This window comes from Acartia tonsa, chromosome 8 (genome assembly GCF_053477335.1).
Source record: "Acartia tonsa isolate MP-2025a chromosome 8, ASM5347733v1, whole genome shotgun sequence".
Taxonomy (NCBI): Eukaryota; Metazoa; Arthropoda; class Copepoda; order Calanoida; family Acartiidae; genus Acartia; species Acartia tonsa.
In genome coordinates, this window is record NC_137267.1 from 19,634,138 (window position 1) to 19,741,416 (window position 107,279).

The 107,279-nt window shown below is 31.8% G+C and overlaps 5 protein-coding genes across 13 annotated transcripts; 4 read left to right on the top strand and 1 right to left on the bottom strand.

The window, feature by feature from the left end:
* The first annotated feature begins 7,686 nt into the window (after positions 1-7,686).
* LOC145326189 (troponin T-like) lies at positions 7,687-15,616 on the top strand. The gene is made up of 7 exons (XM_080169344.1): positions 7,687-7,804; positions 10,982-11,066; positions 12,181-12,337; positions 13,101-13,177; positions 13,865-13,962; positions 14,309-14,993; positions 15,130-15,616. The coding sequence occupies exons 2-6, from the start codon at positions 11,032-11,034 to the stop codon at positions 14,986-14,988; spliced, it is 1,047 nt and encodes a 348-aa protein (XP_080025470.1). The 5' UTR covers positions 7,687-7,804; positions 10,982-11,031; the 3' UTR covers positions 14,989-14,993; positions 15,130-15,616.
* Positions 15,617-31,727: 16,111 nt separating this feature from the next.
* On the top strand, positions 31,728-70,960 carry Dnai2 (dynein, axonemal, intermediate chain 2). 8 transcript variants are annotated; one of them, XM_080169345.1, is made up of 27 exons: positions 31,728-31,768; positions 36,275-36,308; positions 39,584-39,678; positions 40,168-40,277; positions 41,212-41,277; positions 41,887-41,982; positions 42,330-42,377; positions 44,414-44,484; positions 46,899-46,973; positions 47,363-47,442; positions 47,696-47,785; positions 51,191-51,249; positions 51,885-51,989; positions 52,316-52,402; positions 54,236-54,305; positions 55,194-55,309; positions 55,595-55,671; positions 56,234-56,306; positions 56,735-56,845; positions 58,087-58,178; positions 58,623-58,698; positions 61,093-61,154; positions 64,569-64,684; positions 67,843-67,900; positions 68,210-68,227; positions 70,281-70,371; positions 70,764-70,960. In XM_080169345.1, the coding sequence occupies exons 1-27, from the start codon at positions 31,741-31,743 to the stop codon at positions 70,821-70,823; spliced, it is 2,064 nt and encodes a 687-aa protein (XP_080025471.1). In that variant the 5' UTR covers positions 31,728-31,740; the 3' UTR covers positions 70,824-70,960. The 8 variants fall into 8 exon arrangements, with proteins under 8 accessions (XP_080025471.1, XP_080025476.1, XP_080025473.1 ...); XM_080169350.1 differs by having other exon boundaries at positions 61,093-61,118; positions 64,599-64,684; XM_080169347.1 differs by having other exon boundaries at positions 56,735-56,827.
* An 817-nt stretch (positions 70,961-71,777) lies between these two features.
* On the bottom strand, positions 71,778-82,409 carry LOC145326191 (WD repeat domain 54-like). The gene is made up of 15 exons (XM_080169354.1): positions 82,283-82,409; positions 81,596-81,697; positions 81,201-81,259; positions 79,100-79,154; positions 78,522-78,606; positions 77,267-77,317; positions 76,779-76,854; positions 76,210-76,261; positions 75,569-75,622; positions 75,122-75,204; positions 74,610-74,741; positions 74,133-74,196; positions 73,469-73,523; positions 72,885-72,914; positions 71,778-72,257 (listed from the first exon to the last, which is right to left on the bottom strand). The coding sequence occupies exons 1-15, from the start codon at positions 82,346-82,348 to the stop codon at positions 72,205-72,207; spliced, it is 1,017 nt and encodes a 338-aa protein (XP_080025480.1). The 5' UTR covers positions 82,349-82,409; the 3' UTR covers positions 71,778-72,204.
* A 1,018-nt stretch (positions 82,410-83,427) lies between these two features.
* LOC145326214 (ras-related protein Rab-32B-like) lies at positions 83,428-88,100 on the top strand. Its single transcript, XM_080169386.1, has 9 exons — positions 83,428-83,521; positions 84,012-84,072; positions 84,585-84,640; positions 84,929-84,995; positions 85,431-85,506; positions 85,913-86,019; positions 86,520-86,574; positions 86,983-87,023; positions 88,009-88,100. Exons 1-9 carry the CDS (start codon positions 83,479-83,481, stop codon positions 88,064-88,066), a joined length of 564 nt encoding a protein of 187 aa, XP_080025512.1. The 5' UTR covers positions 83,428-83,478; the 3' UTR covers positions 88,067-88,100.
* A 12-nt stretch (positions 88,101-88,112) lies between these two features.
* LOC145326213 (serine/threonine-protein kinase Nek8-like) lies at positions 88,113-101,823 on the top strand. Of its 2 annotated transcripts, XM_080169384.1 has the most exons (24): positions 88,113-88,246; positions 88,347-88,418; positions 88,588-88,616; positions 88,800-88,877; positions 89,159-89,227; positions 89,706-89,759; positions 93,978-94,057; positions 94,966-95,069; positions 95,579-95,629; positions 96,114-96,186; positions 96,458-96,561; positions 96,897-97,001; positions 97,072-97,148; positions 97,419-97,489; positions 97,741-97,834; positions 98,213-98,287; positions 98,359-98,443; positions 98,746-98,816; positions 99,058-99,134; positions 99,234-99,332; positions 100,351-100,496; positions 100,586-100,641; positions 101,274-101,349; positions 101,615-101,823. In XM_080169384.1, the coding sequence occupies exons 1-24, from the start codon at positions 88,210-88,212 to the stop codon at positions 101,743-101,745; spliced, it is 1,914 nt and encodes a 637-aa protein (XP_080025510.1). In that variant the 5' UTR covers positions 88,113-88,209; the 3' UTR covers positions 101,746-101,823. The 2 variants fall into 2 exon arrangements, with proteins under 2 accessions (XP_080025510.1, XP_080025511.1); XM_080169385.1 differs by lacking the exon at positions 89,706-89,759.
* The last annotated feature ends 5,456 nt before the right edge of the window (positions 101,824-107,279 follow it).

Here is a 107,279-nt window from a genome sequence, read left to right on the forward strand (position 1 = left end):
TAAACTGATCAAAAAACTTTAAACCGTAAATCTTTATACAAAACATAAAATTATTTAAAGAAAGATAATACTTATTTGATTTTTGATAAAAGACCATACTTTCATAATAGACAAACAAAAATTTAATGAAGTAGCTTTACCCTCAAAAATCTAATTACAAATAAATATGTAGAAAAAGATATAAAGATTAAAATAATGTGTCTAAAACTAATTTTTGGCTTGGTCATGCGATATACACATATGCATTACTTAAAGGGCGTGCATTAGGGAGGTGTCAACACTATCGCATTAACATTTGGCTGTTTAACTCCCCCACCCCCCCCCCCCCCACCCCCATCTATTTGAAATAGTTTAACCCCAGTTACGTGTAAAGAATAGTCTGAAGTCTCCTCTCTTTTAACATTTAATTAGGAAGGGGAAGGGGGAAGTCTACACATTTTTTTACCCCCCGCTTGTTAAAATGTTGTCCACGCTCCTGCATTGTTTGCTATTATGTGCATATTTTTCCTAATTTTCCTTTTTTCTTTGGTGCGTAGCATCTTTACTATTCTACTGTCATGAAAAAGGTTATGAAACAGTAAATTAATGTATGTCCGTCTGTCTCTCTGTCTGTACTTCAGCATGTCTTTCTGTCTGTCTGTGTGTACATATGTCCGTCCGTCTGTCTTCCTGTCCGTTTATTTGTCTTTCTGTTCGTTTTACTGTCTGTCTGTCCGTCCGTCAGTACGTACGTTTGTCTTTGTGTGTCCGACTGTCTGTCTGTCTGTCAGTCCGTCAGTACGTATGTTTGTTTCTGTGTGTCCGACTGTATGTCTGTCTGTCTGTCCGTCCGTCAGTACGTATGTTTGTCTCTGTGTGTCCGACTGTCTGTCTGTCCGTTCGTCAGTACGTATGTTTGTCTCTGTGTGTCCGACTGTCTGTCTGTCTGTCTGTCCGTCTGTCAGTACGTATGTTTGTCTCTATGTGTTCGACTGTCTGTCTGTCCGTCCGTCAGTACGTATGTTTGTCTATATGTGTCCGACTGTCTGTCTGTCTGTCTGTCCGTTCGTCAGTACTTATGTTTGTCTGTGTGTCCGACTGTCTGTCTGTCTGCCTGTCCGTCCGTCAGTACGTATGTTTGTCTCTGTGTGTCCGACTGTCTGTCTGTCTGTCTGTCTGTCTGTCTGTCTGTCCGTCCGTCTGTACGTATGTTTGTCTCTGAGTGTCCGACTGTCCGTCTGTCATTCTGTCCATCTGTCTGTTTTTCATATGAGAATTTTTCAATAACTCTAGATACCAAGTAGAAAGTAATAAAGAAAATCATCTCATAATTGATACAGCATAAAAACTAAATTTTTTTCAATAAGTTTTTCAATAAAATGACTGCGCCATAATTCTTAGTTTGTTCCTTGTCCATCTCAACTTACTGTCCGGAAAATTTGGAGCATTTTTATAGTTTGACCTCCGTGAATTTTATGTTATAACATATATTAGATGTATTATAATAGATACATTGTTTGAGTTTCCATAAAAATTTACTTGTAATTATATTGTCCTTAACAAATTAGACAAATAAAAAGTGTGAAAGGGAAATTGATGAATAAAGTCAGAATATAGCAGTACGCTTAAGGGATAAGACATCACCTGTGAAAATATTCTGTCTTTTAGTTTAAAACTAAGTTGTAATTAAAGTTTTACTTTGGGTATTAATATAATTTACATCCAATAAATAGATGAAAACAGGGGGGAATAAAAATATCTGTAAAAAGATAATTATTAAGCAGAATAAACAATAGTAAGGATATAAAGATAATAAACAGACAGAAATTAGTAAATATGTAAGAGAAACATAAAAAGTTAAAGAGTAAGAAAAAATAAAGATATATTAGTAATGATCAATAAATGGATTACCCCTACATAGTAGACTATATAAGATGGAAAGAATTTTAATGTAAGAGGTAGATTTGAAATCTACATCAAATTTTAAGAATATTATATAAAATTCGTTTTTTGTATAATTCTTTATTTAAAAGCGCAAATACAATTTAAGTTAATTAATTTTGACATCTGTGATTGGTGGATTGAAAACTACCTGCGCTCTGAATGGTTGAATGATGTATGACACTTCTCAGACAGATGTCAGAGTTAATTACCTAAAACTGCATTTGCGCTATTAAATAAAGAATTTCATAAAAATTTATTTTTAAAGACATTCTTAAAATCTAATGTTGATTTCAAAACTACCTGTTTTATTATCATTTATTATTTACTTATATAGTCTTCTATGGATCTATTCTATAAATCATTATTAAAAAACATAAAGATCTTATTGTTGTCTCAAACACTACATATTAATATAGAATTTTCGTTTATTTTTACATTCAAAATTCTACATTAGACATTTGTAGGAACATTGTAATTTGAACAAAATGCAGCCATTGCAGCGCGGCGATTATAGATTTTTGATTATTTCAAAACGTTAGCAAGGCAAATACGAAGCTTTTTTAAATTATAGCAAATTTCCTACGCCCTACATTTTGGGGAATTTTATTAAAGAGCTGACCCAACATTTACATCAATAACTCTAACCGTAATTGTTAATCATGCATACCAATCAATCTTCCATTGTTTCAAGGACGTCTTAGCTTTGATTTTTTTTTATGGAGGGTTGGATGGGTATAATTATGGTTTTCATATGTTTCTTTCATAGAGGGGGGGAGGGGTGAGGGGAAACTTGAGTATTTCCGAAAAAATGGGTGCCTAGGTCATCCCAAAATTAGTTTGAGGGGGAGTAAAAATCGCCTTACACTCCCCCCCCCCCCCCACATCAGTACATTGCCTTATCCCTTTATATCCCTGAGTTTACACAGACCAGCAAATTTTATTTCTTAATTTATACTAAACATATCTGGGAGTTGGGACTAAAATTGAGGAAAATATTTATTTCAGATTGTATGACCTATATTTTGTAAGTAATTGGCAAAATGATGCGTCTATTAAAAGCCTAAAATGGATGATTCAATTGTTCTATTGGTCAGTGAATTCTGAAGATAGAGACAATTAGACTTCCTACTTGTTTTATGTTAGTCTTTCAAAAAAAAAATACTTTCTAAATCTCAATTCCTGGCCCCAACAACATATTTCTTACAACAATGTAAGGAATTTGAAATGATTTTCAAATTAACACAAATACGTCATATTTAATTGTTCGACAAAGTACGAAATATTAAAAAGAAAATTTAAATGGATTTTTATAGCCGGGTTACTTTTTAAGGGTTTGTGCGCTCGTCAGTTTTACAGCTTACTGTTTTTTTATTGTTTGTGTGTGTCTGTCTGTCTTTAATGTTAGACAGATTAACATTGCATTTGTATATAAATGTGAACAAAAAGAAATTTTAACAGGGGTGGTGGTAAAATGGTGATTACCTCCTCCCAAACAAATATAGGGTTGTCGTAAATTAATCCTGCGCGCTTTTCTGCATAGTTTTAACTTGTTGACTTGTTTTCTCTTTCTTCTTTTTATAACACTCTAAATGGTTAGCCGTATATTTTGCTAATAATTTTAAACATCTTCGCTAGTATTATACGCAATCATAAATATTTACACTTCAACACCACCATCCCCGCCCTCCCTTAAAAAAACATTAAAATCCGAACATGTTTGTAAGTATGTAATGAAGAGTGGCCACGCTACAAAACAAATGTTTGATCACAAAGTGAAGTTCACAGTGAATTGTCTTTTTAGAAGTTGTTCAGATAAGGTTTACTTGAGGTCATGCGGAGCAAAGATGCTCTAAAACTCTACTAAGATCCAGTAAGAAAAACAATCAGACTGCAAAACATTTTTTATAAGTTTTTTAGTAAGAAAAGGTTTGTAAAATTATGAAAGCTACTGAAGTCGGCATAAGTAACGGTCTGGCTGCCAATGTTATCAAATGGCCAAACATCCCTCTCAGTTTAGAGAATTTTCACTAGAAATGTCTTACAATAATTATATATATTTACTTAATTTTACTATCTACCCAATTATATATCTATCTATCTAAATAGTAAATCTGGTCTTTTTATACTCTTAATGACAAGGTCTCTAACACAAGGACAAATATAGCCATAGATTAAGAAATTCCTTTTTTGAAACAAAATAAAATCTTAAATCAAATTGCATATGAAAACAGTTGGATGTTTGTTTGTTTGTTATATTTTAAATATATGAAAGAAATCACTTTATAGTATGAAAATTATGACCTAATATTAAACATTATTGGGGTTTATTGTTATTAAACATTGACAGCATCCATAAGTAACAAAGCATCATAAATTAATTGATCGTCATACGGACAAAGTGAATTATAGAGCAGATTTTCAGTAAATATAAAAGAAAATATGCAATAAATCATAGAAAACACTAAACCTTTAAGCAAAAAGTACCTAGTATTTACATCTTTTGATGCATGACTGGCAGTCCGACGGACCAAGTAAATTATATACATAATGCTCATCGATTCCGGGAATCTTCTCAAATAAGATTTCTAGCCAGCGATAAAATCGAAGAGCGTTACGGACAGACAGACAAAATAAAGAAGAACTTCTTACTACAATTCTTATATGTATAAAAGAACCATTTTTTTGAAAATATACAGAAAAATACACTTGGAAATGAATGAAGCAAATTAAATCATAGAGTATCTTAGTTGTAAAAAAGCTAAGCTAATCATTGTCAAACAAGTAGAAGGAGAAAAGAATATGCATAGTAAAAAAATATCACCAAAGAAACATTTTAATTCGATTTTGATTTTTCACTGCTTTTCTGTATTTCTTAATCTGAATTCTTTTATTTCCTGATGGGCCGAAAGCCGAGGCTAAAAAAACTGGTATTAATTTTCTCGTATTCATTCGACTCCTGTGGATAGGAAACGGTTCTCATCCATACAAAAAAAATTGTCTAGCATCGAGAGATAACCATTATGATTTTGTTTTAATTTTCGTGGAAAATTGTCTGTAATACGATGCTATACTGGATTAATATTACTGATGTAAAAAAATATTAAAATAGCTTACATAAAATTGGATTTAAAAAAAGAGACCATTATATTTATATTATATATTTGCCAGTTTACCTGTCTCTAATTCTCTATTGAAGGGATAATGAGTAATTTTTTTTTGACTGGGATAATATCTTGTGTTTCAATGTTTTGCCTTCAAAGGCTTAAAATAAGGGCTCGGCAGCCGGCGTCAGCCGCATGTAAGCCTAAGTGAAATCGTCATATTGTAACTTTAAAATTCAGCTGGATGTCTAAACATGTTCTTAAACAGACAATCTATATTTCCAGATTTTTTTTGTACACAAGCACATTTAAATTTAAGGTACATGCGCGGCTGCCAAGCTTAAAATTAGGGTTTGAGGGCCGCTGCAGTTTTCGCGGCAGTATTACTAAATAAAATAAAGATGTAGCTAAATATAACGTTACTTAGAAAAATTTTAAAAACCTTATAATAAAGTGATAGGATGTCTCTGTGTTTGTATGTTTGTGAGAAGGATCTCGCTAATTGCTCAATCGATCGGATTCTTCTTGACAGGGTAGCTTCTCACAGGTCCCGGGAAGCTTTTTAACTTTTTGGGGAGAAAATCGACAAAATTAAAAAGACGCCGCCCTGCGGGCATTTTTGCAATTAGCTAAAAACATAACTAACACCATCTATCGGCGAAAAAAAATATTTTTGGTAAATAGCAAATTTTAAAATAGATTGAAAAGAAACATTTTAGAGGCCTCTAGGGGCGTAGCCGCTAGTAATATATATATAAAGTAGGAAATTTGATAGTTCTATAACATGATTTGTAAGATAAAAAATACAAAGATATTAGCAGGGATCTATAGGGATAAAACAATGGCCCATAAATTATTGTACATCCCCAATGATGATACATAAAATTGCCCCTTCTGTAATATAAAATTAGCGGTTGAATCGCTTGGACACGCAACTCAATGAGCTAACCAATCAAATTCAATAAAAGTCAATATAATTTTTAAAGCAACGAATAAAACGTTATTATAAAACTTTAGGGAATAGTTTAATAAACATACCAATGACCCCTCCCTCCCTGGATATTAGACTAGTAAGATAGATAGCATGTAAGTTAGAAAGAAAACTAGATATTAATAAACATATTTGTGTGGATAGTACGAAGGTATACCTAAAAAGAGATAAAATAAGCTAGAAAGAAAGATAATTAGACAGGTCACAGATTACATATATGTTTAGATATAGAGGTAAATAGATGAATAAGTAAGGAAATTTTGCAAATGGTACGGAGATATATACATTTATAAAAAGACAGGTTGATGAAAATAATAATAGAAAAATAGTATATAATTCAAAAGTTAGAAAATCAATAAAATGAGTACTTAAAAAAGACAATTAGCTTTCAGCTAATTAGAATTATTTTGATAGTTAGATGGATAGATAGCCAGCAAACTAGGAGGATAAAACCATAGACAGTTTTGAGGGTAGTAATATGGATAGATTAAAGAGTAGAGAACAGAAGGATATATAGATACTTTTTAGCCAGTTAAATGTATAGTTAGCTAGAAAAATAGAAGATTAGAATATAACATAGATAGTTAGTTAGATATGTAGAAGCCAGAAATCTATAAGGATAGAAAGATATTTTTTTAGTTAGTTAGATGAACAGATATCCAGAAAGCAAGAAGGATAGCAAGATAAATATGTAGATAGTCAAATAGGTAGATAGATAAATAGCCAGAAATCTTTATGATGATAGATAGATACATTATTGTATCCTTGAAATAAAATTTCTACATATTCTAAATTGTCCTTCCTGAGTATTCACTTGAACAAATTCTTTAGTTTGCCCTCGTGTTCATGCAAAACTGATATTCATACCATTCTAAAGTAGTAGGATGTATGTGTGTTTGTTTGGTTGGGAATTGTATAAGATACTAAAAAATTTTTTGATAAACTTCTAATTTTGTTGAAAGTTTTACAAATAATTCTAAGGATTTTATCAAACTCTAATTGTGAGAAATGCCCTAAAGGCCTTTTTTTCGTGGTATTCTTCAAAACTTAAAACGATTTTTAATGCTAATTTTAGGTAAAGAAAGAATTATAAGAGCCCCTCTGGAATATTACCCTTTGAGACACGGACCCTGCAAGGATTGAAAATGAGGGGATGAAAGCACCCTTTTCTCTTAAAAATTAACATTCAGAATTGTCTAGTTCTAAAAAAAATTTTACTTCTAACTTTTTATATCTATACTATTATTTCAATGAATATTATATGTATAATTTTATCATTTTCCTTAAATATGATTATTTAGTTCAAATGATTAAACACTGTTCGTCCTCCTTACTTCTTTTTTCCATCAGATCACAATCCCTGCCTCCCACATTTCTTATCTTACCATTCCCTCGCATTATTGTAATATATAACAATACCCCTAACCCCCTACTCCCTCACTTTTACCTACCCCCAGTAAAAAATCTCTACAATTTTGACTTTCCTTTGTAAAAATTCAGGGTAGATATTGTTCAAATAATTTCATAAATTTAGAATTAAAATAAACATTCTTTTTTATGTTTATAAAATTAATTATAAAAAAAACTTTTCTAATCTAAATCTCAAAAATATAAATCCGCGAAAATAAAGCTGCAATATTTACCCCTGTCGCATTGTTGACCTGTGGGTGTACGTGCCTGTTGACCGGCCTGGCTGGCTCACTGGCTGTCCTGGCTGCCAGGGCTGGCTATTGTCCTCTTGTCCTGGCCTATAACAAATCAGTAGTTCCTCGGATAGGAGTCTGCTCAGGTCCAACAGCTTTTAACACTTTTAAAAAACATAAAACACATGCAATATTAAAGTATAATTACACAAACATACATAATAATAATACATTTAGGTGTTACTATACAATAGTTTTATAACTTATAGTTATAACAAAAACTTAACTGTGATACTAAATAACAATTATAGGTAGTATCTATATAACCATTAGGGATATGCCAGTAAAATCTAACTTGCTCTTATTAAAACAAAATTAAATAAGTTTTCTTGTCTACTTTACCATTAAAAAATTTGGTGAAGTACTCCAACTTGAAATATATTTAAATTTAAAAACTTTAAAGAATACAAAATTATTTTTAGATTTAAACTTTTCCAAAATATGCTTTTATTTATACGTTATAACAATAATCTGTTTTTTTTTTTAATTTTTAAATGACAACTAATTTTCGTGAATTTCTTGTAAAGGACTGTTAATGCTTCTAAATATTAAACCTTTCCTTCTTAAGAACATTGTTATTCTTGTTAAAATTCAAGTATTATGACTAGTGAATCTTAGTGAATTTAGAAAACGATTAGTACTTATTTAAAAACTTCTTAAAATGGCCATTAAGTTCATTTGAAATTTATATTTTTTGTTAAATGTGTTGGTATAGTCTAAAATACAAAAATAACTTCAAATCATATTGATTCTTAGGTTTTGTGTTGATCACAATTTTTATTTAAAAATAAAAATATAGAAAAATGTCTTCGACTGATACTTAAAATTTAAAGTTTTAGGATAAAATATTTTGTTATTTCATTTATTAGTCTCAAAAATAAGTCCATGATTTGTGCACAATTACTATGATAACTAAAATAGATTTGTTAACACTTTTGAGAACCCTAGGAAGGTCAAACGTGTTAATTTTTAGACAATGAATGAAAATTATCTCATTGTCTCATTGCACTAAAGTATCATGTACACATGTACTAATGTATATAAATAGATATTTGGCTAAATTTAAGAATTTTTGCAATTTAGGACCATTATTTTAAATAATTTACTTCTTTGGCAACACATCTAATGATTTATGGAAAATATTTCTTACTGTTGCTTTGTTAGATAAATATTATTTTTCAAAACATGTTTCAACTTAATATAGTACACAGTTAGGACGTCATGCACTGGTCGTTTGTCTCTTATGTTGTTCGATTAACATATTTATTACTTGTGGCTTCGCTTTAGATTCCATGGACTCTGAATTCCAAGTTGGAGGAACAGCCTAAAACCATCTGAAGGATTTTCGTGCTCTAGATAGGTGTAGAGGGCGGGGAGGGGAGGTAGCTGTCAACACCCACCTTCAGTTAAAATTAGGAATGCCTACCTTTTCCCTTTTTTCACCCCCTAATTGCTTCAAGCCGTCCTGGCCAATCGCTGTTCAGGCTACTGGATTATAAAATGGCCAAAAACCTGCCAAGTCACTTGACTAAAAATATTTAGTGGTTGGTGGGATCTTAAAGTTCAATTAAAAATCGTACAATTTATAAAACAGAACCTAAAAAAGATATAAATAAGAGATATATCTTTATTAACAATCTTAGGTTTTTGTGCTCTGCTATTTTAGGATTTTTGAAAATGCTTTTTTTGAACATTCCTAAAAATATTTTTAAAAATCATCAATCTTTTAGCGCAAATCAATATTGCAGCTAAAAGATGAACTACCTGCCATATTAAAGGACAAGTAAATTAAATAAATAATTTGCCTTTTAAACTTTGTAAATAATTTATCTGCTCGTTTTTCCATATACATCTCCTATCTTTTAAAAAGCCTTACTTTACCTAACTTAATTAACCTATACCGGTCAATTAGAGGATTTTAAAGAACAGTTATTCAATATATATTACCAATGATTGCGCCCTAGTAGCTATCATCTCCATATTGGAAAGGTGTAAAAAGGGTACAGATAAAAAACCTAAAACCATTTCTTAGCTTAAAGCTAAAAGGAAACAGCCTAAAACCATCCCTAAAAAGGGAGAACTCAGTTATTTTAGTAGTTATTGGAATCTTAATCTTCAGACAAAAAATCTACTACTTTTTTTTAAAAAAAGGGATTGTTTATATATATTTGCGTATTCATTAGGAAGTAAAACCTATATTATTATGTAACCGAACATTGATCTGTCATTAGGAAAAGCTTAATATTTTATGATTCAATAAATTTAGGTTTTTCGTTAAACTATCTTTCTATAAATTAATCTACTGTAAGAATGCAAACTTCTCTATCTATCAATCTATCTATGTGTATGCTAATGTGATGAACAATAAATAAAACATTTGGCCTTAGATTTGACAAATTGACCGCCAGGAAGCACCAGCTGCTTCCAGCAAACTTGGATCAGGGCCAACACACACACACACATTCCCATACTAGTACAAACAAACACACATACAAAGCATTTAAAGACCGAAGTTACGGTTGACCTTACATTGTCCTTACCTCCCCCTTTCTCTCACCTATCTTCTCTCTTTACCACCTCCTTTCTCTGTCTCTCTTTCTTTCATTCTCTATATATCACTGTTCAAAATAACTGGACTTGCTTTGCTTTGTAAAAAAATGTTAAGAATTCAAAGAAAGCTTTTATTCTGAACAAGAAAATATTTTAGAAAGAACAATAAGATAGATAGATAAATAGATAGGTAGATAGATAGATGGAATGACTTTGACTGAAGTAAAATAAAAGAAAGGGGGAATATTTTTACGCAGGACAATTGAAGCTTCACTTAACCCAATTAACTCCATTTATTGACACTTTTAAACTTTTGTAAATCTTTGCTATTTAGAAATTCAAAGTTTTCATATATCAATGTTTGATAAAAAGCAGCATTAACAAATGTAGCAATTAGCTTTAAAATATTATCCATTTGATTAAATAAATTATTTGTTGTTTACCTCAAAGTGCCTACTCGATCACAGAACCACCAGCCAACTTCTTATTTTTAATAAATTAAAAGTTTTTTGTTTTTTTTTTACTTTAAAGTTAAAATAGGTTACATTGTGCAGGTTTTGAACCCTCAAGGTTAGGGCACTCCTTAGCATAGTAGAAAAATACACAACTCTTGTTTTCAATATTATTGGAGGGAGTTTCAGTGCTCGACAGGTACTTAAGGGAAAACAAATTTATTTTTCACAAAAAAAGTAATAAGATTTTATTTGTTGCAGAGAGAGACTAGTTGGGAAAGTACCTGTAAGATCCGCACACACACACAACCATGTCTGACGACGAGTATTATGAGGAGGAGACCAAGTAAGTTCTAATTTTTACCACTAGATGGTGTTATTTAAATTTATATTTGGGAAACAGCGTAGAGTGTCCAAAAAATGACGTCATACAAATCAAATGACCAATGATAAGCAAGTATACAACTTACCAGTGGTCAATTACAATGTATACTGGCCTTTTGTATTTGTATAGAATGACGTCATTTTTTTTGACACTCTACGCTGTTTCGTTAATTGGCTCTTAAGATTTTGATATTGTACAATTTTTTATCATATTTCTACAGTTAGGGAGTTGAATCCATTTTTATAGAAGCAGAAATATAATCTATGATTATGGTTTGGACCCTCTAAAACTGTAATCTACCCTTCCACTTTCCCCTCTCTTGGTGAAGATATCTTCAACGCCGATACGATTTTTGAAATATAAGATTCCACTTTTGTCTCTCTTGTTAAAGATATCTTCACCAAGAGAGGCAAAAGTGGAATCTTAAATTTCAAAAATCGTATCGGCGTTGAAGATATCTTCACCAAGAGAGGGGAAAATGGAATCTTACATTTCAAAAATCGTATCGGCGTTGAAGATATCTTCACCAAGAGAGGGGAAAGTAGAATCTTACATTTCAAAAATCGTATCGGCGTTGAAGATATCTTCACCAAGAGAGGGGAAAGTGGAAGGGTAGATTACAGTTTTAGAGGGTCCAAACCATAATCATAGATTATATTTCTGCTTCTACAAAAATGGATTCAACTCCCTAACTGTTCTACAGAGGTCAATTAGATTAGGGACGGCAAAAATTTATGACAGACATTTTTTAGAATGTGACTAAATAACTTTGTTTATTGTATTGCTAGAAAATGTTCATCATTTTTTATAACTTTATACAACGATGGTCATATGTATGATTAGTTAACATGATTCAGATTAAATAGTAATTATAGATACAGTTTTAAACTCACTTTAATTAAGAATATTTAATATTTAAAAACATTTATTCATAACAAAAGCTTCTTTCTCTGGGAGCATCTTATATTTTAGAGGAAAAATAGCTTAAAACCTACCCAGTAAAAAAAAAACTTTCCTGACTTCAAAAAATCAAACGAATCAGTCATAAAAATGTATACAAAATTATCATTTTAAGGTCTAACACCTCAAAGAAGGGAGATGAGGCCTTCGCCAAGGCCAAGGCTGGCATCAAGAAGTCTGAACTGGACGAGCAGCTGAGAGAATACATCAACGAATGGCGCAAGCAGAGAGTCAAGGAGGAGGAGGAGCTCAAGAGATTGAAGGAGAAGCAGGTAAAATATTTAGCGGTCAACCTATCCACTCCTGTCATAAAAGATTGGTAGTGTCAAACCTAATAACATTCTTACACAGGATAACATTTTTTAAAGAGAATCTGGTTCTTCTATAAAAATTAAAAATTTTTCAGATAATTTTTTTTAATTTTCTTGAAAAATCTTCAAATTATAAAAATCTTCGAAAAATCTTAAATTATATAGGGAAGACATTTTTTTGACTTAGAATTTAATTTTTGTACTGGTGTTATTTTTCCCTTTGATATTCCTCTATCAGGATCTCTGTCTGTGTTTCTGTGTGTCAATCTGTCTGTGTATGTATAAGAATCTCGCTAACAGCTAAACTCATATGGTTCTATTTTACAGGATAGCTTTTTATAGGTCCTGGTAAGGTTTCGAGTTAGTTTAGTTATTTTGGGGGAGGGTACCACTATCCTCCCAAGAGAAAGAAATCACCCTTGAAAAAATTACCTCCCAACCCCTCCAAAAAATATGTATACATTTCATAAGACTTTAGGAGTTGTCATATTTAATTATTAGCCCCTTGACATTACATTTTCGCAAACCAGAGCAGGAGCTTTAAATCATTTCAATGGTGCGCCAAATCGAGGTGAGCCAACTTGCCACCAATGAGAGCACAGCATTTTACGAAATGCCGCGCTGTGATTGGCTGAAATTCGGCGCGGCCTGATTTGGCGCACCATTGAAATGATTTAAAGATCCAGCTCAGGAATATAATAATATTGTTTGTCCTGTATTGTAGGCCAAGAGGAAGGAGATCAGAGCCGAGCAGGAGAAGAAGCTTGCCCAGCAGAAGAAGGAAGAGGAGGAGAAGATCAGGTATATCAACATTTTGCGCATTTTTTATCGGTTCTTTGAATCTAAATTAAATTTGAAGTTTGTCAACTTATTTTCAGTGAATAGTAAAGTAACTTTCATCTTCCCTGTAATCATTGGAATAAATAATTAATAATAAATTGATCTTCTCTCCACTCATTATAGTGAAAATTATGCCTTTGGTAGAAAATCATTGAATGGAATAATGTAACTTTGCAAAGTGTCTAAAAAATCAGCCATGTGACGTCATAAAAATGAGGGTTTATCCAGCTCTTTTGGGGCGGTTTTCTTTCCCACTTCTCCTCTTATCTCCCTCATTTTTATGACGTCACAAGGCTGATTTGAGACACTAAGTTACAGGAATAATATTTGTTTTCTTCATTTAATTTCTTTAAAACAAGATTATAATAATATCGCCCAATGTAACTACTAAGCTAAATAAGTCCCCCTCACCTAGAACTTTTGAATAAGACATGCAAATCATAGGCAAGGACGTCCATGCTCTTTTTGAGTAAAATGAGGGGTTTCAAAATTTTGAGGAAGTAATCTATTGTGTTTATTTAAATTTTAAGAAGGGTAAAATCAGGTGTTGTAACGTTTGAGTTGGCTAAAGATCACTTAACCCCCCCCCCCCTTGTAAGTCTTTTTATTGAATATACAAATGAAAACTAATTTGTATTTGTATTATAGAAAGGAGGAGGCTGAGAAGAAGGCCAAGGAGGCTGAGGAGAAGAAGAAGCGCATGGAGGAGGCTGAGAGCAAGCGTCAGGCTATGCTCGAAGCCCAAAAGGGATGCAATATTTCATTCATTATTCACGCAACCTTGCTATTTAAAACTAAAGTTTTTAGATTTGTATCACTAATTTTTTAACTGTTTGGAAAAGGAAAAGAAATAGTAAAATACTATCCCCTGCGATCCTAGCATCTTAGCGCAATGTATTAATTTGAAGGGAGATTAAAAAATAAAACTGCCTAAAACCATACTCTGACCTATGTTAACCCTCCCTCAAATGGGGAAAATTTTTTGTTTAGTGGATAGCGAAAGCCTTTCACTTTTATATATTAGGATTGCTTTTTTCTGGTTCTTTATTTCATAGCCTTGCTTAACAATGATATTGCAAACGGCGCCCTCCTAGAAGGAAGCTGGAGGCAAGAAGCAGTCCACTGCTGGCGGCTCCGGTGGCGTAACTGATGCCCGCAAGGAGATGTCCAAGACCAAGGAGCAGCTGAACGAGGAGATGAAGATGGCCCTGTCCATTAAGATCAAGCCCCTGGAGCTCGAGGGTCTTGACTCTGACGAGCTGAAGAAGAAGGCCGAGGAGCTGTTCCACATCATTGTCCAGCTCGAGACAGACAAATACGACTACGAGCAGAGAAAGGTTACCCAGGACTACGAACTCAAGGAGCTGAAGGAGAGACAGAAGGTCCAACTCAGACAGAAGGCCCTGAAGAAGGGTCTCGACCCCGAGGCTCTGACCGGCAAGCACCCACCCAAGATCCGCATGTACTCCAAGTACGAGAGACGTACCGACACACGTACCTACGAGGACAGGAAGAAGCTGTACGAGGGCGGTTGGGAGGTCATCAGGGCTGAGGCTCTTGAGGCCATGTGGAAGGAGAAGTACGAAGAATGGACCAAGAGACCCAAGGCCCGCCTGCCCAAGTGGTTCGGCGAGAGGCCAGGCAAGAAGTCTGGTGACCCCGAGACTCCTGAGGATGAGGAGGGAGGAGAGGCACCTCCACCAATGGAAGAGGAGGAAGAAGAAGAGGAGGAAGAAGAGGAGGAGGAGGAGGAAGAGGAGGAGGAAGAGTAAATTAGGTAATGGAGGATTTCTTTTACGAATTTTTAGAAGATTTTTGAATTTTGCTAATTTTTTCACCTTAGAAAAGAATAGTGTGCTTGAATATGCTATAAAACTATTTTATTTTAAAATTTACTTTTTATCTTATTTCAGGTCCCATATTATACTAGATACCTCTGATCTGCTCGACATTCCTGACTGGTCTCTCAAGTCTCCCCCTACATACACACACAACTAGCCAAACCAAACCATCGTCACCCAACCTGCCCAAATCTTCCCGCCATTTGTCCAAATCTGGCTGTGCATTTTTCTAAACTTAATTTAATTACAAATTAAATTTTGCTCCCTGGGGTTCTTGCAACTTTTTAAAAACTGCTCTCTCAAAATTTTATTTCTGTTCTTTTTAGTTTCTTTTTAAACAATACTGCAAAATTAATGTTTATATGCTGTAACAATTTTAATTTTCTTTGATTTCTCTCTTTAAAAAATTTACATCAACATGTGTGTTTAAAGTTTGATTGATTGAATATATAAGCTAATAATGATAATTAATTAATGATATGTAAACCGTGGAAGCAACAATCTGTCAAATTATTGGACCTTATGTTCCATCTCTGCAATAATAAAATTAAATTTGTTACATCCATTTACTGCATATGGCTTAAGAATCTTTCAAAACAGATTTTTTTGTCATTTTTTTTATTCAAACAATTGTTCATCGTCGTTTTAAACAATCAAAATTTGTTTCACTAAATAAATAAAAAAGTGAAGAAAAGTATTTTCTAAACAAAAAAACAAGATCACAGAATATGAAGAATAGTTAACTTTTTCATGTTGGCTTTATCTGCCAGCCCAAAGAAGGTGTATCAACTATTTTTTTTATAGCTAGCCGGTTCTTTTAGTAAGTAGTAGATGTAAAATTTTTCATAGAATTCAGATATGCAATCGGTTTTTTTGTAGACCTCTTATTTTTTAAGTAATTTAAGTTTTAAAAAAAAAAATTAAGTCGATTTTAAGGTACTAAAATGCAACAAAAAAAAGAAAGAAAATGGTCATTATGAACAAAAATAGTAAGATCTTTAATTTGACACCTTACTTTTTCAATTCTGTCAGGTAATTATTGAAAAAATCGATTTTTTTAAACCCACGAGAATAAAAACTTTGAACTTAATTTTATTATTTCACAAATAAAAAATATGGGTTCATATATACCATTAGAATCAGAAAAATATTACGAATCCATTGTAAGCAAAATTGAAAAAAAAAGTTTACAATATAGTATATAAACTACAATAAAAGGAATTATATGAAAATATCATATTATGTTGTACAGGCAACGTCTTAATTCTTCAATTGAGTATAAAAATGGGAAGGGGGTAAAGAGGGGGTAAAGAGGGGGTAAAAAAGGGAAAACAATAGTGTTGTCTGAACAAAAAAAATAATTGGCCATTTCTGTAATTTTTTAATTTTTTATTTTTTTTCAATTTTGCTTACAATGGATTCGTAATATTTTTCTGATTCTAATGGTATATATGAACCCATGTTTTTTATGTCTGTTTGAGAAAATATTTAGGTCTAAAGTTTTTATTATACCGAGGTTAAAAAAATAGATTTTTTCAATAATTACTCAACAGAATTTTAAAAGTAAGGTGTCAAATTAAAGATCTTACTATTTTTGTTCTTACTGACCATTTTCTTCTTTTATTTTGTTGCGTTTTAGTACCTTAAAACCGACTTAATTATTTTTTTAAAAAACTTAAATTACTTAAAAAATAAGAGGTCTACAAAAAAACCGATTGCATATTTGAATTCTATGAAAAATTTTACATCTACTACTTACTAAAAGAACCGGCTAGCTATAAAAAAAAAAGTTGATACAACTTCTTTTAAGATGAGGTCAACGTCGAAAAGTTGCTTACATCCATATGACAAACAGTTGGAAACAAATATGTGCCTAATTCTTGCCTATTCTTTTGATAATAAAATTCAGTAGTTTTTTGTACAATTACAATTTATTCTTAGATTTCTTTAACAAAAAAATTGCACTAAAAAGCATTAAGAATCACATAAAACAGACCATTTAAAAAAAGAACAATGCAAGTAGTTTTCTTAAAAATTAGATAATGTTATTTTAGTTAAAATTAGAAATAAAAAGATAAAAATATAAACTTAAAATTAAAATTAATGGCATGAATAAGGTGAAGTGAAATTTTTAGAAAAATATTTAAAGGTCTTTCTTTAAAAAAAACAAGAACTTTGTAAAAAAAAAATTGGGTTAAGTGTCTGAACAATTATTCTTATTGCTAAAATTTCCCCTTGCATCTGACTCATATTGTCCCAAAAATGATAGAAACAAAGGCAAACAAAAATGTTGAAACATTACTAAAATAATACATTTTACAGACAGCCCTAATAAACAAGGTATAATAGAAAGTATTTTTAGCACATTAATGCTTAGTGGCAAAAATGACCGGCTTTATTCCTGAAGTGTTACTAACTTTAAGAAGTCTTGGTAAAAGTAGCGTGCTTATCAGAGATAGAGGGGAAAATGCGACATTAATTATTACACTAGTCCTCAAAGTTTCTATAATAATGTTTTCTTTTTGGTTGGCTTAACATTTTAGGGACTTTAGTAAATTGTGATTGGTTGATTCATGAAGTTAAGTGTTCAACCGTTTCAGTCACTAATTTTAATCTACAGAAGGGGTAATTTTGTGTATCGTCATTCATTGGGGATGTACATCAATTTATCGGCCATTGTCTTATCCCTTTAGATCCCTGCGTACTCATACATATATACTTGGTTGGTAAATCTGTATAAATTGTGTTTAAAAGTAAAGCAGCAATAACAAGCTAAATTGTTTATAGAGTAGATATACCAGTTATCTTAAGATTTGAGAAAATGGCAATAAATTAATGTAATATCCCTTCTGTGGCTTAAGGTTACTGGTGGAAAAATTTGGACAATGCTAGTTCGTATAACTAAATCAAGATTAAAGCAAAAGTCCCTAGATTTTAAAGCCAACAAATGAGAAAATGCGTTTTGTATTGTATGGGTCTAAGAGCTATACATAAAATCTTTATCAAACAATGATTACAAATTAAATACAACGATATCGTGAAAAATATTTCTAAAATTATGAAAAATATGACAAAATCAAAAAGTAAAATGACAAAATTTTTAAAATATTCAAAAATAATTCCAGTAAATATAAAACAATGGTAATTACATCCTTAAAAGCGAAGCTCTCAATGATAAAAAAACACAATTGATTTAAAGAAAATCTACCAAAATTACAACGACTAGGACCTAAAGTCAATGCCATTAAATTAAAGGGCTATTTTTTAAAGGAATATAGAGTTATATGTAGCACAGATAATTCAAAGGCAAATGCTCAGTTGTTCATGCAAATCCATGAATAATCAAATAGGATTCAGTATCCTTTTTTATCTCATAAATTAATTTACTCTAAGAAATATTTGGTAATTCTATATGATTTTTTTTATTTTGGGGGGGGGGGTGCATCGCTTCGTAGTAAAAATGACCCCAAAATATTATTTTAGATTTATTGCGTCTTTTGGCTATACATTATTCCTGAAATTTCTATTTCTGTAAATGAATACTATTTTACAATAAAAGGTTTTATAAAACTTTGGGTTCCAGAATGATTTACTATTTAATGTATTTTTCCTCCCTGCACTTAATGAAGGTCGAACGGAAGAACGTACACTTAACATTTCTAGTGAAGCTTCTATATTTAAAGGATTAATGTTGAGCAATATAAACTTATGTAGAAATATATTTCATGTTTCATGCAACCTATTGCGTCATTTTACATGCGAAAATTATCCATTATCAACTTTGGAAAACATATAAAATTTCTCTTTCCATACTCCTCTTCTATAAAATTTTTTTTCACTTGAAGGGGTTTACCATGGTTCAAAGTCCTTAGTATTCATAAATCAAGTGATTTTTTACATTTATTACAAAATAATGTTGGCTTTAATGTTAGCTTATATAAATTAAAGTCCTTAGTTTAAACAAATCAGGCGAAAAATAGAACCATACCCTCTAAAAAATAGCTTGGATCTGTGATGCCTTCAAATTTTCACTGTAAAATAATACTATTACTATCATATACAGAATTGTTACCATTTGGCTTGTCATATCTATTCTGGAGATACTCTTTTGGTAGCTTCGGTACTACAATAATACCTTACCTGATAAAAGGGTGTCAATCTACACCAGTTAGGGAGTTGAATCCATTTTTATAGAAGCAGAAATATAATCTATGATTATGGTTTGGACCCTCTAAAACTGTAATCTACCCTTCCACTTTCCCCTCTCTTGGTGAAGATATCTACAACGCCGATACGATTTTTAAAATATAAGATTCCACTTTCCCCTCTCTTGGTGAAGATATCTTCAACGCCGATACGATTTTTGAAATTTAAGATTCCACTTTTGCCTCTCTTGGTGAAGATATCTTTAACAAGAGATACAAAAGTGGAATCTTATATTTTAAAAATCGTATCGGCGTTGAAGATATCTTCTCCAAGAGAGGGGAAAGTGGAAGGGTAGATTACAGTTTTAGAGGGTCCAAACCATAATCATAGATTATATTTCTGCTTCTATAAAAATGGATTCAACTCCCTAACTGGTGTAGATTGAATTATGAAGGGTTGTTTTGTTTTCAAAATAAAAGTTAAATAATAACATTCAATTGCAAGCAAACCTTTTCAACAGAGTTTGCTTATTTTTTGTTCTTTTCCTTTAAGAAATGTTTCAACACACTAATTGTTAAATATACAGAATAAAATTTAAAAGTTCATTGATAAATAAAGTGGTGGTTTTCCTTAAAGTGCAAAGTACCCCCCCCCCCCTTTTAAATAAATTTAAAAATGAGGGATTGGTAGTTTTTCGTGTGTTTAAGTTTTACCTTAGGTTAGGTTAGGACATGTTATATTGGGTACAGGTTTGCCGGGTTAGGACACTGCATGTATAGGCTCTTCAAGGTTAGAGCCCCTTGCACGGGCAGACATACAGAAAAAAAACTCCTTTTATTTAAGCTGGGTTCTATGACACTAGGCATTCTTAAGGAAAGTCTTGAAAGGTACTTAATATAACTAAATATTTCATTTTATTCATAGATTAAGATAATACTTGACAAATAACCCGTAAAGCTTATAAATGCTATGTTTTTAGAAATATTATCATACTTGTGTTAAAATATATTACAAAGTTACAAACAACTAATATGAAATGGCCAAGGTATTAGTTTAACAAAGAAGGGAAAATCTTTGAACAAAAATATCATAGAATTAATATTAAAAAACATCTATTTATTTCTGATACTACAGTTAATATGTGTATCAATGTATTACAGTTGTTATGAATTCATTATTAGAATAACGTAACATGTTTCTTCATGGTTTCATTTTAAAATTGGACTGTAAATTTTACTGGTGCCCAAGGTTTAAGAATCACGTAATCTTATCTAATAGCTTAAAACCTTCAGGTACTTTTATTGAGTTTTGATTTATTGGTTCCAAATAGTTGAGTTCAAAATTTACAACCAAAAATTTAATCTATGTAAGGGGTAATTTTTTTCAACATCATTGGTAATGAATATATTAATTTATCATGAATTATTATTATTTCCAATCCAGATTTCAATGTTTATTAAAAGTTTTTATAAAAAAGCGCATAAACATTTATAAACTTAATTTTGACATACACGCACACACACACATACACACCAAACTTAAGTATTATTTTTTTAAACAACAAGTACTGTATAGAGAATACACATTCAACAAGGATGACAACATCCATAAAAGCAAAGCTCTGAAACGGTAGGACTGACGAACATTAACTCTTGTAGAAAGTCAGAACTGAATATGCAAAATACAAATATAAAAGTTTTGACAAAATTATAAGTAACGTTTTTGCAAATTTTCTTATATACAGAATACTCTTTAAAGGACATATTTACATTTTTAAGACCTGACTATAGAGATGCTTCGCTTACAATAGTGTACCTTGTTGTAACAGGAATCAGTACTCCAAAAATCAGATCAATCTGATTATTATATTACATAAAAATGACATAAAATGACGAACCGATATTCTGGTAACGATTATAGAGTTGCTACGCTTTCTAAATCGTACCTAACTACTACAGGAATCCTCATGCAAAGTTTGAAATCGAAAGGACAATGCTTACATGCCTAAGGTAACAAAAAAAGCTATCCGTTACAGATAAGGGTCAGAGGAGCTATTCAAAGTTTGCTGAAAACCTGGAGGAGCAGGTCCTGGTGAATCATACCTGAAACCTGGAATCGGCCAAAATATATTTTACATCCTTTTGTTTGATTATATATGCTGTCTGTCCGTCTGAAGCTTAAGATCTTGGTAACCACTGAACCGATTGGATTCTACTCTTCAGGGTATATACCTATTGGTCCTGTGATGGATTTAAGCTATTTTCTTGGGGAGTGGGACAACCCTAACCGCCCCAAAAATTAAAGTCCCCCCCCAAATTTTTTTCTAATTTTTAATTTTTTTATGTTTTTATATATTTCTATACATTTTTACATTTTTTTATATTTTTTATAATTTTTTATATATTTTTATATTTTAATTTTTTTTCTTTTTAAGTTTGTTTTCTGCTTTTAAACTTTGTTTTATCAAATTAAAAAGATTGTGAAACCTTCCTTCTCATTTAGGGGCTGAAGCCCCAAAAAGGCTAATGGCAAAGAAATTTTTAAAAACATTAAAAAAGAGAAAAAATTCGAAGGTTTTAAAAAATATAAATCAATATAAAAAGTTATAAAAGTTAGAAAGAGTTAGAAAGAGTTATAAAAAGTTATAAAATATTATAAAATACAGAAAACATCTAAAAAAAATGTTAACAAATTTATTAAAATTCTCCCCTGAACCTTTAGGAAAAAAAGCCCCTAGAGAGTAGGGGCGAAGCCGCTAGTATTCCATAAAGCAGTAAGAATTTTTTTGTCTGAAGCTGAAAATCTCGGAAGTTGCTAGTCTATCTGGGTTGACCTTTTCAAGCAAGTTTTATAAATTGCTTAGGGTAGTTTTAAGGTTTTTTTTTGCTGGCGTCCTGCAGGTATATATTCAAAATATTGTCTAATTGCTATATTTTAAAAACAATATTTTATGGCCTTCTAGCTTTTTATAATATTCTTAAAGTCGACTAGGAATTTAGTGTAAATCAAATTATAGAGTTGCTTTACAATTAAAGTTTTAGAGTTTAGTGTACTTTTACATGTCATATATGAAAACTAATTTCCTAATAAGGTTCCCACCTTACCATTGGGTAGCACTCAGGGATCTCAAGGGATAAGACAATAAACGATAAATTGACTTACAACTTCAATAATGATAAATAAAACTACCCCCTGTGTAGATAATATTATCGGTTTTAAATTTTTGGTAATACTGGTTGAAAACCAAAATTTTTTTTGCAAAAAAAAACTTTGGGTACCAGTGAAATTTGAGTCTAATGTCCCCTTCCTCAATGGGTGTACTATAACTATAAGATATGGTTCTTCTTTTACAATGTAGCGCTCTCATAGGTTCTAGAAGGTTTATAATTATTTTGGAGAAGAGTACTCCCCCAAACGAAAAAAGATTTATTTTTTGGGAGCGAGGAATTTTTACCTTTTGTTTTTAAAACTGAAATAAAAAATTAGGGTTTCGTATTAAACCCCCAACACTTTAAGAAATAAAGTTCCCCTAGAGGCCTCTAAAGGCGTGGCCTCTAGTTTAGAATAAATAATGTTATAGTTTAATTGAAAAAAAATAAATATTTTTTCCTCCAATGAATTATCCCTTCGAAAAAAAATTTCCCTTTTTCATATAACAAATGTCAATATATTATGCAATCAAGTAAATACATTATTTTTCCTTTGCAAACTGTTTCTGAGATATTTATTAGCAAAGGTATATATTTCTGTAGAATATAAAAAAATACATAACCAGGAATCTAAAGAGAATGGCCAATAAATTGTTGTACATCCCTAATGATAATACACAAAATTACCGCTTTTGTAAATTACAATCAGTGGTTGAAACTTTGAACACTCAGCACAAAAAAAACTAACTGATCAAAAATCCATTAAGAGTCCCCAAAGTTGTTAGGCAAACTAGTGTAAAAAGTTAAAAAAGTTATTACATTGACCGAGGTTTGATTGAGAAATGAACATGTTTTTTGATAAAATTTGTATTATAGGAAAAGCTAAAAAGGTATTATGTTTCTTTTTTGTCAAAACTACAGGGAGGGAGGAGACATTGGACTGGTTAAATTACACTGATAACCACCTTATCTATTTATTGGCGTTAAAACATTGGGTACTACTAAATTTGTTTAAAGTTTACTTAGTTGATTACAAACTTATCTAAACTTTTCAACCAATAATTGTATTCTGCAGAATAGGTAACTTTGTTCAGCATTGTTAGGGATGTATATTTTTTGTCATTCGTTGTCGTACTCATTGAAATCAATTTATTTATATCTTTAAGTTTTCTAATTTTATTGCTGGTATGTTTAGGCCTGATTAAAACCAAAGTTAAAGAGCTAGCAAACTGAAATTTATATTCCCTCCTATGTACACAAGAAAAGAAAAGAAAGAAACACTTCTTTAACTCTATAATGCACAGGGATCGCAAGGGATAAGATAATGGACGATAAATTAATGGTTAAAATGATAATCGACAAATTTGTAATTACTTCTTTTGTAAAATAGAATTAAGAATTATTGGTTGAAAAATTAGGATACTGCAAGATTAAATAGAAGTATTCAAAGTTTTAAGCCAAAAAAATAGAGAGAGTGCGTTTTAAAACTTTGGGGGCCATGATAAACTACATTCTAATGTCTCCTTCCTCCCGGGAAATACACAAAATGGATGTAGAAAAAAGGGAGAAAGTAAAAAAGTTTAATATGATCTAAATACAAAAAGGTGAAAAAAATTACTAAAAGTTGTTATTAATTCTGCATTAAAAATAAGATCTCTTAAACGAGTTTACCCTGAAAGTTTCAGGAAAACACTCAAAAATTAGGAAAATTATAATGAAATTAGAATCTAGAGGCTATTAGTATAATATTTATATGAGAGTAACATGATGTCTATCTGTCTGCTTGTAGCGAAGGATCTCGCTAACTGCTGATTGATATTGTTCTTCATTACAGTAAAGTCTTTCTGATCCAGGGAAGGTTTATAACTATATTTTGGAAAGGAATACCAAGAAATAACGCCCCTAGAAAAAAGACGACCCTTAAGGATTCTTTTCTTGTAAAACTAAAATTGGAAATGTAGGGTCGATCTCTAAAAAAGATTTATCCATAAACATTGTCCTTTCAAGACACACTTAAACTTATAACACTAATACACACAGAAATACACACACTTTTACATACAGAAATACACACACTTTTACACACAGAAATACACACACTTTTTAACACAAACACTCACACTTTTAAATATATAGAGTAAAGAGTTCCATTTACCAATTTTAGTATTCTCTCTTCATGAATGAGGGATAAAAGGTTCTTAAAATGAATTTTAAAAATCAATCAGTGTATATACAATAGATTTATTACCCAAGATTGTTAGTACTCAGAACGGAGTTTATTAATTTATGTTTATTTCAATATGGTAAGTTCTAATCGCATAACTAGCGACGGAATTTTTGGACGATATAATTTCCACAAGCAAATCTTTATTCTATAAAAGCTGAGTTTATTATGAATGCAATAAAAAATTAATCCACTTTCTTAATAAAATGTGTACACATTCTTACCAATAATGTGTCCCACACTGTGTTCCTGTTGGTCCAATTAAGGCATTTAGGATTTAGACTTTAATATAAGATTCATGTTATAGACTATAAGCAAAACATGTAAAACAACAAAAAAACACGTTGATTTGAATTTAGATTTTGCTAGAAACATTCTTCATCCCTGTATTTACCAATTTCATTTTCTTATTCACTCTCTCTCTCTCTCTCTCTCTCTCTCTCTCTCTCTCTCTCTCTCTCTCTCTCTCTCTCTCTCCTTCTCTCTCCCTCTTTCTCTCTAAATTCACAAGTAGTTGTGAATCAAACTTTGGTTTGAATGGTTGGTCCGACAGCACAACTGTGAAAAATAAAATTACGTGATTTCATAACTATGCATACATTAAAGTTGATAATAGTAATTTAGCAAGTTATGTCCTAATGAATGTTAATCTTTATGTAGAATTAACAGGTTGTTAATGTGTGTCTGTCTGTCTGTACCAAAGGATCTCACTAATTTCTGAACCGACATGGTTCTCCTTTACGATGCAGCTTCTCATAGGTCCAGTGAATGTTTATATGCTATTTTGGGGGAGAATACCACAACCAATTCAAGAGAAATCGCCCCTAAAAAATGATCGTTCCCAATTTTTCTTTTTTCTTTTTATAACTAAATTAAAAGGAAAGTAACGACTTCTGTTGAATAAATATAATTTTGCTAAAATAATTTTGTTGCTAAAATGTTTTCGCACCGATTTCATCAACTAGAAATTGTTGAAAAACATTGCATTTTTCAAATCTTAAACTATTTTTGATTTCTACTCTGTTTCAAAGTTTTGTGGTTGTGATTTTATAAAAGTTAAATATAATCCTCAAATTTCAATAGTACAGATTTGTTTTACACTTTTGGGTCGGTCTAGCCGTCCGTCTGTAACGGAAAGAACTTATCTATAATCTTCGCATGACGAAATTGTCCTTTACTTGGCATGATGATTTCTGTAAAAGTTAGGTACAATTTAGAAAGCGTAGCAATTCATTGATTATTACAAGAAAGTTAGTAGGTTCATTTATAACATGAAGATGTTCTAGCTCTTTGAAAGTAATTTTGAAGTTTTGTAATTCTGATTATTTGAATTTTTATTCATATTTTTTTCTTTTTATCTTATCTATTCCAGTATGGTTTCCAAACTGATTAATATCAATTGAATTAGAACGTATCTCTTAAAAATCATGTATAGCATCGTATTATAGACAATTTTCCACAAATGTTAAATTTAAAATCACGAAAACAGTTCTAGTCGTGTTTGCCTTCGGCCCCTTTGGACTAACAAAACTTGTTTTAAACTTTTATTTTTTTTATTTTAACCTTCTTTGCTTTTCTTTAGCTCCGTGGAAACCTATTTTTACATCAGACAATGTTTAATGTCGCCAAAAAGAGAGACAATTTTTCCAAAAAAAAATTTGAGCTGATTAATATTTTACCAAATAAAAAAACTATCTAATTAAAACTGACTCTTATTTTAAAATAAATTAAAAATAAGTGCAGGAGGGGGTTATGTTTTTTATTACTTTAGGTCAGGTTAGGTTAGGATATACGTATCAAGTTATGAGTTGCTGGGTAGCCCCGCAGGGTTAAGGCAGCGCAGGTATATGTCCCGCCGTGTTAGGAACCCCTACACACAGGAAAAAATGTTACTATGCATATATTTTAAATTTATTTTAAAAATAAGTTGGTTGGGTAACTACTAATAATATTTGAATTGTAAGAACGCTTATCCCTACGCGTGATTGGATGTCATTGTCATGCATTTTATAATTAAATGCTAAAAAGTTTCATAGGAATTACTAATCAGCTGGTTTAACCAGGGTTTAAGTGTTAGGTAACAAATTTGGGTTTATTTTTGGACTGATAGAATTGGCAAGGACAAAATAATTACAATCCATCCCACGAAGAAAATATAATTTTTTTAAAAGCTAGTACACTTATTTAGATAAATATCAGGAAATATTTTTGTATTCCATTTACTTCTCCCTTCCTGAGATTATTTCGAAGAAATAAAAATTTTTAAAAATCAAACACCTTACAAAAGTCAAACTGTTATAAATTGAATCTTATTTTAATAAAAATAAGGATTACAACGTGCATAAAAGGAAAGCTCTAATATCAGACGGTAGGACAAACGAACGTTACCACTTGTAAAGTTTCAGAAATTAATAAGCAGCATATTTATTTATAAGCCTAAACAAAAAATCTATACAAATTTATTTGAACTGTGTAAAAACAGAGTTCTATTTAAGGACTAAGTACATTTTCAGGACTTAAATAGATGTTTCGCTAAAAATATCGTACCTTGTTGTTCTAGGAATCATTACCTGATAGGAAAAAAACTTTGATTAAATTGTATCAAAAATGAAAACTTACACCAATATTGATTTTTTTTGTAAAAAGATACTTTTGTTAATTGTTGTTATACTAAATATATAAATAAACGAGTATCCTCCCATTATTAAGCTAGGAAAGTTATGATTAAGAAATCTAGTTTAAAGTATGAAATTACATTTTCCTACTTCAATCTTTATAGTGGAGCAACTGAAAATTGATTGCGTATTTCTTCCCTAATTTCCGAAGTTGTACAGAAGATAACCCAAATATTGCAAAACCTATTTTCAGGTCAAAGGGAAAAGAAAATTTTTTTTTTTTTGAACTTTGAAGCTTTTTTAGCTAGTAGTAAATATTGAGATAGGATAAGGAAACTTTGTACACAATTGGCAACTCAAATTCAACTGACTTTTTACTGTCCGATTTTCGGTATTATTTGGTCATCGGATAATTTACAATACAACAAAGGATTATTTTAGAAATAGCTAAATCGTTTGAACTAAAAATCAGGGTGCTTGGGGCGTCGCTGCTACTTCCTAACTTTAGTTGATTTTATATTTGACAAATTAATGAAAGTTTTCGAGCTCTGAAACGGTAGAACAAACGAACATTGACACTTGTATAGTTTCAGAACTAAATACGCAGAAAATAGATAAGTGTATACGAAACTTTAAGTAAATTTCTCGCAAAACTGCGTAAATACAGGATACTGTTTTAGGCCATAATTACATTTTTACGGATTGATAAAAGAAATGCTTCGTTAATAACAATGTACCTTGTTGTAGTAGGAATCTTTATCAGAGAAATAGGATTATTATTTAATGCAAAAATGTTTTAAATAGACGTACGGACTTTCTGGTTGTAATAATAGAGTTGTTACGCTTCTTTAATCGTACCTAATTGTTATAGGAATCATCTTGCAAAGTTTAAAATCGATAGTAAAATTCTACTATGTTTTAATTAACTAAAAGATTTAACCATTTCGGAGAGTACGGTCGTACCGACCCTAATTTTGAAAAGATTTGCTTAAAAAAAACTATGTGTACTGTGAAATAAATTTTGTTGCAGTTGTTTTATATTGACACTGGGTCATCAAACAGATCCGAGCAACTGACATCATAGACAAATAATTGGATCCCCAACAAAACATCTAATCATAAGCTTTATAGAAATGTAGTGTCATTTAGATCTTAAAATTATTTGAAAGCGTGAATAGCAATGAAACCCAAGTCAAATAAATCCTGTTTTCAAAAGAGCTATTTAAATACTAGTGTATGTCTATATGACCGTTTTATCAAGTTTGGTCAATGCGCACATTATGTATCATATAAAGTTGTAAGTTTTTTCGTCTATAACAAAAATCTCGCTAAAAACTGTACCAATTGAGTACTCTATTCTAAGGAAGCTAAGTCCCGGGATGGTTTTAGGCTATTTTATTTTTCGAATACAGAGTCCCTAGATGCTAGGAGCGAAGCCGCTAGTATAAAAATGTTTGCGTAGATGGATTCTTCTTATTAACGCAGGGGAATATTTTGAGCACTGAACAATGTCAGCTAGACTACTTTTTAGTATCGAAGCTACTCTATAATTCACTTTGTCCGTCCGTCCGTCAGTCCGTCCGTAACGCTATGAGGGAAAAGGGATTTACTCAGCTCCTATAAAAGATAGAATGCTGAAATTTTTTGACAACATTCCTATCATTAAGGAGCACAATTGAATATAAAACGTCATTGGCGGTCGGACCGCTTTTTAGCAGGTTTTAGGCTATTTTTATATTTTTCACATTTTCCTCCATATCTTCAGTATTTATGGTCCGAATTTCAAAATTTTTTCAGCTATATATATCAAAATTAAGTTTCCCGTCGTTTAAAGAAAACAGCCATGAAGGCCTAACTGCCTTTTAGCAGGTTTTAAGCTATTTTTATATTTTTCACATTTTTCTCCATATCTTCAGTGTTTATGGTCCGATTTTCAAATTTTTTTCAATTATACATATCAAAATTGAATTTCCCGTCTTTTAAAGAAACCAACCATAACGGCCAGACTGCCTTTTTAGCAGGTTTTAGGCTATTTTTATATTTTTCACATTTTTCTTCATGTATTCAGTGTTTATAGTCCGATTTTCAAAATGTTTTCAATTTTTGGTATCAAAATTAAATTTCCCGTCTTTTAAAGAAAATAACCATGACGACCAGACTGCCTTTTAGCAGGTTTTAGGCTATTTTTATATCTTTCATATTTTTCTCCATATCTTTAGTGTATATGGTCCGATTTTCCTAATTTTTTAAGTTAAGGATATAAAAATTAAATTTTCTGTCGTTTTAAGAAAACAACCATGGCGGCCAGGTTTTTGGCTATTTTTTTGGGATATCAGTATCAAAATAATTTTTCTCATTGTTATGAGCATCTTTTATGTAATTTACTTTGACCATCGTCATCATACAAAATGAAACAAGGTTTCGTGTTTATTTTATCCAATAAATCTATTCTTGATTTTAATAAATACTCTTTTCCCATCTACGATTTTTTGTGCTTCGCTACTTATGGATGTTGTCATCCTTGTTATGGTGATAATCCTTATATAAAAGATACAGGTTTTGTCCTTAAAGAGAGCAGCTACAACAAATATCACAATCCATATAAAAAAAAAACAGGATATTTTTCTTTCTCGCTAACCACTAAACCGATATGATTCTTCTTTACAGTAAAGATTTTCATAGCTCCAGAAAACTATTTTGGGGGAGGTTAACCACCCAAAATAGTTTTCTGGATAATTTTTACTTAAAAATACAAGTTATGGGGAGCACCTCTCCCTACCCTTCCTTTAAGTGCCCCTAGTGATATTTAAACTAAAAGGGATTTTTAAGTTCTTTAAGTAAACTGTCTTTCAAATTTATTAAGAACTAGCAGATACGCCCCTGGTGGCGATTTTTTTAGAGACAATTTTTCTTTGGAGAATTGTGGAACCCGTCCCCAAACCTTCCCTGGACATAAAAGAAGCTAGTAAAGGAATATCATAACGAATCAGCGGTTACAGAGATCCTTTGGGACAGACAAACAGACACAGATCCTGTTAATTTTATATTAGGATTGTGAAATTTTGTTACAGTTCACTTTTTAAGGAAATTATTTTCCTTGTTGTTTTAATGGGATAATAAAACTTACTGCATACATTTATATGCATTTTATGTTCTTAATGTAAATACAATTAATTTGTTGAGTACTATAAAACAGTTTTTTTTTAAAGAACTACATTAACATATTTTTTTTCATTTACAATATTTTATCTATAGAATTGGTTTTTGGCTATTTTCTGCCCTTAGCTACCCTTCAAATGTAGAGCCCCTATAGGCTTGGGGCGCAACCGCTTGTTTCAATCTATAGTAATTAAAATAATGGGTGTTAGTTGGGGCACAAGACAACAACTATCTATTTGCAAAAATACTTACAAATATTACAAACTGTTGGTGGGTCGATAATATATAATATAATTATTCTATAATATTCAGCTTTTTGTTATTGAAATTATAGCTTACCTTAATATAATTCGGTATAGTCCCTTTTGTGGCAATGCCTCTTAAGGGGAGATTTGTCGTATTTGCGTAGTAGCTTTTGAGAGGTTATTTTAGGTTAGGTTAGGTGATTGCCCCGTAGGGGTTAGAAATAGGAGAAAAGCTATTATTAAAATACGTCGAACAGCCCCTTAAAAGGCGTTGTCAAAGGTAATATACCCATATAATCTAATCTTAGTCAGCATTGTAAATATTGTATCTTTAGCACTTTATGTACAGTTAAAATTTTTCCCTTCATAAACATCAAAGAATTATCTATCATTGTGAAACTTTGCAATGTCAATAAATGCACCTACTCTATGATTATATTCCACCTAGATACTCGTATGTAATAAGTAATAAAAGAATTAAGACTCAACAAGAGCTTGTGACAACTCTTGCCAATACCCTTTGAGCTTTGCTCTATCTTTACAGAGTCCTCTGTAATAATTTTGACAATTCTTCATTCGAAAATGCATTTCTTTCCGGTGCATAGAGTCTATAAAAGACCTCTTTCCTTACTGACTCACTGACTTATAGTTGTGTATATGCATTTGATATCGTTTATAACGAGGTTGTAAACATCCCTTTTAAATTTATATCAGGAAAAATAGATAAAAAATTCAAAATCCTTATACTAAAGTAACAGAATGTCTGTTTGTCTGTGTGTTTGTACCGAAGGATCTCGCTAACCGCTGAACCGATATGATTCTCCTTTGCAGGGTAGCTTCTCATAGGTCCCGGGAGGGTTTATAACTATTTTGGGGGAGTGTACCACCACCCTCATAAGAAAATTCACAAAAAATCAAAAAAAAAATTACCTATAAAGACTTCAACGCAACATTGCAAGGTTTCGTAGAGACTTGTAAGCAACATATATAGGTATAAAAAAGCATTTAAAGTGCCACTAGAGGCCTCTAGGGGCGTAGCCGCTAGTATTATATAATTGGATTTAGAATAACCAATAGTTCACTGAAATTACTTTTTCTCTTTTTTTCAATAGGTAATCTTATTTTCAGATTTAAATACAGATAAAATGTCAGAGCCCAAGTCAAAATTCAAGTGTAAGATGTTATTCTTGTTCGGATTAATCTAGTTGTATAGTTCCAATTAAAGATTTTTTATTTCTTATCTTTATCCCAGATCTAACAGGTATCATTATTCAGCTTATACCAATAACGAATCAAATTTGGGGAAAAAATCGTAAAATTGAAGACCTTTCCATTTGCCCCCCAAATATTATTTCACATGTTGGTTATACCTTATTCCTGAGTTTTAATAAATTAATTTTTTAATGAAGATTCCGTATAGGGATTTGGTGTAATTTTTGGGGGAAAGAAGTACTCCTCCCCTTGGAAAGTAACCTCATAACACCACAATGCAAGGCATACCTGAAAATAAGAATAAAAAAAACTGTTACCGAGTGTCTAGCATGTATTATAGATTATTTTCTTTTAGTTGTTTTTTAGTGATTAATAACAGATATTATTTATTAATTTATGATTTTATGATATTATGAATTTAACAAAGAAAAAAGTTTTTAGTAAGGCATTTAAAAAACATTCTTTGATACGACGACATTCTAAATAGTTTTAATGGTCAATTCTATTGTTTTTCGTCTAGAAGAAGAAACTGTAAAATGTCGTTTTTTAATGAAAAAATCTTTATTTCAAAACTAATCTAAAATAAAGATAAATTCTAAAGTATTTCAAAATCATATGTTGATTATTGTCATAATTCTTGTGAGGTATTTAATATCTTTGTTCAATTGTATATTACTTCAACTGTGTATTTTATTTTTAATTTCAAAAAAATATTTATATCATGGTTATAAAAAAAAAACTAGGTTAGTTTAAGCACAGCTAGGAGATATCCTAATACACAGTAACTAGGAATATATATCTTATATCTTAAAAATGCTAAAATTACGCTTATATAATGGGGAGGAAGTTATGAAGTTATGAAGTTATGAAGATATAAAAGGAACTATTATTTTTTCTTAATGAATAAATTTTAAAAGTCGTCTTATTCAGAAAAATGTTTAAACTAAATTTAGAATAAGAACATTTATATTTTTTGCATAAATTATACAAGTGCATTAATTGCAAATAAAGAGGTTTGGCATTGAACTTAATAGGTTTGTTCCTATTTACTTTTTTGCAACAAAAAAAAAACACAACTTTGACTGAATTCTTTTATTATAAGCTTTTTAGCTTTGTATTAACATCTTTAAAAAGAAATCTGGTACAAGAAGCATTTCTAACAAATATAAAGTTAAACTTTCCTCAGAACTATAAACTTCCTTTAAAAGAAGGCATCTATCACCTATTTACATATTCTAACATACATACATATGAAATCCTTATAATAAAGTAGAAGGATGTTTGTCTGTTTGTACCAGAGGATATCGCTAACCGCATAATTAGATATATTCTTTTTATTAAATGCTATTCTAAAGTCAAGCTGTTGAAAATAAGATATATTTATCTAAAAGTAAAATGCTTATTATCAGGATGCTGTACATTTTTCCTTTTCATAATAAAAATGGCCTTGCCCATAGTTTTTAGTGGCCCATGTTTAATAAAAAAAAATTACCACTTACCAATCAATTCTTAAAACAAATAAACTAAGATCAAAACAATTCAGAAGAAAATCGATTCAGTAACTTTTTATACACACAAATGCATTTTTTAGGACATATTCTAAACCTTCCCTGTCAAATATATAGCTTTCCTGAAAATTATAAAATACATTAGAATGTTGAAGTGTTTTTCTTGGGTGTTTCTGTATTTTTTTTAGGGAGGGGGGAATTGGATAAAGACCCGTCTATTGGTAGTCCTTGAAGTACAGAATCTCAAAACATTAAACATGATTAGTTGAAAGTACGGCACTATAGTTTATCAATAATGATAGACAATGAAAAATATAAATTGATATTTAATCAGCAGAAAGAAAGTGTCTTTTGCGTGTTTTACTCTAAAAAGTTACTTCCAGAAACTCATTCATTATATAAAAGTAACATGGAAGTCTGTTTGTAGCGAAGGATCTTACTAAAACAAAATAAAATCCTTTTTTCTTTGAAGATTCTTATGTTTATTTTTTGGAGGGTTTCGCCCGTCCAAGAGAGATCCTCACTTAAAGAAATTTTGTTCATTGGTGGATTTAAAATTATTTGCTGTAATTGAGATTAGCTAAGCGTAAAGAGTGTCATATCCAGTGATTTATTGACAATATAACTATGGTATGGACGTAATCGCTCTTGGTTTCTATTTTCCAATCAATCTTTTTTTTATATCTTCCAAGAAAGTAAGTACGCACCCTTGAAAGATTGGAAGGTAGAACCTCTCATTTTTACATTGTGACAACCTTATTCTTAACTCCGAAATAAAAACCTCAGAAAAAAAATATATTTTAGAGCCTCTTAAGGGAAAGGGTTAAAGGTTAGTCGATCCTCCCCTTCCAAATCAGGTTTTAAAAACTAAAGTAGAACCCTCTTCTTATGGTAAATAGTTATAATCCATCCATGGATGTATAAAAAGCTTCACTGCAAAGGAGAACCATAAGGGTCCTTCCTGTAGTTTTCAAGCCAGAGACAGACAGACAGACATCCTGTTATATTTATAAAACAAAATTAAACTAATGTTATTTTACAACGTAAAAGAGTCTAATTTTACCCAAAAATAACAAGCTTAAATATTTCAATTGTTTGGATATTGGTGAATGGTGTTTAGCTTTTAAAATAAGGTATTTTACCATTTGAATTGTTTATAACGGCTGCATTAATCTAATCAAAACAATTCCAATAATCATTTAGATATTGGTAAAATTACAGTACACTTCAAAACCTTTTTTTTATTTTTCAAAATGTATAAATTGCGCAAATAAAGAACTAACAAAAAATAAATTTTGAAAAATATCAGATTATCTAGGAAAATAAGATAGTTTTTTGGGGGGGGTGGGATAAGATGGAAGATATTGATTTATCATCTATTGCCGTCTCCCTGTATCCTAACTAAAATTGTAGCTGTAGCTTAGCATCGTCGGGGAGGTGATCGGTTCAAATTCCAGCTCAACACCACGTCATATCTAAAGACTTTAAAAATGGTTCATTCTGTTGCTATGCCAAATGCGCTTTATAAACTGTTCGAGTTCTTGGAATGCCTAAGCCCAAAACAAACTTATTATTATGCATAGTTAGGACGTCCTGACAAAGGTCGTGTAAACAAAGAGTTGGTTTTATGTTAAGTTATACTTAACTTAATTTCCGGGGTGTTTGGACAGTAAGAATTGGCTCTTATTTGCCAATTTGGTATCCTTGATTAATGGACCTGACATTACAGTGTCATGAACAGCAGCCTTAAAACGTACACGGTATAATTGACATTAAAATTCTTAGCGTTAAAAGGTCATGGACAACAAAAGTAAAGTTCCATTTCAGAGTTGCTTTGCTCCAAATAAAACGCAAATTTAAGCTCAGTGACAAGAAGGAAATAATATTCCTACTGTCAAAATGAAAAACTTAAAATGTACTTTTGCACAAAATCATTTGAATGCATTGTGTTACAAATTGAAGCTACTCTATCAATAATTTATGTTCATTTTCCGTATAAGTTAAATTCTATATAAAAAATATTAACTAGGAAAGGAGGTGAAATTCGACTGTTAATTACACTTGTACCCAAAGTTTTTATATAAAAACACGATCTTTCTTTCCAAGGACGTTCAAGGGGGGGGGGGTAAAGGGGTTATTAACCACCCCTAAAATATTTTTTTAATTTACACCCCCCCCCCTTATTTAAAATTTACCCCTACTTTGGGGGTGCCGTAGGCATTCCCAACCATTTAGGGTATTTACCCCCCCCCCCCCTCCAAACAGTTTTTTTGGGGGGGAATTACCCTCCCCCCCCAAAAAAAGAGAACAAATTACCCCCCCTTAACAAAATTTTACCCCCCCCCAAAAAAAATAAAAGCTTGGACGCCCCTGTTTCTTTTATAAATTGAATTTGTTCTAAAAAGCATATATCATTTTTGACAGATTGAGGACACTTGAAATTGTTCATTAACTTAAGTATAGATTTATACCGGTCTCTTATATTTTTATATCCTGTTTTACTAATTATTCTTGTATGGTTGTTTTCATTCTTGTTTGATAGGTTTGCATATTTAGAAGATTATATTGATTTTCTTTACTCAAAGTAAATAGAATATTGTAAATGGATTTTTATTTCAAAAGTTTTGCAGCATTTCCGTAAGTTTCAAGAAGCGAAGCTACTCTAAACTTTAAAAGTATGGGTACTTTTGAGTACTACTGTCTACTTTATATTATTGTTCTTTAGAGCGCAAGAAAAAAATCGGACAAAACTTTTGCACATCCCCACTTACGCTAAAAGAATGAGGACGTAATTTTAAAACGTTGGTAACCAGTTCAAGTCTGATGTCGCTTCTCCCCTCCCTGGATTGGTTTACTTGATTTTAATATAATGATTTGATTTAAGTAAATAATCGCCCAAAAAGAAATTAAAAATCTGCCAATTCTAAATAAAACAAGAATAACATTTGTTCAACCAAAGCGAGGAAGATGAGAGAAAGAGAACGGGAGGACAGGTAAAAGATTATTACTAGAAGCGCAGCAATTTTATAATTTATAAAATTTGTTGTCTCGTTTAAAAAAACGTTAGGTGAAGTTCAAAAGCAGATTTTAAAACTTTAAAATTAGTGGTTGAAACGTTTGAACACTCAACTTAGGTAACCAACAAATCATAATTCTCTAAAGTCCCCAAAGTTGTTAAACAACGAATAAGAAAACGTTATTATAAAACTTTGGGGACCAGTGTAATAAACAGCCCATTGTCCCCTCTCTTTCTGGTATTTACTCCAAAGTTTAGTTTAAATAGCAGATTTTAAAACATTATCCCTAGGTCCAATAAGGTCCTATGAACGATTTATTTTAAACTAACCTAAATTGTTATTTTTTCATGATATTCCTTTAAATTAATGTTAAGCTAAATAGAACGCAAAAATGCAATAAATGTTTAAAAATGCATAGTATGCCATTAAAGGAAACCCTCAGCTTTTCAAGGATTCAAGTTATATTATTTTATAATTTTACTGTTGGTTTCACCTCGAGCAATTTGAGGCTATTTAAAAAAGAGAGGGGGATAGAAAAATGAAATAGCCCAAAACCAACCTAAAATCTATTCAATATATATAACTCAATTGATTTAGTAGTTAGTGAGATTTTAACGGACATATAAAAAATCTTTATACTTTTTGAAGTAGGATTTTTAAAAACTTTTTTTCAAGACATAATTGAACGTAATCATCTTTGTTTATGATAATATAATATCCCTAAAAATCCTTGATTTAAACAGGGAAATAATTTTATGTGTTGTATGATCAATATATTTATATGGCAACAACCAAACAGTATGCATACAAAACTGCTTAATAAAGGTGGACTTTTTGTAGTACACCCTAAAAAAGATAACTTTATTTAAGGGGGCCCCAAAAATTCAAGTCGGTATAAAAAATTTTGCAAGCAAAAAAAAGTTTAATAGAAAAATTATTGAAACGGTGATTTATTAATTGGATATTGTTTTAATTAGATCATTAAAGATAATGATTCACATGTAAACTAGCGGCTTCGTCTCTTGTGTCCTCAAGTGGCACTAGAGTGAAGGTTGATTGGGGGATGGGGGGAGATTAAATCAACACTTAAATTTTATTATTAAAAGAAAAATTTTAAAACATATATTTTAGGTCACTAGAGGGACAAGATAACCTCTCCCAAAATAGTTATAAACCTTCCCTGGAACTAGGAGAATCGTGACTGTAGGAAGGGGGTGTCATATCAGCTAGCTTCACACACAAACAGATAGACATTCTGTTACTTTCATATTAGAATTTTTGAAAATTTTTGGACGAACAAAGTAGCTGCACTTCAAAATTATTATCGTTTGCAAAAATATCATTTTCATGGAAGTAACGATGGAGGGACAGGGATATAAAAATAAACAGGAAAATAATGATTATCTTTTCACAAATAAAAACAGGTGTGTCCAGTGTCCACGAATTAAGGGATTGCTTTTATCCAATTGAAATAAATTTGCGACTACGACCCCAGAGACCATTAGGGACAGTTAAAGGAGGTGGGTTGGGGTATTTTACCTATTTTGGAGGGTATTATTACTTCTCTTTGGGAATATAAATTCTTCTCGGACCTATGAGAAGATTCCCTGTGAAAGATAACCATACCGGACCAGTGGTTAGCGAAATCTGAAGTTACAGATAGACAGAGACAAAGACCTTTATAAATAAGCATAGAAATGATAGAAATATATAGTTTAAGTGTAGATATTAGTTGTTTTTGGTACACCAACAGACAGAGATGTTCTAAAAATAATACTTGATATTTTTGTAAGGTGTATTTTTGTATCTAAATTTAAAAATTTCCAAAAATAACTTTGGCATCTAATCTTGATGTCTGGATTTTCAGAAACAAACTCTAGACTAAACCAGGGAAAATTATAAATAATACAGTGACAAAACGCTTTGCAGTATACATGATAGTTTTAGATAACTTATATTTTATTAAAATTTCAAATTGTTGATTACATATCTTTTTTAATGTTTTTTAGTCCGCAAAACCTAAATGTATTATAACGAAGTCTTACCGAAAATGGGCATCCTTTTAGCCTTTAAGTCAGGCGATTTGTGAGATTTAAATGGGTCATTTAACTTATTCTCGAGTTTTAAATCTATAAAGGAGAGTATTAATTATGAACATGTATAAACTAATAGTTTAATAGTTGTTACCATACTTTTGAAAACCTCTTTCCTTGCTTTTAGATAGTTTTCCGAAGTGTAAATGGTGGTGACTTATAATAAGTGAGAGGGGGGTAAACACCACTTTGAAAAAGGAAGAACATAAACAAAAGAGTAGGGAAATTATAATTTAGAGGGTTGGGGAACTATACCAGAGGTATTGTAAAACAGAAAAGGAAAAGAGAGAAAATAAAAGGGAAACAAAATAATATAAATTCCGACAAAAGGAATACAAAATTACACTAGTATGATATTAGCTGTCAGCCTGATTGTTATAGAAATCGTCAAAAACATATTAACTTAAATTCAAGCAGTAAATAAATTATTCAAATTGTTTTGGAGTATTTAAAATATTTTTGAAGGAAAAATGTACATATGTTAAAGTTATAGGAACAAATTGAATTTTTATGAATTCTAAAAGTTTGATGAATCATATTTTTTTGTAAAAGTTTAATATAAAGGAATAACTTATATCATTTAGATGTATATTTAATTTAATTTTAATTCAAATTTAAATATTGAAATGAAATAAAAGATTTTAAATTTCAGCTTTAATAAATAAAATACATACAAAATGGATTCCGAAGAAGTATCCGAGTAAGTTAATTTCTAAGCACTGATTGGCAAAAATAATTCAAATTACAATTGAATAAAAGTTAAAAGAAAAAAAACAAATTTTTATCTAAATATAATTATCTTTATCTTTGAATAAAAAAATGATATGCCTTATTGAAAAAATATCTACATTTAAAAAAGAATTAATATAGAAAAAAAAATATATCATTAAGTTTTAATTGACTATCCTATTGCATAAAGTTGTAAGCTCTTTTTTGGCTGTAACGAAGGATCTCGCGAACCGCTGAACCGCTTCTCTAAGGTCCTGGGAAGGTTAAGACCTATTATAGGGGAGGGTATCCCAAAATAAATTTCCCCCCCCCCCCAAAAAAAAATAAAAATCTTCATTTTCCTTTTAAATTTTTAAAACTAGAACTTAAATTGAATGGTTGGAAAGATTCTCCAGAGGCCAATGCAAAATTTTGATGATTTGATTTTAGTGATGATTTGGATGAGAAGGAGTTGGATATCAAATTAGATATCACCAAGAAAAGTAGAAAGATTAACAGGCCTGTACAGTTTGGAGATCAACCAGGTTAGATAGATAGACAGATAAATAGAAATATAGACAGATATATAGTTAGTTGGATATCAAATTAGATATCACTTTAAAGAAACGTAGAAAGATTAACAGACCTGTATAGTTTACCAGGTTACATCGATAGATAGATAGAAAGATAGATAATAAGTTGGATATCTAATTAGTTATCACCAAGAAAAGGAAAAAGACTAAAAGACCTGGGGTGGATTCTTAAAAAACTTTTTGGATCACTGCCTTACTAAAATTAGTGAGGCTCGCTAAAAATTAGGTGGGGATAATTTTGCCTCACTACAAGCCTTATTTTAGTGAGCCAGTGAGCAAAAAAAGGTTTTATAAGAATCCACCTCTGTACAGTTTGGGGAGCAACCATATTAGATAGATAGATAGTTGTTAAATACATAGAAAGATAGTTAGTTGGAAAATAAATACTATAAAGACAAATTTATAGATAATTATTATATTACAATATTTGTTGTGATTCAGGACGTATATTGGAAGAAATCCCAACTGATACAAAGATCCTATCTCAATACATTGCCAAGACTCCAATTTCAAGGGTCATACAATGTTCTTCTGTGTATGCAGAAAGTCAGGTATAACTTTTCCAGTATGGCTCCGAAACTGATAAACATCCGTTGGATTAGAACCGGTTGTCATCCATACTGAAACGAATCATGTATAACATCGTATTACAGACAATTTTTTAATAATACTAAAAGAAAAATCATGAAATTAATACCAGTTTTTTTGGCCTTGGATTTTTATTTTAAAAATTTTCAATACTCTTATTCTAAACAAGGATGACAACATTCATAAAAGCGAAGCACTGAAAAGGTAGGACAAACGGACATGAACACTTATATAGTGTCAGAACTGAATAATCAGAATATAGATGTATAAGAGTCGAAGCAAAATTGTAAGTTAATTTTTTGAAAAACTGCTTTATACTGGATAATGTTTATGGACATACTTACTTATTTAGGACTTGATTATAGAGTTGCTTCGCTTTTAACATTATACTTTGTTGTCCCAGGAATCAATATACCAAAAATCAGATCAATCGGGTGATTAGATCACATAAAAATTTGTTGTTAAAAAAAGTAAAAAAATCAACATGTTTAAAATGGACGTAAGGAAATTTTGATAATGCTTATAGAGTTGCTACGCTTTCTAAATCGTACCTAACTACTAAAGAAATCACCATGCAAAATTTGAAATCAATAGGACAATTCTAACATGCCTAAATTAACGAAAAAAGCTATCCGTTACGGACGGACGTACAGACGGACGGACCGACCCTAATTATAGAAAAGCTTCGCTTTTAAAAAGTATTTTAAGCTAAATATTATAGAGTTTACATATGCTTCTATAAACCATAAAGTTTCTTTAGTTTATTAACAACAATTTTAGCATTGTGTTAAATTTTGATAGAAATTCGTTATGTCTCAAAAATATCTATTTTCGATGGGCTTAGATTTTGGGGGGAAATTTTTTTGATTGTTCTACTTTTGAAATATCTTTTTTAAGATCAACACCATCCGAGCAGAATTTACATCACAAGGAATGAACCATTGCGAGGGAGGATGGCCAAAGGTAAATATAAACTTTTCTATTGGTTATTTTTTCACTTCTCCAACTTAGTCTATAAATATCCTTATACTAAAGTAACAGGATGTCTGTTTGTCTTGGTGTTCGTGTGTTTGTACCAAAGGATCTCGCTAACCGCTGAACCGATCGGGTTTTCCTTAACAGGGTAGCTTCTCATAGGTCCCGGGAAGGTTTATAACTAATTTGGTGGAGGGTACCACCACCCTCCCAAGAGAAATTGCCCCTAGAAAAAAATTACCCTTCCCAAAAAAAGAGACTTCAACGAAACATAAACCAATTATTTCTCTAATTAGATATTTGAAATAAAAAAAACATTCAAAGTGCCACTAGAGGCCTCTAGGGGCGTAGCCGTTGTAATATAATAAAGTATGAGGTATAAGGTAGAAAAAAGATTTTGTCGGTCTGTCTAATTCTTTTTGCAATTTTTTTTACAAAGTTAGGACAGAATAGTTGAAAATAGAATAGGAATAACTTGTACTTATTCTCAAACCTTTAAAAATAATGTTGTAAAAAATATAGGAATTGGAATTGTTTTATTTACTTTCTATATGATTAGTGTTATTTTATGTAATTTGTAAATCAATTACTATTTAGGATGTAAACCCGTTGGAAACAGATCAAACTATGAGGTTCAGAAAGAAAGTGGAAAAGGATGAAAATTATGTCAAAACTGTCTGTAATCTATCCAGTGTAAGTTAATCAAGTAGATAGATAAACTAAACAAACTTAGAGATTGATGATAGATATAGATTGATAGATAGATAGATAGATAGTTGTTTCAATAGACAAATATACACATGTATAACATAAGAATAAGAGTCTAAAACTATGGAGATACTCGTTTTGACTTGCAGACCCATTTGAAACTTAATTATTATAACCCAACTTCTGTAGTATGACAGGTGTCATACTTGAATCCATCCTAATGAATGGAACCAAGTAATGGTATGAGTAGATTCTAGCTATCTACCCTAAGATGTGTAACCATAGACCCACTGAACTCCCTATAATGACTCTTAAATAGAAAATTGTTTTAGATGATGGAGAGCTGTATTAAACAAAACAATGCCATCGAAATTTATGAGGTATAATTATTTTAATTCTTAGACAGAATTATGTTTCATAGATTTTTCAGACATTGCGGAATGGTATTCCTATAAAAAAAATCATGTCCGTCAACATGAACACAGTAATAGTGTCTAACTTTTTATCTTAACGTAACCAAAATCCATCTCTTTTTTAGGGGTTTCCTTTCCCACCTCCCTTCTCATCCTTCGATTTTTGTTACAAAGATAAAAAGTTAGACACTATTACTAGGTTCCATAATAGTTCATTTCAATGTCGATGTTATGTAAGCCGTGACCACCCTTTTAAAAGCCATTTAATCGACGTAAATATTGTCAGAAAATGTATATGTATATAGATGAAATTGCGACAGATTTGCCTGGAATGCATCTATAAGGAATAAATATACCTTTCACATGCTTAAATAGGATTCCAGTTTAATAGTATTTCAAATACTAGTGGCTGTGCCCCTTTCAACTAGGATATAGAGTGAATCAAAATGTCCTTAAACCATCCAACCTATGTGATGGTGAACTCAACCGGTTCAGCGGTTAGCAAGATCTTTACGGTAGAACAAAAACCTTACTACTTTAAAAAACTGGTTTTAATTGCAAAATTATTGTGACGATTTATTTACTACAATATCAAAAGATTAAACCTTAAAATAGTAGAGAGATTACTCCTATAATTCTATTCTTAAAATAATGAGTTTAGCTTTAAACTACAATTGTGTTTACATAAAATCTTAAATTTTAGTTTTGATACTTTCTCTATAAGATCTATAAAATTCCAAAATTGAAAGATTTCTAATATTTGGACGGAACAGGGATGATAACATCCAAAAATAACAACATAAAAAGAGTATTAAGAAATTAAGAACAGCAGCACAATAATAAAATTAAAATTTTATTCTACTGTATAATACTTGCTGCTTTGTAAATATGTTTTTCAAACTTTTGCTGGTAAAAATGTTATTCATAATTACATACTTTATGACAGAAACCATTAATGCAGAGTGTTATAGCTTTTAATTTTCATGGCTTTAGTCTAGTACATAGAAAGCTATAATTCATTTTACTTTATGTTAGTACTAGCGGCTACGCCCCTAGAGGCCTCTAGTGGCACTTTCAATGTTGTTGTTTGTTAAAATTAATTTTTTATGTACGATACCACCTTATTTGACGTTGAAGTCTCCCCTAAATAAATTTTTTTTTATTTTTTTGTCATTTCTCTTGGGAGGGTGGTGGTACCCTCCCCCAAAATAGTTATAAACCTTCCTGGGACTTATGAGAAGCTACCCTGTTAAGGAGAACCCGATCGGTTCAGCGGTTAGCGAGATCCTTCGGCACAAACAGACACACAGACAGACACACAGACAAACATCCTGTTACTTTAGTATAAGGATTTTGTATAAAAAAAGGTATAAATTTTTAGAACCCCCTTATTACAAGTTTAATGCTTAAGTAACGGAAAATTAAGGGAAGTATGAAAAAAAAACATATAAAATGTCTTTGTTCTAAGGTTTGTTTCATAAAATTGTAGCTATCAGAAAAAAAATCCTCCAAATTTATTTTTATTTGGTTGATGGTAGATTCTAAATATTTATAATTCTAACCAGTGGCATGCCCAGGTTTTTTTTTCGTAGTGGATTATCAACATTGAGTACAGGAATTAGAGGGGTTAAAGAGGACTCCTTAATTTTGATTCTAATGGTGGTATTGGGAGTATCTTCTGGACATCAATAATTCTATCTACGGTAACTAGCAGGAAGGGAGGGGACATTGGGCTGTTTATTACTGCACTGGTCCCCAAAATTTTTTGATAACGTTTTCTTATTGGCTTAAAAACTTTTGGGACTTTTGTTGATTTTTGATTTGTTGGTTCATTTAGATGAGTGTCCAAACGTTTCAACCACTAATTGTAATCTATAGAAGGGGTAATTTTGTATATAATCGGCCATGTCTTATCATTTTAGATCCCTGCTAACTGTCTATGGCTAGTTTGAAAGAATGACTGTAATATTTAATATTCAAAATAATTAGAAAATTTTGTTTAGGAATATTTCACTGAGATAGATGAAGCTACAGACTGTGAAGCTCCGAAAGCAAAGACTGTAAATCTTTTCAGGTATTGTTTAATTATAACACAAGAACAATACTGGTCATAAGTAGCACAGTAGGAATAACACTACATATAGTGACTCATGTGTCATGTTTCCAGCAAATAGTATTGTTCAACAAGCCCCTTGGCTTGATTTAGATATCTATCTGATAAGCATTTAATTGTAAAAAGTAGGACTCGGCAGCCATGCCTCAGCCTTAAGCATAAGCCTCAAATTTAAACCCCCCTTGTAGTCAAAAAATTATGAAAAGATGAATTTCAATTATCTGTTTTGAAACAGATTAATATGACGATTTTACGGAGGCTAACACTTGGCTGACGTACGGCTGCCGAGCCCTAGTGAAAAGCTTACTTAAGTTAGTTACTTTGAAGGACGACGTAAGTATAGATAGAATAAGATGTTCCAAGTTTGGTAATTTCAAAAATAGTTTTTTAGTTCCTTGAAATGAATACAAAAAAAGTTTAGATTTTAATTTAATGACAAATCAAATGGCGTTTTGAAATGAAATGTCATCATTACTTCATGAAGCCTTTTTAAAAAATAATTGCCAATTGTTTAATTTACCTTTTAATTTCATTATTTTGATGTAATTTTTTAACAAAGTGCATTAATTATAATTTGCAAATTGCACAAAGATGGAAAGCCTTTTAAAACTTTAACTTTGCACATAGATGTATTACTTTAAATGGACTGTGATACTTAGAGAGGAATTTCTAGTAGTCAAAGATTGTTTTTATGTTAAATCTAGTCACCCAAAAGCTATCTTTATCCTAAGAAATTCACCTGGCTGACTTATCTTCGTTTTGCCCATATATATTGATTGAGCATTTAGTTCTAATATATCTATTCCTTGCAAACAGATATTAGAATTATTTGGTATTTTTTCCTTCAAACTAGAAAACTTGCTTCGATATTTTTACTTACTTACATGTTAGTTGTTTTCAGTAATCCTAAGGGATAGGACAATGGGCGAAGAATTGACGTAAATCCCCAATGTTGAAAAACATAATCAATCCTTGAAAATTTTTGGTTTAAAAGTTTGAACACTGTAAGATTCTTCAAAATAACCCAAATATTTTGATTCCACTTATGAGAAAGCGTGTTTAAACTTTGGGTACCAGTGCAATTTCAGCCCAATGTCCACTCCCTCTCCTAATTCCGTTGCTGAAGATTGAATATAAAGAGAAAAGTAGGTTGCGGGTAAAATCCGTAATAGTGTGTGTTTTAAGGCTTAAAAATAGTAGAAGAACGGTAATATTGACTAAATATGTGTATTTCTTATTGAAAAGAATTATAGAGTATAGACAACAAATTTTTTTTTAAAGTTAACAAAAATTTTTATCGTTCTTCTACTTTTTTTACTTAAAACACACAACCTTTACAGATTTTACCCGCAACCTACTTTTCCTTTGTATTTTTATTAGGCTAGGGATATTTGTCTAAGATTAGTCTATCATAGATACTCTAATACAATAACGTCATAACGAATTATATAATACAGAAATAAATTTATTAAAAGTTTATCTTACATTTTATCATTTTATTTCAACTTTTGAGTTTAGTGGTTTGCAACTATTTATTAAAGGATAAAGAATACAGACAAAATTTTTGGTGGTTTTAAAAAAACAGCTATCCTGCAGTTTGTAAAAGATTCATAATCGAAAGACATATATATTTTTTAACTCTGATTTTTTAACATCCATTATTAATTGGAACTGAGCATCTATTTATTAGTGAATCAAGTATATTCCATAAATAAAATGAGAAAAAAAAATTGTAATACCTAAATAAAAGATGTAATACCTACCCAAAAATAAGCTGTTTTCTGTAATTGTTTTATTCAAAATATTTTTTCAATGTGTATCCTTTAACCCTGAAAATGTTTTTTCTTTGCAACTTGCAACCATCAGTTTTACAACTTAGATGCAATCATTTTAGGTTAAATCTTTACCCAAAGCAAAATCTAATTTTTTTCTACAAATTCTCTTTGAAAGAGTTTTTTTTAAATAAAGGAACCTAAGGTTTGTAATTTATCCTAAAAAGGCAACATTTACATTATTTATTCCATACATGCTATCTAATTACTTAATATGTTCCAAGGGCAAAATAAGGAGTTCAAATAATTCCTTTGTGCAAGAAAGGATATTGTGTATAATATACATGGATATTATGAAAGGGGAAAAATTGTCGTAAATTTGGGTTGCTAACATGGACATAATTTATCTGTCAGTTCGTTCATCCAGTAGGAGAGAAGGGGGTGGAGTAAAGAGTAAGGATGGTGGGTATCGTTATTTGGCCAACTACAAGTTACACTTTATTAGAGTACATAATAATCGGGTTTAAGTAACAATAAATCCATTACTGTAAGCAAGTAGCGCCTACAAATCCTACTTTGTGACAATATAAATTATTTTTTTAGGGACCAAGAAAGTTTAAAGTTAATTAGTTGGAAAAGGCCTGTCAGCAGTCTGGCCTGGTGCCCTGATGGAGAAAGGTAAAACGAATAAAAGCTCATTTTTAATTTTAATCTAGGTTAGATTAAGGTGATAAAAATATATATTTTTATAAAATCTAAAAATAAGGTTGTCTAGGTTTAGTTGTAGTAAAAGATAATCGAATTATTCAAAATTAAAAGTTAGGGTTGCAATTAAAGAAATGCTTTGAAAGAGAAATCTAAAAAAGATAGATAGTTTAAGCGAAATTGTACTACTGGTTACATATTTAGAATAGATAAATAAATATTTTGAAATTTATATCATCTAGAATTTAATCCTGCTAAGAAATACAAATTGCTAGTTAGTTAAACAATGTTTTTTTTAAAAAAAATAGAGGTTAGTAAATGAATAGAAGATTTGTTGTTCAAATTAATTTGTATAATTTCAGAATTGCCATAACATACTGCAGCCTTGAGTTCCTAGGGGTAATGGCTGATACACCTAAAACTTCATACATTTTTCATATAGGTCAGTTTACTGTCTTAACAATATGTCATAATGGACGTACAGACTTTCTGGTAACGTTTATAGAGTTGCTACGCTTCCTAAATCGTACCTAATTGTTGGAGAAATTATGCAAAATTTGAAATCGATAGAACAATTATAACATTTTTAAATTATCAAAAAGAGCTAACTGTTTCGCTTTTTAAAAAATGCAATGGTATTATTCTAAGTAATGCTTTCCTAAAGAAATATTTCATTTCCTTATTTTTTATATCAGATGACCCAACGCATCCTGATATTGTTTTGACACCTCCCTTCCATCTGGTATCCAGCGAATTTAACCCCAAGGACGGCAATCTTTTAGCAGGTATAATAATATATCGATCCTTCCATCCATAGGTCTATATGTGTATAGCTATCCATCTGGGTGCATGGCGTTCCTGCAACTGGCGGAAATACAGCTGGATGTTTTTTTTGTCAAAACGTAAAAAAACTCTGCCAAAAATACAGTCATACTTAAAGTAACCGCCATAAATACATCTAACACAGGCATTTATACATCCAAAATTGTCAATTTTACGTCTATTTCTTGCCAATTTTACATATAAACTTTTTCATATGTCATAAGTACATCCTATACATTTTAATTACATTCTATTGTATTAATGATATATTTTTATAAACAATCTATTATTAGGCATAGTAATACATCGGACATGCTATCATATATCTCTCTTTGATATTATTTTGGTATCCATTAAATTGAAAAACAAAATTTACATTTTGAAAATGATTTATTCTTTTCCAACCTATTAATATTAAAAACCAACTGTTTAAAGTTTTATAGAGATTTCATTTTTAAAAATTTTTTGTTTCTTGTTAAAGTACTAGCCGCTGCGCCCCTAGTATCTAGGGGCTCTATATACATTCGAAGAGATAAAGAAGGGAAGAAAAATAGCTTAAAACCATACCCAGACTTATTTATAACAATAAAATAGCCTAAAACCATCTCAGGGCCTATACAAAGCTTCCCTCTAAAGGAGAACCATATAGGTTCAGTGGTTAGCGAGATCCTTCGCAACAAACAAAAAACCTTAGTACTTTATATAATAGGATATCAACCAATTTCATCCTAGTCGTGTTAAAATATTTGGATCATGGGAAAAAAAACGAGTAGCGGGTTTCGTCGTATTTTCTCAGTAGCTTTTCTCCTATATCTAGCCCCTGAGGGGCAAGCATTAACAGTTACCTAACCTGAAATAACCTATAAAAAGCTACTGTGAAAATACGACGAAACCCACTACTTCGTTTTTTTCCATGATTAAAATATTTTTTTTCTACAGTCGAAAAATCCTTTTGTTTTAATTTAAATAATTTGTATCTACCGTATATTTTCCAATAATAAACAGAGTTATTTCTGGAAGGGGAATTTTTTTTTCTTAGAGTGACATTTATCCAATAAGATATTTTTTATGTTAATATTTTTTTAAATTTTAGCAAACTTTTGACTATAGCAATGAATTAAGTTTATACACTCTATATGCTTCCGTTAATTTAGTAGGAAATATATGAATAATTTAATTTTCATCTAAAATCTAGCAAAGAAATAATGTTCTGCTATTTATAAATTATTTATCATCAACGTACGCACATTCTTCCAATCTAATGATATGGTAACTAAATAATAGTTTTTGGCTAGCCAAATTTTTTTTATATCTTTAGTTTCTTATGTTTAAAATTCAAATAAAAACAAAAGATATTTAGAGTTCTTCTAAGTATCTATTTATGGGAGCTTTACATAGATCTCGAGATTGATTTTATTTTTAATTCTTTGGCAGATATTTTCACTATAAAACATTAAGTAGGGTGAAGGAACAGGGATTCTGACAAACAATTCGAGTCAAAATTTTCCCACAACACACTTCCTTCTTTTCTTCACTTATTAACAACTTCATTTTAGTTACAGCACAAATTAAGGCTTACGCCTACATCACGCCTCAAATTTTCAGCAGTTTCAAATGGAATTAAATTGCTGAATCGCAGCCATGGCAATATGAAAAAAATTAGTTTGTTTTTATCATAAGGTTGATGGCCAATAACTCTATGGTAAATATTATTTTGTATAAATATTCTAAATAGAAACTGTATATCATTATTCATAGTCTGACAAATTACAAATGGATAAAGGGACAGGGCAATGGATTTAAAATTTACTCACAAATTCGATTCATTTGCTTAAAAATTTAAAAAAAAACAGTAGATTGTAATAAGTAATAAACAATAATAAACAGCAAACCAAAAATAATTAAACTACAATTCAAAGTTTGATTTATAGAACTTTTAGTAAATATTTAGATACTATAACAGTTAGGGAGTTGAATCCATTTTTATAGAAGCAGAAATATAATCTATGATTATGGTTTGGACCCTCTAAAACTGTAATCTACCTTTCAACTTTCCCCTCTCTTGGTGAAGATATCTTCAACGCCGATACGATTTTTGAAATGTAAGATTCTACTTTCCCCTCTCTTGGTGAAGATATCTTCAACGCCGATACGATTTTTTAAATGTAAGATTTCACTTTCCCCTCTCTTGGTGAAGATATCTTTAACGCCGATACGATTTTTTAAATTTAAGATTCCACTTTTGCCTCTCTTGGTGAAGATATCTTTAACAAGAGAGACAAAAGTGGAATCTTATATTTCAAAAATCGTATCGGCGTTGAAGATATCTTCACCAAGAGAGGGGAAAGTGGAAGGGTAGATTACAGTTTTAGAGGGTCCAAACCATAATCATAGATTATATTTCTGCTTCTATAAAAATGGATTCAACTCCCTAACTGTATAAGCATTGTTGAAATAAAAATCATAAAATAAATACCAGTCTTGTAAGCCCAGGCCTTCGTTACCTCGGAGTATCAAAACGGGTTGTTCTTATAATTTTAATATCCACAGAAAGCTGTCTTTAATGGTAGGTTATAAATAACTATTATAAATTTTTCTTTCCCAAAACGTAAAAAATCCGAATATTTTCTTATTTCTATATACCTGAAAATTTTGAAATTACGTCAAATGAAAAAAGGAAGCTATTGTGTTACAAGTATTCGTGATTACAATTTTCAAAAATAACCTCAAACAATAATAATCAAAATACAAAGTTAAAGAAATTATATATAAATATTCCTAATGGAAGTTCTTTTCCAGGTTTTTCATAAAGACATGCAATAAATCTAAATATTCTTACTTTAAATGTCAAAGTAAAGAATTGTTTGTGTCCAAAAAAGCGATGTATAGTTTTCTTTGCACCAGAATGATAAGGGCTTGCAAGATCAAACCTGGAAATTAGCATTTGCTTGTAAAAAATAATAAATTCACTTGGATTTTGTCATTGCAAACTAATTGCTAAGTATCCTGTCGTCCTGTGGAAGGTGTACAAAGAATCAATCCTTATTTAAAAGTGACAGGATCTGTGTTTGTCTGTCTTTCTGTTTGTACCGAAGGATCTCTCTACCCGCTGAACCGATATGGTTCTCCTTTACCATGAAGCTTCTCATAGGTCCTTGGAAGGTTTATAACTATTCACCCCCCCCCCTTAAAAAAATGTATTTTTACTTTTCCTTTTAAAACATAAATAGATTGTGAGGGTTTTTCGACTACCAAGCCGGCCTACTCCCCTCCCCCCCTCAGGTCAAATATCCATATAGACTCTAGGAGCGTAGCCGCTGTTTATAATAAAGACTTACTTTTGTATTTCAGTTGATTTATTGTTTTAGGTGGGTGTAACAACGGTCAGGTCTGCTGGTGGGATGGAAGGAAAGGTGGCAAACCAGAGGTAGATACAGATAGATAGATAGGTCTGCTGGTGGGATTGAAGGAAAGATGGCAAACCAGAGGTAGACACAGATAGATAGATAGATAGATAGTTCTGCTGGTGGGATGCATATGGAACAAAAGGTGGCAAACTAGAGGTATACACAGATAGATAGATAGGTCTGCTGGTGGGATGGAAGGAAAGGTGGCAAACCAGAAGTAAACACTTTTAAAACTTTTTTGAAATATTGGATGTAGAATATACCTGGATATTATGACAGTGAGAAAATTAGGTTGCTTTTTTCCCTTCCAATAAGTGGGGAGGGTTGGGCTAACGAGAGATGATGAGGGGAATAGTTAGTTTAGTCCACTTTTTAGATAATCTGGTGTAAGATCCAAGTAATAATAAATCTATTTTAACATGCAGAATATGATCTAGTTTATGCACAACATAATAATGCCACATTAATGTTTGCATGGGGAATCCTGAAACAGTTAGGTACAAATCAAAAAATATAAAATATCTTTTTAATTTGGATTTATTGGATGATTGGGAATGTTCTTTGCTCTTTCTAATTTGATGTGATTCTTGATTTTTTTGTCCTTTAGAATTGGCGCATATACTCCGACTACTAATATTTTTTTTCATTTTTCCAGGGAGAAATAAGTCTTGATCACTCGCACACAGAACCAGTTTACAAGACTAAATGGGTGTCCAGCAAAACTTGTTCTCAATTCTTCAGTGCTTCCACTGACGGACTGGTAAGATTTATATTTTCATGATCAAATATTTTTTCACATGTGATTTAATAAGTAGCGTTAAATGTAGTAATCACTTGAAAAATGATGAATTTTAACATGATGTCAATGTTCAAAAAAAGCCAATAAATTACAGTTATGACAGCAAGTAAAAGAATTTATGTTCAAATAGTTGACAATTTTAAAATAAAACAACATCAAACAAACAATATGGAATGGGTAAGAGTGTTAGGTAACATTCTATTTTTCTTCTTAAGGCCTTAACTACAAACTTTAATCTGCTAGATTTAAACTAAGCATTAGGTTATCACGAAGATAAAAAATTTGAGGTGAAATGGTGGGACATCAGAAAATTTACAACTCCTGTAGAAACTTTGGAGTTGGGTCCTGCCAATAGTGGGGGAGAGTTGACTCAGGTATACAGATAGATAGATAGATAGATAGATAGATAGATAGATAGATAGATAGATAGATAGATAGATAGATAGATAGATAGATAGATAGATAGATAGATAGATAGATAGATAGATAGATAGATAGATAGATAGATTTTATAGTATTATGTGAATTCCCTTAATTTTATGAATATATTGTTTATTGTAGGAATAAGGTTAATACATTTTTACCATGGACCAAATTAAAGTTTCCTATTGATTATGTTTCCTCATTCTAACAATTGCAATTAAATCATAAACAGCAAAAAAATACAGTAGTGAATCTACAATAAAAATTATTTGTATATTTATCTCTTTTTTTGTCCGTTTATCTTACTCTATAAAGTAGTAATTTTATTTTTGTTTTAATCTTAAGATTTCTATAACTACAGAAAAGCCTGAGTTCTCCTTTCTTTAATTATTGAAATGAACTGTTGGATTGTTTATTATTCCATGTTATCATGCATATATTTGGGTTTGGGAAGCCCCGTCGAAAACGGCCACGAAGGATTAGGGCCTAACAAATGGGTTAGTAATAGGAAAAATATACAAATCCCAGACATTTTCAATTTATTTTAAAAATAATAAAAGGGGGGTTGGTTCAGTGCTCGATAAGCGCTTGATGGAAAGCACAATGTTTTTGTTTTGTTTATGTGTTTCTTAGACATTAATGTATGAACATATTTGTTTATTGCGTGATAATAAATAATTGACTCCAGGTAATCAGTTCAAATCATTCTCCAACAACAAAAAAAAACTTTATTAAAAACTTTTGTCTCATTTGTTTGGTGAAATTATAAATATAATTTTTTTCTTTTAGTCTAGAATTATTGATACTTTTTACTAATAATATTATATCACCTATTAAAAAGTTAAGACTTTTCCATAATCACAACTTTGACTCTATTACAACAGATAACAAAATCTGTACGACATTTTATATTTGTAAATAAAATTAGTGATAGAAAATCAATTTCCTGAAATTGCCTTGACCACAGAACCCCCAACCCCTTATATACAGTGTGTTTTTTTATGAGAACTTTTTTGAAAGCAAGTTTACCCCACTTATAGTTATCAGAATTTAATGATTAACGGCTTATTTTCTTCGTTTTTATAACCATTTTTAGAACATCAAAAAAATATTGTAGTTTTTATTTAAAAAGTACAGTAAAATTAAAAATTCAAAACTTAGGTGTCAACATCTAAAAAAGGTTTTAGCTCATTTTTCTTAAGCTCAAATCTTTTACCCTTTGCAAGAAAAAAATTGGATTTTCAGTAGTCCACTTTGGGGGGCCAGTACTCCCTCCCTGGTTGAGATATGGCCTTCAAACTTTAATATGTCATAGTACATGTCCCCAAAAGTATCTGTATCTGTAACTCTGTATCTCAACTTTGAAGCGTTTTGCAGCCATTCTTGAAAAGGGTAGAAGATTTGAGCATGAGAAAAATGCGCTAAAACCATTTTTAGATGTTGACACCTAGGTTTTGAATTTTTTATTTTACTCTACTTTTTTAATAAAAACTGAAATATTTTTTGATGTTCTATAAATGGTTATAAAAAACGAAGAAAATAAGCTATTAATCATTAAATTCTGATATCTATAAGAATTCAAGTAGTGTTTCGTGTGTTTTATCTTAGATTAGGTTAGGTTGCTCCGCTGGGTAAGAGCACTTATAGACCCCTTATTTCAAGTTTTCAAATGGGGTTTCTGTGATCGATCGGCCCTTTGAGGGAAAATATAAAAAAGGGTAATTTAACATCAGGTGATATCTTACTGTACTTGTAATCTTTCCTATTTTTTGTTTTATTTTTAGGTCCAAGGAGCAACCTGCCTGGAGTATGAACCAACAATTCCAACTAAGTTTATGGTTGGTACGGATCAAGGTGTGTATCCTTACAATAAATATAAATAAATAAAATATTATTTGCAAATAAAGTATACTTACTTCTGGTAAAATAGCAAATTAGCAATTTAATTGGTGACCTGGTGGACTACCCAGTGCCCAATATAACCTAACCTAACTTAATCTAAAGTAATAATTAAACAAACGAAAAATTAAATTTATATATAAAGGGGGGGGGGGAGAGGAGTTTAGTGTTCAACAAGAGAATTTTTCCGATTCTTCAATCGAGGATGATCGGTTTAAAGGTCAAGAGGCCTCTAGGGGCACTTGAGGAGGAGAGAGTCAAATTTAATAACCCAATTTCTTATTTCAAATTTTAAAAGAAAAAGTAAAAAAAATTTGGGGGGGCGAAATTTTTTTTTTTTTTGGGGGGGGGGGTGCCCCCTCCCCTAATTTTTATTTTAGTCAAAAAAATAAAAAATAAAAATTATTTTTTGGGGGGGTTGGGGGTGTCCCACCCCCCATAAAAATAGTTATAAACCTTCCCGGGACCTCTGAGAAGCTACCCTGTTAAGGAAAACCCGATCGGTTCAGCGGTTAGCGGGATCCTTCGGTACAGACACACAGACACACAGGTACACAGATACACAGACACACAAACATCCTGTTACTTTAGTATAAGGATTAAATAAAGCCTGTTCTTGAGTGTATAGTCGGAAAAGCCTAGCAGGAAACCGACTCAGATTACTTATAGACGTTCAAGGGTAAATTGGTGTAAATACACTAGATAACCCCCCTTAAACCTCCTCATTTTACCCTCCTAAAAATATAAAGCTTGGACGTACTGAGACGACTTAAAGAACTTTGGGGCGTTTTTGTTTTAAACTAACATATTTTGTCCTTTCATTTATGTATGTTATTATCTCAGGAATGGTATTGGCATGTAATAGGAAAGCCAAGAGTGACAACGAACGTATTGTTGGAATTTACCAGGCACATTTTGGACCAGTCTATGCTCTGGAAAGAAATCCTTGCTTCCCCAAGGTAAATTTCAAATTACTAGGGGTTGCGCCCGTAGGATTAGAGGTTGTGTGTACTAAAATTGAAAAAAAAATAGTTTAAAACCATCCTAAGACTTAAATCTAAAAATAGAATTGCCTAGAACCAACCTGGGACTTAAGTGAAGCTTCCCCATATATGTAAAACTCAATCGGTTTAGTAGTTTCTGAGATCTTACTACTTTATATCATAGGATATGTTTTTAACGGGCATACAGACGTTTGAATTATGAAATAGCGTCACCAACAAAAACATGAAAAATTTGTTTAGAATTTCCTTACAATTGGAGATTGGTGTGCCCGCCTGTGGTCCGAGGATATCAAGGAAAGTGCCATCATGTGGACCAGGTAATCTTTTTAGACAGTTGGAATTTAACAAAGCACTTAATATAATGATTTGTACTATAAATATTAAATATGTATGTGTTCTACAGCTAGGTAGGGGACATTGCACTGTTTATTACATTGATACCACGTTGTCTTAGTCGTTGGTTTGAAAACTTTGGGTACTTTTTTATGTTTTTTAGATGGTTCTGGTTTATCATAACTTAGGTTGTAAATTTATTTAAAGTCTATTGGCTTATCCCTTTAGATGGCTGGTTTTCTATCTTTTTTTCTACTTGCTTTTCTATATCCTTAACTCTTTTTCTCTCTTTCTATAGCAATCTCTTTTTTCTCTCAGAAACAAGTTATAACCAACAAGCAAAATAAATCTAAAATAATATTTGGGGGAGGGGGCAAATGTAAAGGTCGTCATTTCTACTATGTGTTGATCCCCAACGTCAGCTGAAAATCACGTATAGGTTTCGTGATTTTTCCCGGATTAATTTCGTTGTTGGTATAAACTGCTTAAAATCTGAAAGTCAATTTAACAAATTTTTCTTTATTATGTTTTTTTATGATAATTTAGTTCGTACACAGAAAATCTTCGGGATGGATGTTGGAGCCCCACCAGGCCTTCAGTATTCTTCACTGCTAGACAGGTAGACACATAGATAGTTTTATATGTTTTGGGATAGGTTGATATGTTTTGGGATAGGTTAATATGTTTTGGGATAGGTTGATATATTGTTGAATATAAATATAAGTTTGATATGAAAAAGATAGTTAGATAGTTAGCTAGATAGTTGGATATGAAAATAGATTATTTGAATGGTAGATAGGTAGCTAGATAGTTGGATTAGTGGGTAGTTTGATATATTATTCTAAAAATAGTTAGATAGTTAGATACATAGTTGGATATAGATAGTAGGATAGGTATATAGATACATAACTAAAATTAAGCAAACACAATTTGTAAATAATTTTTTAAAAATAGATAGACTGATTAGTAGTCATATAGATTAATAGATACGTATATAATACAAAAAGATAAAATAGTAAAAATTAATTTTATCATAATTGTAAATAGGATGGAGTCTTAGATACGTGGGACATATTATACCAGCAGCGGACACCAATACTTTCAACTAAGATTACCGACGACGCATTAAACTGTGTAAAGGTACAAAATCCTTCGAAGGTACTATTTCTAGGGGGATGGGGAGCATACACATACCTTACTGAAAAACAAATTATTTTAAAAAGTAAATTATGCAAAAATACAAATAAAGTTTATTAACTTATGATTGATAAATGAAAAGATGGGTATAATCCCTTTTGTGACACCGCCTCTTCACAGTGTTAGAGCCCCCCGAAGGGGCTAGAAATAGGATAGAAGCTACTGTGAAAATACGACAAAACGTCCCTTAAGAGGCGATGTCACGAAAGAGACTTTACCCGAAAAGATTTATGAGACATTTAATTTTTAACCTTAAAAGCCTTTAAAAAATTTACTAGAGTACAGTGGGGTGTGGTAGGAGGTTATGGTGGTGTAAACACCCCTATAAATTTTTAAAGGCATTCCTTCCCATTTTTTCACCCATGGATTTACTTCCGCCTTGGTAAATTGCTGTGCAATCTACTGGTAGAGAATAATATGTTTGTGCAAATCTGCTGTTTAACATGTTTTGTACTTCAGTGGGGTATGCAGGGGAGATGACATATTCAATACAACCTGACCCTCAATAGAGCATATTCCTTTAACCTTTAAGATTTATAACACACAGCTGTCTTTGGGGGTCTAACCTATTCTACTGCCAAATTCCTGCTCCCTCCCTAATTTCAATTAGTTGTAATGGAAAGGGATAAGATTTTACCTTAAAGTTTTATTATTACATATATTTCCTTTTCATAATCATTCCTTTTTTCCTAAAATATTTAAAGCAGCTATTCAAATATAATTATCTAACATAACTACAACATTATTATTAAGGATTATTTCAGCTTTTGTATACTTCAAAAGGAGAAAAGCAGTTAATCGTTAAAAAGTACAATATGAATACAAGTTTTTCTATAGATAATTTGTTTCATAGTAATTTTTTTCAAAGTTTAAGAAACAGCGTATATAGTGTCCAATAAAAAATGGCGTCATACAATACAAACGACCAATGACAGGCCACTGTACATTTTAATTGACCAATTGTAAATTGTATATCATTGGTAATTTGTATTGTATGACGTCATTTTTTATTTGACACTATACGCTGCTTCAAAGTTTATATTCCCTTACAAAGTACAAAAGGGTACTATTTATTTATGTTTATTGTATTTTAAAGTTTATTTATAGTTTTAGTTTCATTGCTTTCCTTCAAACATTTGTAAAATATGCTTTCTTAATTGACATTATAAAGAGAAAGAAAATAACCTAAATGTTTGAATTAGGTGCATGAACAAGGCTGCTTGGTGGCTATTGGGTGTAACAACGGAAATGTTAGCCTCATAGAGCTTAGTGAAAGCCTCAGCACCAGTCATAAGTAAGTATTTTGATTTTGGGATTACTCTACCTACACCAAAAATCTTCTTAATAGCAACTTTTGCCAACTTTTTTTCTACCTATTTATAATTTTGCCTATTGGTGAATAATAATATCAGTCATTCCGTGCGTAACGCTTATGGGTTGGAAAATGTGATTTTCTCAGCCGCTAATTCAGATAGACAGCTGATTTTTTGTAAAGATACCCAATCCAATGACAATCCAGTTTATAATTTACTTTTTCATTGGTCTATTATAAGTCTTTCTTCAAAATGACATTAGAGAAAGGTTTCGTGATTTTTAGTACAAATATATTATGACCATCCAGTGGGTATCTTTATATCACTTTGTCCGTCAATCAATGATTTTGAGCTTAGCTTCTTAATAATCTTATCATCCTTGTTATATTAGATTAATATATTATATTGATTTTCTTTCTTTCTAGGAATGAGAAATCGTCGGTGACAGCAATGTTTGAAAGGGAAACTAGAAGAGAAAAGATTCTAGAAGCACGGGCTAAGGTTAGTTACAAACCAAATGCATTTTGAACTGTTTTTATCCAATAAATGTTGAGGATTTCCTAGGTAGACCTCGGTTATACATTATAGTAAAATTAATAGAAACTAGTTATATGGTACTGGAATTAATGAGGGAGGGAGGGGGGTGGGGGGGTAGGGGGTATTTTTCAATACGTATATTTATTCTTTTACATACATTTAGAATATTTATTTCATTAAATGAAACAATATACAAAGAAAATAAAGTTATGATTATTATTTTGTTAGTATGTTAGGTTCAATTAGTACATATTATTTATATTAATACATTATTTAATAGTTAAAGATAGTATTACAAAGTACTTGTTTTTCAGTTATTAAGCACGTTCGTTTGTTAGATCATTGGTTAGCTTGTTTGGTGGTTTATTTTTTCACTTTTCACTTTATGATATTAGCAAGTTTGATACATGGTTGAATTGATAAGTAGATAGTAAGCAGGGTGGAGGTTGGAGAATGTAGGGTGTTGGAGGGCCACAGTCCAAGATCTCTGTGGATTGTTAAGGACTTAAAAAATGTAGAAACTACATTTTTTTAAGGCAGCCGCCAGTCAGCTGCAAGAATCTTGTAGCAGATTTATAAAGCTTCATACAGGTGCATGAAAAAGGCCCAGCTACAAAGCCTTTAGTATCCAAATGTATAAAACAAATGGAGAGTTAGCATAAAAAGGAAAGAGCAATTGGGGAGATTCTGGGGCCGCAAATGATATCCTTCTTCATAGAGCAGATAAATATAAATATGAAAGCTGATACTGTAGGTTGCTGATGACATCTGTAGTACTTGGGTGGCAGGAAATGGGGGTGGAGTGGGGTATACAGACACAAAATAATTAGTCTCAGGTGACATCTTTGTTTTGGGATAATATTTAGGTTATTATTTGGAGAAAACTGTATATTTTTTTTATGCATTATATTTATATTTTTATTTATAAATATATTTATACATAAAAACCACAGGAACCAGGATGAAATCTTCTTGATGGTGGTAGAGGCCAGTTTAGTTTTCATATTCACACAACTATGTCATATCAATTTCGCTGAGAAAGCTAATGACTGACAATTGTTTACACACTCAGTGCAAACCTGGGGAATACATGTATTCACATGTTTACCCGTTGACGGTATGATGCTAACTATTCTTTTACATACAAACAACTTTCAATAAACCAATTTTTCTTTACAATTGTGTTTCTATATTAAAACAATTGGTACTTTCCCTAAAAGTGTCTAGCGAGCATAGAACCCGCCCCCTCTCCTTTAAAATTTAAATAAGAGTAAGGGATTCTTTTCTTTTAGCCTTACCACGGTATGAATCCCTAACCTAAGGTGCCTTAACCCTGAGGGTCGTCTACCCTATATCCAATATAGCACTAGCATATGAAAAATGCCTCATTTTTTCAATTTATGTTAAAACAATGACGAGGTTTTTCTTTCTTCTCTAGGCACTTTGAAGGACACAACCAAAATATAAAAATACTGCTGGCACTTAAATATTGCTTAAATGGTTTTATTATTACCTGGATCTGAAACCAGATTAGCATGTACCCTTACTAATAAATGGACGAACTGACCAATAAGTGATGTCCATATTAGCAACGTATATCCATTTATTATACATTGCATACTAGATGAATCGTCAATGGGACGTTATAAATGAAAAGAAGCAGAGGTAAAGCATGACAAAACATCAGAACTTTTTATATATTGAAAATAATGAAATAATATTTGGTGTACAAAGAAAAATTGGACAACATTAAAAAATTCAAGAGTTCTTTACTTCAAAACTAAAAAAAGTTTAATCTGCTATCACATACCCGAAAGCGTCTAAAGCTAAAAATTGTAATAAATCAAAACACTAAGAAAAGACAAAAAAAAACTTATGAATACATGTAAATAATAACTATTTTTGGCATGTATAATAGATTCAAAGAAAAGGTAAGGTTTTGCTGAATATTGTTTGTTTATGGTCAAACTTTTCTATCTTTTTATCATTCATTTAGGTTTAAATAACTGAAGGTAAGTACATATATTTTTGAACCCAGGGATAAGACAATGGATAAAAAATTGTTCCAATGATGATACCCAAAATTATCTCTTCTGTTGATTAAAACAATCAGTTGAAATGTTTGGACAGTACTAGTTTAAATCCAACAAATCAAAATATAATAAAAGTACCTAAAGTTTTGGTTATAAAAACTTTGGGTACCAGTGCAATTTACAGTCCCCTTCCGCCATGTTTGAACCATACCTAGAAATATCCATAATCATACAGTAGAAGGCTTTTAAAGAAGTGATCTGAAAAGCCAACATAACAATACTTAAAGTTACAAAATAATATAATCCTTTTTTCTGACTGTTTTAGGAGCTGAGATTAAAAGAGAAAACTAAAGGAATGGCCGGATTAAGTTCTCAAATGATGCAAAGGTGCCGTTAATCACTCTTTTTTACGCACACACACAAAATAATACGCACAATAAACAGAGAACGTTCTATTAAGTCCTTGTGGTGATCAATTTTTTACGAAGACGACCTTTTGAATGAAGAATGAAGTTTTTTCTCCTTAACAAATTATTGTTCTTAAGTTAGATGATTGGTGTTTTTCTCTAAATAAAGAAAGATACTCCTTTAAGGTACAATGTTATGCCTTTGATATTTTTTGTAACGCCAATTAATCAAGATCTTACCAGTTATATAACTATAGAACTTGAAAAAAAATCTCTTAAAATCTTTGGGGGAATAAAAAAGTTTTGTCTATTGGTGATTTTTCATTAAACTCATAACAACAAAAGTTATTGAAAATTAATACAAAATTAATAATTCTATTCGAGACTTTAAATTTTAAAATTTATAAATATTTAGAATCAGTAACATTTTTAATGCTTAAAACAACAAAAACAAATCATATTATTTTTCTACAGTTATATTTTATCATAATTTACTATTAAGAATTTGCTTAAAAGCTAAATGTATTTTTGTGTCTTATTTCCTATTATTAGTTATGAACAATTGTGAGTATTTGATGTTTTTTGAATGTGAAACATAAAAAGTTTTAGTGTGTTTTGAGAATTATTGGCCTGATGGTAGCTGTCTATCTATAGTTCCCTAGCAAAATGGGGATTGATGTCACTGCTCTTAGCCTACCTATTCTTTTGACGTCAGGAAATACCCTACATCCCATCTCTTTTATTTCTTTAGGGGTTTCTTTCCCCCTTCCCTTCCTCTTTCCCTCTATTATGACGATAATAGAATAGGTAGGCCAAAAGCCTATTTTCCTAGGGCACTAACACAGCCACGTATGTGGGAGTAAAAGGCACTTTGATACATTTAATGATATATCTCATTTAGGAAAAGGGAGGTAAAACTTACATACATAATTCATTTTTATCCTCGCTTTTATAAAAATTAGATCGCTGTATTTTTGGAATTTACTTTTTTCAAGCAGTTTCAAAAACAACTTTCAGGTTTCAGAAACTTGATATTTAAATTTAGATTATTGTTTTACCTTCCTCATTCCTTTATTGTCTGTACCTTGCATTTTTCATTTAAGTTTCTCATAAAACTTCATATATTATTTTGGGATAATAATATATTAGTTAGGGGTCGGCAGCCGCGAGTCAGCTGCCTGTTGACCTAGGAAATTCCACGTTTTGCAATTTAAAAAATCTGCTGGAAGTCAAAATCTGACCTAAATATGGCAATCGCTCATTTTTAAAGAAAAAAATCAAAGCAACCAAACGGATGCCGAGCACTGGATTAGGTCTTCTAAAAAGTAAATATTAAGCAGAATTTCAAATATTTATCTAAAGTTGTTATGGGAAATAAATACATATAAGTTGCTTTGCTATTTGTTTTTTTTCAGAAAACTAAATTCAAGAAATATTTCAAAACAATAAATAGTGCTTTAAATAAGATTACTTTTAAAGTGCTTGTCTTGGCTTTAAAAAGGCATATGCTTGAATGACTATAGTAGATTAATCATTTAGAAAATTATTATAATATAAAAGGATCAAAAGCTACAAAAGAAGCATAATAATAGAAGGGTTTATACATTAAGAATTTCAATAATTAAAATTATTTTAAAAGTTTGAAAATATTTATTGTCCTTTTCTCTTTATATAAAAAACAATGAGATAATATATAGAGTAGATGAGCTTATAATTGTAAAATATTTCTTGAGTATTATTATCAGTGCTTTCATATTCATATCATAATCATTACTTCATTTTATCAGTTGGTTAGTTGAAATGGTTACATAAATAATAAAGGAAGCCATATTTTTTTTATTATGAACATTCTTAAATACTAAAAATAGAATAGATAAGGCGTTCTATAATATTAACAACCATTTCAATCACCCACTGAATAATATATATCTAATACAAACAAAACCATCTATTTAATGCATAACATTGCTTCGCATCATTGAAAATATAATTCCAGCGAAACAAAACGAATACTGCACATATATCTGAATGAAAAAAAAGTATTGATTCCAAGTAGGATGTTTTGAACATGTCTGGTGATTAAAGTTTTATTTAAATTAACATTTGTTTTTTTTTGTGCAATTAAAGTTTTTTTAATGCAGTAAATCTTCAGCATTACTTTAATATTTTGTAAAAAAAATCTTTTTGCTAAAGCCGCCGCAAATTTTTGCTTAAAACTTTTTAAAAACTAAAAATAATTACAATTTTGATTGCACAAAAATTTTTCAAAATAGAATAAAAATGTTTTTAAAATCACATTTGTACATATTTCAAATTATTGAAAATCATGTTTGTGATATGTATTTGTTTATAAGCATTTTTGATGATAATCCACTCTCTCTCCCTCTCCTACTTGTTTGGTATACGTTATGTGTACTTTTTCTTATCAATTACATAAAATAATTCCTTGAATTTGAAAAAAAAACTATATTTTTAACTTTTTGTGTTTTTTTGTTTCTGGTTTAAAGTTTTAGTTTAGTTTTTCTTATAGAATTTTGATTATTATTTTTATTTTATTTACTTTTTCAAATGATTAAAAATATTTTATACATATAGTTTTAAAATCTAATTCATTGACTGAATAATTTGAGGTAATTGATTAGAAATATGTTAATGTCTAAACTGCACCTATTTACATGTAAAACACGCTGAGGACTCGAACTCAAGATATTTACATCTACTCCGAAACATTAAATAAAGTAAGTAAAATTTTTTATACAATTTGCCGGGTTTTAATTTTGGGATTTGAAAAAGGGGAGACAAAATTATTCTATATTTAAGTAGTAATATGTTTGTTGTCCTGATTAGGATGCTTAGGGAAGCTTCCTTTTACCCTTCTCCAAGTTTTATGCCATTTTTAGGAAGAACAATAAACCCAAAATGTATATTATTAGTCAGAATTAAAATTGAATGTGGCTTGGCCTGAAAACGGGTTCTGTATAATATGTATATGTAAAATATATATCCACAAAAAGAAACAACAAATTTTATTTTTTGAAACTAAATTTTTTTAACTAAGACTCTGCAACCAATATGAAGCTTTTATATACAAACTAAATCAAAACAAAAAAAATATTTTCTATAATGCTTGAACCTTTAATTATTTCAAATATTAAATAACATTATAAATATTAATTTATATATACACTGTAAACAATTAATTTCCATATATGAAATTTTATTACAGTTCTTAAAAAATTTTCCACGACATTTGGATGAAATATAATTTCTTTTAAAAATGTAAAAAAAAGTTTCAAATATGATAATTGTTTTTACAGTGTTTTTTTCAGAAAATTAGTATATTTTTGTGTTATTTTTTTAAATTTCAAGATTGTGATTAGTTTAAATAATTTAGGAAAAAACAATCCGGTCCGCCGGGAACTCCAGGTGCCCAAGAAGGTGGTGAGGACCCAGCCCTCCAGGGATTATCAGCAAATATGAATAGACCTGGGGTGGGTAGAGGCAGAGGAGGTAAGGTAGATAGATAGGTACTAGGTAGATGGGCGGGTATAGTTGGGAGGACCTAACCCTCCAAGGATTATCAGCAAGTATAAATAGACATGGAGTGGGTAGAGGCAGGGGAGGTAAGGTAGATAGAAAGGTACTAGGTAGATGGACGGGTATAGGTGGGAGGACCCAACCCTCCAGGGATTATTAGCAAATATGAATAGACCTGGGGTGGGTAGAGGCAGAGGAGGTAAGGTAGATAGATAGATACTAGGTAGATGAGCGGGTATAGGTGGGAGGACCCAACCCTCCAAGGATTATCAGCAAATATGAATAGACCTGGGGTGGGTAGAGGCAGAGGAGGTAAGGTAGATGGATAGGTACTAGGTAGATGGGCGGGTATAGTTGGGAGGACCCAACCCTCCAGGGATTATTAGCAAATATGAATAGACCTGGGGTGGGTAGAGGCAGAGGAGGTAAGGTAGATAGATAGATACTAGGTAGATGGGCGGGTATAGGTGGGAATACCCAACCCTCCAAGGATTATCAGCAAATATGAATAGACCTGGGGTGGGTAGAGGCAGAGGAGGTAAGGTAGATGGATAGGTACTAGGTAGATGGGCGGGTATAGTTGGGAGGACCCAACCCTCCAAGGATTATCAGCAAGTATAAATAGACATGGAGTGGGTAGAGGCAGTGGAGGTAAGGTAGATAGATAGGTACTAGGTAGATGGACGGGTATAGGTGGGAGGACCCAACCCTCCAGGGATTATTAGCAAATATGAATAGACCTGGGGTGGGTAGAGGCAGAGGAGGTAAGGTAGATAGGTAGATACTAGGTAGATGGGTGGGTATATGTGGGAGGACCCAACACTCCAAGAATTATCAGCAAATATAAATAGACATGGAGTGGGTAGAGGCAGAGGAGGTAAGGTAGATAGATAGGTACTAGGTAGATGGGTGGGTATAGGTGGGAGGACCCAACCCTCCAAGGATTATCAGCAAATATAAATAGACATGGAGTGGGTAGAGGCAGAGGAGATAAGATAGATAGATAGGTACTAGGTAGATGGGTGGGCATAGGTGGGAGGACCCAACCCTCCAGGGATTATCAGCAAATATAAATAGACATGGAGTGGGTAGAGGCAGAGGAGGTAAGGTAGATAGATAGGTACTAGGTATATGGGCGGGTATAGGTGGGAGGACCCAACCCTCCAGGGATTATTAGCAAATATGAATAGACCTGGGGTGGGTAGAGGCAGAGGAGGTAAGGTAGATAGATAGATACTAGGTAGATGAGCGGGTATAGGTGGGAGGACCCAACCCTCCAAGGATTATCAGCAAATATAAATAGACATGGAGTGGGTAGAGGCAGGAGAGATAGATAGGTATTAGGTAGATGGGTGGGTATAGGTGGGAGGACCCAACACTCCAAGGATTATCAGCAAATATAAATAGACATGGAGTGGGTAGAGGCAGGAGAGATAGATAGGTATTAGGTAGATGGGTGGGTATAGGTGGGAAGACACAGCCCTCCAGGGATTATCAGCAAATATGAATAGACCTGGGGTTGGTAGAGGCAGAGGAGGTAAGGTAGATATATGGGTACTAGGTAGATGGGCGGGTATAGGTGGGAGGACCCAACCCTCCAAGGATTATCAGCAAATATAAATAGACCTGGAGTGGGTAGAGGCAGGGGAGATAAGATAGATGGATAGGTACTAGGTAGATGGGTGGGTATAGGTGGGAGGACCCAACCCTCCAAGGTTTATCAGCAAATATAAATAGACATGGAGTGGGTAGAGGCAGGGGAGATAAGATAGATAGATAGGTACTATATAGATGGGTGGGTATAGGTGGGAGGACCCAGCTCTACAGGGATTATCAGCAAATATTAATAGACATGGAGTGGGTAGAGGCAGGGGATATAAGATAGATAGATAGGTACTAGGTAGATGGGTGGGTATAGGTGGGAAGACACAGCCCTCTAGGGATTATCAGCAAATATAAATAGACCTGGGGTGGGTAGAGGCAGGGGAGGTAAGATAAAGGGTGTGCAAAACAAATGCGGACTTTTTAAAATTGAAATTGCGCGGCTTTTGTTAATAGTAGAAAAATGTTATGCATATCGTTAGAACCGCTATGAACTCTATTTTTTGGAAATATAAGAACGGATCCTGTGCTACGTATAGTTTGGGAGCTACGTGTTAAAATGTCCCAACTAACGTAAAACTTGACTTGCGAGTAAATTTTAAAATATAACTAAAAATTAGAGAAGATATTTTGCAAAAATTGATGCGTACATTTTTAAATTTCAAATTGCGCGGCTTGTGTTAATGGTAGAAAAATATTACGCATACCGTTAGAACCGCTATGAACTGTATTTTTTGGAAATATAAGAATGGTTCTTGTGCTACAAATAATCTAGGAGCTAGTGGGTAAAATGTCCCAAAATTTACTCGCAAGTCAAATTTTAAGTCAGTTGGGACATTTTGACATATAGCTCCTAAACTATACGTAGCAGAGGAATCGTTCTTATATTTCTAAAAATAGACTTCTTAGCGGTTCTAACGATATGCATAACATTTTTGTACTATTAACACAAGCCGCGCAATTTCAATTTTAAAAAAGTCCGCATTTTTTTGCACACCCTTTAGATAGATAGGTACTATGTTGGTAGGTTATTACAAGTTGGAGGAGATTGGTGGATAAAAAGATGGATCATATATAAATGGTTGGAAAAACTTAATTAATTCTTTCTTTTGTGAAGATGGTTAAGACACTAGCTACTAGGGTATTATCAATCTCCACATTCAATCACATTATTTTTTTACTCATATTACCTCGTCCTCGCCAACAACAACAGGTGTCCAAATTAAGTCACTATAATATATGATGCTTTCTACAGAAGTGTATGAAATAATAGTTCTATTGATATCTTACACATGACTATTCATAAATCTTTTTTCACAACAAAGAGAAGATTGGGTGAATGTATTGCGACTGAGTCAACATATGGAGACTTGAACTGGAAATCTTACTTTCGTAACTCATTGTGATTTTACCACTGAGTCACGATGTCTATTCTAATGGATTTATAGATGGAAGGATTAATGGATAGATATATTATAGATGACAGATGAACAGAAATACAAACTTTATTTAACTTAAAATTCTTGAAGGAGCAGCACAGAAGAAAAGAATTGGATTTCAATCTGCCTTTCAACTGTACAAAAATAAGTAAGTTCCATTTAGTTCAAGAAAGTTGATAATCAATTAATTTTTAAAAAGAAAATACTTTTTTAATGTTTCTTCCTGAATTGAATTTGCGTAAATTTTACCAAACCGATTGCTGGCCAAGACAACTATTTTCTCATTTATTTTCAAGTACCAAATTGTCTTATCCATACAGAAGTTTGTTTTTTGTCCACTTTCGGTTGAGGTGGAATTGCCTAAATTTCCTCTAAAGTATCGCTAGATTGTAGTTATTTAAGTAAATATGAATTGTGAATTGATCAAATCTAATGCTTAATGATTATTTTTATTTAGTGATGATTGTAATTTTAAGTAAGAACATTTTTGTAAGTTCGACTTTAGAATAGCGTTTGACTGTTTCTTGCATGAGCGTTTAGTTAGAAGAAAAGAGAGTTACTAGGTTCATAGTAAAAAAATCTGAGGGTGGCCAGCTTTTTTCTATAATTAGGGTCGGTCCGTACGTCCATCCGTCCGTCACCGACGGATAGCTTTTTTCGTTAATTTAGGCATATTAGAATTATCCTATCGATTTCAAACTTTGTATGGTGATTTCTTTAGTAGTTAGGTACGATTTAGAAAATGTAGAAACTCTATAATCATTACCAGAATGTCCGTACATCCATTTTAAACTGTTGATTTTTTAACTTCTTTAACAACTAATTATTATGAGATCTAATCATTCAACTGATTTGATTTTTTTGATATTTATTCCTGGGACAACAAAGTATAACGTTATAAGGGAAGCAATTCTATAATCAATACCTAAAAATGTAAGTATGTCCATAAAATTATACTGTATCAAGCAGTTTTTCAACAAATTTACTTGCAATTTTGCTTTGACTCTTATACATTTATATTCTGATTATTCAGTTCTGACACTATACAAGTCCGTTTGTAATACCGTTTCAGTGCTTCGCTTTTATGGATGTTGTCATCCTTGTTTTTTAACTTGAATTCAAGATATTGACAGTCAGAGTGATTTGGATAAGAGACTGTTAAACGTTTTTGAAAGATTGAAAGGGTAATATATGATGGTCCTAATTGGGAATTGTAAAAGGTGAAAAATGGAGGGAAAAGTATTTAGTATATTAGATGATTCAGCTTTACATATTTCTTATGTCCTGTATTGTCCGTTAGTTTATTTTCCCGTATGCTTTAAAAACCTTATACAATTAATAATATTTGTATTTTAGATAACAGTTGTACATTACCATTTTATTTATGTAGTTAAATAAATTTTGATTGTAATAAATACAAAATTAAATGATAATCTTTATAAAGGTTTGTAAAAAATTTTAGGACACATGTATATAATTCATTGGTAAAATCCTGTATTTTCAATGTGAAGCAATTACCAAATCCTTCCTACCCCTCCTTTCTTATTTTCTTCAAGAAACTTGAACCCAAAAATTTGACAGCCATAGTTACTTTAGTTAAGCTAGCTGAAAGAAGCATTGCAAATTTTATAACTAAGGTGGTAGGGGAGGTTAGATGTGCTCATACTGCAAAATAACGGATTTTTAATAAAATTTATTATATTTTTCTCTCGCTTTAAATATACTTATAGTTCCAGAAGACAGAATTATATCAATATAGTGTTTCAAAGTTTTGCATGATAAAATGTAAATAACTCTAGACTGATATTCTGCTCTAATTAGGTGCTTTCCCAAAAAGTGCCTGTCGAGCACGAAACCTAATGACTCTGATATTTGAAAATAAGAGGGGGTATTTATTTTATGTTTAACCCCCTCTAGGGAGCCCCAAACCTATGGTGGCTGCCACTTGCCATAACCCCACGGGGTCAACCAGTAGCAATTATAGCCTAACCTGACCCAAGAACACCGCGTTTTATCATGGAAAATTCCGACACACTATTCAAATGTTTTAGATTATAGATTGCTTTAGTCCATACATTTGCTTATTGCTTTAAACAAACAATATAGTTACATCTGACAGTTTTATTAAAAAAAATATGCTATAAATTATATTTATATATATATACATTTACAAATAACTTACGATTGAAAATATAATAAGCAAATTGAATAACATTTTCTCATTTAGAAGATGAATAATAGAACAGAGTATATTTTTTACACAAAGGGGTTAGAAATCGATATTAAATGAGAGTTAGATTGTTTAATTAAAGATATTGGAAGTGTTTTGTTTTTAATAAAATTAGGGTATTTAAAAGCGTAGAATAAAGACAAACCAAACTTTTTTTAAACCATTAAAAATGTCCCCCTTTTTAAATGGTATTTTGATTTAATAGCTTTGATATAGATAGCTGTTTTTAATCAATTTTATAGAATGATAAAAGTATTAAAATGAATATGATTTGTTTATTATAGAATATTGTTTTTAGGGCCCAAAAGAATGGATCCCAGGCTGATGATGAAATACAGGAAGATCCTTGTATTAGAGCTGAACGAGAATTTTATCAAGTTATAAATGAGGTTTATAGATAGATTAGATGGGTAGATAGCAGGTGGAGGAGGGAGGGTACAGTGGACAGTAGATTATACTGGTACGCAATGTTTTGAAAGTAATTCCCCTCATTCGTTGGCTTTTAAACTTTGGGTACCTTGAATTTAATCTTGACTGGTTGGTACAAAATAAGATAGTGTAAAAACGTTTCCACCATTAATTTTAGTATAAAGAAGGGGTGATTTAGTTTATCATACATGGGTATGAACATCAATTTATTGTAAACTATCTTATATCTTAAGATCCCTTTATATGTATACTCTTTCATTCTTTCTCCCTATCTTTCTTTCTCTTTCAGGTAATGAGATTTTAATCATCTTTGCTTCCTATGGTTGTTAATGTATTTGTTTTTGTATTTTAGGAAAAAGCAAAGAGAATAGAGATGAACAAAGACATAAAACCTGATGCTGAAAACCTTTAATTTAATCAAAATTAACATTTAACAAAAATAAAGCTATTAACCAAGAACTCAATTATTATTATATATCATTTATTTACTGTACAATAATTACCAATAAATCTGACAAACATTTACTTAATAAATACACTCAATGCAAATTGTAAACATTTTCTTTTTTTTTGTCTAATTTAAAGTTAACTTTATAAGGCAGCTAATAGTGCCTATATGAAAATATAAATGAACAATGAAAGGCCAGTATACATTTTAACATTGGTCAATATAGATTAATACTGGCCTATCAATGCAGGAATAAGGTCGTCATGTTTTACCCCTAACGACAGCTGAATATCAAGAATAGGTTTCGTGATTTTTTTGAATTAATTTCGTTGTTGGTATTTTTTGTATTCTATGATGTCATTTTTTATAGTCACTGAAAGCTGCTTCTAATTTTATTCTAGAAGACATTTATTATTTTGAACTTTTTTATTTATACAATTTATTTAACATAAAACTTTATTTTGGCAGAACTTGAAAGGGAAATCAATGTTTTACAATATAATGTTAGAACAAGAACACAACAGGTACATTGGAACAAAGTTAGAGACAGCGTAAAGTGGAACGAAAAACATGACGTCATAGGATAAAATAACCAATGAGAGGCCAGCATAAATTTTACCATACGTCAATTACAGTGTATACTGGCCTCTCATTGGTCAACTTTATTGTTTGACGTCAATTTTTGGTGCCACTTTACGCTGTCTCACAAAGTTATATTGTGCATAAACGTCTACAAATTTAAGAAGTTACAATAAACTAAAACTTATTATAAGTAGGGACTAACACCTCCACCTTTCACCCATTAGTTTTAAAATCTCCAATCTAGAGGGGTGTCTGCTAGTGCATTAGAAAATCAGACAGAGAAGGGACATTGGTTTTTAAATTACCCCGGTACCCAATGTTTTATAAACCATTTACCGTATTAGTTGGCTTAAAAATTGTGTGTACTATTATTGAATTTTGTAAGGTTGGTATCTAATTGTCTAAATCAATAATATATGTGGATCTAATGAAGGTGTAATATTGATAACATTCATCAGGTGATGTATATCAATATAACGTCCATTGTGTAAGTAATAATTAAAATGAAATTATATAAATGGCGAAAAATATTGCTGTTGATAGTATTTAAAAGCACATAATTTTGTTATTTTTTACACGGCAATTTAATACAATGTATACAGAAATGATAAAACAACTTTAAATTTTAGAATTTGTGATCTGCCGCTAAAATGAACCAATCACGTTTCTCTTTGATAAAAACCATCCAATAATATGCTAGTATTTTGACAAGGAGCAATGTGATTGGTTCATTTAAGCGGCAAACTCAGAAACAGATTATTGTTTACATTCTGTAGACTTGGATTTCGCTGGAGTCAAAGGAAGATAAACAGAAAGCTGAAATTATTAAAATAGAAAGTGTAGATGGTCAATCCAATATTTGGACCAATACGAACAGTGCAATGTAGGGACAATCAGACCACATTATTAGTTAGAAATTGCTGATATAAATAGTTGAAGTTCTTAGAATAAAGCGGCTGTTTCTTTAAAAGTGCCTAGCGACCACAAAAAAAAACTCCCACCCTCTTCCACTTAAATAAATCTATGAGGAAAATATATAAATTTATAAGAAAAAAAAGTTAGTAAAGTTTCGTGATTTTTCAATTTAAAAAATTTAATATTCCGTATTCAACATTCAAATTGTTAATATTTTTTCTCGTATTCATTCGAATCCGGTGGATAGGAACCGGTTCTCATCCATACGAAAAAACTATGTCTAGCATCGTATTATATCCAGTTTTCTACGAATATAAAAATGTACAATCATAACATTAAAACCAGTTTTTTTAGCCGGTGCCTCCGGCACCTCGGGGCTAAAAAAACTAGTTTTAATCTTATAATTGTACATTCTATATCCGCGGAAAGCCGTTTATAATACGATGCGAGAAATAACTATTCTTTTTAGAAATCATTACTATTGAATTTTTCAAAATATTTTTTTAAATATATAATATTCAAACTTACTTGACCCATTTGGATCTAAGAACTTGGCACCTAAAACAAAACAAAAAATTTAGAATAAGCATTGAATAATTTTCTGAATTTTTTCTAAAAATTAAATGCAAGCTTTTTATGCGGTATTGTCTGTCTTTATATTAATGATAGGTTCTTCGCCCCTAGCAATTATGGGCTTCGTATTCAAAGGGGAAGAAATCTGAAGAAGAAGAAAGAAAGCCAAAAAACAATAATTTAGTCTAAAAATAAATTAGCCTAAAACCATCCAATAACCTATGAAAAGTTTCCCTAAAATGGAGAAGCCAATCGGTTCGATATCGTAAGCTACAGACAAAACAAATTACTAATTTTTTTAAATGTATAAATTAGTAAATTAGAAGAGAAGGAAGAGTCATATTGGTCCAGTGATTATCGAGATCTTTTGGTACAAAAACAAAGACAGATGCACATCATATTACTTTTATTTTTTTTAAATACACATATGTATATATTTTTTATGAAAAAAGGACGATCCAACTTTTTTAAACCAAGAAAACCTTTTATAAAAAAAATTCTCAAATACATGGACAGCACAAAGCTACTATATAACTTACCCATGAGTAGAGAATCTGGAATAGGTTGGCTGTACCAATGCTCTATTAGAGGACCCTTAAAACAAAACATTATTGTCTATGATTTTTATATTTATTGAAGAAAGACTGAATTTAATTTTTAGTGAGATTGAAGCTAAATGACACTCAGTAACATATTTTAGATCTTTTAGTATTTGCTACACTATTGATTCCAATTTCCGTCTGTCAGTTAGATTCAGAAAGAGTGATTTATTTAGCTGATATTAAAGACAAAAAGTAACGTTTGTGTAAAGATTATGTTGTCTAATAGAGAATAAAGGGCATTAAATTTTCATAGTGGTGAAACGTATTTTTCTCTTCTACCCTTTAAGATACTGTTCGTCTAACTATTACGTTAATGAGCTTTACTTCGATTGTGAGTTGATTACTGTTTCGCCTCACTCTATTTATCATTGACCCCCTAAACCAATTGAAACTATACTTGACATGATAATGATTAAATTTTAGCAATTAAAAATCTTATAGTGCCTAATAAAAAATGACGCCATACAATACAAATGAACAAATATAGGCCAGTATACATTGTAATTGACCAATGGTAAAATGCATAGTTGCCTATCATTGGTCATGTGTATTGTAAGCCGTTATTTTTTATTAGACACTATAAGCTGCTTCAAAATCTTACTTTTAATGAAAGCTGCCAAACTCTAACATAACCATCTTCAGAACAAGTAAGCAGTAGACCAGAGCTAAAAGTAATTATATTTGGGAACATTGAAATAATAAAAAAAAAGACGGATGGACATAAAGACATATGATTATGGACAGCGGATATATAGACAGACATACAATATATAGAAAAACTAATTAACAGAAGGACAAATATACACAAATACCGACAGACAAACATACAGATAATTGGACAATCAGACATAAAGATGGACAGGTGGATAGACAAACAAACAGACTGATGGATATATCCTAGTATTCCCTAAGTATTAAGTTTTTTTGTCTGTAGCGAAGGATCTCGATAACCGCTGAAGCGATAGTGTTCTCTTTTTTAGATAAGCTTACATATGTCCTGTGATGGTTTTAGACTTTTTTTCTAGCCTCTAGATGCTAGGGGCTAAGAGACAAAAAACAATAAGACAGATAAATCTACCTGGAAGCTAGATCCATGCCAGTGATCCAAGCACAGTGCGCTGTTATTTCACTGACTAGTTTGCCAGTATTTAAATCAAACATTCTGATCATTCCATTTCCATAACCAACAATAAGAAGACCATCTTTGTACCTAACCAAAATATTATCAATGGTTTTATAGTTTGCAGCAATTTTTATAGAAATAACATTTTATTAATTATTTATTTATCAATATTAAAAGTAAAAACATTTTATATAATTTAATATCAAGATTTTCAAAAATGAAAAAAAATCCTACGAGGATAATACCAGAGGTCCTAACTGTGCATGGGCCAAGGTATTCCCCCTACTCAAACTATTAATATCGCGCATTTGACATAGCAGCAGCAAGCAGGAACTATTTTTAACGTCTTTAGTTATGACGTGGTGTTAAGCCGAGATTCAAATCTATCATCTCACCGACAACGATCGAATGCGCTACGTGTTGAACCACGGTTGCGGGAGTTGTTACATACTTGAAGAATGAAATACCTATTCCAGATTGTAATGGTTGTTACAGGAAATCCTTGCCAGTCCTGGATTTTTACATGGTGCACCAACTGTCCTGCAACCTCCTGAAAAATAAAACAATATTTCAATTTTTGAATGCAATTGATATCCTAAATAATTAGGGGTTTGGTTTTTAGTCTAAAATTAAAGATAACATATAATTTGTTAAAAATAATTGTAAAACTGGAATAATATATTTACTGTAAAGTTGATATTTAAATCCATTTGTATAAAAGCAAAAAAATTAATATATGATTACTGTTTTATCCATCTAAAAAAATATTGTGTGATTTCTTTTTGGTGATGATATCACCACTGCCGATATGATTTATGTAATCTACCAAAAACAAACCGTAATCATAGATTATATTTCTACTTTAAAAGAAATGGTTTAAACCTCCTAACAGTATTAATTTTATTTAATTTTACCTTCCAGACACAAATGATTCCGTTGCTATCTCCAGAAGCCAAAAATTTTCCAGCCTAAAATTTAGATGTCTTTATCTCAGAAGACTGCTGAAGAAATACAAAGTAGAATGATGTCTGTCCGGTAACCACTGAACCGATCGGATTCTACTCTTCAGGGTATATACTTATTGGTCCTGTGGTGGTTTTAAGCTATTTTCTTGGGGGATGGGACACTCCCAATCCCCCAAAAAACAAAAAATCCCCCCCCCCTATTTTGGTTTGTTCATGGGGAAGTTAGTTATTCACATAAAACTACTGGCAGCACCAATTTTATATATATTTTTTTAATTACCTCTTGGGTCAAAGCCCCTAGAGGCTAGGGGCGAAGCCGCTAGTTGTAAAATAAGTATACCTAACAAACTGACTGTAATATTTACATTTTAAAATAGAAAAAACAGAAAAGGTTAAAGAACTTGATGATCTATTTATTAAGTTACTTTGTTCTATGGTCGTAATGTTGTTTAGGAGGTCTAATTTCTAGAACAGTGATTTTCTAGGCTGCTAGTAAAGACAGAATTTTAAAACTATCATAAAAGACTTTTCTTTTGTTTTCAACTACTTATAAATGTTGTAAATCTTTCAAATTAGTAATAAGATATAACCTGAGTTGTAGAGCTAGCTAATTCTGTGATGTAGTCAACATGGTTTTTAAATCTTAAAAAAATGCTTCATGTTAAAAGAAAAATTATTTACATATCGCCTTTTTCAATAAATGTTATTTTGGCTCGCAGGAAGTATTTTTTTTTGTGCCATTGTATATTTTAAAATGTGAAGAAGATATTAAAAATATTGCAAATTACACCTATACTGCTACTAAATCAGATATGTGACGTATTAAAAAAGTGTAAATAAGCTTTTTTTTGTATTTTTAGAAATTATGAATAATTGGTTTGTTGTTTACAGTATTTAAAATTATAGCATGTATTTAGTCATTTATATTATTTCCATTTTTATATTTTTCATAAACTACTGGATGAGAAACTAGCATCAAGTGGGAGGAGCATAAGAAACACAATAAAACTATCCCAAAATCTCAGGAGGTTTTTTTGAAAACAACATAACTCAGTATCTATGTGAAGCTTCCTTAAAATGGAAAACTTTATTAGCGGTTAGCGAGATCTTTATGGACAAAAAAAAGACCTCAATGATTTATAAATGATTTGTTTCTTACTTTCCAATGAAGTTGCAGATATAATTCTCCTGTTGTAGTTCAATACAAAACATCACTATCTCACCAGTGTGCAATCCTAAGCAAAATGGAATAGTATATTTAGATAGAATGTCCATCTAAGTCTTAACCATTGGGTCAATAATTTTGATTAGTATTGGTTAAGCAGCCAAAAGAAATTAAGAGGCTAACGCCCACTTAAAGCATTATTCTAGGTTAGCAGTTCAGACAATGAATGACTTCTATGGTTGTTACGTATATTAAAAATGCCCCATAATGATAAGAATATCTTCAAGAGAATCAAAGGTCTACCCTAAATAGCTACTGAGTAAATCCCATTTCCTCTATAGCGTTACGGACTAACGGACGTACAAAGAGAATTATAGAGAAGCTTCGCTACTAAAAATGGGGGGGGGGGGGGTAGTGGTTAAATTTGTAGATAGCTGTTCCTCTGTCAAATCATAATTTTAAAAACAATATACATATATTACCTACAGCTAGATAAGAGCTTCCTATAGCTGCAATTCCTCTGGCTTGAAAACCTAAACACATTTTTAAACCCAATGAAAATATTCAACTTCAGTCATTTTTTTGATCCATCAATCCTGGCAGCCACGTGCTATATCTAAAATTATGATAAATCCAGGTACATTTTTCAAGATACTTAAACTTAATTTCAATCTTGCAGATTTTTAATTTCTAGCAACTTTGCTTTGTGATTTCTTAAAAAAAATTGTTATTGTTAATATAAGTCTAGTAGAGCATTCCCCTTGTTATGAAATGAATTGAAATAAGGGGAAATAAGCAATCTTTTGTGTGTTATTGTTTTACCTTAGGTTAAGCTAATACTTTAACCCTTAACAGTCGGACCCCTTGCCGCACCTTAATCAATTATCTCAGTTCCTATTTGACCTAGAGGGCTAAATTTTTGTGCAAGTCCACTGTTTTATGATGATTTTCCGACCTTAAGTAAGTCAAAGTCAATTTTCGCTTCCTCTCCCTTTTATTCAACAACCTTTGTTTTTAGGTCCTTTTTTACTTAAAAATTTCAAACGGCTGTAATTTTTTTATTTTTGAAGCTAGAAGAACAATTTCTTTTGCAGAAAATGTTTATCTTTGTGTAAATTTTATATTAGAAATATCAAAATATAAATTTCAGCGGTCGCAGCTGTACTTGGCAGCTGCCAGCCGCCGCCATCGGCGGTCGGCGGGAAAACGGCGGCGGATCTTTATGAAATTTTAATACATTATGTAGACATAAGATAAGCTTAAGTTTAAAATTTGAAGTCTCTAAGTCAAAAATTGCGGCCACAGGAGCCTTTTAAAGATTTCTGGAGACCTGGAGGATCAGGACCTGCAGGATCATACCTGGAACCTAAAATTGACTTGAACACCTGTATTTCATATGAGGATGTACTACTAGAGGATATTTTAGTATTTTGGTAAGATAAAATGCTTTGTTTAAGTCAAAAAAAATATTTTTGCTCTTTACCTGGATGACCCTGCCAGGTTTGCTGGCATCCTGTGCCCGCCAGGATGGAGATATTCAAAAAATTCCAACTGTCAGTTATGTGTCATACCCACACTTAAAAAGTCAAGCAGTTTGGGCTCTTTATCTTTCACACACAGAAAATGAGATAGAAAAAACCGGATGGGTCGGAGGGGGGGGGCGTTCAAGGCCCACCCCCCCTTCCTCCGACCGTTAAGGGTTAATGGAAAGCACCAAATTTTATCAATTTATGTTACCTATTATTTCTTTTTCATCCTTCTTGATTTCATTTGATGTAAAGTCATAATCTAGGATAATGTTTGCGCCATTCCAGTCGTATATCTAAATAGACAGCGCATTTCTAATTTTTCGTGAGTTTTGGTATTTTTTAATTTGGGGTCATTGTCATTAATGTTTCTTTATATCTATTTTATTTATTGTTGCTTTGTTTTGATATATTTTTCTTTTAAAATGAAAAATAGTCTTAGTTTGCTACTTGTGAAAATACTGTCCTTATTTTATTTCACTAAGACTATATGTTTAAAATTGACATACTCACTTTTTTCTTAAAGAGTTAGTATGCTTTCCACGTTGCATCCAGGGACAAGGGACCAGGATGCACAAACAATTCTAAGTAAAATACCCCCCCCCCCCTCCCTTTTTTATCCACTTCCCTTTAGTTACAGCACAAAACAAATTTAACGCTAACATTTTGCTACAAAAATATAAAAATTTTCAGTGAGTCACGGCCCCTGGATGCATTTATATGTTAAAAAATTATCATGCCGAGTTCTACTCTACAACTTCTCTGGTTACGTTTAATTATCTTGTTTACCTGTATACCATGTTGGCTTCCAAGTACCAGGACAGTACAGCTTTCCATTGGACACCTAGTAAATTGGATATAAAGATTAAGATTTCTCCTTTGTTAATGTAGAGGTACCCTAGATATACCACACTTTTCTGGGATCTTGCTGAGTCAAGTATCAACTGTTGGGAATATCAAAGGATGACTCCATGCAAAATTTGAGCCGGATCCGGCCAAAACCGGCCGTGAATTTTATGAAAAACCGGTTTTTTCCGGTTTTTAGGGGGTATCTGTAAATCGATTCAGCTGGAGCAAAACCGGTTAGAGGTACAAAAAATTTTACTTCACATGAAATTTAGCCAATGCAATTGCCTACAAAAATGTACTTCATCGTCAATTTGATTGGACAACTCTTTCCCCTCCTAAATGTCCATTAAAACCTCGGAAACGGCAAAAATCGCCAAAAATCACGCCTTCGGCGGCAAATAACGGCTAAACGGTAAGCCGGAGGCGAATGAAACATAAATAAAGAAATGTCTGCCTCAAAAAGTTGTTCAACATCAAAGAGATGCTTGAAGTCTCTAAAACGACTCCTTCCCCTCCTTTAAGGGGAAAAACTGAAAAAACGTGATTTTCAAAAGTATGCCCACTTTGTGGGTGTAGGGGGCACTGAACCCGTCACCCCAGGGTCACCAAATATAAAGTCTAGGCGGCCCACAATGCTGAATTTTCACCAAGTGAAAGTCTTGTGTCATTATCTCTTATAAGAAAAAAGTTATTAATTAATTAAAATTTCAAATTGTGATATTTTGATGGATTTCTTTGATGAAATGACAGGCCGGTCAATTTTTAGGCCATTTTTTGCGGTTTTTGGGCCGTCACGCCCAAACAGTTTGAGATAATCTCACGGGACCTTTTGCCCAACCTAAGTCTGGTTATTTGTGAGGTCTAGGAAAAAAAAACAGACTTATGCAAAAGATTATAATTATAATCTTTACACAGAAAAATGGCACGAGCTGAGGGTTTGAGGGGGCAAAATGAGCCGACCAGCGATTTTTGACGGCACGCAGCGACGTCGTGCTTCATCCAATCCGGGATTTTTTTTTTCTTAGACCTTACAAATAACCAGACTTAGGTTGGGCAAAAGGTCCCGTGAGATTATCTCAAACCGTTTGGGCGTGACGGCCCAAAAACCGCAAAAAATGGCCTAAAAATTGACCGGCCTGTCATTTCATCAAAGAAATCCATCAAAAAATCACAATTTGAAATTTTAATTAATTAATAACTTTTTTCTTATTAGAGATAATGACACAAGACTTTCACTTGGTGAAAATTCAGCATTGTGGGCCGCCTAAACTTTATATTTGGTGACCCTGGGGTGACGGGTTCAGTGCCCCCCACACCCACGAAGTGGGCATACTTTTGAAAATCACGTTTTTTCAGTTTTTCCCTTAAAGGAGGGGAAGGAGTCATTTTAGAGACTTCAAGCATCTCTTTGATGTTGAACAACTTTTTGAGGCAGACATTTCTTTATTTATGTTTCATTCGCCTCCGGCTTACCGTTTAGCCGTTATTTGCCGCCGAAGGCGTGATTTTTGGCGATTTTTGCCGTTTCCGAGGTTTTAATGGACATTTAGGAGGGGAAAGAGTTGTCCAATCAAGTTGATGATGAAGTACATTTTTGTAGGCAATTGCATTGGCTAAATTTCATGTGAAGTAAAATTTTTTGTACCTCTAACCGGTTTTGCTCCAGCTGAATCGATTTACAGATACCCCCTAAAAACCGGAAAAAACCGGTTTTTCATAAAATTCACGGCCGGTTTTGGCCGGATCCGGCTCAAATTTTGCATGGAGTCATCCTTTGATATTCCCAACAGTTGATACTTGACTCAGCAAGATCCCAGAAAAGTGTGGTATATCTAAGGTACCCTCCCCCAAAATTTCTTAGAAATCTTGTATTCACCTATGAGAAGCTTGAATATAATAGAGAAGTATATCGGTTGAGCAGTTATCGAAATCCCTCACACACACAGACAGGCAGAAAGCATCCTTTAATTGATGTAGCAAAAAAAAGTGGATGATAGATCGATAGATATACAGAGAGGCTTATAAAGATTAAGTTACTTACCATTTAGCAGAACTTATAGTCACATGCTCTTTTTCTTTAGTTTTATAAACAGCTGTAACCTAAAAATATAAAAAAATATATTTTATCCACTGATAAAAAAATTTCTCTCAATTATTTTACAGGTTATTGAGTGTTAAAATTAAGAAATTAACTAGAATACTTATTTATCACATAGTATCATAAACAGCTTTCCGCGGATATAAAACTGTTTTGTTAGGTCCGAGTCACGGACTAACAAAACTAGTTTTAATATTATTATTGTTCATTTTTATATTCGTAGAAAACTGGATATAATACAATATATGATTTTTCAGTATGACTTAGAACCGTTTCTAATCCAGCGGATATTGATCGGTTTTGAAGCCATATTGGAAAATTACGTAAGATTTGTTTACCTCTTGTGCATCTGGTACATTGTTTGGACAAACTGCCATAAAAGTGTCTTTTCTTGAAGCCCCTATGTAAACTTCTTTCCAGTTGGAATCAAAACTAACAACCTAGATAGGTATATAATTACAATAAGTAGAATGACAAATAGATATAGAAATGCAGTAGAAATAGGGAGATGGTACCCTCCCCAAAAATAGTTATAAACCTTCCCACGACCTATGAGAAGCTACCCTGTAAAGAAGAACCATAGCGGTTCAGTGGTTAGCGAGATCCTTCGGTACAAACAAACTATAGACATACATCCTGTTAATTTATTATACGGATAAATTCTAGGAATATATTACTTGTATAGACATGATATAAACATACAATTAAGCTTTAGCATAGAAAAATATAAAATTGAATAATTAATATACTTATTAGCACAGCTGCTCTATATTATTCTAGTGTACGCTTGTCCTTCCAGCGTATATTGAGTTAATAAATAGATACCAAAGAAAATTATTTGTGTTTTTCAAGGGTTAAAACACTTAAAAACTACCATGCCTCAAACCTTTCTTAAATTGAATCAAATGAAAAAAAAAAACATCACATTTCGTCCAATAAATGACTTTATTTAAGTGACTTTATTGTATTATCTTCATTTTTACTTTTCTACTATTAATTTTGAATAAATACTTCTACTTTTTAACCTGTAAATTTTTTGGCTGTGGAGCGACGCTTCCTTTTAAATTTATCACTTTTACTTTTTCATACATTTTAACCACAAAATTTGTGTAAAAACCTACAGCTAAAGAACTACTATATTTAATACTATGATCTTTTTGCTGCTATAATAGAGAAATAAGGTAGAAAAGTAATGGGAGTAAAAATAAAATAACTAAAATTACTGTTTTTTAAACAGCGAATAATAGAAATGATTAAAAGTATACTATTAAAAAAGTTATTGAGTCGTTGTTTTATCAAGGTAATGTTATATGATAATTGTTATTAATGAAGAAATCTTAATTTGGATCATGGAAGAAAACGAAGTAGCGGGCTTCGTCGTATATTCACAGTAGCTTTTGCGGGGCAAATTTCCTAACACTTCGGGTCAATCATTAATATTTACCTAACCTTAAATAACCTATCTAAATCACCTGTGAAAATATGACTAAACCTGCTACTTCGTTTCCTATCCATGATCCCTTAATTTTTATATTATGTTAAAAAAAAAGTGACGAAATGGAGGAAGTAAAATAGGTATTCTTGGAAAAATAGAAGGTACTATGATATACGATTTTTTTAGAAATATAATTCTTTTTTTAATCAATGAAAATTTGTTACAATACATAAACACTGATATTATTAAAGGGAAAGCTTAAAACTAAGCAAAATGGCTAAAAACCAAAAACTACCTGGGTTTTGGATATAAACAAAACATTTGACTTTCCTATTTGTGATTGCTTGCTTAGTTACAGTATGAGATCATTATATATGATTCACTTAGGATAGAAAATCCTTGTAATGAAAGGTTTTTCAAACGACGTTATTTATTAATCCACGACATTAATAGAAGAGAAAATAGTAGAGATAAAACTTTCCATTAACTGAATTTTATAAATGATATTAACTTAAATCAGTAATTGTTACAGAATAGAAAATTATAATATTAGAATATGTTGATGCATATTACACTAAATTGTTATTAGAGTGAATTTATAAATGTAACTACATCTTATTGTACTGTATAATTGCCATAGCCTTATGCGGCCTTCATGTAACATACAGATGTTTATTATGTTTTGGTCTATGTGATTATAACTTTAATCCTTAATAATTTTTTTTACCAATTTTATCATTTATAGAATAGAATGTGATTGATTCTTACAGCATTTCATGTTATAATATGAACGAAAAAAGCATAAAGTTTGTAGTTTTAGGTGATATAGGTAAGTCGCTTGTATTTAAACTAGCGGTTACGCCCCTTGCATCTAGGTGCTCTGTATTAAAAGGGGTAGGAAAGGGCAGAAAAATAACCTAAAACCAAACCAAGACCAAAATCTGAAAATAAAAATTTCCAAAAACAATTCTTTAATATATGTGAAGCGGGGTTACCGAGATCTTAAGCTTCAGACAGACAGACATTTCGTTCTACTTTGTTTTATAGATGATAAATAATAAATAATTGTAAAGAGTATGAATACAGGAAGTTAATGGTTTAACAGACTGAAAGAAAAAAGGGAAAGGTATTTCATCATTCGCATACAACATTGTGCCAAATCGTAATAAGAATCAATATTCCAAAAATCAAGTGAATATGACAGTTCAAAATAGACATACAAACTTTAGAGTTGCCACGCTTTGTAATTTGTACCTAACAATAATCAACATACCAAGTTTGAAATGAATAGGACATTTCTTAATATTCAATTTTTTTAGGTGTTGGAAAAACTTCCATAGTTAGACAATACACACTAAATGTATTTGAGCCTGAATATTGGTAATATATTTTCTCATTCAAAGCTTCCCTACAAGTCAAATTTGTCAGTCAAATTGTGAATTATAACAATTCCTTTAAATTTTTCTATCAGATTTTTTATCTTCTTATTAAAATACAGAAGCAGTCCTGACAGGCAGATATGGAATTTTCGCCTTATAAATAAACAGCAATTAAATTAATAAGATTGTCTGTGAATTTGTAATGAATTTTGTATGTGAGAAGTATAATTTTCACAGCTGCTATCACTACAGATACAGCTGAGATTGAAATGTTGAATTTGCTTTCCGGTCTTCCCTGAGTAATTTTCCTAGTACTTATTAAATTGTTGTTATGGGTTAGTTCGCATCTCCAGGTTAAGAATCTCTGACTAATAGAATAATGTAGTTAAGGAAAGTCGACAAAATTGCTCTAAAGGCTAAGGTAGACGGGTCTAGCTGGGAAGTGTCTTTAGATTGGAAGTATTGATCGAGAGAGTATATTTTTTAAAATTCTAAATTAATTGAAATTTTTAGTATCAGCACAGAGCCTTTATTTGAAGTGAAAGAACTAAACATTGATAATACAGCAGGTATACAAATTTTACATGGAATGGGTGAAAAAGCGCAAGTGTTGAAATACTATTTTAATGGTGTATTAATATGGTTTGTCTTTTCATAGCAAATCTATTCAGTAAAAAACACAAACTCTAAGCAGTAATACTTTTATTTCGATTGTTATTGTTCTTTCAAGAAAAGTTATAATGTTATTATATTTTCGTTCTTTCTACTAGACGAAGAAAGCTTCGATTATTATATTTATGTACATCTATTTTCCATTCTTTGTTTTTTCAAATTATGATGAACTTGATTATTTTTAGTAAGTGTCCAAATCTGGGATATACCAGGAAACGAAATATTTGGAAGTAAAACTCATATTTATTACAGGTAGAAATAATCTCTTTATAATGGATATACGATATACGTAGATATATTGACATTTTCGTCAATTTAGCTTGCTAATATGGACCTTATTTATTGTTCATCCAGTAGGAGGTGAGGGGATGGAGTATAGGGTGAATTGGGGGGGGGGTCGTTATTTTAGCCAGCTGCTAACATCATTTAATCGTAGTACATGATCTTTATATAATAAACTATATCATTTTATATTTGTTTTTATTCAGGGCATTGATATTGGGGTGTAAACTTTTGAGTTGGAGAAGAAAAGGGACTTCCTAAATTTCAGTATTAATGGATGTGTTGATACCCCCCTCGAACGATTTTTTTCTTTCTAATCGTATCTTCCTTATCTAATACTTATTAAGTATAGCATTTATTCGTCTTTTATTTTATTATTCTTATTTTTTAATCTATTCCATTTAGATATTCGCACGCAGCAGTACTTGTATTTGATTTAACAAGACCTGAAACTTTGAAAAGAGCCGTAGCATGGGGCCAGGTAGGTTTTTTAGTTTTGGACTCAGGGCTCAGTTCCAGCCTCAGCCTTATTGTTAGCCTTTGAATAAGCCTCAAATAACCACACGATCTCCTCTAAAATACGTTTCGAACGAACCAAGGTCAAACATAAAATATAGGAAACATTGCGTTTAAGAATATGTTTTTTTTCAGTATGACTCTAATTCCGATTTTTTTCCGCTACCAGTTCTTACAATCATACTGAAAAAATGTGTATAGTATTGGTTATCTTATTCAAGACTATTTCCTTCGAAAAAGAAAATCAAAATAATAAATAATTTGTGGGTTGATATAACAGAATTTGTTCCTATATTTAAAAGAATTTAAACGCGGAAAACTGAATATAATACGATGCGAACAATAACTAATCTTGATTTTACTATGCTAAGGACTTTATGGAGAAGATGGAGCTTGCAAGCAGTGGAGAAGATTCAAGTTGTCCCGTTATACTTTGTGGAAATAAATTAGATCTAACATCACCTCAAAATAAAATGAAGTAAGTAGCTTTTCTTTATAATAGAATTTTAAAGTTAGTATGTTTTGAAACCTATCTGTGAAAAAACACTATTCTAAGCCATGAAGATATATTTTAATTCTAGCAATCATTTCATTTTTTCTAAAAAAAAATACAGATATAAGGAATTAGATAACAACAAATATGATCAAAAAATTGTCACATGTTTTGAGTGTCTGTTACTTAGGATCTCGCCTAATATAATAAAAAGTGGAGGATTGCCCTAACCACCCTCAAGTTTCCATAGAAGCCTCTAGAGGCATAGCCGTTTGTTATTAGTGTGTATAAAGGATCATTCAGCATTATATATTTAGACAAATTGATATATAAATAGTATTAAATTCAAATTTAATCTAAGGATAGAATAAACTTTATCTAATATGATCACAAAATAAAATAAAATTAATTCAATTATTATTATCAAAGGCTATGTTTTAGTCAAACTAACTAAAATTAGAATAATAAAAAACATTACTCTTTAGAGGTTTTGATGGAGATCAGTTTTGCAAAGAAAATAACTTTACTGCTTATTATGAGGTAAAATAATAAGATTAGAATAAAGAGTGTTTGACAATTTTTGTGTCAGTTAATATCTCGTGAAGGATTTGACTGATCGGTTCTAGGAAAGAATGAAACTAGTCCAGGGAAGATGTGAGCCTTCATGGCTTTGGAAAGCTAAGGCAACAAAGATAGGGACCATAGACGTCCAAGGGGGGGGGGGTAAAGTGGCGATTTTTACCTTGGGGGTAAACTTTTTTTGGGGGGGGTAAACAAAATTTACCCCTGCCAACAGATTTCAGGGGGGATAATTACCCCCCCCCCCCAAGCAAATTTTATCCCCGGGGTAAAATTTTTTTTTTGGGGGGGGAAATATTGCGTTTTCTTCTTCACATTAACAAAATTAATCAGTTTAATTAAGATATGTGTTTTTATATTATTATTTAGGTATCTGCTAGAGAAAATGCGAATATTATTTCAACATTCAGAGGAAAATAATGATTCAAAATATGATATAAACATATTTAATTTGAAATTGCTTTGATTTTATTGGTAACAAGAGTAACATAATAAAGGGTGTTAAAATAAAAACCAATCGCTTCACATATTTTAATATAAACCTTACAGTTTTGGTCCAAAACTAATAAAAAATAATACAATTCATGTCCAAGCAATGGCAATGAGAAAACAATATTAAATTTTGAAACTACTCACCCTTCCAAAGCAATAGAGCTTAAGACCTAGCCCTTGCAGAGAAATTTGCCCTACGCCGAAAGTGCATGTTTTATTACTGTATTTATTTATTCAATGTCCAACAATTCAAGAGGGTGTTAATAAAATAACCAATCGCTCACAATTTGAACCACCATAAGGGCTTAAAATCTTGTAAATAGACCCCATAATGTTTGGAGTTTTTGATGGGGCATGTAAAGACCTTTCTTTAGACACCTTAACAAGGTTTCTAACAAAATCTTAGCCAATTTGGCATCAAAAAGAAAGACCTGGCAATCATCAAGAACTAGGAATAGACAGAGCCGCCATGCTTCAAAGTTAGATGGGAATGTCTTTCTTATGTCAAATTGGCTTAGATTGAATTAGAAACCTTGTTAAGGTGTCTAAAGAAAGGTCTTTACATGCCCCATCAAAAACTCTAAACTTTATGGGGTCTATCTCCAAGATTTAAAGTACTTATGGTGGTTCAAATTGTGAGCGATTGGTTATTTTTTTAACACCCTTTACATATGAGTAAAGTTCTGATACCAAATGGTAGAACAAACTATCATGAAACTTGTAGAGTTTCAAAACTAATAACCAGAATAGTAAATGAAATGTATAAACACATTGTATATTAACATGCTGCAAAGTTGCATAAATACAGGATACTAACTTATATTTTGGAACTTGATTATATAGATGCTTCCCTTTACATTGGTGTGCATCCAGTTATACATTTGAAACATTATTCATACATTTAGTGTTAACAGAGAAGGTTCTAAAGCAAGAAGAAGAACAAAAATCCAGCTCTAAATAATAAAATGCCCTAGAAACTAGTTATTTTATGTAGAATAGATTTTGTTTCTAGATACTGCATTTATTTAAACATCTTTAGTGAAAATTAGTGATACTATTTTGATCGCAAAACACTTAATTTAAAAGTTAGCACAAAAAAAGAAAATGGAAAAATACAGTAAAATCAGAATCGTTGGCAGAGGTAAATTAAAAATCTTTAAAATTAAAACTGTTTTGTGAGCAACTTTTCAATAAATAACCAAAAATTAATAAATAATGTCATAATAATGATGATTTTGAAGGTGCCTTTGGAACCGCCATTTTAGCACAGAGTTTAGCAGATGGAAAAGAAGTCATCATCAAACAAATACCAGGTTTTATTAAGTCTTAATTTTGAGATTTTTTAATTTTTCATACTGAGCACCTATATTTGTTAATGCTAGGTTAGGTTAAGTAAGATGTAAGAAATTATGCTACAATTCCTAAGAACGGAAATATTAGCTTCGATACATACAAATTATTGATATTTTTCTTTTTTTTTAGTTGAACAGCTATCTAACAATGAAAGACAGGTATCTTTTTACAAACATTCAACTATCATAAACAGAAAATCATTTAGATTCAAACTTTTGTTACGTGTAAAATATATGTTAAAAATCTATTTTTTGCACTATGCTGCAATTGTTAAGCATATATAAGAAATTTCAAAAGTGCTGTTTACCTTTACCCAATGAAATATCTTTAAATGGTTACAGGGTGCCCAGAATGAAATCAAAGTGTTGTCAATGCTACGGCATCCAAATATTATTGAGTATCATGAAAATTTTCTACAGGTTAATTTTTAATTTCTTATTGATTGATTGATTTAATTGCAAAAAAACTTGACAAGATTTTATTTTCCTTGATTGGTTTGGATCACAAATTGATACTAAACTTGCTAAATAAAAGTAGCAGGATGTCTTCTGTGTGTCTGTCTGTGTGTACTAAAGGTTCACCACTCTCCAAAAAGAAATCGGCCTTAGAAAAAAAAAATGTATTGGATTTTGCCCATTTTAAGCTTTAATAATTTATTTAAATGATATTTTAAACTTAAATAATGAATCAATCTTAATAGGAGAATTGTATGATGATTGTTATGGAATATGCGGCCGGAGGTACACTACAAAACTATCTTCTTTCAAAGGTAAATAAAATCAGGTGGCGAGTTTGCTCGGTGAGATATCAAGAACAGTTGTTCTAAGGGACTTTATCTTTTTATTTGGTATAATTATAGGTTTTAGGCTACCAATTTATCAAAAAAATGTTTAATCAACAGCTTATACCAACAACAAAATCAATTCGAAAAATCATGAAAACTTTAGCTCTTAAATGATTTTCAGCTCTTTCAGCACATATATTGTTTTAGATTTATTACGCTTGTTGGTTATATTTTATACTTGGGAAGGTACGCTCTAATTATAAAGAAAATTCGATTAGTCTAGCTTTTCTCCTATTTCTAGTCTCTGCTGGAGACTCTAACCCTGCAGGGTCTATTTACAAACCCTGCGGGGCAATCAGTAATATTTACCTTACATAAAATAACCTATCAAAAGCTACTGTGAAAATACGGCCAAACCCACAACTTCGTTTTTTTCTTCATGATCCAATTTCTTTATTTGTAGGCAAAAGAAGGAACTTTGTTGGAGGAAGAGGAAGTGGCTTATTTATTTTCACAGGTTACCAATCGGTTACAAAATATCACATTTGAGAAAATTTGTTTACAAAAGTGTAACTCCTCCCAGTCCAGGGTACATAGACAGCAATGCTATATTTCCACCGAGCCAAAGTTTGTTTGGTGAAGTTGCGGCTAATCGACGACCTGTTCCCTCGTTGTCTCCAACCTGTTGTGAACCTGAAATGGTTCAAAACCTTGAACGCCAGCAACAGGCTTTGAGAGATTCCACGGCAAAGCTAAGCTGCGTGGAGGTCTGCTGCAGGAGAACTTGGAGGCAACAAGAGAGTTAACAAGAGCAGTTGGTCGTTTAGCTGCACTTCAACAGAACAAAACTATGAGCTCAGAAAAAAGTTGTCAAAACCTGGTTAACGAAAACGCTGTACCAGATGAACTCTGTTACCTGAATACCCAGTTATGTAACAAAGAGTATTACTCCAATTGGATAGAGACGAAAATAAAAAATGTGAACGACCAAGATGACCTAATCATCATCATCTAGAATCTTGGAACCAAGGAGACCATGGCCCAATACACATATATAAAGAATACCGAAAAGAAAAATGTGTTTGTGGCAAAGTGCCACAAATTAAATAAGGCCTTGGTCAAGCTGGCTTCCAAGATTTTCGATGATGAAGAAGCTGTGAGTGTCATCAACAAAATTATGCCGAAAATGGTTTACTTCCCAGCAGTGGCAGCGGGAAACGGGAAACGGCAAAAAAAACCAGGAGGTCGAGGGAGCGAGCCGGGAAGAACACCTGCAAGGGAGAACATTCCATGGCGCTTTTTTAGACAGCAGAGGGGGGTGTTACCAGCCACAGCACCTCTCTCTATAAAAATTTATTGGCGAAGGCCCTTGCTGGGCCACAATTGGTGTGGTAAAGAAGGAGAGAGAATGATAGGAGCAAGGGTGAAAATTCAATTGCAAATAATTCACCCAAACCCAGGACCGGGGAGAAACAAAATGGAGGAAGGAAGGGCAGACAGAAGAGAGAGAAGAAAGGCAAAGAGAAAGGAAAAGAGGAAGGAGAAGAAAAACGAAAGCCAGTATAACATCATAACGTGGAATGTTCAGAGAATGTCCCTGGGGACATTCAACAAACAAAAAGCAAAACAAGTGGCAGAGAAGGCAAGGAAAGAAAAGTGGGACTCAGTGTTATTGAGCAAAGTGAGAGCAGAACAAGAAGGAGTTGCATGGATAGGGCAGGGCAAAGATTTAATAGCAATAATATTTTCTGAAAAAGCTGGGATTTTACTGAGAGGAGAACTTTTAGACGGATGGTGCCAAGCAGGTCAACCTAAAAAGACAAACAAGAGACATGTATTAATAAAATCAAGAGGACTATCACTGACAGCAACATATTTACCAGTTTACCAAGGAAATAACGAAGAAGAAATTGAAATAGAAATGGACACTTTAGCGGAACACAAAGATGGTAGGAAAAGACATATTCATAGGAGGCGGAATTTTAATGCACATGTAGGAGGTGGAGAAGAAATGGACAGAGTAAAAGGAAAATTTGGCTTGAGAGAATCAAACATGAGAGGTAGAGACTTGATAAGATGGTGTGAAGAAAACAGCTTAGCGTTTGTCAACAGCTTTTTCAACCATAAGAAAAGAGGAACATGGTTCAACAGAATGTTAGGGAGATGGAACGAGATTGATGGCTTCATAATGAGAACAAAAGAAAGACACAGATACGCTAGAAAACTAACTACAATCGGAGAATTAACGCTATCAGATCACAAACCAAAAAAACTAACAATTTCAGTTAAGAAATGGCATTGGCCTACCACAAAGAGAACGAGAGTACCTAAAATAAGATGGGAGAAACTAAAAGAACCTGAGATTGCAATGTTTTACAGACAGAAAATAAATGAACTTATAGAAGATGAAAGAGAGAACACAGAGGAAGAGACAGTAAATACAACCAACTATGGCGAAATAGTGAGCCTTGTTACCAGAGCAGCTAAAGAAGTCTGCAGGGAGGAAGAGAAAAGAATAGAAAACCCATGGATGACAGGAAAAGACAAAGAATTACAGAGAATGAAAAGTAGAATATCCGGAGCAGTAACCCAGAGAAACAACATTAATGAAAGAGAGAGACAAGGAGAAGACGTAATCAGAGAAATGGAGGAAGCCAGAGAACCTTAAAACAGCCAGAAGGACAATGAAAAAAGAGATTAGAAGATGGGAGAAAGAATGGTGGGAGGAGAAAATAAATGAATGTACAGATGCTGAAGGGAGAGGAGATAGCGGCAAAATGTACAAAATAATGAAAGAACTTGGCAGAAGAGGATGGATAGGAAAGACAGACACAACTAACATCACTAAAGAAGAATTTAGAGATCATTTCAAAGGTGTTTTAGAAGAAAGATTTGAGAACCTACCTGAAGAAATTGAAGCAGTGAACGAAATAGTCGAGACAATGTATAACACTGAGGAAGCAGAAAAATGGAATGATATGTTGGATGAGACGCCACAGAGAGAGGAGATACTGAAAGAAATGAAAAAAATGAGAGACTCGGCTCCAGGAAAAGATGGTGTCAGACTAGGTATGTTGTTAAAAGGTGGAGAAGAAATTATAAGTAGAGTGGTAACGTTGGTGCAGTTTATGTTCAATAACGGTCCAGAGAAATGGGGAGGAGAATTGAAGATTGGTCTGGTTATTCCTTTATTTTAAAAAGGAGACAGAAACAGAAGAGATAACTACAGAGGAGTGTGTCTGCTGGTAATGGGCAGCAGGATTCTGGCAAGGATTATGGCGAATAGATTGAGGATTTGGGCAGAGAAGCTGGAGATTTTAGATGATGATCAGGCAGGTTTCAGAAAGGAAAAGTCGACAGCTGATGCAACACAAGTTATGGTGAAAATACAGGAGGATGTTAATGATTTGAAAAAGAGGTTAGCAGCTAAAGGAGAAAGTTTGGAGGATGGACAGATACCAGTAGCTAGATTGTTAGATCTGAGGAAAGCCTACCCCAGGGTAAACAAACCCGCCCTGTGGGGAATCTTAGCTAAATATGAATGAAGGAGAATGCTCTCAGAGTATTGAAAGGTCTACATGAGTCAACAGAGTATCGTGTCAAGAGTAGGGAAGGAGAGAGTGAACCCTGGGTTCCAGCCAGAGGACTGAGGGAGGGAGATCCATCATCCCCAGTATTATTCAATGTCTACCACCAGGTGGTGATGAGAGTGGGGACAAAGGAGAGGAAAAGAAAGGCGGAGGAAGCTGGCCTAGAAATGGGCATAACTTTCAAAGTTGTACCTGGATCATCTTTTCCGGGAAGCAGTACCTGGGAAAATTACAATTCAGAGGCAAAAAAAGTGAAGGTAGATAAGGAGCTGTTTGCAGATGATACATCAGTGATTGGAAAGAAAGGAGAGATTGAGCAAGGTTTGAGAGTAATTAAGGAGGTTATGAGCAGATTTGAGGAGAAAAACAATGATGACAAGGAGGAGGAGATTGTTTTTGGTACTGAGGAAAGCAACAAGATCAGAATGCTAGGTAGTTGGCTTGGTCTAGAGGAAGATATTAAACAAAGAAAGAAGAGAGCAGGAGCAGCATGGGTAAAGGTGAAAGCACAGCTTAAGGGGTCCAGAATCTCTAAAGGGACTCAGACCAAGGTGGTTCAAGCATGTGTTGAAAGCACAATGCTGTTTGACTGTCAGGTCCTTACCTGGCAGGTTGGAGAGATCCGGAAACTCCAGAGTTGCATTGACAAAATGTACAGATATGTGTGGAGCAGTAAGACAAAACCGCCGCTTATTCAAATGCAGGAAACAGGAGTCAACATGCAGGATATTAGAACAGAGTTTGGTATTGGTACAATCAGGTTAAAGATAGAGAAGAGATGCTTGGAGAGGCTGGGACACCTGATGAGGATGGAGGATGACAGGTTGGTCAAATCCGTCACATTTGGTTGGATGGAGGAGTTAGTGTCTGTGGAGAAGGTACCTGGGAAGAAAAGAAAGACTGTTCTTTTCTACAAAAAACTTGTAAAAGAGACTACACCAAAATCGGAGCTATGACCAGAGACAGAAAAGAGTGGAAGAAGAAAGTAAATAAGAAATCATAAAGTTTATACCAGTTTTGTTAGAACGGGCCTTCGTCTTCGGCTAACAAAGCTGGTTTTTCATCTTATAATTTTTCATTTTAATATCCGCAGAAAGCTGTCTATAATACGATGAATGACTATTATAAATTTCATATTTTTTTAGATAATTTTACCAATGTATCATATTCACCATAATCAAATACTGCACAGAGATTTGAAATCTGATAATATTTTCCTTACAAGGTAATTAATTATTAAACAAGGATGACAACATCCATAAAAGCGAAGCTCTGAAACGATATGACAGACGAACATTAACTTTTGTTGAGTGTCAGAACTGAATATACAAAATATGAAAATATAAGGTTTGACAAAATTATACGTAAATTTGTTGCAAAACTTCGTTAATACAGAATTCTGTTTAAGGACATACTGACATTTTTAATACTTGATTATAAAGATGCTTCGCTCATAATATTGTACCTTATAGTAATAGGAATCAGTAATAAAAAAATCAGATCAATCGGATGATTTTATCACATAAAAAATTGTTATTAAAAAAGTAAAAAAATCAACATGTTTAAAATGGACGTACGGACATTCTGGTAACGATTATAGAGTTGCTACGCTTTCTAAATCGTACCTAACTACTACAGGAATCACCATGCAAAGTTTGAAATCGATAGGACAATTCTAACATGCCTAAATTAACGAATAAAAGCTAACTATCTCGGACGGACGGACGTACGGACGGACCGACCCTAATTATAGAAAAGCTTCGCTTTTAAAAAAATAATTTAATGTTTATTTTATGGAACTTATGAACATGTGGTTTATATTTTAAATTCATAAGTTTTGTCGTCAGTAGAATGATAACAGTTCCCCAATTTCAATTGAGCACTCAAAAATATGACTTTGTAGTGTACCTTTAATCTAAAGAGTTTTAAAGTTCTGTATTGTAAATTTTGAATCGAATCATGGCTAAATATTGTATATAATATATCAATTAAAAGAATATGATTTCATTTGTCACGGACATCTATTGGCACAAAAGACAGACAAACATCCTGTTACTTTAAAATAATGATTACTATTTTGTTATCACATTTGATTATCTTAAATTTATTAAATTTAATTTTCTTTTTTTCTAGATCAATGGATCACGTTAAAATTGGAGATTTTGGAATATCAAAGATATTATCCAGTAAGAGTAAAGCATTTACTGTAGTTGGCACTCCTTGCTATATTTCTCCAGGTAAGTCATTGTTTTATCATTAATGTGAGAAGCCCTAAACGTCGCTAATTGTAGGGAGATGGCGGGGGGCAATGGATTGTATGGTTTACTGGTACCCAATGTTTCTATATATCTTTTAGCTCGTTGGCTTAACAACTTTAGATGAAGCTCTATAAAAAATGAGCCGTGTGACGCCAATAGATCAATTTCTTTTTAAGAGGTTTCCTTCCCATTTCAGCTCATTTTTCGGACACTTAGAAGAGCTGCACTTTGGATAATTATGTTAGATCTTGATTTACTGGTACAAACCACTAGTGTCTTAACTTTTCTTTAAAAATTTCAATCTACAGAAGGGGTAATTTTTTATCATCCTTGGGGATGTACAAAAACTTATCGTCCATTGTCTAATCCCTAAAGATCCCAGATGAATATAAAACATAAAAATGTTAAAGGCAAATTATTTTCTTTTTCTCTAAACTTTTCCCATAGAAATCATATTCCTAACTATTAATTGTATGAATAATGTTTAGAGCTGTGTGAAGGAAAACCATATAATACTAAATCTGATGTCTGGGCTTTGGGTAATATTTTCAATTATTTATTATTGAAATTTAACATTTTTGCTTTAAAGTGCCGAGCATATAACATCCCCCCCCCCCCTTATTATAAAATTAATTTTAAAATGGAGGGGGGGGGGAGTTTCGTTTGTTTAAAAATCACAGCAGGTTAGCTTTGGTTGGGTTAATATGGGTACCACGGGTTAAGAACCTCCCTCTCTCAGGAGTAGGCACAGTAAAAATACTACCCCCCCCCCCCTCCTCCTTATTTGCATTTTCTTTTCAAAATAAGTAGGGTCTTCAATGTTTGATAGGCATTTAATGGTAAAAACTGAAAATTAAAAATATTAAAATATGTATCTTTTAGTGAATAAACATAATTAAATTCTTGATATCAAGCAAAAAATTAAGAATTACAATGGCTTTTATATTGATTTCACTATTTAGAGTGTAAACCTCCTTGCAAAACTCTGTGCGTGCAACTGATTTTCAGTTATACATTTCCCAGGTTGTTTGTTGTATGAGATGTGTACCTTGAAGAAAGCTTTTGATGCCCCAAATTTGCCTGCCCTTATTATGAAGTATGTATTTTAAACATTTTAATTTTTACACACTGGCAGAAATACATTTTTGAATGAACCAGTTTTTTAAGTTTGGACCTGTGGCCCCTCAGTGCTAACAAAACTGGTTTTAATCTTATAATTTCAATATCCGTGGAAAATTGTCTGTATTACAATTTTAAATGTGATATGCCAATTATATTTATTTTCTTATTATTTTTGTCAGTCAAATTCAAAAGTCCAAATATGTATCTTAATAAATTTTACCATTGATTAATAAAAATATTGATAGAATTATGATGGGTAAAACAGGATCACTTCCCTCCAAGTATTCTGATGGTGTAAGACAGCTGATCAGCTCAATGCTGGAAATTGATCCAAATAAAAGACCATCAGGTGAAATTTATCTCAATAATAAATAACATCTAAAAGGTTCAAATAAGAAGACAAATCGATTTTGCTACTGTCTTGCACTGATTACATTATCAATGGTAGGCCAGTATACAATTTAATTGACCAATTATAGGCCAGTATAACGTTATTTTAAAGGCACTATTAAAAGGTTGGAGAATATCTTTTTCCTAAAAAATTTAAAATTCCATTTCAGAAAACTTTTATTCCGACCCTCCTTAAATTCATTGGGTATGAAAAAGTTGGTGTTATTGACAAATTTGCAAATAAGTAAATAACACAACCTTGACTGATATATCTCTCAACTAAATTTATTTTAGTGAATGAGATAATGGCCCATCATTGGTTAGCTCCCCATTTGTACAGAGTATTTACAACACTGGGAAGTATTCCTTGCACAGCTAAACCACAGAGACCACTATCAGGTGAGTGTTGTGTCCCGACATTAATATGTGTCCCGTTTGCATTAATATAATCTTTATTTTGTTTGTTTAGTTACCTTACCAGAAGATCCTGACCAATCAAAGTCTAAAACAGTAAGAAGAAGATCCCCATCTCCTTTCCAATCTAAGGTATCTTCTTTATACTTTAGGTTTTACCCATACTTGTGAGGGTTTAGAGAAGTGAACAATCCCTTTATTAATGTAATTTGGTAAGCCTGATTTCTACTCTCATACCATGAAGGTTTACACCCCCTAGCAAAACAATGTGCACGTACATTGCACACACATTTAAACGCATAAAAAGTAGGCTGTCAAAATAGGCCTTTGAAATTAAGGCAATTTGATTATTTAAAACAAGATTATGCTTTCTATATTATAAGCAATAACTTAAAATTTTAGGATCCTAAAACAGAGCTTGTGTTATATGAATATGGACAGAAACCGCTTGTTATTCAACCTAAAGATCCCAGGTAGTTTTGTGTTTATCTCGTAATTGTAGTTGATTTTCAGCTTTTTTGATAGTGAAGCTATTCTATGTCTGTCTTTCAGTTTGTCTGTCTATCTATCCTTCTATCAGGAAGTCCAATGTTATGAGAAAACATAGTTTCACATTGCTATCTCTCACAGGCTCTTGTGATTTAGATTTGAGTTTCTTCTGAACAAAAAGCATTTGCATCTGTTTACCTTTAATATTCTATCCTCATTCTCATTGTATTTTTAGGGCTGATATAATAGATTTCAGCTGTTCTTCTAGTTATATTCTTGGTGTAGAATCAACTGGTCAAGTGGCTGTTTGGGCAGATGAAAATGAACAGGTAGGAGTTTAATATTTATAAGGTTAGGATAGGTCATGAAAACAACCTTAACCATTCCAAGATTAATCTGAAGATAAGATAGCTCAAAACCACGCCGAGACCTAAGATTCCTTTAAGATAGATTTTTTTAAAAATTTGGTGAGGTGATATTTTTTCAGGGGTGATTTCTCTTTGGTTGATTTCCCGTAAACTTAGATATAAAGTTTATATGTACCGAAACAAAGCTTCACTGTGATATTTTGTGAGATGTAAGCTAAAGACAGACGACTATCCAGTTAATTTAACATAAAAATGATAGTTTTGTGTTGATATTTTAAAATTCACAGATATTTTCTGTGATTAATCTGACTTTATTGTACTGGTTTTTTTTATTATCAGGTTAAATCCCCATTATCTGATTCAATGAAGATGTCAAAACACTTTGAGGGGATGATGGGTATAAACATTATTCAGGTTAATTTGGTTTTTCTTTTTTTGTAATTTTATAGTAATAATTTGATCATTAAAATTTTTTATGTTTTTAGGTCTCTTGTGGTCAAGGATTCTTATGTTTTTTGACTGATAGAGGTCTTATTCTCACTAAAGGTTTAGGGGAATCTGGATGTCTGGGTAATTATAATTTCAATAATAAGTTTTTCTCATATTGTTTTGAAACCGATTAATATCCGTTGGATTAGAACCAGTTCTCACCCATACTGAAAAATCATACATAGCATCGTATTTCATACAATTTTCCACAAATAAAAATCATAAAATTAGTTAGACCGAACCTTCGGTCCCTCAGGGCTAAATATTTATTTAAATATTCGAAGAAAGATGTCTTTAATACTATGTGATAAATAACTTTTCCTTAGTTTTTTTTTAATCCATTATCTGGGGGCAGCTAATTAAAATCTTTTGTAATGCTACAGGTCATGGTGATTGGAGAAATGTTAAGAGTCCTAAAATCATTGAAGAACTACTGGGTTGTGATGTCATTCAGGTATGATTGTAGTGGTCTCCTCATAGACAGAAAATTCTTATTAAATTTTTCATATTTTATATTTAATCATTTGATTGCAAACTCTTGATTAAACATGTCAATAAGTTATGACTGATTTGGACCAAGGAATTTAAACTATTCTTAAATCTTGATAATGCCTATCTTGCATGTCAGTACAAGTAACAATTTTTGATCTTAATATAAAAAGTTGGGTTCAAGTATCAAGATGTAATTGATTAAGGTTGAAAGTGGGGAAGATCATGTGGCTATCTTGACAAGTGATAGTGAGGTTTTCCATTGGGGCAATCTCTCTGACAGGTAAATCTCCATACAAGTGAATAGTTGCCAATAAATTCATCTATACATAAACTACATCAGAAAAAAAAGTACAAAAGTTTTTGTCAATTCATTATTTAGAGTGAGCAACATCCCAATTCTTGTTGAGCTTGAGAGTGACATAGAGAAAGTAGTGTGTGGACCTAATGGTGCAACTGCCCTCATCACATCTGATGGAAGGTAAACTTTTTATTACTATGATTGATGGTGCTTTGATTTTAAAGGACGCCTGCAAGAAATAACACGCTTTAACTGCTGAAAGACTGCCACAAGAAGACCCAATACCCCAAATTATAAGCCTTCAGCTTCAATAACAAAAAAGTTCTAGGCATTTCAAAATAGCATTTTATGTACAATGGAATTTTTGAAAGATTTCCAATGCTCATAAAAGAAAAAACAATATTAGATTACGTTGCCTAGACATAAAATTATAACCTTATCTTTGTCAGAAACTCAGATTGCCTGTAACTGATTACATTTTTACAATAAAAACACCACATTTCATAGTCAAAATCTATGAAAAAAATTCGATTTAAATTGCATTTTTAAACGAAAATCATAGCGAAAACAAAGGGGTAAAATAATACAAGCTTAGCTGTGATTGGTTGTTAAGCTGATTCAGCCTTCTGATTGGCTACAGTACATTCGGTACAACGCAAGTAAAACTTAATTTTTTTTAATGATTTTGACTATAAAAATTGGTATTTTTATTGTAAAAATATAATTAGTTACTGGAAACCTAAATTTATGACAAAAATAAGCTTATAATTTTGTTTCTAGGCCACGTAGTTTAATTTTAAAGTTTTCAACATGAGCATTGCAATTCTTTCAAAATTTCCATTGTACATAAAATGTCATTTTAAAATGCCTAGAACTTTTTTGTTATAGAAGCTAAAGGCTTCAAATTTGGGGTATTTGGTCTACTTGTGGCAGTCTTTCAGCAGTTAAAGCGTGGTATTTCTTGCAGGATTCCTTTAAAGACAGATAATCTCTATAAAAATATTAAATTTTAAAAGTTAATCCAATTTAGATGAGTGAATATTCTTTAAATGGAGATACAGAAAGTGGCATGTGTGACTTCATAAAAAAACGTCTAGATCCATCCCACTGTTCTTCCCATCCTTCCTTTTTAGACGTAATTTTATGACGTCATACGTGACACTTTCCTTATCTCCTCTAAAATTTCATATTTCTTTAGACTAATGTGCAGGGGTGAAAATACTGGTAACCGACTTCTCTTAAATAATGGAAAAGAAACTATTGATGCTTCTTTTGAGTTTCAATATGTTCTGAGTCATATAGATGATGTTGATGATATTTCAATTTCTACAGAACACAGCCTAGGTATTATTAATTTTAGAATTTGAATATTGATAATGATAAAAGCTACAATAAAATTTTCTAGAATTTTTAAAACTATTTTTACTTTTTAGTTATGACTAAAAGAAAAGAGGTTTATCTCAGCAATACAAGTGGTAAAAACATACAGGTATAATATTTTAACAAAAAAATATGAAAAAGTAATAATTATTTATTGTATCGCATTATAGACAGTTTTTAGCGAATATCAAAATGAAAAATTATAAGATTTAAACCAGATTTGTTAGCCGAATGCCTGTGCTAACAAAACTGATTTTATGATTTCTAATTTCATATTTGCCTGTAATATGATGCTATGCAGGATTTTTCAGTATGGCCGAGAACCAACGGACATTAATTGGTTTTGAAGCCATACTGAAAAAAAATTATAACATATTTACTATTAACTTAATCAATTTTGAACACAGTGATAGTGTCTGACTGATTATGACGTAACAAAAAAATTAGCCAATGAGAGGCCACTATAAATTTTACCATTGGTCAATAACGGCCTCTTATTGGCTAATTTTTTTTGTTACGTCATAATCAGTCAGACACTATTACTGTGTTCATCAATTTTTACTTGAAAGGTAGAAGATGATAAAAGTCCCTCCACAGATTATGACGTCATACGATAGAATAGCCAATGAGAGGCCAGTATACATTGTAACTGACTAATGGTAAAATTTAGACTGGGCTCTCAATGGCTATCCTATCGCATGATGTCATAATCTGTGGAGGGACTTTAATCATCTTTGAAAGGTATCTGTATCTGGAGTACCAGCTGGAATTGGAACAGCTGCTAATAATCTGATTGTCATCTCAGAATTTGGAACAGGTAAAGTAATCCACTGGATTTGAACTGGTTCTCAGCAATATTAAAAATTCATGTATAGCATTATATTAAAGACAATTTTCCATGACTATTAAGATAAAAATCATAAATTAATCCCAGTTTTTTTAGCCCTGTCCTTCGGCCCTAAGGTTGTAATAAAACTGGTTTTAATCTAAATTTTTTAAATATCTGCAGAAAGATGTTTAAAATACAATACAATAAATAACTATTGTAATTCTGGAACAATATTAACATTACTGTATTTCAGTTGAAATCTGGCAAACCTCTGACCTAAAGAATTCTAGAACCATCAAAACTTTGCATGACACAAAGAAGATGAAGAAAATAAAAGTGATTCCTCAAGATCACAGCTTCTATGTGCTGAGTTATTTTGGTTAAATTGTTTGCAAATATAATTATTCATTTAATCAATATGATACGAATTAAATAGTTTGAATAAAGATTGTTTTAGTTTTCTATTATTTTTATGTATAACATGTTCATGAACACTTATCAATTTCATTGTACATATCATTTTCAGTTCCATTATTAGGTGCTTTATCATAGTAATCACCTCAAGCATTGTAAGAAGCTATAGTAGTCACCATTGGCATGATATGAAGGCGGTTATTAGTCTGTTTAGACACAGATAGAGAGGGGACAATGGGTTGTTTATTACACTAGTGCCCAAAGTTTTGTAATAAAGTTTTCTTATTCGTTGACTTAACAACTTTGGGGACTTTAGATAATTTTGATTGGTTGATTCATTAAGCTGAGTGAGCTAACGTTTCGACCACTAATTTTAATCTACAGAAGTGGTGTATCATCATTGGGGTTGTACAATGCATCAATTTAACAGCCATTATCCTATTTCTTTGAACCCTGGGGTAGGCAACTACATTTGAATAATCCCTATAGTTGCTATGTTCTTTGATTTGGATGAAATTTTTCTATTTTATCGATATGGGTTGGTTGATGATTTTTTATTAATCTTTCCTTCACGGATGTACTGACATTTGAACCTAGGCTATAGAGTAGCCTAGCTACTAAAATCAAAACCTGTAATTACTTCAGAGGGAGGTGACATTGGATTGTAAATAATACTGTTCCAAAAGTTTTATTGGGTGTTGGATTATAAATTTCGAGTACCCATTTTACATAGTGATTGGTTGGTTCAAACTTATATTATCTACACTTTTCAATTAATAATTGTAAGGTAAAGAAGGGACAATTGCAATTTTGGATGCAGAACTTTGTCTTATCCCATATGACCCCTGGTATTCACATATATTGAAATTGTGTGAGAGAAACCGGAAGTGTGTGGAAAAGTTTCCAAATCACGTGACACATGCCAGGATTCGGGGGACTGGTTATAGTTAGAGGAATTCCTGCAGGGTTAGGCTCAATGCTTGTTATTTTATAAAGATTACTTTTATCTTAAGTTATTTTATTTTGATATTCAAGTAATGGTTTTAGGCTATTTTTAATCTTCAAAAAAAGAGCCCCTAGATGATTTGGTAAAAAAAAATATAGTGCAATCAATTTAACCGATTTCTTATTGCATTGAAAAAATAGCTTCAAACCAGTCCCAGAAACTAGATAATTTGATGAACAGTAATAAATAGATCATAGAACATCTAATTATTAGTAGACCAATAGTTTTATTTTATTCTTTTTTAATATCATTTTTAATACTGATATTGAAGTACAGGATTTGTGGGTTCTAGATTCTTGCTAACCGCTTGACATTTATGGTGTTATATAATGTTTAATCAGTGGATGATGGTAGCACATTTCAGTTCTAAAATCGAACTACCCTAACGAATACAGGGATAGAGCAATAGACAATAAATTAACCCCCTCTTTCCTTCTTTAACAATTCTTATTTGTATATATTGTTGAGTGTAAATAGGAGATAGGATGAAAATTTTATATTCCAACGTAATTGCCCCCACCCCTCCCAGAGTAAAGTAGTAAGATTGACAGACAGGAAAAGGGAATTTTAAATGTTTTATCAATATTTTTAATCTCATGCTATATCTACTTCAGTTTATAGATGAAAGTTTGGTACAAATTTCACGAATTTTTAATTGATGAAAATATATGTCTAGCAAAAGTAAGAACATTTTATTATTAAAATTGTTTTAAAAGTATTTAAATATAGACAGATTTAAGCATTCTGTTTTAATTTTGATAAGAGCAAAGCTATTAGATATATAATTACTTGGATATTTCACTAGATTTTTATGTACGTTCTCTAATAAAGGGAAACTCGCTGCGGGCTAAATAACGACATCCACCATCCACCCCCTCTCCTTCTAATGGATGAACGAACTGACCAGTAATTGAGTTTCATGTTAGCTACATAAATTAACAACATTTTTTCCCGTGTCATAATATCCACGTTTATTATATATCCATTGCAAAGCTGAATCTTAATTTGATTAAACAATTTGGTAAGTGCCATCAATTCAAAGTCTATTTGTAATTTAGTTTACATCAGAAATAAAGGATATTATGATAAAGATATTCCTCTTCAGTTTTTTATTTGTTTTAGAAGGTTATCATTTTATCCTATAATATAAAGTAGTAGGATTTATTTCTGTATCCTTAGATTTTTATACCAACTAAACCGATTGAGTTCTTAATTTTAGAGGAGCTTCGTGTTCTCAGGAAGGGTTTTAAACAAAAATTAAGTGAAGGCCCACCTCCTACCCCCTTTTCCTCAAGTGCCCCTAGAGGCCTCTAAGGGCTTAGCCGCTAGTTTTATATAAAATAGTAAACTTTTTTGTCTAGCTAAATCCTTTACAGTCTTATAGGTACAGGGTAGTTTTATAACTATTTTTAAGGATGGTATCTCCGCCCTCCCAAGAGAAAGCGCCACTAGAAAAAAATCCTTAAGTACCCCCAAGAGGATTCTAGGGGCGTTGCCGCTAGTATATAAGTAAAGTACTCATGCTGTCGACGAAACTACCAGTCAATTTTGGTCTCCTGTCGTTTTCAGTTAAGGCCCTTTAATTAAATACCATTAAGTTATTAACATTCTTCCAGGTTTAATATGATATTTAAAATAAAGCTATGAAAATATATAGTTATTTAGATATAAAATCAAATGAACAAAAAATAGCAAACCTTCTATTCTTACTTTAATCCATTTAGATTTCGGTATTTAATCTTTATTTTATTTACCCTTTATCCGATTATTTTCAAAGTGGAGGTCATTTAAAGCCTGATTAAATTCTTATATAAAAGTAACAATATGTCTGTCAGTGTGTCTGTCTGTACCGAAGGATCTTGCTAACCGATATGATTTTCTATCTTCCCCCTTACAGTGTCTCTAGAGGCCTCTAGGGGAGTACCCGCTAGTAAATATAATCTGTTAGTTGCTTTCGTTTTAATATTTAATACATTTATATGACAAAATATATTTACTCACTTCCTTTTCAATTACCTCATACGGGCAAGGCTGCTGTTATTGTTAATTTTTCCTTCTATATCTTAATATATAACTGCTTTAGTACTTATGAATGTTGTCATCCTTGTTATTTTAAATATTATCTGTGCACTTTTTAAAATCATGAAATTTAAAATTCTTTGAATTCTAAAGCAAAATTTCTATAATGATATTCCGGATAAAAGTAGTAAAGTTATCTTTTATTAATACCTACACATGTTATATGAATAAAAGTTTCATGTGTGCTAAATTGGAATGTTAGCTACTCTAAAACTAATTTTTAAAGGCAAAGCTTTTCTGTAATTAGGGCCGGTCCTTACGTCCGTCCATGCGAAATAGCTTTTTTCAAACTTCAAACTTTGTAAGGTAATTCCTGTTGTAGTAAGTACAATGTTATAAGCGAAGCAATTCTATAATCAAGTCCTGAAAATGTAAGTATTTCCTTAAACATTATCCTGTATTTGAGAGTTTTCAACAAATTGACTAACAACTTTGTTTCTGAATTGTTCTGAATATTTAGTTCTGACACTCTAAAAGTGTTCATGTTCCTTTGTCATACCGTTTCGGAACTTCGATTTTATGGATGCTATATAATTTTTAGTAGTTGACAAAATCATATTTATAATCAGCAAGGATTCCCTACAATGAAAAACTCGATTAAGTGTTTAGCGAGATTGTTAGACTTTAATAGATGTATTTTCCTAAAGCTTCGCCACTTATGGACATCTTTTAATCTTGTGACATATTGAAAATTGGTAAAAGAGGCCCCATGTACATTCAATAAAGGTTTAAGCAAAATTATTGATAATTCTTTTTAAAAAAAACATAATTGACATATCTATATAAACATGAAATAAAAAATGTATTCGAGATTCATTCCCTTTGTCCCTGTATTAAGGGAATATATTATATAATTTGGTTATAGTCCCTTTCATGACAACGCCTTTTAAGGGGCGATTTGTTGTATTTTCACAGTAGCTTTTGAGAGGTTATTTTTGGTTAGGTTAGGTTAAGTTTAGTTAAGTGATTGCCCCGCAGGGTTAGAGCCCTCCGCAGGGACTAGAAATAGGAGAAAATCTACTGTTAAAATACGACGAAACGCCCCTTAAGAGGTGTTGCCACGAAAGGGACTATACCTTATAATTTTCTTTGTTTGTCTGTCCAATCGTCAGTCTACCATATAAGTATAAAAGTAGTTTCATCAGCTGTTATTAAAGATAGTCGGATAAAAATTTTCATACGATATGCATTCTATCACACTCTCTCTTTGTTGATAATGAAAATTGAGACAGGCTTCTGAAACTCTCTGTGAAGATTCTTCTGATCATTAGCCAATGATATATAGGTTGTGCTGCTTTTTATATGTTTCAAAATAATAGGTCAATTATATCAAACTTTATTGAGAGAAAAGTTAGAAAGCAGTTATATCTGATATTTTCGAATAAGGTATGGTATTCTAAGAAATGAATTAAATCAATTTTCTAGGGTGTAATTGAAGATAGAGAATTCTTGAAAAAAAAATTCCCTGGTCAAAGAGCATAACTAAATAACTCAGTTGAAACCTGCGATCCTGGCTTAACACGTAGCGCATCCGCTCGTCGCCGTGGAGGTGATAGGTTCGAATCTCGGGCAGACACTGCGTCATAACTAAAGACGTTTAAAATGGTTCCTACTGTTGCTATGTCAGGTGCGCGGCATAAATAGTAAGAGTAGGGAGAATGCCTTGGCCCATTAACAGTCGCGACTCACTACCATGCACAGTTAGGACTTTTCAGACAAAGGTCGTGCAATCAAAGGGTTGGTTGTCTGATGGATGTTACTTAACCTAATATCCCTGGGTGTTAGAGTATCGCATCCAATTACTCGTGGATGATGCTCTGGAATTTTCCTTAGATGATCACTTAAATCAAAGAATAATCCCGCCTATACGAGGTAATGGTAAAAATAACTCAGATTGTATGTCTGACTTTCAACTAAGCTGTATTCTTCTATAATTTCTAATACTTTGTCTGTGCGTCTTTTTGGCTGAATTTATTTAGTAATGTGTTAAAAGTTGAGTTTTGTTATTTATTTTTATCCTTATTTGAAGAATACTTGTATCTGTAATATTTGAAAGTAATACATTGTATATAATTGAAAGTAATACATTGTATAAAGTGTGTTACTTTTTTATATGTTTCATCAATATTTGGCCACAACTCAGTCAAAAATGCTTAAAAAATAGACCTTTTTCGACCTAAGATGCTCAAATACTTCCTTTACAAGCCCCATCAATCAGTTTTGAGATATCTCCATATTTCAAGGAAAATTTACAAAAAAGGCAAATTTGGGTGTTACTTTTTTATATGCTCAGATACCATAAAATCAATAAAAAAATACTTATTTATACTTTTCTCTCATTTTTAAAGTTTGATTCTGTTAAAGTAAATATTCTTGAAGGGATTTATGCATTGATTTTACAGAAACATAATATTTGGTG

Bases quoted from the DNA above. Each gene is read 5' to 3' on its own strand.
- LOC145326189 (XM_080169344.1), top strand. From the start codon at position 11,032: ATGTCTGACGACGAGTATTATGAGGAGGAGACCAA. The intron at 12,338-13,100 runs GTAAAATATTTA...CCTGTATTGTAG, and splicing joins AGAGATTGAAGGAGAAGCAG to GCCAAGAGGAAGGAGATCAG. The intron at 13,178-13,864 runs GTATATCAACAT...TTTGTATTATAG, and splicing joins GAAGAGGAGGAGAAGATCAG to AAAGGAGGAGGCTGAGAAGA.
- Dnai2 (XM_080169345.1), top strand. From the start codon at position 31,741: ATGTCAGAGCCCAAGTCAAAATTCAAGT. The intron at 42,378-44,413 runs GTATAATTATTT...AATTTTGTTTAG, and splicing joins ATGCCATCGAAATTTATGAG to GAATATTTCACTGAGATAGA. The intron at 52,403-54,235 runs GTATACAGATAG...TTTTATTTTTAG, and splicing joins GTGGGGGAGAGTTGACTCAG to GTCCAAGGAGCAACCTGCCT.
- LOC145326191 (XM_080169354.1), bottom strand. From the start codon at position 82,348: ATGTATGAAAAAGTAAAAGTGATAAATTTAAAAGGAAGCGTCGCTCCA. The intron at 74,197-74,609 runs GTAGATTTATCT...AATTACTTTTAG, and splicing joins GGCATGGATCTAGCTTCCAG to CTCTGGTCTACTGCTTACTT. The intron at 73,524-74,132 runs GTAAGATTTTGA...TTTTGTTTTAAG, and splicing joins TTTGGCAGCTTTCATTAAAA to GGTCCTCTAATAGAGCATTG.
- LOC145326214 (XM_080169386.1), top strand. From the start codon at position 83,479: ATGAACGAAAAAAGCATAAAGTTTGTAGTTTTAGGTGATATAG. The intron at 86,575-86,982 runs GTAAAATAATAA...ATTATTATTTAG, and splicing joins ACTTTACTGCTTATTATGAG to GTATCTGCTAGAGAAAATGC. The intron at 87,024-88,008 runs AGGAAAATAATG...ATTCATACATTT, and splicing joins AATATTATTTCAACATTCAG to AGTGTTAACAGAGAAGGTTC.
- LOC145326213 (XM_080169384.1), top strand. From the start codon at position 88,210: ATGGAAAAATACAGTAAAATCAGAATCGTTGGCAGAG. The intron at 88,419-88,587 runs GTTTTATTAAGT...CTTTTTTTTTAG, and splicing joins CATCATCAAACAAATACCAG to TTGAACAGCTATCTAACAAT. The intron at 99,333-100,350 runs GTAAACTTTTTA...ATATTTCTTTAG, and splicing joins CTCATCACATCTGATGGAAG to ACTAATGTGCAGGGGTGAAA.